The sequence below is a fragment of the Mixophyes fleayi genome, chromosome 1, assembly GCF_038048845.1.
Source record: "Mixophyes fleayi isolate aMixFle1 chromosome 1, aMixFle1.hap1, whole genome shotgun sequence".
NCBI classification, from domain to species: domain Eukaryota; kingdom Metazoa; phylum Chordata; class Amphibia; order Anura; family Limnodynastidae; genus Mixophyes; species Mixophyes fleayi.
In genome coordinates, this window is record NC_134402.1 from 387,671,941 (window position 1) to 387,816,119 (window position 144,179).

General features: G+C 39.4%; 1 protein-coding gene across 1 annotated transcript; it reads left to right on the forward strand.

Annotated features, from left to right (window-relative positions):
- Nucleotides 1-1,691: 1,691 nt before the first annotated feature.
- On the forward strand, nucleotides 1,692-95,523 carry VCAN (versican). Its single transcript, XM_075180463.1, has 15 exons — nucleotides 1,692-1,940; nucleotides 9,858-9,933; nucleotides 29,433-29,810; nucleotides 30,672-30,846; nucleotides 33,210-33,337; nucleotides 40,056-40,349; nucleotides 46,642-49,266; nucleotides 59,440-65,634; nucleotides 66,390-66,506; nucleotides 67,286-67,399; nucleotides 70,275-70,433; nucleotides 70,557-70,639; nucleotides 90,658-90,802; nucleotides 92,620-92,802; nucleotides 94,292-95,523. Exons 2-15 carry the CDS (start codon nucleotides 9,864-9,866, stop codon nucleotides 94,420-94,422), a joined length of 10,797 nt encoding a protein of 3,598 aa, XP_075036564.1. The 5' UTR covers nucleotides 1,692-1,940; nucleotides 9,858-9,863; the 3' UTR covers nucleotides 94,423-95,523.
- The last annotated feature ends 48,656 nt before the right edge of the window (nucleotides 95,524-144,179 follow it).

Sequence of the window (144,179 nt, forward strand, 5' to 3'; positions counted from 1 at the left end):
ACTATCCTGTCTGCGATTATCTGTGAGTCAAGCTTAGGTTGCGTCTGTCTCATTGTGCAGACGTGAATGGGAGAATGACCGCAAGACATTCCATCACTGTTTACTTCCAGGTATTTGTGACCAGCGTTGCTTGCTCAACCTTTGTGTTCATTCGTCATTGTATAAGCCTGTAAGAAGACACTGAATGCTTTATTACTGTAGAAGTATTAGCCAGAGGAAGGCATAGTGTTAACATGGACCACTAAATTAATTTATTTGTTTACAGTGTTTTGACTCCAACAGGTGGGAACACAGCTTCCATGTTTAACTTGGTCTGGAGGTATTTAATGTGAAGTGTATATTGACAAAAGCAAATGCACGTCTATAGCAGGCACCTCAGAGAGAAGATGTAGATAAGGTACACAAAGCAAAGATTTCTATCCAGTCATGTTCATTGCAGCCACTCGGGTCTGATCACATCTTTAAGCTGAGATGTCTCTCATGAATGAGTCCAAAGCGATTATACTATTCTGGCTTTCTTCCCAGTCTCCTTGTGGTTACACAAACTCCCTTTTTTTTCTTACTACAAGCAAATTGGCTTATCTAGGTGACAGCTGAAAAGACTCATATTTCATTAAAAACACATTAGGTGCATAGGCAAAATCATCCCATTCATGTATGTTTCTAACGGGAGATGTAACCTCAACAATGCCATGTTGCCAAAGCCAGCTAATACAATACTTACATCATGGGAAGGTATTATTTCTGGCCAATATCTTTCCAACAGGAACCCTGCTTGTGTGTTTTGCGATCTGCATCCACGCAGCCAATATGTAAATGCTGAGAACGAGTTGCTGCCAGCAGTTTAATCAGCAGATGTACAAAAATGTTTATTGCAATCTGAAAAAAAAAAAATGTAGGCCAAAATGGATGTGGGGGACATAGTCTTGGCTTTAGGCGCAGTGTTTAGGCGTATTCTTGGACCATCTAACAGGAGATGATAGAGAGTCTGTCCCAAATAGGGCAGTGGGGCGTAGATGTAGCTGATAAGTCAGCCTTAGGAATCCTCCAAAGAATGAGCTGTATATTGTGAAATCACACTGAAAGCATGACATTCTAGTAAGAGTGTGCTTATGTTCTTGTATATTGTTATACCGCTAGATAAGCTAAATGCATGTATGTCACATATTACTATAAGCTAAAACAGACTTAAGGTGTATGAAATGACAGCAAAAGATTGAATTCGGACACTAAGTGGTTTTAAAAAATCGATTTAATGAAAAGTAATATCTGTAACGTTACTGTTTATTCTTAAAACATAATTATAATCCACTTTCTAAAGTCAGGATGCACTTTAAACAATGGATGAAAATACCAGTATTGGGGGTTGTTATAAAATAGCTATTTATATAAAGTAGCAAAGTAACTATTCTGAAACAGTGTATACTTTTGTTAGTCTGTATGTTGCAATTCCAATAAATATCTTGATTTAAGCAGCATGCAGGGCTGGTACTGAAAGTGTAACATGCTGTATAATAGTCTCCATGCATAAGGTGGGGAGGGCAGGGGCTGTATGTGGGATCTCCTTGGAGTCAGGGAGGGTAAATGAGCCCTCCTCTTACATAGAGCGCCCCTCCTTCCAGTGCTCTGACGGTGTAATGATATAATCATGAGGGGTGTCAGATCTCGCATTTGAACTTGCAGCCAAACAGAATCTGGTTCTTCTTTCACAAGGACTCAGTACAGGCACACGCTGGAGAGAGGTCTGGTATCAGCTGCCCTTGTTCAACGGGGAAACATATAGGGTGATAACAACTCAGAAAGAGAATAACCCCCAAAGCATCCTCCAGACCCTCTCACCCAGGGATATACTAATCCATCATCCACAAGCAACTCTGGAACACATCACTGTATAACACTGGACTTGATGCAGCTAAGACACTATTAGGTCACCTTTGAAGGTAATATTACTTTATTATATATTTGGGCTTTTTGACAATCATGTGCTTATTAACAAATCAGTTCATGGATCACTAATGGAATATATATATATATATATATATATATATATATATATATATATATATATATATATATATATATATATATAACAAATTATCAATGCTTCAAGAAAAAGCAAAAATATAGTGACATATGGATAAAATTGCTGGTTGTTATCAACTTTTTTAACACACTAGTGCATTGTTCTGTAATACAAAAGAAACTATGTTTAGAGATGTTAAGGTGTGATAAGCGATGTACACACATCGGCTTGTGGTTTACTAAGGATGTATGTAAAGGTTTTCAGTGGTGGTGATGACATCTGGCTGTTCTATCTGATAGCTCTGAGCTCGTGTTCCTGGAAAGCTTATTCTCTTTCTCTTGAACTGCAAAGAAATAGCTTTTGTGCAAAGCCTGGGAACCCCAAGGAGTCTCAGGTTCTATTGCAGAGAGGACAGGGTAACCAGGGATCACCAGTGGGCACAGCCTAACCAAACCCCCAAATTAAGGTGCACAAACTACAGGCTGATGGGACCATGAGGTAACTGTATGCAACAAAGCTCTATGTTAAACAAAGCCTTACAATTATAGTGGGGAAAATGCATTTGTATCATTGTCTGGTTAACTATTAGACTACCTTCTAACCACAAAGTGAAGCTGGAAGTATAAAAAAACATTTAAAAAACAGAATTTGTTCAAATGATTGTTTAAAAAATAAGTTTTTTTTATTAAATAATATTTATTATATAAATTAAATATGTAAAATGGCATAATATATAAAGGATCAAAAACAAAGGCAAAGCATAAGAAGCACAAACGTTAATTACTAATAACAAACCAGCATTGCATTTATGGACTATGTAAAACTGTAACATAGCAATAGGTTGGGGGAATTTTCCTTAGTTTAGATGTTTAACTTACCAGGTTACATATTGCTGCACACAATCCTATAGTGATAGTAGGTAGTGCTGTTACAAGTTAATGAGTACATTTCTCATAGGTCTGCAGAACCCCCTAGACTATGTACATTGGGCATGCTGTGTGAACGATGTATATCCTCAGAGGCAATATTTACTTCACAGATGTTACACTACATTGTTGCATTTCAATGGGTCTGTGTAAAGCAATGCAAGTCGATTCAAGTGTACCAGTTAAAGCGAAACATACTGTGTGACTTTATGTGGTTAAGGATTTACTCTGAGCATGCAGCAAAAAGAGTTTCCTAACAAAGAAAGTCACAACCTCCGCATGTCACATGGATTTAGTGGTGAAGCTGTTGTAAATTAACCTGCTGTGTTCATTCTCCTGCTAATCACTGATAGCTGGGCTGATGGTTTTTTTTTTATGAGAGTCACAGCGCAAAAGGTATTGTTCTGATTCAGTCCCTGGTAAAGGGATGTCTAGGAATGTGTTCTGCTCTTAACGGGAGAAATACGACCTCTGCTGGACCAAAAAAAGAATTCCTTTCTGCAGCATCCTACTGCATAGCCCTTGTTACACGAGGTTCACACACCCCCTTTGTGTCATATCTCTGGTTCACATCATTCATCTCCTCAACCTAGTAATCAGCATTAGACAAATGCAATCCATACAAGTTGTTGCTAGCATTAACAAGCGGGGAAAAGCCGTTTCATTGTATATCGTCTTTAATTAATGTCTATTGATAATATACCAGCATAGTTACATTTGCAGTTTAATATGTAGTGTATAGTGTTTAAAAAATAGAACGTCTGTTTTCTTACACAAAAAAAGATTCATGTAGCGTTTAATTGCCGCGGTAGGAATGAAGGGGTTAACGTAAAATAGACAGAGAGACTCGCCAACCCTTGTAGAACTGAAAGTTGTAACATGATGTGCCAGCCTTCTGGTTACAGGACATGCTTTAACTTGTAGTTCTACATCTGCTGGGAAACCACATTTGCCCAAGCGTGGGTTTAGGTTTCCTGTGCCGGCTTAAGGAGTTAACTTATGCATTTAAACAGACTGAAACATAGGGGAGGGAAAATGTAGCCAATCGCCCCACTGTGTGCGTTTTTAGATCTTTAATTCCATTGAGTGTGACTGGATGAATTGTAAAGTAAGCAAATTGTACAGAGAGGCGATGGAGCAGAGGTGTCCTGTGAGTGCAGGGACTGGGGAGCCCCTGCTTGGATCTGATTTCACCTCTGAGAAGATGCAGTCCCAGATCAGTCTCACATAACAAAAGCCAGCTGTCTCCATGAACCACAGATAGGGCGGTGACTGAAAAGTGAGGAGGGAGGGAGACTGCTTTGTAGAAACGGACAATGTCCAGGGAAGATCCGTTTTATCAATCGCCACGTGGACTGTAGGGATACCGTAAAGGTTTATTTAATTATCTCACAACTGCTCACACGTTTTTTACATTAAACCCTCAAACAAACCCCGTTGCTTAAATATTAGAGTGTGTTATACGCCTGCCCGCATCGATTTTTAACAAATGCCTTTACATTGATTGATACCTCAGCATGTGGATTATTTCACTATACCACGAGGTATCACAAATACATACCTGGCTATGTAACTATACCTATAAACTGCCATTTGAGAATGTTACATATACATGTACAGAGGTGTCCAAATTATAGTCTTTTTACATGAATTAATCTGGGGAACCACCGATCAGACCACCAAGGTATACGAGATCATCATTATCATCTATTTATATAGCGCCACTAATAGAACTCTGACCCTTCCCCCAGTTATATTTGTTTAACTAGAAGTACTTTGTCCTGTAAATGTGACTGCAGTCTCGCTAGACCCAGAACATTGCCTTTAAGATACCAAATTGCTCTTAAAGAAACATATAACTAAAATGCCCATATAAGTCCATATTGACACCACATACATGGTCTAGGGCTATACAGGCGATTTTCATCTTCTATGATTAATCTCCCAAAGGAAAAAAAACATTCTACTGTTCTTTGTTCCAGTGAACATTACTTGCCCAAAATAGCTAAGGTCGCCAGAATAAGCAACTAATCGCCAAAACCATTAAAAACTATAGAGAAAATTGATTGTCTAAAGTTCATGTGCAGCGATTAAACTGTTGTACTGTGCGACTGATAGCACTACAAAGTGATTAAACTTAGTTGTGTAGTAAAGCACATAGAAAACAATGCGTTGCAAATGTAGTGATTTTGTTGAGACTGCCAACTAAACATTGCATAGCCTACATTGCATAGCCTAGTAGCCTTAAAGGAAACGGTTTGACAACTGCTTATTGTTAAAGACCACCAGTCACAGTGTGGGTGGGACAGAGAGTTTGGTGCGAACGTGCAAACTTCAGTGGAGGAGGTTGCTAGGGAAAACGGATTAGAGCTCTCTTCATCCACTAAGCAAGAGGTAAGAAGTAGATTGGGTCTAGACAGTACTGATATGATTTACGATCAAATTGCTCTCATTTAAAGATCCTTTACTATCCACAAAGTAAAACTCTCAATTAATTATCTAGACTTAAAACCGTTCACTGCATTGTACAGCTGGAATGAAAGGACCAATGATACCATAGTAATGAAGACCATAATAAATATCATTGGTTCCATTATTTACTCTATACAAGAGGTAAGTAACCTGTGACTCTCCAGCTAATGGGGAACTACAAGTCCCAGAGGATGTCAGAACCTGCTGTGACATACAGTACCACAACAGATGAAGAGCCACAGGCTTCTTTACCCATGATACCTTTAATTAGCTTTTTATTTTCTACCTACACTTTGCAAATGTGATCCTGCACAATAAATGCACTTTACAGACACAAGAAAAGAACTCTATAGCCAAAGTCTTGCTATTTAATTAATTGCTATGTCTGGTAGCAGTGGCTCTGAATATGAGGTGATCATTTATTGAAATGAAATGGATATGCAGTATGTTGTAAGCCACAATTAGAAAGTGATTTGAGGCATTCTGCCAGTTTTCAACCACAGTATAGATGAATGCTGTATGCTGTATGATTCATTCTTTTTAGTCTGATGTGGATCAGATAGATCGAGCTTTTTGTGCATTGTTCAATTCTGCAAATTCAAGGAAACTATCCAGTTTTACTAAAAAAAAGTTTATTTTCCCTTAAAAGGGCAAGGTGGTGTGTACTTTAATGTGTGCTTAGAAAATGCTTTCCAGTGTATTTGCATTTACACATATGTTAGTGAGAGAGCTAGTGTAGAAAAATAATAGGGTTATAGAACCAGGGATTCTAAATCTCTGGTTGATGTACTCCCTTTGGGTACCTTAGATGAAAAAAGCTTAAGCGTTCACTATATTAGTAAAGAAAAAATTATAGTATTTATTAAACATTTAAAGACACACTGTGAGGGGATTTTTTTTATACTGAATGACACACCCATTTGGTGTGCTTGGCAAACATGTTCATATATTAGGGGACGGTTAATAAACCTTATCTTTTCTACATGAACATGTTATAAGAACAAGTTTGCCAACGCCTGAACTAAATAGTGGAAGCAACAGTGCCACCGGTTTAAAAAGGCCACATAAAGAACTGCACCCATATTGTTTGAACAATTATGTTTTCTCCAAGCATGGGTATCATTGTTGGCTTAATAAAGAAAAGTGTCAAATAGTTAATCTAAATGTAATTTTTTTAGGAAATATTATTTTTTCTGATTCTTTGTAGAACCATTAATGGCCACATGAGCAAATCTCACTCTCATCGTGATGTGTATGAGTTCTCTGTACAGCACTGTGGAATCAGTGGCGCTATATAAATAAACGGTGATCATGATTGTTTTCACAATTGTATTGTTACATTTAAAAATATCATGCTGTTTTTTTCTGAGAATAGGTGTTGCTTGTACCTGTGTGAGTTATTTTGGAACAAATGAACAAACCGCAACAAGTTACAGAGTAGAGCAAAAACAACAAATGACACAATGAACAAATAGTAACAAGTTGCACAGTACAGAGGGGTGTTCAGAGGAGGGATGGGGGACAGAACAGGGAGCATACCAGCATGAAGCAAGCTTGTGCCCAGCAGCGGGGTGTAACAAGCAGGGCTGAGAGTAATAGACCACACAGAAGGTGCCTGACATGGGTGCGCAGGCGTAAAGGATACTGTAGACAGGAAAACACGAGGAAAGAGGACTCTGTCTAGGACAGAATGAAACCTAGAAGGGAGGGGCTGACACAAAGAAGGTGACAGTGAATGGGCGAGTAGGTGTGGGTGAGCAGTAGGGGATGAGTTAGGAGGAGGGCTGGTAGGCTCTGATGAAAATGAGTTTTCAGGGTGTGTTTGAAGCCTTGGAGATTACTGTATAGTCTGATTGGGCATGGGAGTAAATTCCAAAGGTGGGGAGAAGCAGAAGAGAAGTCTTGGAGGTGGGAATGAGATGAGAGTGATACATTGGTCATTGGCAGAGTGTAGAGGGTGGGAGAGAGTGTGGATGGAGATGTGAGGGGCAGTGGAGTGGCTGAGGGCATTATAGATGAGGTGATAAGTTGGAACTAGCCAGTGTAGTAAATGACAGAGAGGGGAGACAGAGCATCAAGAGTGTAAAATAAGTCGTGCAGCAGCGTTTAGGGCAAATTGAAGTGGGGAGAGTTGGGTGAGAGGGAGGCCGTAGAGGAGGAGGTTGCAATAGTCAAGGTGACAGGTAATGAGAGAGCAGGTGAGAGTTTTGATTGCTTTTAAGGAGAAAACATGTCTGATCCTGCAGATGTTGATGATGATGTTGCGAAGTCGCAAGTGGCAGGATTGGCAGAGTGACTGAATATAGGGAGTGAAAGATCAGGAGCAGTAGAAGATGACACTCAGGCAGGGAAGTTGAGGAACAGAAGAGAGTGCACTGCTGTCAGCAGATAGGTAGAGGAGGGGGATCCCTAATGGTAGAAAGACAATGAGTTCACTTTTGGACCTGTTAAGTCTGGGAAAGCACTGGAACATGAAGGAGGAGATAACAGATAGACAGCTGAAGACAAGAGAGAGCAGGGAGAGGAGAGGTCAGGGGAGGAGAAGAATATCTGGGTATCATTTATGTAGAGGTTGGTAATGGAGGCAGAAGGAGCTGATAAGTTCACCAAGGGAGGAAGTGTACACAGAAAGAGGGTGAAAGCTGTTCCTTGATGGATGCTGACAGGTAGTGGAAGAGAGATGGAGATGGAGTCTGGGGTAGAGATGAAGAAAGAGTGGTTGGAAATGTAAGCAGTAAAACAGAAGAGGACAGGAGAGGATGGTCCAATATGTCGAAAGCTACAGAGAGGTACAGAAGGATAAGATTGGAGAAATTTTCCTTTGATTTGACAGTGAGAAGATTGCTTGGACCTAGGTATGTCTGGTTTTATTGGTGTGAAGGGAGCAAAAGCCAGATTGAAGTGGGTGGAGGAAGAAGTGAGAGGAAGCTGGTGAGGTGGATGTAGATAAGCTGCTGGAGAGGCGATGGGAAGGAGAGATATCAGGCAGTAGTTGCAGAGAGAAAGATAGGACAAGGGGAGGTTTTTTGAGGATGCCATGTTTGAAGGAGTGGGTGAAGGTAGCAGGGTAGAGGGACAGAATGAAGAAGAGGGTGAGGTGGGACAGCCATCAGGAGAGAGGGAGTGGACAAGTTTTGGTGCTCTACATTTATGCTCAGAAATCACAAATGGCCTCAGAGTTGTGGGTAGAGTCAGGAAAATCTCTATCTTATCCCAGTACATTAAAACAGGTTTGTATTCATATGGGTTTAGAATCACTGAAGATAAATTAAAGTTGTGTAGATGAAATGAAAATGTTATGGCATAGGTGGAAATGGACATGTTCTGGGAACCCTGTCCTCTGCACTGCTGGGGTCCCTGAAGAAACCAGGCCCACAAAAAAAGATGGCCTACAATTTGGAGTAGGCCTATATCTGAGCCAAGTGTTCCTCCCAAAAGTTGGAATTATCCTTTGTTGAGTTGAAGAAGCACTGTGTCTGCAGTATTCATTTTAACCAATAGCTGGAGCAACCAAAGAATTACAGATCATTTTCACTAGCACCTTTCCGCTATGTAGTTTTCTTTGTAGTTTACTTCTGCTTCAAATGGTCTTAAGTTTCTCACACATTATAATTTAGTCATACAATTTGATTTTGATTGAACTGCACATAAGTCTTTCAGTGTGTGGGAGACATGCAATCAAAGCTAATCAAAATGATATGATTAGATATATATAACTGATATTGGATAAGTTGTAAAAATTTTTACCTTAATGCAATCCAGCTGCTGCTTGTGCTGTTATTGTGTAATTCTTCATTGTAATGCACAACAGTGTTCTGCCAAGTTAAACATGAACATCTTCATAAGTGTGGGATAATCAAATCATTTGTTCTTATTACATCTCAGTAATAATCAGTATACAGTATGTGTTGAAATTGCAAATGTACAATCAAAAATTGGTACTCATATTGTATAAGTCAAAATCTCATGGCAAACTTATCATTTGATATGATGTTAAAAAAAAGTCTATATTTTATATATTATTGCTTTTAGTGATCTTATTAACAAGGCTGTAAAATGAATGTATTTGTAAGTCCAGCCCAGAGTCCACTCTTAATGAAACACAGCTCATTGCCTGGGTTTTCACTTCAGAAATATATATGTTATTTCAAGGTGTTTCCTTTCTTCACATCTGTTTACCGTCAGTGAACAGAACATGAGGTTCTTAGCCCTACACACTCACTCTTAGATCATTTTCTCTTCTCTGACATCATCCTGAGGACTAGGCCAGAGCAGCTGATTGTCAAGAAGTCTAGAGCTCCCACAGACTGCTGATTATGGGAGAGAAAATAAATGCAGCCTTTGAGCCAAAATAACTATTTTGTAACTATTTGTTAGTGAAATGTAATGTCTGGGACTATGATGCATTACTTAATACATACTTTCTTTTTTTCCAGGTCAACATGTTGTTAGATATGAAATATATCTTTTGGATATGCTCAGCATTCCATATTTCCTATGCATTCCGTTCAGGTAAGCATCACATTCTATAAAATAACTTCAAGGAACGTATTTTGATTTTAACGTGAACAGACCCGATTTTCAAGGCATTTTGGTACATCAACGTTCAATATTGCCATATGTATGATCGGAGGATGCAGGTGGCCCACCCCAAGGTAGCCCACTATGGGCCCAGCACAGGGGGCAGATGTCCCCCAGCCCAGCCTGGCCCTGTATATGACCAGAGCTGTCAATGCATGGGCATGCTGGGCAGTTGCCCGGGGGCCCCACCAGCATAGGGGCTCATAGGATTGCCAAGTTTTCCGTATATTATTCCAGGAGATTTATTCAGAACCTTCAAACCCTCTTTATTAAAATGTTTAGGTGGACTAATCACCTTAGTATCAGCTGTTATCTGTACATGCAATCTCGCTGTTGCGAACACATATCTTGACCTTGAAGAAAATAACCTACACTAACTAATTGTACATAAGTGGGTGAGTGGTTGTGTAGGTAGGGCCCCAGTGCACTGCTTTGCCCGGGGGCCTATAATGCTGCTAAGATAGCCCTATATATGATTGTGCCAGATTAGGCATTAAGTCATTAAAGGGTTTGCTCACCATCAAGTAACTTTTTTTAACTTTTCAAATGTTACTAAACACACTAAAAACATTACTTTCCCCACTATTTTCCTTCTGCATTTCAATCATTTCTTATCTGAACAGATACGATTATTGTTATTATGGCTTAACATTATAGCGATGCTCGGTGCATTGAATGCAACTCTTGCTTGATAAATTGTTCTGGGTGATGTCATCCAGCAGCACTACTGCTGCCAATACATTTGTAAACTATATTTGATTAAATAAACACATTAGGGGCAAATATGAAAACTGATGCACATATAGTAGATATAAAAAGGTGCTGAAACACTCAGACATTTGCTTGAATTTTAATCTGCAACAGAACAGTAAACAACAGTAATTTTCATAAATGTCTTTGGACACATTGGCAGAAATAGTGTGTCAAACACACACACACAAACACAAACACACACACACACACACACACACACACACACACACACACACACACACACACACACACACACACACACACACACACCAGAATTTGACATATTATGTTTACATAAAGTTATCTCAAACATTAAACATATATATTTGTAATATTTGTTAAAAGTGGTACTTTTACATAAACAAACATATGTTAGGGTTAGTGGACCTTTAAAATCATGGTAACTTGGAGGATTCTGAGGCTACAGTTGAAGAATAATTGCAGAGGTCACCAGTCTTCAGCATTTTATGCATTTACAACTTCATATTCCCAGAATTTATTGTACCTTCAATATGGCTTATGCAGTAATAATGATCTAGTGTGACACTTGGAACAGGATTAAAATGTTATAATTCTATGAGAATGTACAATTAGTAAACTATTCCATGGCCTGAGCCCTGGCAATTACAGAAAGGTTTCAAGTTCATGGCAGGGGGAAAACAATCTGGTATATGGAAAAAGAAATTGATTGTTCGAGCAAAAGGTAGCTGACACATTATTTCCCATTTTAAATGTTTTATAGTACTCCACCCTTCATTACACACACAGCAGTCACAAGGATTACATTCTCTGTACAGCACTGTGGAATATGATTGGCGCTATTTAAATAACGGGTAATATACATACAACCTACATGTATGGGCAAAAAGTGGCAAAGGTAAAATTGTAGAGGTAGCTCTTTCATTATTTCTTTTAATATATAATGTAATAATCAGATGAAATCTATGAAAGTAGAAAGGATTGCCAAGCTGATGGGAGACAGTGGGGGCCAAACATAGACAATAGTTATAATTAACAATATGATCTGAGGCCAGAACAATGTATATTAAGGAAGTTGTTCTGAATTATACTCCCAATAACATAATAGGATGTCCACTGCCAGGTAACTTTAATTTATTGGTTTATACTGTACATCACCACCTCAGTACATTGCTTTATTATTCTTGTTTCCTTTTGCTTTTCACCAAGGTATTTATATTTAGCAAGCAAAATTATTTTGTTTCCATAACATATAAAAAAACAACCTTATCTGTGTGGAGTTTGTATGTTCTCCCCGTGTTTGTGTGGGTTTACTCCGGGTGCTCCGGTTTCCTCCCACACTCCAAAAACATACTGGTAGGTTAATTGACTGCTATCAAAATTGACCCTAGTCTCTCTCTGTCTGTGTGTGTGTGTCTGTGTGTCTGTGTGTGTGTTAGGGAATTTAAACTGTAAGCTCCAATGGGGCAGGGACTGATGTGAATGAGTTCTCTGTACAGCGCTGTGGAATCAGTGGCGCCATATAAATAAGTGGTGATGATGAAGATGATGATACATTGGATATTATTATGTTGTATCCAAGGGCAACTGGAATAAAAACAAACCTATTCCTTGATGATATAAATGCTTTTGATGAAACACACATAAAATAACCAGAAAGCTAAAGTATTTTGTGTCAGTCTGAAGATGTATACAACCTAATAAATTAAAGTTGTCTATTGGTGGTTAATTCTGGGTACTCTCAATGAGGGGCCAAAATAGATACATTTTTCAACATTTTCAGAAAAGAATGCAACTTATCATATATAGTAATGCCTTGAAATCACTGCAATATTATTTAAGAATAGCATTAGCAGTGAAAGTGAGTGAAATTTAACAATCCTGCTCAAGCATAATCCAGAGTTACTAACATGAGGACCAAATCTGTAATTTAATAATATGCAGAGGTCTTGTTAAAAAGACTTAACATAGCAGTTTAACCACATCTATTGAATGAACTACAATAGTTCCTCAGATTCTGGATTGTGAGCGCTGTTATATTTGCCAACAATAAAATACACAATCTGCTCAATAATTGAACTGTAGCAGAGAAATAGGTTGGAAAAGCCAGTTCACAGTGGAAATAAATAGACCAGTAATTTCCAAAAAAGTGTCTTCAGTGCAGGTCAAGAAAAACAAAACATATTTATTAATAAAGGCAAGTGAGAGATTGGTAAATGGGAATGTGGGCAGACGAATATATCTTAATTATGAATTATTTGCAAGGGAGACTGCTTTATCAAGTTCCCAGCAGAAACCAAAAGGATGTTAAGCTTTTATGTGTTTTTTTTGGTTAGCTCACACTCCATAAACTAAAACTCTGTTACTTTTTTTCTTTATTTTGCTATATTTATTAAAAAGAAGGATAGCATATTTTATTTTACCTGTCAATTACACAGTATGTAGGTAGCCATATTGTGGATTGAAACAACATTTATGAATATGCAGCCTATCAGTTCCCTAGGAAGTAATGACTAGTACAAGACATCCTATGACCAGTATTCACCAGGCATGAAATAAAATGCTTCTATTCGGATGTACTGAATATGGCAGACTAGATAGAGTTTTCCTGCACTGTGGGTTACACTGTAACGTTCCCATCTTCATAGAACCATGGAGGTCATCGGCAAGGACGTCTACTACTTGTTACATGAGAGGGACAGGGCATAAAGATGGGAGTCTCCAAAAGTGGACAACCCTCTTAAGTTATTTTTTTGAAAATACTGTACTCCCTCTTTATACCAACCCTCTATATAACACCACACTTTTACCACCATGTATTCGCTTGGCACAAAAGCATTAATTCCATTATAAGGCACATTTAATTTATTTTAGTTCCTTTAATAACTAGTTCGAAGCCACTTTTTTTAAATTCCTTTAACTCAATATGCAATGCTTTGGCTTAATTTGCCCACTTTGTTCCTTTGTAAACAATATGGTAACTTCCACTCATAATAATTCAAATCAAAATTTGTAGAGCAATAGAATAAATGACATCACTAAAAATAAGTCATAGTTACATAGAATGTAAAGATTGTATTATGAAAGTAGAATAACTCATAACAATTGTAAGGAGCACCAACACTTTACTGTACGATGGGATACATTTATTAATATTTATTAAATAGTGCCGGCGTACTGTGCAGTACTTTACAATTGAGATATGTACATATACTTGTATGAGCAGGCATACTCTATGTGTGGGCACCATTATAAGGAGTAATCCTAATTTGCTCTGTTTCTGGAAACAATTTAATGAACAGACATCATCAGGTTTCATGGTTCTGGTCAGTGTCAACCTGGGGGATGAAGGGCCCACCCTAGGATCGTATTACAGGTGATCACTGCTAAGTCAAATTTAAATGATTTCATGCAGTACATACAGTATACTTAATAATTCTTAACTATGTGCAAAATATACATGTTACAATAATGGATTCGAAATGTGCTTTAATTCACCATCACACTAAAGGCAAAAATCACGTTGTGTGTAGTGATGGGCAAATCTGAGATTCAACTGATTGGTCCAGATTCATCCTAAATTCACTGATAAATATATGCCACCTAAAGAAACATGACTGTCATAGTGCATGGAAATAAAGAAGCCAATCAGCTGGGTTTGACAAATGTCACATGTCTATAACATTATAAAAGGAGCTTACATCACCTCTGGCACTCACTTTGGATTGTTCTAGGGGAAATTGTCTGTGGATGCCGCTATTTGTGATTGTGACTTGTGAAGTGATCTAATCCTCAGTTTTACTTCTGTTCTCTGCACACTTGGTACATAACAATATGGTCTGATTTGCCTATTTTTTTATTTTACATCCTACTTAGCCTTATAATGGCTCACAATCTATCGGATTTGTGTAGTTTGTTTCCAAATTGCACACTCAACCCCTTTTTATTTCCTTCAGTACTATAATAAATCCCAAACCTGCCATGTGTGTTCTTGTCATTGACAGTATCCATATTCAAATACCCAGATAATACAATGCTTATCAAGCGGTGTATTGATAGTTTATATAAAAATATTTTTTTCTGCACTTGTCTTTAATCTCGATAACTATCTGAGTGTAAAAAAAGAAAACAGACAAAATTTTTCTCCATTCGTTATTAGCGCCATTAGCTCTCTATGTGAAATTGTGGGCTAATTAGCACATATTAACAGTTCAGATGATAATGAAACTTGGGAATCTCCATCCTTATCAAGTCATGAGACAAAGCTTTCTTTATTTAGTCACAACTTTGCAGACTTCGAGGACCATTTGTTAGGCTAAAATGAAAAATGTTGAAAATGTCAAACCTGCCAAAACTATGGCCACCATCCAACACTGCTGGAGGTCATAACCAAAGGAGAAAAGTATAGCAGGGCACATGCTAGAGCACTAGCTCTATTATTTATGCTTTTCAAGATTGTGGAACCCACATAAGTTCTGGAATTGATGGCTTATGCAGAAGTGAGATGGCAAGTACTTAGTCACTACTATTATTCAAAAATGTACCCACTTTATAGTTGCACTAAAAGCTCTCAATTTTAACTTTTAACCCCCCTCCCTAGTTTTTACTGGCTGTATTGTAAAGTCTACTTCTCCCCAGACACTGCAGATGGCTGATGAGAAGTGGGTGTGATGAATTGTAGGTGGAATCCCACAAATTAGAAGACATCAAAGTGAATTGTAATTTGGAAGCAAGATTTTAAAAAAGAAAATTTCAAATATAGAGCAATAGAGGCAGAGCACCTAGGCTGATTTTTTAATGATCCCTCGCTTCATTATATAATATTATTTCAGTAGTTGGAGGACTTGTTCTTGAAACCAAAATTTACTATAATGCTGAAGCAGTGCATAGAGAGAATATTATTCTGTATTTTTTATTTATACTTTGTATTTCTAAATATTAGTAATGCATATATAAACTCTTCTTGTTATACAACATTACGTATTTTCAGTGATTGCAATTGGAAGGCTGTGTGCAGGGCTCACCATTCACTACAAGTACTATTCTTTGACATCTTCCAGAGCTCTCTTGTCAGCCTTGCTAAGAGGGATAAATACTCTCAGAATACAACAGCTTGGTGTGTGGCCTTGTGGCAATAGCCTGTACAGTGGTGCAGCATAAAACTTAATTTACAACATATATTGTGTTGTACTAGACAAATTTATGCTAATACATTATCTTGAAATTACAGTTCCTTTAATTAGAAGGTTGAATTTGACATCTGAATCTGTCTAACTGTTAAGTCAGTATCAGATGCAATGTACTTAGTCTCTAATATGCAATCACATTTGATTTGAACAATCAGTACCTTACAGAAAATATAATTCATTGTAAGTCTGAAGTCTGGACAGGTCTTCAAGGGTTCTACTAAGCCAGAGCCAAACTGTCAATCAGAATAATTCATCTGATAATTGATGCACCTGAACTTTAACATAAAAGCCGATGTTGAATTGTGGCTCATGAACTGGAATTTTTAGCTCCTAGTGTAATTTTCAAACTATCTATTTGGATTCTGGCTCAGATTGGCTTCAGTTACATTCTGAAAGATATATTATAATTATTGCCGCACACAGACCACTTGTGTTGTCTACTTAATGAGTTTTCAGCCTGAGTGTTTCATTTAAAGTTTAATTGACATTATTGCATATTCAAAAGCATTGTAAGGACTTGAAGAGGATAGATGTTAAGGATTGATAGTAGGCAGCATTCCCAGTAAGCATGTCTCTTTGTGTGTGGCAGATTCTGTCTGTTCACTATCAAAAGAGTCTTATATCTATTTTACCTCAATTGCTATCTCTTATGTATAAACAATACAGACGCCTTATGGCAATGGATTTCCTAGTCCACTTCATTTGTGGCAGGTGTCATTGTCCAAAAATACAGTCTTTAGTGAAACGTTATTTTAATCCCTGCTGAATGCTTTTTCTTCTTCGCTCAGCTTTTACCAGGAAAAAAAAATCATATCTCTTTTGAAAAAAATTATGCAATTTTACTTCTTAAGCTGGGTACACACTACAGAATTTTCCACCAACTTTTTATGCTGATTGATTTTACATGCGATCGATGTTCCGATCGCTCGGTCCATGGACTGCATACACACTAGCCTTGTTTAGGACGAAAAAGGGAAGAGCGGATATCCCTTTAGTGACTTTTTACAGCCATATTGTCGTGAGCAATGACTGTAATTTCGTACTCACTGTTGTGGATCGGTCAGAAGTTTATACACACTACACAACGGAAACGAGATTGGAACGAAAATATTAAACGGTACAACCAACCAAATGAGGCGACAATCGTCCATTTGGGCAAACTTTCGACCATCGTGTCACTGCGCACACTGACCCGACTTTTGAACGAGCGGTCGTATGTCGGCTGATTTAGCCGATTATTGGACGAAAACCGTGTAGTGTGTACCTAGCTTTATATTTCATTAATTGCACAGATTCTTTGGAACATAGTTTATTGTGTAAAGAAAGAATCTTTATTACGTGCCCTACTAGGATGAGTTAAAGCAAGGTGATATTGTACTACATTTTCAGAGTCATTGGTGAAGAAGGAATGCATCTTTATTTTTCAATAGGTTTAACACTACTATATAATATCAATTTATGACAGATGTAGCAATATATTAAAGGCTAATGTACCTTTCTATTCAAATTTTTAAATTACTCATCTTCTTCCTTTCTCCCCTCCCCCGTAGATGCTCTGTTAAATCACTGACAGTCCACAGTAAATGGGTATGTTTTGGGGCATATGAGGGGTGTTACATGGTTACATTGAGGTTGTGGAAAAATTTGCCTAAATTTCTAGGGGTCTGAAATGTTAGAAGAGTAAAATTAAGAAGACCCCAAAAATATGTATTGTATCTATCAAATACTATATTCTATTAGTCACTAATATAATTCATAACAAACACAAACATTGATGGGATTTTATTCATGTATCATAGTATGAGTACAATATTAATGAAATAAACTATTTCTTAATGGGAAATGGAACTGCTTTCTGTAAAAAGGGGCTCTATATTGAAGGATAGCGCAGCACAGGGGCTCAGTGGTTAGCACTTCACAGCACTGGAGTCATGAGTTTGATTCCCAACCATGGCCTTTTCTGTGTGGAGTTTGAATGTTCTCCCCGTGTTTGCGTGGGTTTCCCCCTACACTCCTAAAACATACTATTAGGTTAATTGGTTACTATCAAACAGACCCTAATGTGTGTGTGTGTGTGTGTGAGTGTGTGTGTTACGGAATATAGACTGTAAGCTCCAATGGGGCAGGGACTGATGTGAGTGAGTTCTCTGTACAGCGCTGCAGAATCAGTGGCGCTATATAAATAAATGGTGATGATGACGACAGTCTACAAATCTTGGAAATTACATTTGATTTAGTGCAATTCCTTCTTATGGTCTATAGATGCCTGTACTTCACTTGCTGTCCAGTGACCTACCAGTATGTTTATAAAGTGTGGTAGGAAACCAGATCACACCCACGCAAGCACACAAACTCCAGACAGATAGGACTATGGTTGGAATCAAACCCACATTAACTACTGAGCCACCGTGCTATATTAAGAGTTATTGTCTGCTTTCCTGCACTATATATATTCCACATATTCCACCTATAGTATACAATATATGTGATTGTGAAATGAACACATAAATTGCATCAATAATATTACTGATGAATCATTTACTGCGTTTTCCAGCTATTCAATTATTATTCCCAGAAAGGTCTCCTCTTGTCCTATTTAAATGTCCTTGTTGTACCACGAAAGACCACCCAACAGCTGGTAAACGCTTTCAAGTGTCGTAGTTTAATACCAGCTGTGGAAACCAATTTGCTTAAACCTTTTGTTTTCTATAGAAACTAATGAATAAATAAATAGCAGCATCAGCTTTTCTAACATCACGTGAAGTTCAAAGTTTATAATGTGAAGTCTGAATGTCAGTTTTGGAGGTAAACTAGCGTACACAGTAGGCGCTGTGTAGTTAATCCTCACAGTAGCAGTTTAGGCTGTGTCCTTCTAGGGCTAGTTATTGGTCATAAAGCTGAGCTGAAGTGTGCAGATGGAATTTCAATTAGCTTGGTTTTCAATGATTTATAGAGAGTCTACATCAAGTAATTGATCCCTCAGCACCTAATACCTGGTTAACATCCTCCTCCTTACAGTATAGGAGTATTCACCACAATCCATCTGGTGAAAACACTGAGGCTTTTGTTCAGATACAATTTATTACCTACAAGACCAAACCCCAGTTATTTTCCCATTGGGTGTACTCTCTCTCTCTCTCGAAATGCAAATGACAAATTGTTACATTCTGAAGTGTGAAAATTCAATTCCCAGTTATTTAAAAATAGTGAACTGTTGTGTGTTTAGCTGGGGAAATTGAAACATTTCCAGAAAGAACACATTACTGGCATCATTTCTTATTTTCACGAAGCAATAAATGTGTGTGTGAAAAGGATTTCTGATTAACCAGAGTAGGGATTAGCCAGACATGTTAATGCAGACAACTATAAACCGCCGGAGAGTAATGCAGAATTTATAAGGAGAGGTTAGACATTGTGGGGTTTTGCAGTTGTTATTTTAAAATAACATCTAAATTGTTTCATGACCACAGTGTTTTGGAAATAATGGACACCAGGCATTTTCCTTTTAGAGTATTCTACAGTGCACTGGTCCATTATGGCGAGCAAGTGTATAAGTGTAGACATAAGTAGAACATAAACTACCGTATATACTCGAGTATAAGTCGACCCGAATATAAGCCGAGGCACCTAATTTTACCACAAAAAACTGGGAAAACTTATTGACTCGAGTATAAGCCTAGGGTGGGAAATGCAGCAGCTAATGGTAAATTTCTTTAATAAAAAAAACTTGTCTGCTGATCCACCTCCACTGTGTTTGCAGGAGAGACTGACACTAACATCAAATAACACTAACACTTTTTAAGACACTGTGGTACACTATTCAGAAGAGCATACAACTCCAAAACTTCAGGACAAGTCAGGCAGAGTAAACAAATACTTAGAATACCAATTTATAGGAAATAAAACTGTAACCTTCATGATCTGCACTTGTACAGAAATGTTCTAGAGCTCCATACAAGGCTGCTTATAAACAAATGACTTCAGTACTAGTGAACAAAATGCAGATGCTGCTTAAAAATTCATACCAATGATGCTGGCTGACATGAAGAAGCCATGTGGGGAAGCGTATGTGCCTTATGTCGCAGGTCCCCATGAAAACATGTTGCTATTATCAGCGGGTTAAGGATGTCCAGGAAATAGGTAGATGTAGCTATACATTTCATTATCTACTCAGCATTTTCAAATGTGAGCAGGAATTAGTTTGAGTTATACAAACTGCATGAGAGAGAGAGAGAGAGATCTTTTACTAACCTCTGCAGTGGAACACAAATGCTGAACTTCCTGTCTGTGGAACGCACATGCGTTCCACTGTGGACATTAAGAGCTCACGGATCAGAGACCAGGTAAGTTCACTCGTGTATAAGCCAAAGGGGGGGCTTTTTCAGCATAAAAAATATGCTGGAAAAAGTCGGCTTATACACGAGTATATAAATATGATGGCTGCATTGTTGTGTTGGGCATTGAGCATAGTTGAGACTCTCTTAGAATGACTGGAAAAGTGAACTGAAATTCTGAAAAGTGGATAATCTCCTGGATTCTGAGAGAGTCTAGCAATCACCCTGAAGAAGGGCCAGACAGAGAACCTGGGGGCGAAACACAGAGTGATGATGTCATTTGCTTGTTCATGCCTTATGACACATGCCGCACCTCTCAATTACCCTCCGCATCTTCCGGAGGGAAAGTATGAAAAGTCATTGATTATGTTATGGAGTTAGGGTGGAGCTTGTAAAGAGTTATGATTTCTCTCTATAGATCAATGAGGAAAATAATATACAACATATATATCATAAACTGAAAAGTGTTTGTAAAAGAGTACGATCTGCAGCGGTGTTCCAGCAGATAATGTTTAATGTTTTATTTTTCCAATATAATATAATCCCATAACCTCCTACTTTCCTTTTAGGATAACCCCACCCTTTCATGCACCTGTTATAGCCTATAAATTGATTTGAGCAACTACCAGTTCTTTAAATGTCCAGGAGCTCCCAGATTTTGGTAAGACTTTCAGGACTCCCGAGAGAGCAGGTAATTCTCCCAGAAGGGCAGGTGCTGTGATGATGCAAATCACATCGTCATATGCCTTGCCCTGCCCTGGCATGAATGGTGCCTCAACCAACGCAGTGAACATTGGGGGGCCATGTAGGGTTGGGCGCTAATTGTGTTTTTGGTATATAATATGCTTTTTTTGCTTCTGTGCACTAGTTTTGGAACTAGTCTTGGAACTGCACAAGTGCACAAAACACTCGTTTTGGAACTAGCATTGTGTGTGCTTGTGCAGAAGTAAACAAGTGTATTGTATGACAAAAATGCAATTTACGTCCAACTCTGCATGACCCCTGAGTGGGTATTTGTTAAGCAAGTCATGCCCATCTCGTGTTTTTATATCTCCCAGAAGAAAGCTGTGAAAGGTCAGAAAGTACATATAACCCATTGGGAGACAGTAGAGAATCTGTCAGGTACTCCATAATCTTGCTGCTTGCTGGTGTCTGTATTTTCTTTTGAAAGAGGAAGTGTGGGCAAGGGAATGTGCCTGTTTCTGAGAAATCATGAAGATCATAATAACATCAGGGTGACAGTTACTATATATTTTTTTTGTTCACACGTACTATATATTTGTTTTGTTCACACGTTGAAGATGGTTTTGTCCTGTTTTACATGTTGTGATTTTCATTGTAGATGAAGATTGTGTGCTGTTGCCTTGATTGTAGAAATGTTATCCAACAGGGTAACAGTGTGACAGCTATTTCCCTGTTGTCCATGTGTGATATTGTGCTTACACAATGATACCATTAAACTTATAATGAAGTGTACTAGACTGTCCACTCCACATAGATATCACAAGCCCATATGTTACTTTTTATGGAAATAACTTCAGCTATTGCAACAGTCCATACCAAACATTTGTTTACAGTCTCTAGGGAAGTCCTATTATGGGAGGCATCTACTTTGCCAGTAAGTGCCATTAATGCCTGGAAATTTCTATCAGACTCACAAGCAGACTGAAAGTGATTTATAAGCTGGTTTTGTTAGAAGAAAATTCAACCCTCTCATTTAAAAAGAATTTAGTATTTCATCAGCTTTATCTAACAATAGAAGGCTTTTTGTTGCCAAAGTGCTTTAAACATTAAGATCAAGCTTAAAACTTATTTTGGTTGTGCTAAACTTATTTCATTTTGCTTAAAAAAAAATCTGAGTGGATGATTAAATTACAAGGGATCACTTTGCAGATCATTAATGATAATAATATAAAACAAATGGTTCTTTTTGTGTCCCCCCCCTATACGGAATCTTGGTTTTAAATGGTTTGTTTCATTGCCGAGTATGGGTACATAGTATGAAAGATAAATGCAACAAATGTTGCAGGTATCAATCTGCCTACAGCAGAAAAGGTGAAGTGAAGGTGAAAATATTGGCTATGGATACTCTTTAAATGCCACGATGGCAGACTCTATTATCAGTGATCATGAGCAGATTATATCACCTATGTCACTCTTGCAAAAATAATGTGAGTGATAGGCTGCAAGTGCTTGTATCCCTTTCTCTGCATTGGTGTTATACAGCACATACATTGTCATTTCTTCCTTTTACTCGGGGGCAAACACAGGATTCCCCCCCCCCCAAAAAAAAATAGAGAGAGAGAGAGCGGCCGTGCATGCGCAGCAGCTCCATTTCGGCGATTCTGCATTGTACAGCAGCCGCGGCGCTGTCAAAGAAGCGTCCTCGGCAGTGCTATTGTAGTACAATACAGCACCACTGCGGACGCTTCTTTGACAGCGCCACGGCTGCTGTACAGTACCGTTCGTTCACGGAGGGGAGGGGTTTCTGGAGAACCAGAAACCCCCCCTGCATGCGCCCCTGTTACTTATCAGTGAAATGGAAAGTTTAAACAAATGAACTCCCATAAAGCAAATCTAGCCACTGCATAATCATACCTTGTTATGTGGAAAGAAATTATATTGGGCAAAATACAACTGTTATAGGAATGTGTAATGCTTATAGAAATCGAAGGCACTGTTACAATAGTTCTTGCTCTTTTCTCTTGTGGTAAATATACTTTCAGGCAGTTGAAGCTGAGTCTGAACCCCTAGCCTGAGATTAGAGATTTTTTTTTAGACCCCAGTGGAGTATATTAGCGATGAACTGTTTTCAATGGACAATAATTTTAGACCTTTTCGACTTAAACGTATATTCTACATTCCCTCATAGCCATTCCTTTTGTTACGTCATTAGTACAATGTGCTAGCAGTGCTCATTATGAGTTAGCCAACCCATTATTTAGTCTATGACTTCACTAAAGACTTCACTGAGGCATGAGACACTTATACTTTGAGAATTGATAGACCCAAAATTGGTTTGGCCCGTAGAGTGCCTCATGCCTCAGTGATGCCACTAGTTCATACTGAAGTAATAGGGTAAATGTTGATTAACCTCACAATTTGGCTACTTCCACTGTAAATATGCAACATATTTACTTTAAGTATTAAAGAATGAGATATGTGACCTGTGGGTGGTCAACTGTTCCCCTTACTTTCCTCAGCAGGGGTGATTCTACCTTCTAAAATATTCCTATCAAATGTTTATACCAACAATAAAAATTGACATTGTCCTTAAAACCAGGCGTTAGTTATATCACGTACCTTTATTGGCACTTTAAAGAAGCTCTCCCATGAAAATATTTCCAATTTTTCCTTGGTTTGCTTCTTCAGGCTGCTATTAATTATTTTGAATTCTACGCAGTTTACAGTGTGATGTGACTACCATGGCCACTACAGTCACATGGCACATGATGTAGTGAGCAGAGAGATTTGCAACACCCCTGTAAGCTCTCTCTGCACTGTAAAAACACTTTTTATTTCTTCGTCCTGGCCTTTTGGCTGGAGCACAGAAACATTTTATATTCCACTGGCGATTATCTCAGGGCCTACGAGGACTTTTTTTATTTTCTATTTATTGAACACTTAGGGGGGTATTCAATTGTTAGCAAGATCCCCGGAAAATGAGCGCTCAAAAAATATCAGCGTTAATATGGTAATTACCTGCTGAATTTCATCTCGCAGCTTCCTGAGCTGCGAGATGAAATTCAGCGAGTAAACTACCGTATTAACGGTATTTACGCGCATATTACCTTATTAATGGTAATATTTTTTGAGCGCTCGTTTTTCCGGGGATCTCGCTAACAATTGAATACCCCCCATAGCACTTAGTGCTATAACCCTTTTTTTTCATTTGTTTGTGTTTGTCTTCCCTCACGTCTGGAGGTGTTTGGGTCCAGACCTTTATGGGCGACCCTCTCTCCAAGTTGTTGGAGGCTCCCTCCTTGTGGGGGGAGCTGAAGAACCAGTCCTCAAGGGAAGCTTTGGGTGAACTCAGGGAGAATGGGGCCCATCCGAGCCTTGCAGCAGAGGTGACCTGAAGATCCATGCCTCCTACGGGGCCTTTTGGCTCCTGAGGTTGAGTATGTCAAACCTCAGCTTCAGCGAGACCCTTGTCCTTCTCTGGGGCCCTCTAGCTCCTGCTAGATGGGGAGGAAGGGCCTCTTTCCCTTTAGGGAAGGGTCCAAAGTCCCAGACCCCCAGCACTAACTTTTTGTAGAGCTCTCAGTGATTGGAAGCACTACACCTCAAGCTTCAATAATTAAAAAAAAAGTTTAAGGGGGATGTCTGGGACCTCCCCTCCCCACTTATAATGTTATCTTTACAAATTATTATTAATTTTCTATTGTAAATCCTAACAGTTGACGTGAATCAGTATAGCTGACTTAGAAGCTGAGAACAGGCTGATAGAAAACCTTTTTGAGTTGGATGTTGTAACTTTGTTTTATATTGCTGCATATAATTTGCTGCTATTTCTATTGTAGTCAGCTCTATTAACTACATGTTGGACTAGCTCTGGAACTTTGTAGTGAATTGATCATGTACAGGTTGGTTTAGCCATGTGAACATAGGAATGTTTTCATTGGCTACAAGCTAGATTATCTTTGCAGATATTCTAATGTCCTTACTGGCTGCACGTGAATATAGTCCTTGAATGACCTAGAACTCTGATTGGCTGCACAGTTGCTAAAACACAGATGTGGGAAACCCCAATACAGTAGGTGTTAACTTCCAGTGAAGGAAGCCTTCAGCATGTAAAAAATGGTTTCAATAATTATAGATATATCTGGCCTAATTCATTTAGAAAAGTAAGGAAAAAAAATTAGTAAGTTTTCTCCCGGACAAAATCATGTTACAATGCAAGGGGTGCAGATTAGTTTATTATTTTGCACATAAGATAAATACTGGCTGTTTTTTTATGTAGCACACAAATACTTGATAGCTTTATTTGTACACTGACATTAACTGTTGATCTAGGACATGCTCTACCCCAATTATAAATCTGTCCTCACTTTTTAAATTGACCTCTCCCTCCAATGCAACATGGTTTTGCCAAGGTTCAAAGGTACTCATTTTTTTTCTTTACTTTCCTTAATGAATGAGGCGTATCATGTGTATAAGAATGGGATTACTAATAATATAATTATTGTGCTGCAGTTAAGGAAAAGGAATCAACTTCTGCTTGATGCTAAGTACAAAGGCTGAACAGCACACACAGTAAAATAGCAATGTGTATATAAAAACCATGGTACAGATGGATATGTGTATAATCTCTGATGTTAATGTTCTGTTTATACATCTGCTAATGTTGTGTTTCAAATACTGGGAAACTAGGAGACTGACTTAAAAATTAAAGAATGAGTTGAGTCATTAAAGAAATTATATTAAATATGTGTAGCATTTGTTGTGGAAACATTATTTGTTTCTTGTCTGAGAATCCACTTTCTCAGGGCTTTGGGGAATAGAAGTGTAATGTGAACATAAAATTGTGGGTTTTGCTAGTGATTCCCTCTGATTTGTCTTAACATTTTTCAAAGATACTACATCATTACGTGTATCGCTGAATAAAAACCACATGTGGTAGATTGGATTGTTTGCTGTAACACAGATGTGAGTGTGGCGTAAGTACTGAGCTCCTGGTTCTGTGTATCCAGACGTTTTCCTTGATGTGGACATTTGTTGTCCTGCCACAAAAGTTAGTGGGCAAACATGACACAAGCTAAATGTTTTATCTTATTAACAGAGCGCTAACCCTAAAGTGTATGTTTTATTATATAAAAGCTCTACATGGAGCAGTCACAAGCCTACATGCATAAATGATAGGGGAAGCTTTTTCTCCAGGCACTGCAGAAATGTTTACCTAAAGTTACTGACGCTAACTGAACATCAATTACAGGTGTTGAACACATCAATAAAGAAGTGAGAGTAGTTCTTGGAATATCATGTACATTTAATGAGATACCTGAAGAGCAGGAATAGGAAGTTAGGTGGGAGAGTTAGATTACAGTAATAAATAAATTAGTCAACGGGAAAGCAATGCTTTATTGGAAGAAACTGATCTGGTAACATACGTCTAGGCTCACCAATGCTTATCGTAAAACGGAGATGAGATCCAAGGAAGATGTAGTCTTATAGAGAGGGTTACATAGGACTCCATGGCACTGTTAAACAATATGTGGCTGCAAACATTTCCTGGGTAATACAGTAAAACCGCCAATTTTTGCTGGCATCTCTATGAGGTGTCTTATCACGCATGGCTTAGAACAGACTTCACCGGTAAATCAATTCCCACCAATAATAATTTAATTGAGGTATGAGGTCTGCATATGAAACAATATGTTTATAAAAACAAAAAAGTATGGGTTCAGGGGCAAACTAGTGCTCTGCTTTGCCCCTAGTAATATTTGGGTAGGGGCTTCCACTCCGCTCTTTTGGTATTGCGTTTCTGGCCACCCTGACTTCTGGACCAGCCATCACACCCTCTGCACCCTAGGTGGGTTCACTCTTTAGTGTTGATCTAGATTTATTGAATTGTGCCCTCTTGCAACTTTTTCTAAATAGCTCCTTTATGCGCTTTTTAATTACATTTGGTTATGACACAGCTCTATTGTGTTCTCTGCATTGGATCCATATGTATCCATATAAACGTTTTGAGTTGTAACCCAGGGCAACAAAAAGAAACAACTCTAGTTAATAATGACAAAAAACATGGCTGTCAAGCAGAAAAGTAAGCTGAAACAAAAAAAGCTATGTGTAGAAGCTGCAGGCATGGCAAGAACAAGCCAACTTCAAGCCTTCTAAGGGGGAACAGTCTTAGTAAATCAGACCTAGGGGCCAGTAACTTGGACTTATGGTAAAGTATAATAATAATAATAATAATAATAATAATAATAATAATAAAGTGTGATAGATATCTATTGATATAGTTCATCTTTGTCATTTTCAGCTTTAATGTATATCAGGAAATGAAGGTCAGATTTGGAGTTATATAATTTTGCTGCTGCTGTCACCTATATGCACTTTCTTTTGTATGGAAAAAGCATACAAGCTATGTAGAGTTCGCATAAGGATAGCAGCTCTGCAGCTGGACATATTTGCAGACACTGATAAAAAGTCTTGTAGTCACAGGTTTCAGCAGGAAGAGGATAGAAAGTCCACTTGAATTATTTGTAGTATCGTTGTTCTCCTTGAGGACGTCTCTGGGTCCTGAGGCTATAAAGGAAATCACTTTCACAAAGATTTTGGTAGACGACAATAAGGATTATTGTTTCATTCGCTTACACTGTGCAGAGTAGTTAAACCATTATCCAAATCACTTGGCAGCTCTTACTTACTTCCTATACATTCCAGACAAATATGATGTAATTTGTTGAAGCTAAGTGGTAAAATAATGGAACCACGTTCTTTTGATTTATGCAGTATAAAGGATTTTATGTGCATACATACTGGGGTTCATTTAAGACGGGCAGTGCACGTGCAACACAGTGCAAAAGTTGAGATTTTTTTTTTTATGCCTGTTCTGAGTGTTTGTGACCAAGGGCTATTTGTACAGTGGATGATTTAGAGCAATCAGTTAAAGCCGGCCACACATGCTGCGATATAGCAGTATGTGTGTTCCAAAAATGCTCTGGATGCTAAATAATAACCCAATCATAATAAAAAAAAATTGGTGGAAAATGTTGGAAAATGAGGGAAAAGTCTAAACATTTAAAAATGTCAAGAAAAAGAAACAAGGCCCGCAAAGCAATTTGTAGTTCACCATGGCAGCTTGTTGTATAAAACAGTTTGTTCCAGCATGTAAAGTCCGCACATTTTGGATTTCCTATGTAAACTCCATTTGTACAGTACAATGTTAACTTGAGTTAAAAAGAAACCTACTATTATCGCAGCTTTACTTCAGCAAACAAATCCAGTTCTGCAAATTACAACTATAATGTTTTCTACCTATCTCAGTTATAAGAAATGAGTTGCTGTACAGAATGGATGCAGTAATACTACACACACAACAAAAGGCTATTTTGGAGCATTATGACAGTAAAAAACACTGGATATCATACTTGTCATCATTGGCATCACAGGGGGCAAGGGGCTGTATTGAGGGGTGGCTGGTTGTGCTAAGTCCTGCCCCCACCCACATCACTAGGGAAGTGGGAGGTATGCAGGAGGCTGCATCACTCTCCTGGGAGTCCAGGGCAACTAAAAATGGGCGAGTCTTCCGTACATTCTGGGAGAGTTGGCAACTTTGCTGGATATATGTTGTAGATAGCGGAGTGTAAAATCAGGGAAACGGTCCATTGAATATACAAAGGTGTGTGGTGTTTGTATGTTCTCCCTGTGTTTGCGTGGGTTTTCTCCGGGTGCTCCGGTTTCCTCCCACACTCCAAAAACATACTGGTAGGCTAATTGGCTGCTATTAAATTGACCCTAGTCTCTCTCTCTCTGTCTGTGTCTGTGTATGTTAGGGGATTTAGATTGTCAGCTCTAATGGGGCAGGGACTGATGTGAATGAGTTCTGTATAGCACTGCGGAATTAGTGGCGCTATATAAATAAATAGATGATGATGATGATCATGATGATGAAGGTGCCAGTATACCATGATAAGTTTATCATGGTATACTAAATTTTACCTTAATGAAAATCTATGCATTCCATTATGGAACATTTTACATATATTCCTTATACACATGGGTATTATATTATACAGGTATAAATATATAATATCATATGTATTGCTTTTGTAATATATACTGTACTCTGATATGACTTCTAATATCCATATTAATCTACAAAATATATAATAACATTATTACTTACAATAGACAAGTTTCAATTTGAAACAATACAAGTTGGATGATCCATAGATCCAACTGTGTTTTTACCTTCACTGACTGTTATACATTCCATCACAGATAGATTCTAATATAATGTCATGTGACACAAGGTACATCACTACTCTCCAAACATTGTAGTGTGATTTCTAGGAAATATAACTTCTCTCCATTTATAAGTGATGACATCACTACACTCCAAGCATAAGGACACATTTTACGGGTTATTTTACATAGATTCATGACATTTGTGTATTATATAGTATATAAATGAACATATATAACATATTTTTCCTTGTCCTTTCAGTTAAAGTGGAAAGAAGTCCTCCTGTTAAAGGATCCCTATCAGGAAGAGTGACATTGCCTTGTTATTTCTCAACAATACCTACGTTACCACCGAGTTACAACATTACAAATGAATTTTTGAGGATAAAATGGACAAAAATTGAAAAAAGTCGAGACGGAAAAGATCCAAAGGAAACTACAGTTCTTGTGGCTCAAAGTGGTGGTATCAAAATTGGCCAAAATTACCGGGGTAGAGTGTCTGTGCCCAGCCATCCAGAAGACATTGGGGATGCATCATTAACAATGGTCAAACTCCGTGCCAGCGATGCTGGTGTGTACCGTTGCGAGGTACTGTTTGGCATCGAGGATACTCAAGATACCATTTCTTTGGATGTTTCAGGTAAGATTGGTTGCTTTGGAAGAATTAGCGCCTCAAGATTAATTTGCTGTAGCGTGTTAAAAATGTAGAATTTTGCCCACATGTACGACTAACTACTTGTTTTTTTATGTATTACTCATGGTAGATACATTGGGCCAGAATCAGAGTGAAACGTACACCTATTTGCATAGAGTATCTTCTTGGCACTTAACGACTTGTTATGCCTGAAGTGGCATGATGGGGGAGATAAGGGGGTTCTAAAGTAGACAATGTGCAGTAAGACCGTGTTCAATAAATTGCGTACGGATTCAGTCTGGGACATAGTGGCAGATACGGCTGAACAACTGGTTTTATATGCAGGTTGTCAAGGGCAGGTGTAAGTAGCAGATGGTGATATGATGACGGACACCCAACCTACCAAACTTGTGAACCGCTTGTAATTAGAAGTTTGCAAATAATTAGCAGAGACTTACTGAGACTTTAGTAGTCGCTCAGTCATAGATTACAATTTGACGAACATCTTGTAACAAATATAAAAAAAATAATATATCTGGATATATCTTCAACTCTGAATACGACATACATATGTATACACTTTCTTATGCTTCCACTCTGAATCAGGCCCATTGTGTCTATTTGGCTGTACATGAGGATTGAATATAGTCATGAAGCAATATAACACTGGTAATCTTTTAATAAAAAGTGATATACATAAATATATTGTGCAATGATTACACATGGTAGTAACTCGTTTTACATATACAGCCAGGGTTTAAGCTTTGACACATAGTACTGGCATAATTAACATTAAAGTATTGAATCTAATGAACCCACCAAATTGTAGGTGATGTTAAACTGTATGTGGATTTCCTGATTTTGTAGGAGTCGTGTTTCACTATCGAGCATCAGTAGACAAGTACATCTTAGATTTTGAAAGCGCCCAGAAGGCTTGCATAGATAATGGTGCCAAAATCGCAACCCCTGGACAACTGAGAGCTGCCTATGAAGACGGGTTTGAGCAGTGTGATGCTGGTTGGCTGGCTGATCAAACTGTTAGGTAAACACCTAGTAATTGTGAATACTTCTGAACTTTCATTGTTTTTTTTATAAAGCATACATATACCTCTATTAATATGAATTAGGAGTTAACATATGATAATTGGATAGTTCGGTGTCCTCTTGTGAGCCCTGTATACTTTAAAGCAGAAGTTTATAACCTGTAGGTTGGGACACATATGGGGTCTCACAATCTGTTGTTGGGGCCTTCTTACTGTCAAATATTCAATATATGTTAGTGGGAACGGCCAGCCTCAGAATAACAGTGCCCTGAAACTTGAGGTTCCAGATAAAAAATGTTGAGCAGCACTGCTTTAAAGAAAACCCATGCACACTGCTGGCAGTCACTTTGTGGGCTAAATCAACATTCATGATTTGCACACTATCAATTATCTATGAACCAGTAACATTGCTGAGTCAATTCATGACCAATATTTGCGAGGTGTGACCAATATTCATGAGGTGTGACCAATATTCATGAGGTGTGACTAATATTCATGAGGTGTGACCAATATTCATGAGGTAGTGGTCACTTGTAAATTGATAGAAAATTTCTTCCTCCACTCTGTGTAGACAACATGTAGCCATTTCCATCTCAGCCTGCTTTAGCTTCATAAGCATATGACAGGTTGTTCTACACAGCAATAGGAAGAGCCATAGAGATAATAAAATTAGACCAATGAGAAGAAATATGGAGACTTTTGGGAAATGCTCCCTGGGAAAAATATTGAAATGAGCCTCTCTGAAAGGAAACTCCATTTACATAACAGCCATGTGAGCCAAACCCCATCTACTGGGTTATTTAGATCATTATATGTCTTCTACTGACATTAAACATCTACCTGCAGCCAGATCAGTTTCATCCGAGGCATTGCCCGAAAGTTTCCCTATCATTACTCATTGCTGGGTGTATCATGACTCTGATCTATGGGAAGATAAGTACTTTTAGTAAAACAATATAAGATGACAAAAAGGGGGTACATCTTCCTTTTGGCTCTCATCATGTGTAGATCTACCTGCGCCCATGAGGTTTAAAGACACCCTATGGAGCTGAGGCTGCAACACTTTGTTCTCTGGCTGGAGGTTAGGGTGCTGAAAACTAGAAGTGCCTGTACAATATCCTATCAACAGGAGAGGATTGGCAGTACATGGTAGAAGGTGGATGCTTATGTACACTGATAGGTATTTTTAGTTTTTTTTAAGCACCCGACCTTTTGACCTAGAACAATTTTTATAAAAATTGACTGAAAGGCTGGGTCATTTATAGGCATTATTTATTTATTAAAACACCCCACTATATGACCCCCATTTGTTTTATTTTTGGTGTGCCACACTTTTGTTTTGGCTAGGGTAGCAATTCGGACCATTATGGGCCCCTCTTCCTAGTCTACTGAAGGTGCTGTGGTCTTCAAGCTCTTATGTTCCTTAATATTCTGAAGGCTTTCCCTTTTTTGGGGGGACAGATCCCTAGCCGGGTCTCCAATAGCCTCGCATGCTAGGGGGGTCTGAAGACCCTTGTCCTGTAATGGGTCTTATGGTTCAGGGGGTTGGGAGAATAAGGCAATGCCTTCTTTTCAAGAGAGCCCAAAGACTTTATTATCCTGTGCGCACAATGTGCTATTTGTTTTGCACTAAGCATATAGGACATGTTTTTGGATTTAAACATTGCACCTTGTATGGGGGGGGGGCATATATAACATGGTTAATTCTATGGGAGGGCTTACATATATTGTACAATGGCTATATGTATTTGTAATTTTGTGTTTATATTATTTGCATATTATGCATATGTGAATAATATAATGTGGCAATATATGTTTGATGAAAGGTGAGAGGGGAGTATTAACTAAAGTTCAAATGTCATTTGACCACTGTAGGATGACTAGTGTACTGGATGATATATTTAAATAAACCAGTGCTTTAAATGTGCTGTTCCATCCACCCTGCACTAAAGATGTGATTGTAAGGGAGTTGAGAAATTAATTAAACCACCCTCTTCTGCATGGTACATCACAAGGTTTTCAGTCTTTGCAATATGTTACAGCCAAGCTTTTTAAATATAACAATTAGCTGTCTAGAGCAGGGCAGAAGTATGTACTTGTCCTGTTTTATTTTTTATGATCCAAGATAGTGGTGGATTTTCCAGCTGTTTTTAAGCAGCTCACAGGATGCTCTACCAGTTGAACAAACGTACTTACACCTCATGTTTGTTATAGTTATAGGTCATCAGCAGATGGGCTGTGTAGGTCTGAACTATAAGCCCCATAGTTGCATATTGTTGTATAGTACCATAAATTGGAATGACACGTTGATGACAGTCTGTGGATATTTGCTAAGTATAAATAATGTGTTTTTTTTGCCAAGATATCCAATCCGCAACCCAAGAGCAGGCTGCTATGGTGACAAAAAGGGTAAAGAAGGAATACGAACCTACGGAAGGCGTCCAGCAGAGGAGAAATATGATGTATACTGTTTTATGGATGACCTAGATGGTGAGATTCTAAAATTGTGTGCGTTATTTTAAAGTCCAATGTGATATGAAGGTCAGGAAGCCTTGCAGTTTAGTGCACTTCATTTATGTTAAGTGAAAAACAACAGTTGACCCAACCCTATAGTTATGTGGTTAGCTAGGTCTCAATTAAAGCAGAATGTGGAGGTAGTGAAGTTACAAAACACTATTCAGGTTTGCTGCTTTATATAGCATTTTCAGTTAATGGGGGGCTGCTGTATCCTCTGATTGCTGCATTTGTAGATTTTATTAAACTAATCTTCTTAATGGACAGTCAAAAATGAATTATCTGCCCATTGCTTACCCACAGATCCCCAGTGCTCTTCATTATGGCATTGGTACAATAATAACCAGTTTGTCCATTGGAAGGGACGGTACCTCCTCCCATGATATATAAAGTAACAAACCTAAATAGTCTTTTCCAACTCTGTTACCTCCACAATGCACTGTCACTCCAGGATGTCTATGACTAATTAAGAAACTGTAAAATTCGGTATATGTTCCTCTTAAAGGGGAAATCTAAACAACTGCAGATTTCTCTTACTTCCAGCTAAGTATGTGACAACCATCTCTATGGAGACAGAACCAGCTGTTTTATACATTGCTGTCAACTGTCCTTATGCTATGTACAAATACAATATACATGACATGATGGGGATTGCAGTGCCCCACAGTCCGCCAAGACGGTGTAGAGCATGAAGCACAGTAATGTACTAGCTCAGCGGCTTAAAGTGTATTTGGAAGCTATTGGAAATTATTGGCAACTATCTTTATTACTGTTTTGTATTTAGCAGCAGGGACAATTATTCACTAAATATTGAGAAAGGGAGTGGAGCTGTTACCTGTGCCATAGAGACAGTTGACAAGGAATCATTTAGCTGGAAGTAGGAGATGTCTTCAGGTGAAAGGTGTTCTCCTTTACGATTTTAAGGGGGGATTTCAGTGACTGGCAATGTGCTGTCGGACATGACCTTGATGTGTGCCACGCACATTGCCGGCCACGATGGCAGAGAAATCACTCAAAATGAGCAGAGATTTTAGTGAAATCTCTGACGCAGAATGTTCAGGAGACGCATCGCGTCCAATTGAATTCCCCCTAAGTTGATATTAACACATTATTACTTACTGGCAATGGGAATCATTGTAACATTTAATACTGGCAGAAATTACAGTACATTGTTTAAAAATAGATTCTTGTAAACTATTGCAGGAGGTCAAGTAAGGTTTTACAGGTAAAAGCTAACTAAAACTACAATAAAAAAGGATCTTGGGAAACTGGCAGAAAGAAATTGAAGTTTATATTATATTTGACAGCTAAAAGCTGGATGTGCTGTACTCTTTAAACAACCACCTACTAAATAGCTTTGTCTAAATTAATACATCTATTATTAATATGATAGGTCTCCCATGTGCCTCAGGTTTCCAAGGACTATCCTGTTTTTGCTGCTGGGCATGTTTAATTTTCAGTACTTATTTTCCTAGAATTCAATCTCCAAATGTACGTAGATTTGCAAAATTGGGAATAGCTTTTCTACTTTTATAAGCAAACATGGTTGAGGCTGTTATGGATTGAGTCAAATTTTTTCTTTCAAAATTTTAGAGTACTGATTTAACATTCTAATTATGGAAAAGGTTGCAGCTGCTCCTCTTGCTGTAGAATGTAGCCTTTGCATGTAACCCATGCTCTGAGTGGATTCACTGGAGATCAGATGTATTCTTTTAGCTCCTCAAAGACCCGTGCAGCGTGCCTTTACCTAAAATATTCCCAGGCCATTAGAGAAATACTCTGACTGCTCTGGGGTATGTGAACAGGGGAGGGCTGGCAAATTTTAGCTCGTTGGCAAGATTTGACTCAGAAGTCTAATTTTAAAGAAAAAAAAATGCAAGTGGCCCAGTGACCTAGTCCAAGGTAGCACGCTATGGGACTGGCCTGGGGGGCAGATGCCCGCCTGCCCCCCAGCCCAGCCTGCACCTGTATGTGAAAGACTTGTGTTCTCCTGGGAGCGGTGAGGAATTAGAGAAAATAGTCGAGCTCTGGCATCAGGGGCTGGCTGGGCTGGAGGGCACTGGCCCCCCGGGCCGGGGTCATAGTGGGCTACCTGGAGGTGACTTACTGGACCATGGGCATTTTCCTTTATAGTGAGATTTACATGATCTGCAGAAATGGCTGCTGTGCGCAAGTGTGACAATAGAAGGTGCAGGGGGGATGGCGGCTCCAGAGCTGAGGGCAATGACAGGGCCACTCTCCCGGCTGAGGCCCGAGATCCCCCAGAAGCTTCAAAAGAGCAGCGTGGAGACCTCTTCTGAGCGGTGCATGCAATTATAAGGATGTTTGAGGTCAACACTTAGGGGGAGATTCAATTGCTTGCTTTGTTTTGTAAATGGATTTGGAAGCTTAATGCTGATGGCCCCTAACGGCCAGTGTGAGCAGGTATCATGACCACACGAACAGACAACAATCACTCTGCATTATCTAACTGTGCCACCTCTATGTTTTGTCAAATTGGACATTAATCTTGTCACCAGGTGCTCACACCAAGTGGCAGGACTGGCCTGTGTGTGGCTGCTTTATGATCCTGGGCTGTCACTCATTTACTGTGTATATAACAGTAGTGCTGGTGTCCCTGTGCAAGATAGAAAGGTATGATCAGACTTATGCTCTATGTTAGGGCTTACATATTTGAAGCGGAGAACAACAAATATAATTCAGCTAATTAAATAACCACTATGAGTTAAATATTTTCTGCGGCAACACTAGGATTGTCCTGCAAAAGCACATATGGGAGTTCTTCTGCATGGGCACCTAAATGATGGTCTGAAAACAAGGCCCTCATAAAAGAGCCAGAGAAAGCAGCTTTCCTGTATTGGTCACTTCGCAAATAATAGTGACAGTAAACACACTTTTGCTGCCATGTACAGAATTACTGCTAAGATACAGTCTAACTCAACCTATGTATAGCTGAGATTAATAGTATCCGGTTATATTGTTCTGGGAACCCCAAAAAGGCTATGCAATAGAATGTAATGCATATCTGACAATATGGGGGTTCCAGAAACAGATTCTGGGAATCCAAATAGGTCCAAATACACGTCACTCAGCTCTACTCTAAAGAATACCCTCATTACTAAAGGTATCGGAATTCGCCCGCATACCGCAAAAGTGATCATAAGCAGAAGTGAGTGACATTAGGGTGAAGTGGCAAGTGAATCAAGTGTTGCGTTGGAACAGGCAGAGGTGTGACGTTCCGGAGGTACAATCATTGAATCCCACTTTTGCTTTTCCATTCCGTGTCTGTGTACATTCGCATTTCACGGAACTTATAGTCTATGACTAGAGCTAGGACGACAACGGTCAAATTATTTTCCTATATGGCATGGTTGGGCTAGAAATGGGAACACGTAAGGCTAAAATCTGCCATAAAAATTCACAGCCAATTGTGGGATGAAGAGAATAGAACATATTTGAAAATGTATCTGATCTCTAGTCATAAGCATGAACAGAGGAAGGTAGAAACTGCCTGGAAACTAGTACTGAAATTCTAAACTGTACGGCATGTAACATTTTGCAAGCCGTCTACTTCATTTTCTCCTGGCATCATAAAATGCATGCATATATGCTTGGGGATAAATAAAGTGGCAACCTAAACAGGTGGGATAATATTAATAAGGAAACATGAAAGTAAAATGTAACTCCAAGAGCTTAAGGTTTGACAGACTTTTGAAGAACAGGCTAATAAGACAGCGTCTAGAGCTTTCCAGAGAGATGATTGTGAATCAGCCTTTGTCTGGAGCAGAGAGCCTGGCTCATAAGTCTAGTCTGTGGTATTTCACAGCCATAAAAAAGAAACCTTAAATAGTCAGGTGTTTTTCTTTCAATTCTATAGTGCATATACACAGAACAGGAAAATCCTGTCAATTCTTTGAGCGCTGACTTCAACCTGGATGGAAAAGGCTGCCAAGGTTAACACACACGGCATTATTGTCTGTAACATAAACACTGTCATGGTTTCCATTTTCTGGACTGCAATGACAGAGTTACAACGTGAGGTTCCATTGCATGTGTGCTCCGCACTTTATTGTACCAGGCTGATTTCGCCCAGTTACTCACAGCTCCAGCTATGAAAACATTTGTGGGGTTTTTTTTCTTCACTTTTTCTTTTACTGATATCCAGGAAGTCATAACTAACCAATATCAAAGTCTGTGTATATGTGATTTAATAACCTCCTAATAATCAGTTTTTAGTACAATGTTATATATTAAGAATCATGCCTGGTTATTGAATTACAACCTGCAACAGTCATCAGATATGAGATGACATCACAGCCACAGTATACTTAAGTTCTTCATACAGGAAGTAAAAACCACAAAGCATTATATGTGGTTAATATAAGGAAATGTACCTGGGCTGCAACATCATTTACTAAATGTGTGCAGAGTGTCAGGTTGAGATTCTAGTTCTGACATACACGTGGGTGGCCACATTGGCCCGAGAGCTGGACTGCTTGCAGAACACATCAGGGCCTGTTTAAACGGTTGGAAGTAGACCACACACACAGACCAAGAGCAATTTTCTGACCACATTTATGAACTTGCCCGATAATGATCTGATCATTTCAATTATTACTGGGTATAAATCTTGTATCGGGCCACACAGAGAGCAATATTGGGTCATTTAGACAAGATCATTGTTGTAATTGCTGCTTATGTTGCCAGCTTATTACTATTTTATGTCTAGCTTACTTCAGGTCATACACTGATGCCCACTAGCACTGATTACCAATTACTAAACTAAACTCGGTAGTGACAACCATCATAAAGCACTTTCATGATTTAAATGGGGAGTTCTCTTTTTTTTTATATAGCCCCCGTTTATTTTCATCTACCCTCCATATAGAAATTAGGGTGGTAACTTCTCTGTGACCCTCGGTTACCTAGAAGTAGGGAGCAGCAAGAAACTGGTTGCTCTGTGATCTCACAGTGCGAGGACATGACGTCGGCCCATGTTTCTTTTGAGCTCTGTGGAAAGGGCATTGAGCAATCCCCTCTCCTCGCTTTGTGAGCTCCCAGAGTCCGCAGTAACAGTACTCCTGCCTTCAGGTAACAGGTAGAGTCCCGGGGGAGGATGCACATCTGCATGATACTTAGGGTTGGTGGAAAGGATAGAAAGAAGTGGAATTCTGCAAATGTAAACTTCCCCTTTAAAGAAGAGTGTTGCTGTTTCTAGGAGATTCTTTTTTAAAAAGTGATACTCCTTTTTCTGTTTTGTAAGCTACTGTTGCCATTGCTGTGCCTGGAGAACCTAGATAATACCGCTATATCATATATAACACTATGATAACAATTACCCCCCCCCCCAACATACAAAAATATTATTTATTTTATTGTGAATATACTGTTTATGCAGCACGATGCACACATTTTAGGCCCAGTTTCCCAGGCCATTCAAGCTTACAATCTAATGTTGGTGCCTCTGAACTGGGAAACACGGTGACTTGTCCAATTTGCTAAAACTGAAATTTGATCCAGTCTCTAAAGCAAATGTGCAGCTGCCAGTGCATGTAATCACTGAACTTCTCATAGGTACCTTAGGACAAGGGAAATTCATTATTTTCTACAGTTTTTTGACAATTGGCAAAGCATTGCAAAATATATGTTTTTTCAGTTTACATATTATATTAAAACATTGTATCGTAGTGACACTTCAATGACACACTGATTAATATCAGGTCATTGGCAACTTTAGAACAATCACAATAGCATTGTTCAGTACAAAAATAAAAAACAAAAACACTAATGATGCTAAATAGCTCAAAGTCTTCACAAGTCTTATTGCCTATTGCTTCAGAGGCAGTGAATGGCTGACACCTCCAAGTTAATCCATTAAAACTGGATTTAGAGGAGGCAAATCCTTGTTTTACAGAGGCAGAATAATGCCACCAAGACCCTTAATAAAAGTAAGAATTGAGCGTTACTAGAGCGGATTCTTTAATCATTGCATTTTTTTCTACTTCTTCTTTTTGTCTGAATCTTATTTCAGAAAATGAAGGTGTAACCTGGTATTTACACATGAGCGCCCCAGTCACAGTTACCAGCAGTTCCTGGAGAAAATCCCTCAGAAGCAAAAAAACCTCATTGTTGCTGTTTGTGTGGTGGGATGGTGGTTTCAGAACTGCTTAGAGGCAGTGGTTTATTCGGTGATTAAAGCTGTGACTGAGGCAGCATAGCAAGCAAAAGAAAAGGATAGGTTTTGGTTGTTGAGCTGCTTTGCTAAGATTTTTACATTACCCTAAGAAACAGCCTTTGCTCTGTGTCATCGATCCTAGTCCAATTGATACAATTTACCAAAATATGGATTTCCATTTGATATTTATTATTATTATTATTATTATTATAAATTAATGATAATAATAATAATAATAATAATAATAATAATAATAATAATAATAAATATGAAATGGAAATCCATATTTTGGTAAATTGTACACTGTGGTTCTTACATAAAATACAATTCTGAGAGTGTCCATAACTAGTCTCAGACAAGCACAGTATATTATTCAGCCAGCATGTGTAACACAGCTCATCTTCCAAGTGCTTTTAATTAAAAGATCTTGTAAGTTTGCAGTGCAAATTACAATAAATATTTTGGTAAATTTGTATAGTAGCGAGAATGACAATTTCATTAATTCCATTTTTTCTTCAGGTGACCTATTCCACCTGTCTGTTCCCAAAAAGTTGACATTTGATGAGGCTAAAAAAGAGTGTGAGAAAAGGAACGCAGCCCTGGCGACGGTTGGAGATTTGTATTCCGCGTGGAGGAAAGGCTTTGACCAATGTGATTATGGCTGGCTGGCGGATGGCAGTGTACGTTATCCTGTGTCTTTGGCGAGACCCCAGTGTGGAGGTGGACTCCTTGGAGTGCGGACTAAATATCGGTTTAGCAATCAAACATTCTTCCCCCAGCCAAAAGAGAAATATGATGCATACTGCATACAGGGTAAGTTAAAGACAAACATAAATAAACCATAGCAGGCTTTAAGATTGTTCTCTGCACATATTAATACAGTTCTTTTATTTTAAAAACGCATATGTATCTCATTCTCATCTATCTATTCATTCATATCTATCTATCTATCTATCTATCTATCTATCTATCTATCTATCTATCTATCTATCTATCTCTATCACATATCTATCTATCTATCTATCTATCTATCTATCTATCTATCTATCTATCTATCTATCTCATATCTATCTATATTTATCTATCTATCTATCTATCTATCTATCTATCTATCTATCTATCTATCTATCTATCTATCTATCTCATATCTATCAATCTATATTTCTCATTCTCATCTATCTATCTATCTATCTATTGCATATATATTTATCTATCTCATTCTCATCTATCTCATATCTATCTATCTATCTATCTATCTTATATCTATCTATCTCATATATATCTATCACATATCTGTCTATATCTATCACATATCTATCACATATCTATCTATCTATCTATCTCATATTTATCTATCTCATATCTATCTATCACATATCTATCTATATCTATCACATATCTATCACATATCTATCTATCTATCTATCTATCTATCTATCTATCTCATTCTCATCTATATATCTCATATATATCTCATATATATCACATATCTATCTATATATATCACATATCTCTCTATCTATCTATCTATCTATCTCATTGTCATCTATCTATTTATCTTTCTATCTATCTATGTATCGCATATCTATCTATCTATCTATCTATCACGTATCTATCTTTCTATCTATCTATCTCATTCTCATCTATCTATCTCATATCTATCTATATCTATCACATATCTGTCTATCTATCTCATTGTCATCTATCTATTTATCTATTTATCTATCTATCTATCTATCTCATTCTCATCTATCTATATATCTATCTATGTATCGCATATCTATCTATCTATCTATCTATCTATCTATCTATCTATCTATCTATCTATCTATCACATATCTATCTATCTCTCACATATCTATCTATCTATCTATCTATCTATCTATCTATGTCTCACATATCTATCTATCTATCTATCTATCTATCTATCTATCTATCTCTCACATATCTATTTATCTATCTATCTATCTATCTATCTCTCACATATCTATCTATCTATCTATCTATCTATCTATCTATCTATCTATCTATCTATCTATCTATCACATATCTATCTATCACATATCTATCTATCTATCTATCATTGGCCCAGGAGAAAAGAGCAAATTTACCTCTTAAACCAGCTACACAAGAACTAATCAGTTCCAAAGCCAATTAATTCCCCTAGGAGTTTATTTATACTGATATGTTGTATGATGATGAAAATAATAATCAAACTACTCACAATGAACTGTGTCTAAAATTTGAACCAGTCTTCACACCGCCTCTTGCTATCATTATTTCCAATCAGACGTCTAAAACTATGGGCCAACTAATTCTTCATTAATGGCATAATGGAGAAAACTTGTGAACTCTTTCAATGCTGGGCATGCAAACAAACTATAATAGCTTAACACATGCCAATGACATACAGGATCAAAGAGTTTATTCCATGTTTCCATTGTCTGTAGTTCCAAAGTTGACCTAATTTCTTTTCACACTTTATCGGATGCTTTTTGATCTCAAACATGTCAGATTACTAAAATGTTAGTATAGAGCTCACTGGTTTTCAGACAATGTAATTAACAGATAAAATATATATATTTCCAGCTTGAAAATTGAAAGTTTGTATTTTTGTTAATAGTTCAATGCATAGATAGAACAATGGCATAAAAACACAATTTCATACTATAATTTACACAAGCTATACTTAAGGCCTGTGATCCAGATGTTAACAAGATGATGTCACCTTTTGCAGCTGTTAACAGTAAAAATCCTCTACTCCTCCCTTGATGAATAAATGACTCCCTATGACCTTTAATTTTAGTGTTTGAAATTCTGTTCAGCTGAAATATTAGTTACAGAAACTAATACACACAGTTTTCAAGGGCTTCTCTTTTTCCAAGTCATAAGTTATATGCTAGGATAATTTAAGCAATATCAAGAGTACATTGATATTATTATGCCATGTGAAGTACTTTTCCATATCCAATCTGCCGTATGTAAGTAAGAGTAAAAGGGTCATTTACAAATTGCATGAATATAAAATCCCAATCAGGGTGAAAAACTATATTTCACCTCTGCAAAAATACAACCTACACCCAAATAATGCATTGCCATTATAATGAATGGAGAGTAAAGGGTTCATCACTTTTCATAAATTGCATCTAATTGCATTGATACAGATGAAGGCAAAACATATTTCCATGTCAGGCAATTGTAAATTTAAGCTTATAGGAGAAAAATCTGATCCCATCCTGACATCATAAATGGTGATCAAACTAACTCACTGGTTCAATCACCTCATAGAAGTGTTTGTTTTTCATTAGCATGACATACAGCCCATTTAGAAAATCTGCAAAAAGTATCCCATATGCCTAAACAAGGTCTGATCCATGCTCATTCTGGGTGAGGTCACACCCCTTTTGGATGCCAAAAACCAGCACTGCTCTGGGAAAATTGAGAAGTATTTGCAAGTAAACTTAAATAATTGAAATTTAAATAATTAAAATCATTTAAATAAGTGCAGTGCAACAGATTCATGAAAATACTGCAAGCCTGGGGGTCTCTAAATGTAGTCATACAAAGCTAAGGCTAGCTTTTCTTCTTTACATATATATTTTCCACATACTCCAAAAACATACTAGTAGGTTAATTGGCTGCTATCAAAATTGACCCTAGTCTCTGTCTGTGTGTGTCTGTATTAGGGAATTTAGACTTTAAGCTCCAATGGGGCAGGGACTGATGTGAATGAGTTCTCTGTACAGCGCTGCGGAATCAGTGGCGCTATATAAATAAATGATGATTATGATGACATAAGGAAACCATTATTGCCTTATTGCAAAAATATGCTTGGAACAAAATTGTAATTAATTTCCCTCAAACTTAAAAAAAAAATGTTGTGCAACTTCACACAGAGAAACCAATAGATGTCTCTTAACCTTTAGTGTTGCTTAAATTCTTCAGCCAAATCACTTCCTGTCTGACATGGAGATGTAAGACCTGCCTGACGCAGGTAGCATATGTTCATTTATCTCAGCACCTGAAAATAATTTAAAGATATCTTTTGTGATTTTTCCTATTATTAAGAATATATCCCAACTAAGCTCACATAAAAGGAATTTAGTCCCGCCCAGCCTTAAAACATTGTTTTTTTTATATTATTGAGTCATGAATATTGGTTTTTCTAAGGATCTAAAAAAAGAGATTAAAATGTCAGCTTTCAGTCATAGATGACCATTTATCTACAGTTTACAGTAGTAAACTGGATTCTCTTTCTATATGACAAATCTTGCTTTAGTTATTGTGATACACCCACATATTTTACAGCAGTGTAATGATTGGATGACATCATTCACATCGGGATTTCAGCAGGGAGACAGTGATTAAATAGGTGCATGGTGATTAGCAGTGTAGGTTTAACAGAACAGTCATTATTTATGGGGAGCATTAAAGATGTCTGAGAAACTATCAGCCAAGAGACAACGGGTTCCATTAAACTGTTCATTAATTAAGGGTACCTATTTTAAACAAACAGTGGCAGCCAATTAAGTAGTGCAAAACAGGTGAGGCAGGGCACAAAATCAGCTTTGCTCCCGCTGTGTCATCCATATAAACCATACTTGCCAACTTTTCCTCGTTGGCTTCAGGGAGATCCCGGGGGAGGTGGGCTTGATGAATTGCATCATTTTGGTCCAGCCCCCTAAACGGCTGTCACAATTTTGACCAATTACAGCAGGGGGTGGGGCTAAGATGACGCAATATTTGCGGCATTAAGCCCCCCCTGCCACTTATCTATTGCGGGGATAAGAACCGGGAGGTTGCTCTGCTTTCCCGGGAGGTCTCCCAGAAATGCGGGAGTCTTCCGGACATTCTAGGAGAGTAGGCAACTATGCGTTAAAGAAAAGCAGCTAATGAATCTCTAGAAACTGAAGTGGATTTTATATTTCTGTCTCCATTAAGTCATGTTGTCTTACCTGTCAGTCATTGATTAAATCTTGGTCTCCATGAAAATTGCCACCTTCATAGGCATCAAAACATGGACATAGGACACAATTTCTGAACTGTGTCATCATGCCACAGATGACGAAGCCAACCACGTCTTGTACTGGCTCAGCATCAGGGAGAATGCCAGACTCTTCAGGGAGTGAGGGAGATCACTCCTATTTCAGGGAGTCTCCCTGACATTCAGGGAGAGTTGGCTATAAACCAGTATGCCTAGATTTCCACCAAAATGCATGTGTTTGTGGAGCAAGTTAAATGGAGGAGTTGGGCGAGTGAGGACTGGAAAGTCCTCACTCTCCCTACTCCCTACTAAGTAAAGGTTAGCCGCACTGGTGCTCCTAGTTTTGTGGAGCTCTAAAGAAATGACATTTGATTTTTTAAGGGCAAGATTATTGAAATAAGATAATAGGATGGCAAGTGAGTGTTTTTTATGGCAGATGGTAACATGGCGATTTTCACTTCACAAATGGATTTGAATTGTGCATCAGCTCATCGGCAGTCATCAGTTCTTGTTATACTTTAAATGGGATGCATTTTGCGCCTTTAGGGGACTTTGGTGAATACAGGGTTTTATAGGCACACTCCAAATAAAGGTATAAAACGCTTCACACACAAAAGAGACACATGTAATAAAGACCTTAGGTTGAACTTCAATGTGGTGTTTACACTATTACTTCTTGATATTTTCCTGCCTGTCCGCACATTAAGGCACACTTCTAGTCTCCTTGTGAAGGCATCTCTAGAGAGCGGAAAGTAAGCAAGCACCTTGAATTGTGCTGACCACGTAGCTCCCTGTTACAAAACCAAAGTGTTCTACAGAGCTTATCCAGCGCTCTTTGTAAGTCACCTACAGTGGAGACAGCAATTTTGTGAGATGAGACAATATTTAGAAGAATGTAGTCTCATGACCATGGGCATGGAGATTGATATTCAAATAAATAATTTGTAAAAGGAAATTATAGTCCCTATAAACTGTCTTTATGAAAGCTCTAGGATGTTGTGGTATTGTCAATGTTTCCCTTTTGATTGTATTGTTGGAAGGTGATTTAAATCTATTGACAAGTAGCTATTAGTAACCAGCTGAATTGTAGAGTTTTAAAGACCTGTTACCAGGCAGAACTCCTTTTCTTCACTCCTCCACCCTCTTCTATATCATATTCTAAATCTGGAGGCCTAGACTGTAAAAACAGCTGATATAGAACAGGATTAGACACAAACACACACTATGACCCCGCCCCTTGCTGTGTAATGCTGTGATTGGTGAACTTCTGCAATATTCCGGGAGAGTAGACATATATGGGGTTATGATAGAGATATATATCATTACCCAGTTGCATACTAACTGGGGGTGATCAGCATACAGATTATTTATATAGGATATACTATGACAGCAGAGACGAGTAAAGTTTCGGTGGCATTTTGCATTAATCAAATTTTGTAGCAGAACACTTAAGGCCTAAATCGACCAAAGAAATTTGTAGAATTCCATGCCTAAATGTGAAACGAGGCCAAATAATCCACAAAACAGTTTTTAAAATTTCACTCATCTCTAAAAGTGAGCTTCTGCACTTTTTAAAACTTGCCATTCCAAAACCTAATTGCACGCTTGCTGAGTGTACATTAAAGTAGTATTTTCTTTACAAATATACTGCATTCGGATTGTATGTTAAGCTGAAACCTGAAATAACATCCACAACATTTATGGTATAACTACTTTATTGTGCATTAAAAAAAAAAAATCACCTAACAGAGATAGAAGCAGAAACAAAATAAGTCTATCTTTAAGCAGCACAGGTATTTACCACATGATTTGAGAAAATTTACAAGAACAGGAAATTACTGTTTAAAACTAAGAAATGCTGTATAAAAGTATAATTGTTTGGCAATAACTCCTGAGAATAAGGAAACCATTGAATATTGTATATTTTTTGAGTAATATTTTGGCAGGAGGCCTTTACAAGCTACTGAAACAACATAATAAAATGTGATTTTATTTTACATTTATTGTAACATTTTCCAATTTTTTTTTTCTTTAAATAGCAATATATGACTGGAAAAATAATACACAATAAACAGTATAATTTTGATTTGCTTTTAATTACATTTTGTTTTTTCTTTGCAGATAAAAAAAATATTACGGAATCTGTTTCTGTCAGACTGATACTACCAACAGAAGCTGTTACTCAAAGTTCCATAAAAAAGCTGGAAGTACAACCGCTGAAGGTCACCCCAAAGCCTAGTCTACCTACGACTCAGCCATCTGTAAAAGAAACCGCTGTGCAGTCTGCTGTACAAGAGAGTGCTGTACAAGAGAGTGCGGTGCAGGAGGCCAGCACCCAACCAACAGAGTCCTCAACAGATTTAGAAAGCTTGTCACGATTATTAGTACAAGAACCAACTACAGCGGCTCCTGTGACTACCATTTCAGAAGACATTGGCACTCAGCAGGACAAAGACATAAGTTCAACTTCAAAGGTCACTGCCCAAGATATTTCTCAACCTCCTTTTACTGTTGAACATTTAGGGACCAGAGACACAGTGGTACCTTCACTGAGCCCTTACGCAGAGGAAATTACTGAAACTAAAAGTACTCGACCAAGTGATGATTTAAAAGATGGTCAAGTACCATCTGAACATTACACTGAAACAAGCTATGTAATAACAACAGAAATCTCAACTGATTCTCAAGTAGCAACACTCCAACCAGAAAAAGAGTTGCTGGAAACATTCAGTTCTGTCACATTGACAAAAGAGGTATTATATCAAAGTTCTCAATCTCCCAAAGAAACTATGGAAGCTAAAAGTGAAGAAATTATTCCAACAGTTATTATTCCACATGACATTACTCAAGATGAAGATGAACTTCATAGTACATCGGCTCCAATGCCTTCTAGCACTCCTGAGTCTTACAGTGTATCAAGATCAGGTTTAGAACAGGCTAGTGTGACTACGAGGGAATCATTCACACCACAAGCAGTGGCTTCAAGTAAACAGCCTGTATTGGATGTATTCACAGTATTCAAACCTGCTCTGGACACCAGTAGCCCGTCTTTACCAGATGAGATCACAGCAGCATATGAGGAAGCCACTTCTGCAGATAAAGCTGTGGAAACTGTCACAGAGTCAAAGCAACACTTAGATCCCACCAGTATAGCTGGAGAAGAACAATCATTGACTTCTGAAACTTCAGATAATGTGGTTTTAATTGCCACTGAGCAGAGTTTAACCACCGATCTACCTAAAGAAGAGATTGTGGTGTCTGTGGATCCTGAAATACCATCATCTACTTCCATACCAGTTGTACCTGAAAAATCAGTTGATGACACTGATAAGACAACAACATCACCATCCCAATTGAAAGATATAGTAACTGGAGACGTTTTGGCATCTACTCTTTACCCATTTGATAAAACAGAGGGCTCGGGAATGCTTCAAGAAGACATTCAGTCTACAGTGACTGCTTTGGTTCAAACAGACAAACCATTTTCATTGGCTCCAAAAGATTTAAGTACACAAGCATATTTCGATAAAACATCAGAAGATATCACTGTAGTACCTGAAGATTTTGAGAAAGTAAAAGATATTACAACTGTATTAACTGAAACAGCATCTGCACAAGAAAGCGAGACAGCCAAGATATCAGCACAACCCAAGCCAGCAGAGAGCACAGAATCATATCCAATTTCTCCTAGACCATCTGAGACTTACACAGAAATATCAGTTACAAAAGAAGTCTTAGTTTCAACTCAATCAATAGATTTGGTTTCTGAAGGAAGTGGAGTAGACCAGGAAGCAGAAATCACACCAACTGTAACCGACGGAGTCCAAGATGTTACAGAAAGGGCAGAAGTTGCAATTACTGCTATCCCTACTGTGACACTTGGTGAAGATGAAACAGACAGTGTTACTTCACAAGTGGCATTTAAATATGTTGCTGAGACTGAGATGCCAACTGTAGATGTGACTGAGGAACAGGAGCAAGGAACAACTATTGCTCCACATGTTCAAGACTTTGTGAGTCATTCCATTGTAGATATATCTTCTCCCAAAGAGGAAACCCCAGCACCTCCCATTACCATCAGTTCTGTATTGGGTGACACTTCCGAAACCAAAAAGTCTGTTACAGACTTAGAAATTGAAGGATCAGCAGAGGTAGAAGAAAAATCGGTAGTTGATATAGAGATATCAGTAGCAACAACCGAGCTTCCATCCAGTCCTCAGGAGTCTGTGACAGATTCTGTGCAATTTTCACCAGAAATTCCCACTGCCACACTACCAGCCACAGCTACAGCCAAAGAAGTCATTGAAGGTTCAGGCATAAGTGAAGAACAACAAGTAACTGAAGCTCCATTATCTTCAGTGACTGAGAAAAGAGTGAGTACAGGAGATGCAACTGTGACCCCAAAAGAGATTGTAGATGTACATACAACATTACTACCCCCAGCCATAACTACTCAAAGACCAGTTTTGATTGACGTGGAACCTGGTGATGAAACTAGTAAAGGAACAATCGTGATTGGAGAATCTGTTTCTCCTATAAAAGCCACAACTGAATATGATATGACAAGTAAAAAAGCAGAAGGAGAAATTGATTCAGAGTATATCACAAGTGGAAGTACAGAAGCACAAAGTAAAGAACCCTGTGATGACACCACAAGTGTATCGCCAACTGATTCTACTGAAGATGGGTTTCAGGTCCCTCAAGTTATCAATGTGATTATTGTCAGTGTTTCTGATAATGAAACAGGTACACTTTTACCTTCTGTTATTATTTCCTATATTTGCTATATAACTAGATACACATGTTGATGTGTCTTAATTGTAAAAGTGAAAATAGCTTTTTCTAACAGACACTTTGGGCTAGATTTACTAAGCTGCGGGTTTGAAAAAGTGGGGATGTTGCCTATAGCAACCAATCAGATTCTAGTTATCATTTTGTAGAAGGTACTAAATAAATGAAAGCTAGAATCTGATTGGTTGCTATAGGCAACATCCCCACTTTTTCAAACCCGCAGCTTAGTAAATCTAGCCCTTTGTATTGGTCAACACCTCATTCTAACAGATGGTTAACCGGAGCATTTAGCGCCCTTATATAGTGCTACTTTATATTTAAAAAAGAAGTGGAACTCCTATGCATACTTCATAAGGACAAAAAATATACGTAGGAGGCTTGGTCATACCATGCTGGGGTCATGGTCGGTCTAGAGTGAGCCAGATTAGCACTTAACAAGTACTAGATCACATCCAGACCACTCCAGTCTACCGTACCACTGTCCCCACAGTTGGGATAAATTTCTGGCTGTTTGGGACAGTGGGGCTTACAAACCTCACGCTCCCTGTAATTTATATCCCACCCTTCCTCTACTCTGTAATTCATTTATTTTCTCACTGCATGTAGTTCATTTTCCCCCACCCAATCTGCAATTCATTTCCAACCCTCCCTTTCACTGGTAATTAATGTCACACTCTCTCTAACCCTCCTGTAATTCATTTCTCACCTCCGTCTACTATTTGATTAATGTCCTACCCCTACACACCCACTCAACTGTGGTTTACCGTCCATGCAATTAATTCCCCACTTTCCCTCTCTGTTGTAGTCCATTTCAAAACCTACACTCATTCGATCCTCCCACAATCTGTATTGCTTTTCTTTCCCTACCTGTCCATGGTTGTTCATTTCTTACTCTCCCTCCCTTCATTTAACTTCCATGTCTCTCCTAATTTATTTCTCACCCTTCTTTACAACTACCATCCTTTGGTTCATTCTCTCCTCATGCAATTCATTTGTCAACCTCCCTTTCCCCCAAACCAATGCCATCTTAAATATCCCCTCCCACCAATTTCCATACCAATAAGTAATAAGCTGTACTTTGAGCTTCCGAGTTACTGTGCTTTTTGTTAACTGTTCCGTGCTGTCTCACCCTGTACCGCGTTTCTGTCTGTCTGTGTACGGCGCTACGGATACCTAGTGGCGCCCTATAAATAAATACTAATAATAATAATAATAATTCCCCATTCATGGTTGCTGACTGCTTTAGGGATTGTAATGGTCTGGATCCTGGATTGCACAATCCCAAAAGACACAGTCTCCCATGTTTTGCTTGCAGCGTTCAGATGATTTTCCCCTGCGTTCAGAGTTATGCAGGGAGGAGGGAGAGTTTCAGGCATCAGAAGATTTTCGTGACTCCCTGCCTAAAGTGGATAGCAAGCCGTGAGTTAAGTGTGCATGAGTGCCATGCTGTCTGACAATATCCCTGTCGGGTCAGAGCAAGCTCACTTAATTCCAGTGTATCAACCATGCGTGCAATATGTGTCAGAATGCTGTTCTACTGTGTTCTAACAGAAAATTACCCGGGCCTTTGTACTCACTTTGTAATGTAACTCTTAATTGATATTTATGGTATTACTAAACACTGTAGAGGACACTTGCCTGCGCTCTCAGAATGTCAAAGAGACTCCAGAGATTTTCTGGGAAGTGGCTGGGCCTTGATGACGAAATTCAATGCGGATTGCATCCTCATGGTCCCACCCATGCTGCGTGATTGGACCTCATCTTCAGGATATAGAAGAGGGGAGGTCCAAAATGCAGGCAAATTTGCTGTAGTTTGGCTTATTATACCAAGTTAGAACAACTAATATAATCATAGTGATGCATTTTATGAGGACAAGGAAAATCTCAGAGCAGATTATACGCATTTTGAAGCATGTAGAACGACCTAGTCATAATGCTTTGCAAGGTAATATTATGAGTGTAGTGAAACATCAAAATCAACCTTTACGCATCCTCGTCTGAGTGTCCAGCACAGTAATGAAAAACCAAAATAGGCCCTTGTGATGTTACCCCAAGTGGTGCACATGGCATTATAAGGGAGATTGGAGTGGTCTGGAACTGGTCCAGATAGAGCACTGTATTAATGGGGCTTACATTACATTTTTTTTTTACAATTTCTTAACATTCAAACCTTTGAACTCTATTAATGACACTTGTTTATTGTGTAGACTTTTGACTTTAACAGTTTTGATAAAAGGGTGTCTTTTTAGTTAATTACAGTATTGTTGTTTGGCCTCAACTGTGTTAGACTTGGATGTTAGGATTATTTATTAAATTATCAGTTACTGGAACTCATGAATAGACGTCCATTTGAAAGTGTGTGTATGTGTGTCTGCTATTATAATTTATATTTTTTGATGCATACATTTATTGCTTCAGTATAAAACCTGTCAGTGGATGCAGGTGCATATATTAATAAGCCAAATGAATGACACACATTTTCCAGTGTGGCAGGAACAGGTTTAATGTAGGTGTAGAAGTTAAAATAAAAAGTAATTGGAAGTCATAGCTTTGTGTCATAAAGTGCCTTGTACTGTATAATCTGTGTATAGTTTAAAACATTGATGAAAAAGACAAAATTAATAGAATAGTAGGACATAATCATATCACATCTTAAATACAATTGCAAAACATGGAATTGGACATACGTTTATCAAGCTGCGGGTTGAAAAAGTGTTGATTCTAGCTGTCATTTTGTAGAATGTACTAAATAAATGATAAATAGAATCTGATTGGTTGCTATAGGCAACATCTCCACTTTTTCGAACCCGCAGCTTGATAAATTTACCCATAGGTCTTGCTAAGCAGCTGCTTGTGCTGTGCAATCTACGGTCCCATACCCAATGACGTTTGTGTTACTAGTGTTTAATTATGCTACTACAACTATTGTAAAATTGGGTGACAATGGATCATATATTCTAATTACTTAGCAATTTTACTAGTGTTGGGGTGCATTGCATTTTTAAGACCAGATCTTGCTCTATCCATATGCATTTACCAAGGGTAAAAGCATTACAGAAGCTTACAGTGAACTACAACTGGCCCCCAAATGCTAATAAAATGTGAGTGAAAATGTATATTGCTTTAAAAAAAATGTAAATGCAATGGCAGTGGGTACCTGCTGTTAGCAGAGTGGTGGTTTATAAACTGACCTTATACAAGTGTTATATACAGAAAAATAAACGTATCATTGGAACCTGCCAGCTCTCCACACTTTAAAACAGAAAGGTAATCAGCCTGTGGCTGCCCAGTTGTTGTGGAACTAAGTTCAAGCAGACCCCATGTAGCTGATTGTCAGAGCATTCCAGGACGTGTAGCTCAACAACAGCTGAAGAGACACAGGTTGCATACCTCTGCTCTAGTTGTAACTCAGAGAACAGTCTGAGAAAGACAGCTAATGGCTGAGTCACATGGTAGTCAGTAGGAATGTCCTATGAGTCAATGTTCAAAGCTTGAGAAGTTGTATGATGGCCTGTAAATTGTTTTCAAAGTTAAAGTAGGTGTCAAGGACAAAATATCTTAACAAACAATATTATATATCTAATATATATTTACATTATTCACATTTTATTCACAGACACTTTTCTGTACAGAGTATCATATTGACAGTTGTTTTAAGATTAAGGGGCAGATTTATTAAACTCTGTGTCTGTCAAAAGCCGCCGTGTTCACCGGAAATAGGTCTTTTATCAGGTATCACAGTATCGCCACCTCAGGATACTTATCAAAAGTACCATATATAAATAAATAAATATATATATATATATATATATATATATATATATATATATATAATATAAATGTCTAGTGGCGTGTGTTAGTCTGTCTGTGTGTGGAAAAAATAAAACCAAGCTGCAGCGCCACCTGCTGGGCGGAGTTATACACTGACCTACTAAATTCTTAGTGTGTGTGGGAAAAAAAATTCAGAAAGGGCTGAAATTTGGTATACTAAGAAGTTTTTAATTTGTTAATTTAATTTGTTAATTGTTAAAAGTGTTTATAAAGATTTAAAAAAATATATATATATATTTCTTGAAGGAGAAGTGACAGTTGGGAGTGGTTGGTGGTTGCCGGGGGTGACAGTGGGGAGTGGTTGGTGGTTGCCGGGGGTGACAGAGTGAGAGGAGTGTGATACTCAGGACCGCTGAGAGAGATCCCTGTGTCTGGATAGACATCTGGATAGATGTGGCGATGAAAATGAAGGATGAGGTGATGGAGAAGAATGATGAGGTGGTGACATGTGGACAAAACCAAGTTAAAAAAGGGCGCTTACGTCGGGAAGTAACGCTCTTCCCCTGAGGAGGCCTGGGCTATGGCCCAAATGCATGACAAGAACCTTAACACCTTAAGTAGCTTGATTTGACTAGAATGCATGAGTATCATGCATGGGTTAACTTGTATGTATATATATATATATACATAGTGGGATCTGGTGGGCGGGGCTTCCGGTGCTGGCAAGTAGCCGGACGATAGTCAGGGACTGTGGGCTAAGATAGTGTGCCAGGAAGCCACGGATTATTTGTGTTTGTGATAAGCTGCTTTATGCTGCAAATATAACAGCTACTTCTTCAGAATACCTGGAACAATGAGTCTTTATTTGGTGATTTCTACAATATATATATATATATATATATATATATATATATATATATATAAGAAAACAGGGATACTCTGCACTCTCCAAACACATAATTAATGCTATACCAAGTACTGTTCTATATTAAAAACAGGGAATGTTAGTTCCACATATTGCAATATATGTTTAAGCTGACCAACTCACACCAAAGTCTTCCCATTCTGTCCAGTCCTAACATGATCAAATGCTATACTATTTTATCTGGGCTTAAGGCTTACCTGCACACCGCTTTTAAAGGCAAGACTTTCCCAAGCACTAGCAGCCATGGGAGACCTGGGACTCACCTGACACAAGTTGAAATGAATTAATGTAAAGAATGGGGTGCAAGAGTCATGGGACTTACATTGTATAAACAAAAACAGACATAGATCCTCTGCACTCATCATGTACAGACTGGGGTGCAAGAGGGGGTTGCCAATATTGTATAGACAAGAAAACAGGGATAATCTGCACTCTCCAAACACATAATTAATGCTATACCAAGTACTGTTCTATATTACAAACAGGGAATGTTAGTTCCACATATTGCAATATATGTTTAAGCTGACCAACTCACACCAAAGTCTTCCCATTCTGTCCAGTCCTAACATGATCAAATGCTATACTATTTTATCTGGGCTTAAGGCTTACCTGCACACCGATTTTAAAGGCAAGACTTTCCCAAGCACTAGCAGCCATGGGAGACCTGGGACTCACCTGACACAAGTTGAAATGAATTAATGTAAAGAATGGGGTGCAAGAGTCATGGGACTTACATTGTATAAACAAAAACAGACATAGATCCTCTGCACTCATCATGTACAGACTGGGGTGCAAGAGGGGGTTGCCAATATTGTATAGACAAGAAAACAGGGATAATCTGCACTCTCCAAACACATAATTAATGCTATACCAAGTACTGTTCTATATTACAAACAGGGAATGTTAGTTCCACATATTGCAATATATGTTTAAGCTGACCATATATATATATATTGGTTCCCATCAGTAGAGCATAATAGGGGCTCCAGAGTGATAAGTAACTCTTATCTGGATAGTAGATGCTATGGTGGCTAGGCATCAAATGCCCGTCTGCCCAAATAACAGAGTATATTTTTACTTGTTCTGTTAAGTTCTTAATTTAAGAATATAAGGACTAATAAACCTTTGAACTGTTAAAGTACAAGAAAGGTTTTACACGGCTGGGAGTTATGTTACTGGCATACTTCATGTAGTCTTGGCGTCTGAGGGGTATTTAGAAACTTGTCACTACTGGATTTTACTGATTCTCCCACAACAGAGTAGATTTCACTAGGACACCGGAGTCGATTTACAGCTTAGAAAAAAATCTTTCATAAAACAGGTTGAATAGACTAATTCTATTCTCTTCTCTGCTGTATTGAGTGTGCTTAACAAGCTGAATCCTATTTTATGAGATCACCCGTCTCCATTCACAATTTAAGGGGTTTCATTTTGAGGGCTTCCCATATTTTAACATCTTTTGTAAGCTTCCTTAGATACAAGGATGTGTTGCCATTATACAACATACAGTTCTTAGGAAGCATACACAATCCTTCCAGTCTTTTGTTTGTCACCAAGGAAACATCTCACTTTGACACAATGATTACACACTTGAAGTATTCTTTAGTTCCTTGTACACCCAGTGCATATATAAATCATCACTATTTTACAGCAGACTTAGGCAACCTGTGTCTTTTGAGCTCCTTGTAAGACTACATGTCCCAGCATGCCTAGCATGACGCTGATATGCTAATATGCTAAAAGTCATGCAGCACTCACATATCTACAGAACCTATGGGAATATGGAGTACAATTAGTGCTACTACAAAATTACCACATTGCTCACTGGCAAATGGACATTCCCCTTAAAAGTATATAAAGTTACACCCACTGTAGGGGCTTTCTGGGAGTGAGCTTGACTTTAATCCCACTTTTTCCCACAGTAGTGTTAGTGCTTTTCATGCTTGAGATATTTCTTTTAATATTCATGTCCAGGTGATGACTCTGAGATAGGCTTCTGAAAAGCAATTACCACATGTCCCAGACTTCAGCCTGGAGGGTGGGAAATACAGATGTGAGGTTTCTTTTGAAATGAGAGAGCTATTATAGGAAATGTTTGACTGCTTTATACTTACTTACTGTAAACTTGTCAACATAATGTATACTGGTATTAGAAGTAAAGAGAAATGAAAAGTAAATCAAACTGGGATATAGCGCTAAGTGCTCCGCGCTGCATAGTGCTTTTCCTACTGTTAGTCCACAGTCAGAGAGGAGGAGTTGACCGGAGTGAAGGCGTTCGCTGCAAAGTGCGGAGAAAGGTCATTGGTGGTCTTCATGTTGAAGAGCAGCAATGAAATGAGATTTATTTTTATGGAGCAAGATTATTGAAAGGAAATAAAAGAGTGTAAAAGCCTTTCCCAGTCTGCGAAAGGACGTCAAATTTGCATCAGCTCAGAACTGGCGGTCTTTGGGTGGGACCTGTTTTGCTCCTTCATGTTACACTTCTGCAGTGAGGGACTTTCCAGGTGTACTCTGAGCAATGTAGTAGAAAGCTTCTCACATACACATAATTCCCACATGTAAAAAAACAATAATCCCCATGTCTACTGTCATTATTAACTAAAGCCATTTGCACAGTGCATCTCTGCAATGAACACCAAGCTGCACTTCTTGTTTGATGAGACGTATCCTAAGAGTGGAAAATAGGAGTTCATTTAGAAAGATGCTGTGGTATCATCCAGGGGCACTGGGGTAAAATCAGGATGTTTTGCAGTGTACGTCAGGTGCTCTTTGTGAATGACAAACCTAAGTATACAGTCTCTTCCGCCATATATGACAAATTGGGTGCAACAACAAGCTCAGGCATTCAATACAATAGGAGGGAGATTTCTCTCTCTAAGTAGCTTACTGCTTGCATTTAAATGTTAGCTGTATAGTTCATGGAATAAAGGACAAATGATTTAATATAGGTGGCTTTGTGGTATAGCAAGATGTTTGTTTCTGTTCTCTACATTAAGAACATTTGCTTCTATGGAGGGGTACATTTCGTGGGAAAGTGGGTGAATATGACTTAAAAATTGCTGTCATCGTTTTCAAGTTGCTGCACCGCCCCCTCCTGGTTATCTATGTAATATCATTGTTATATACATTTGTGATGATGGTACATTGGTTGGGAAATGGGTTCACTTCTGTACTGACTAATAATCTCCCAGAAAGTCCAAATAAGTATAATATTTTACAGAGTATATTATTTTATTTAATCCTGGACACAGATTTAAGCCACATCTCTGCCCAGTCAAGTTCAAAGTCTAATTTCAAGCCCCTCCAACATGACCCCTTCTATCTATTACAAAATGTTCTGATCCTGAACTTCCCACTTAATTTCCTGCAGCAGTCACTTGCGCTGGACTAATTAATGCATGTTTTGAAACACTCTTCTCAACAATTAAATCAGCCCTGGTTACTGAAGTAGGAAATTAAGTGGGATGTTTGGGAGCAGAGCATTTTGTACTATGAAAAAGGGGTCATATTGGAGGGCCTGTAATTTTGGTAGTCAGGAACTTATCCAAAGGTCTCAAGAAAACAATACTGGTCTCCCAGCAACATAAAATCTGTGCACTAAATCACAAAGTCACCCCTGGCTCAAAATAACAACATATTGTGCAAAATGAGAAGATACCACTTTCTTCTTTCCTCTGACAGTAGGTATCGCTTAGCTTTACTGACGTATAGGTGGTGTCTCTATGTCATATGTGCTTAGATCATGGTCGCATGCAATATCTGAGCAGACGTCTCGTTGTCAGAGGTTGGGACCAGTGCTTACTTCATAATAGACCTTCTAAAGAGACACATGAGCGTACACCAAACAATTAGTAATATGATCCTTTGAATGCAAAATCCCACTTCATAAAACAGTGCTAGTCTGTCCATCTATTAAATAAAGTGCTTCCCAGGTTATAAAAACCCCTATGGAAAACAGATGTCTGTATGTGTTATATCTACTGACACAGGTGTCTTTTTTCCATTCCAAGCCAATAATCTATTCAATCCAGTGCCTGTGGGAAGAGTGTAATTTAAAAACATTCTGCAAGCAGAGACTAAGGGCTAGTGTGTTTTATGGAGACACTCTAGTGGATTAGCCTGAGCAACTGAGAATAATAAGGGTACTGCCCACCCACTGTGTATGATATTCAGCTAACTTGTTTTCTGACAGCTGTTGAAGAGTGTATGTCTGATCATTGCATTCTGCTATTATTCAAGTTTCAAGTCTAAAATTCGTATTTTGTATACTCACAAAGGTCTATGCAAGTCTCCCTGGAATCAGCCAGATTTGTAAACAATTTAGATAACTGCCTAAATAGTTATGCAGATGTCCAAATTATTATGGCTTTTCTGTAGTCATTTATAAACGTAAATATCATTTCATAGGTTTATAAAACAACACATAATAACAATTGTGTAAACTTATCATATAACACCAACACCACACATTACTAGAATAAATTATGCATTGTCATATGGAAGTTAGATCATAAAGGTATTGAGTGAATGCTTGAATACATATCAATATATCATTTGTAGAGGTTTCTGTAGTCTGCAACTAAGGTACCCACAATCTTTGAGGGATGGCATCTATATACATGTTTATAGCGTGGTCTGTTTACCAGAACTATCTGCCATTTTCCCATTTGTTCTATTTTTAATCAATAATTCAAATAAATAAATGCTATTTGTTTTAAAGATCTCCAATATGGCATGAAATGAATACCAAAATAGCACTATAATCACAAATAGGATTATCATTCTGGATTGGGCTGAGTAATTTGCATGGATACATCAAAAATGGAATTACAATGGTCCAGGGGGTGCGGCAGCTATGTAGCCCATAGGTGATGGGGACCAGCAATGCAGCATCGACCCCTCCCCTCCCCCTCCGAGGTCCTTGCTTTGCTCTCAAAAGAGCAGAGCAGGAGCCTCTTATGAGTTGGTGCAGGCATTGAACTGGGCGCGCTCAGGAGAGGCCCCTGCTGTCATGATTTACTCAATGCTTGTAATGATTTGCAGAGTAAGCAGTAGGTGAAAGATATATCTATTTATTTTTGTACAAACACTCATTTACTAGAAAATAATGGAGCCCTGAGGCTAAAGATAGAAAATAAGCAAATGATATATAGTACAAATTAAAGCAAAAGAAAGACAAAGTATAATTTACTATGTATGCTAAGAATGAATCATGTTGCTTGCACCAGATCGCCACCTCATCGTTTGATAATGTTGTCTGCTTTGCTACACTGTCCTTGTCTATCATGTTCATTCATAAGAAAACATGGTTATTAACTACAGGTACAATTCATTGTTGATATTGCAGTCATATATTACTGAACACTGTCATTTGTGTGATTGTGAACATTAACACACTCACAGGCTAAAAATCATTATTTGTTTTTTATCAGGCTCAGTGGATGAAATTCTTCTTGGTATGGGTTATCATACAAATAAAACAAGTGATGAGTCTGAAGAAGATCATTTGATAGTTTTACCCCCAATTTCAAGTTCTTCAGAGGAGGAAGCTGATTGTGACACTTCTACTGCTGTTGCTCCATCCCCATCTTTACAATTTATTAATGGGAAACAGGAAATTACTCCAGAACCAAAGCATTTAAAAGCTGAGGAGGCTAAGGGGGACCTGGTTGAAAGTGTTACGCCATCAGTAAATGCATCAGTTACACAGTCGAGTGAGGTTACTGAGCAAGGCCCACTGCAAACAGATGCAACTGACCTAACTAATATTGAAATACAAGAACCTGAGTCAAGCGGTGATATAGAACTAACAACTAAACATCTGCCGACTACCCAGTCATCACTGGAGATTGAGAAGTCAACAACACAAGAATCTGAAATACTATCTCAAACAAAAGAACAGTTTCCTATATTTACAAATGAATCATCTGAAGATGCAGATTCTGATGTTAGTACTATTAAACCAACCATTATAATTAGTGAGAGTTTTGAACCGGACACAGCAACAGATGCTATTAAGTCATTTCCAACCCAAGTACTACTTGAAACAATTACACAAAGTTTGAGTGGAGTAACATTACCACCTACAACAAAAATATCCCTGAAAGAAGATGATTCCGCAATCACTGATTCTCAAGTGGAACTTAGTGTGACAACAACTAGTCCAGTGAAAATTGCGCAGGGTTCAACTGCATTTTTTCTTCTGGAAGGCTCTGGGGAACCTGAAACAGAGTTAATTGTTAATGTAACAACTCCTGTTAAAGTGTTTGAAGAAAGTAAAGAATCCTCATCGCAGGCCCCCATGGAAGCTGGGACTGTTGTATCATCAGAATTTCATTCTCTATCTACCATTGCAGAAACCAGTACTGTAGTCACTGAAATATCTGAAGAGACACCAGGAAAACAGCTAATTGATGAGGTTGAGGGGTCAGGTACAGATGATACTACTGAAGAGCTATCTACACTTAAGGAATATTCTACAGGAGGAATTGAGACAGTTACAAAATCTTACGTTTCAACAGAGACCCTAGTCTTTGCTAGTACCCAGGTAACAAAAGAAAGCTCAAGTGATCTAGATGTTGCAGGTGAAGATGTATCAAGCACAACATCGCAAGATGAGCTGGAACAGATGCACACTGATTCCATTAAGACAGTTGTGACGGAATTGAAGTCTGTTGTCACAGTAGAACCTACCACTGTTACAGCTTATAGCTCAAAGAAAGAAGTAGATATAGCTGAACACACAAGTGCTGCGTCTTTAACTACGGAGAGTGTAGACAAACCAAAAACAGAAATAGTTGAGGTTGAGATAAAAGTAACTGATGCCACAACAGAACCACATATCGGAATCACAGTGGACACTACAGACTCTCCACCTCAAAAAATTACTAGTGCTGAACCATCTCTTGTTTTTGAAGGCTCAGGAGATCTGGTGAGCACAGTTGCTGATCTACTGATTACATCCCACGCACCACCATCAGTTAGCAAATCTGAATTGCTTGAAAAAACGGAACAAGAATATAAGCCTGAACCAACTATTGCAGTTGCAACCTTTTCAGATGTTCCTATTTCATCTAAGTATACTTCATCAATGCCAACCGTGAAAGAAGAAGCATATCAGTTATTTGGATCGGGCGATGACGATTTGACTTCAAAGAGTCAAGAAGATACTAAAGTCCTTAGTACAGCCACATCAAAACTCACATCAGATGATCAAAGATCACCATCCTTACTGGAAACCACTACCAGAATCATAAAAGAAGCGATTTTTGATTCAACCACAGAAAGAATTAGCACTTTATCATCTTTCCTAGAAGAGGGTTCGGGTGATGAGACACTAGTTACTTCTAAGCTTTCTGAACATGCAAAAAGTGAAATAATCAGTTCACAATTTTATACAACTACTTCTTCTATTTCTGCAGAAGATATAAAAACACTTTTACCTGATGGAAAAGGAGATCTTGTTAGCTCTGATGATTTTGAGTCTACTTCTGATGCTGATACAACAAGTACTGCTAAGGCTCTTCAGTTTCAAACTGATACAGAAACAGTGGATGAAGCAGTTACTAGTTCACCATTGTCAACATCCAGTGAATTGCTTGAAGCTGATGTTAAAGAGGTCACATCACGTCCTATCCTTCCTGACACCAGTGGCACATTTGTTAGCACTGCGTTGCCATTTGTTGAGGAAGGCTCAGGTGATGAATTGCCCACAGTTATGAGCAGCTCTGTATCCGAAACAGATCCAAAATCTGTACATATTACTACAGCTCTGCCTGCTGTAACATTATCAGAGAGTATAGAAAGATCGACAACTGAAATAGATGAATTGGAAACACCTTTCACAGAGATATCAGAAGCTATAAAATTAGGCACACATAATTGTGTACTTTCTACCACAGACTTATCAGGCCTATCCACCTTCAGCACTGAGGAGCCAATCACAGAGGTCACTTCTCAACAAGTAGACATTAGTGACACTTTTTTTCCTGAACAAGGATCAGGAGAACAAGATAAACTATTTACAACGTCTTCAACTGAAACAAAAACTGTGGTCATTTCTAAAGAATACAACGAATATGTTAGTCCATCAGAAGAATCTCTATTAAGCTTAAAAACAGAATCCAGTGAGGCAGAAATAAAGGAAGAAGTCAGCACTGTTTCTTCATTTACTGATCAAGGCTCAGGAGAGACGGAAGACTCTTTTATAATTTTGTCTACAAAAAAACCTGAGGTTGAGTCTAGAGAATACAGTGAATTTCTAACTACAATTTCCTTAACTAAAGAATCTGGGGAAAGTTTACAGACTCAAACAAGTTCAATACAGTTAAAAGAACAAATCAGCACCCACCCTTCATTTGTTGATCATATAGAAATAGAAACTTTGTTTAGTACACCTTTTGCAAGAACCGAAACCGAAACAAAATCTGAAAAGTCACATGTTGTGGATCAACCAACTATTGAGTCTGTAGAAACAGCTAAAACAGAAATATCTGAAGTTGAGATCAAAGCAGATGAAGACATCACAGAGCAACCTAGAGTTATCTTAGAACACACTACGGACTCTGCTCCTCAAAAGCTCACTAGCACTGAATCATCATTTATTGATCAGGGCTCTGGTGATTTAAGGACCATTTCCACTGATAGCTTAATTACAAGCCATGTACCATCATCAGGCATCAAATCTGAAGAATTAATTACAGTAAGCTATGCTACTAGCATTGGAACCATTGACCCAAGTCAGTTTACTTCTGAAGAATCTGGAGTACTAAAACCTAAAGACATTTCTCCACCTGATGACAGCATCTTGCCAGTCGAAGGTTCAGCTTTTGTACCACAAGACCTGATCACCACTGATTCACCATTAACTGATGAAGGTTCTGGTGAGAAAGACAAACCATACACAGATTCCTCTGCTACAATCTCTGTTTCAAAAGAACAGTTAGAACACATTAGTACTGACATTCTGCCTACAGAAAAGATTGACATTGTTAGTGATTTGGAAAGCTTGACCCAAAAAATAGATGTTAGTCTAAGCTCTAGCTCATCTCAGGTATTGACAGATGAAACAAAATCATTTACAGAAGAAGCTTTGCAAACAAAAGTGGCAACAGCTTTTCCTATAAGTGTTGAAGATGAAAAAGATTACTTTGTTGGTACTGAAACGCCTGCCTTAGAAATTATGGAAGAAAGCACTATCAGTAGCATATGGGTTCTGTCTCAACCTAATGACACCATAAGTGAAGTCATTAGTCCCACATCCATCACTTCTGAATTCATTCTGGATGATAAATCTAGCACAAAAATTACAGAGGAGTCTCAGTCATTAACCCCAGAGCCAGAGAAAGAATTGAAATTAAAGTCGACTTTGGCTACACCTCAAGAGACAGTTGTGCCCACAGAGAAAGTATATGAAGAAGGATCTGGAATAGAATTTGTTGATATCAGTACTACAACTGTAATAGAAGTCTACACCTCTAAACAGGTGGATCAAATCCAAACAGAATCTATTGCATCTACTACAGAATATAAAGAAGATGGTAGCACATTTGGCCCTCACCGTTTAATTGATGCACAGTCTACTGAGAGCCCAGAGAAAACAAGCTTAGATTATTTATCAGTTACACAACCAGCAGACAATTTGTCATTATCCCCCCAAGAAGTTTCCTTTGGGACTGACAAGTTGGGTCTTGAAGAAACAGCCAGTCCTTTTGTTTCCACTGCAAAAGTAACTGATGTAGACACCTATAAAATAATAAAATCCACAGCTGAACCAGAAAAAAAAGAGTTTACAGAGTTATTTTCAGGGCAAAGCTCTGGGGAAGATAAACTAATCGATGAGCTTACTAGTACTACAATTCCCACTTTGATTTCTGTTAAAACAGATGCTGACTCTATCACAATAGCTCCAGAGACACCAGAACCGTTGATTCCAGTTGAGCTTTCTACACCACCACAAACTGAGGTATCTTCAAAAACAGATTTCAAAGATTCAGAAGATGGCGAATTAGCAGAAGTAACAGAGGATGGTATCTCCATCATAGAATCCAAAGCTGTAACAAGTGAAACTGTTTTCCTGCAAAAGACATCAGAGGAACCAGTAAGGGAAACTACTGTCATCCCATTCACAATAGCTGAAACTCTTAGTCCTCATGTCAAAAAGACACTTACAACAGCTTTCACTGACATATTTGATGGTTCAGCAGAGGGATCTGGACTAGAAATATCTTCTGAGACCACAAGATCACCACTACAGCCAGAAATTCAACAGAGTGCCTCTGTTACAATGGTTCCTGTTTCCACACTGAAAGATATTGAAGCAACAAGCATAACAAGTGTTGATAGGTTTATAGATGATGAAATCACAGAAAAAGTCATTGATAAAAAGCAACCTACAACAGCAGTGCCTATATTTGTTAGCAAAGTTTTTGATGATACTGTAACCACTGACATAACAATAATTGAATTGCCTGAAACAGTCGAAGCGTCTAAAACAGCAAAGATTGTAGATATAGACACGCATAATGTAACGCAAGAAACAACAGATGCAGAGTTGTATTTTACATCAACAGTCAGTGTAGAGGTTGAGAAATCCCAGAACCAGTCTACCCCAAGCATTGTTTCTTCTGAAGACTCTGGTAAAAGTTTTGATTTGACCCTTTCCCCTGATGTTGAAGCTGTAACATCACAGGAGAAATTAGTCACAGACCAGCCTGATTTGTCATTGGTATCTTCTTCCAGTTTCAAAGACACCGCAGAGATTCTCGTAGGTGAACCAATTAGTACTGAATACTCATTGAAAGCTACCGATACCATAACTGAAACATCTAGCCAGCCACAAAAATATGTAACTGAAGGTACAAGGGAAATTCCTTATTCAGAAGCAAGCGTGAGCAGTCCAAGTTATGAAGATGAGACAATATATTTAAAAATTGAGCCAACAGAGCAGGAAAGTACTGCAGAAGCTACTGAGGAACCTAAAGCTCCAGTGACTGTTATTCTTGTCAATGGTGTGTCTGACTACACAGGAAAAATTCTACCCAGTACTTTGGCTTCTGCTGGTTCTGGAACCCATCATGTTATCTCAGGACAAGAAGCTAGTGCAGACATTACAGCTACCTACAAACCAACAGGTATTGAGTCAATCTATGTAACAGATTCACTAGAGCCTACTGATAAAGAAAATGATGTTACTGAGCAAATCTCAGTTAGTACACAAGATTTAATACCTGAATCCTCTACCGCATCAGAAGTTATTGGAGGAGAAATCTCTGAAACCACAAGTGAAGCAGAAATTGACAAAGAATCTACCGATGGTTCTTTACTGCTAATTTTCTCAACGGAAAGTGTGGAGGAAATATCAGCTAGCACAGATGGTCCTGCTCTTCAGCAACCAGAGAAGCCATCAACATCACCTATCCAGTCAGTTGATGAACCTGCAGAGACTGAAGTGACTTTAATAGTACAGAAAGAGGCATCAGTTACCCCAAAATATGTTGTGGAGCCAACAAGGGAAAGGGAAAGAGAAGGAAAAGGGAGCTTCATCGAGGGCGTAACATCACTGCCAGATCTTGAGATACACATTTCCACTAGCAATAATGTTGACGGAACAGAGCTGCATATTACAAGTAAGACACAAGCATGCTTTTGTTGTTTTCCTGTCTGATCATTTTGTGCAATATATATATATATATATATATATATATATATATATAAAAATATATATATATATATATATATATATATATATATATATATATATCTATATATATATATATCTATATATATATATATATATATATATATAGTGTTCATCATTCATCACCATGTTAATTAATGTCTGTCTTTACCTGTAGAAACATTTTTAATTAATATAGTCTATTCTACTAGAATGTTCGGATCATTTTAATTCTGAGTTTTACTGTTAATGTCTGCATGGCACTACTGGCAGTATGTCACATTGTATTTCATTTTTCCTGTCTGCTCAACATGCTTATGTGCCTCTGCAATGTGCTTAATCATAGTTAAAATAAACGGACACTTGGTCACAGAAAAGAAAGAAATAGACACATATATATTATTTTCAACACATGTTTGACCACAGGGGTACCAAGAAGGGGGGAGGGGGAGCAGGTACAAAGTACTGGTACTCAGACTTGCCTGTGTAGTGGGGGGAAGACACCAACCTGGTGTGATCACACCCCCTTCAGGGGCTATGGAAGGGGCACCAAGAAGTTGTGTACCAGGGCATGAAATTCCTCTTGGTGGCCCTGTGTGTCCCAACCAGTAAAATTACAGCTATTGAATATAAATACTCAAAGAAGAATACTGTAATGTTTAAACATAATTTATTAACTATATTGCTTTCTTTGCCTCATTCTAGCCCAAGATCCATGCCGGGTAAATCCCTGCCAGCAGGGAGGGACATGTTATGCACGTGGTGCTTCTTCATATGTCTGCACGTGTATGCCAGGCTTCAGTGGAGAACTGTGTGAGATTGGTAGGTTCAAGGAAAATATATATATTTATGACAATTGTCAGCTTTTCCCTTAATAGTAATTTACTGTACTTTAATGTGCAAGTTATAGAATGGCTGGAAAGCCAAAAACTGGGTCAGTGATAAGGCAAGCCACACGTTGCATCCATTACTAAATAAAACGACAATACAGATACCCAACATAAACTCGTCCATCTGGTCTGTGGTAGGTAGGTGTTCCCGAACATCTAACTTATTTTGTTATTGTGGTTAACTGTGCTGAATTAGAATTTGTAGGGGTATATTTACTAAACGGCGGTTTTGAAAAAGTGGAGATGTTGCCTATAGCAACCAATCAGATTCTAGTTATAATTTATTTAGTGCATTCTACAGAATGACAGCTAGAATTGAATTGGTTGCTATAGGCAACATCTCCACTTTTGCAAACCCGCAGTTTGGAAAAGATACCCGAAGTGTGTATTTAAATGCCAGGTAATGAATTCAGCGCAGGTTGTTACAATATAAGTGGGAGGAGCATTTATGTGCAGGACAAATCACACTGTGTATATATACTTCTGTGTGGGGCACTAAGAGGACCCTTCAACTACACAGATTGGAGGCAGCATTTTATTGTCTGAAGTAATATTTAGTTGGTTTAGAAACATTCATGGGCTGATAATGTTTCAGGGTTTTTACGGCCTTATGACGTGGAAAGAGTTTGCAGCCTTACTTTTCATAATACATTTTGATGCCACACCTTAAGGATACACATCTTAACTCCGCTTCTTATCTTATTATTTCAGATATTGATGAATGTCAGTCAAATCCATGTCAGAATGGAGCTGCTTGTGTTGACGGTATAAATTCATTCATGTGCATCTGTCTTCCCAGCTACACAGGAGCAGTTTGTGAACAAGGTAAGATAATAAAAAGCTAATTCAGTTATGACACACCTGACACAGGGGAATAGGCCACCTCACCTGAATGGGGCAATAACTGCACGTGACCCAGTGGCTCTTGAAGAGTTACAGAAAAACCAGCAGAATGACAGACAGCTGATGAGTGTGTTGGGCAAGTGTGTGAAGCATTCACCATGTGCCAAAGCATCATGGGATGTAGGTTAGCAACAGCAGAAGGACTGCAGCATTAGGATGAAACAGCAAATACTGTGTCTTAGATTATGGGGTTTAGTTACTAAACTGCTTGTTTGAAAAAGTGGAGAGGTTGCCTATAGCCACCAATCAGATTCTAGGTGTCATTTTGTAGAATGTACTTAAATACATGACAGCTAGAATCTGATTGGTTGCTATAAGCAACCTCTCCACTTTTTCAAACCCGTAGTTTAGTAAGTATACCCCTATGTCTTTCTGAGAAAAGAAACAGAAAAATAAAAAACTTCTCGGCTCTTTTGAATCCTTCTCGGAAGGGGCAGATACATCCTGAACAAATTTAAAAACTAGGATCTTTACTTAGGAGCAGCCTTAAAGAGAGGCAGCTGTATGACTTGGTGAACAGCACATTGTAAAAGACAATTTATGCATTTCAATATAAAAAAATTAAATATTTATACTTAATTAGTGATTTCTGCTTTGAAAACAGATGTTTTGGCAGATATATCATATTGGATTCTTATAGTGTGCACTTCATGTTTAGCAATTCTTATATCAGTTTGTGTAAGTTATAAGAAATCACCATTGCACTATGTCATATCTCAGGGTAACAACGAGAAATCACTCTGCTTGATGGTATAAAGTTATGACTGAAATGCACAGAATTTAGTAAGATAAAGCAATATGTTGAGTTTTAGGAGGGCATGAACTAGTCAATTGTGGGAAATCATTTTAAGGAAAGCTGTTTACTTGGAAAATCAGGACCACGTTGCTTTAAATTTTATAAAGTTTATCAAGATATGAAATCTTTGTTTATGTTCCAAAATGTTGTTTTGTAATAAAACCACTTGTACTGTAGCCATTGTTTTCTGCTCACCATCTGCTCTGTCTTCTGGTGACATTTGCAATACACTAATTAAGCTTCAGCCTTGTACCCAGGACACTTTGCTTCTTAGCCCCCTGTTTATTTTAAAGTGCATTTTCTAGCACAGTCATTGAGCCTTGGGTCTTGTACGCAATCCATCATTACAATGATACCATATGGGTGGAGGGTGAAAGCCACAGCTAGGAGACGACTCATGTGTCTCTCCCTGGCCCCTGCTGAAAAAGAACGAACATCTTAATTCAATTTGAATTGTTTCACTTAATGGATAATTACCCTTGATGAAGGAAGCAGAATGTAATGCTGACTTATTTCAGACATGTTTTGTTTGTGTGGTTACATGAGAGCTGCAGATGTTAAAATTTGCCAATAACAATTGATATAACGCACAGCGACTATAATATCGTGAATAAAACCCAGTGAGTGTTCACTAATATCATAGTTCAAAGGTGAAAATCCATACTAAAACCATAGCAGCAAGTTATACGCTTGATTCACGTGGAACTTTCTGATTGGTTGCTGCAGATTTGATATAATAATAATAATAATAATAATGATAATAATATCAGTGACTCCCTTCTGTCAGTATGAGTGGGACGGTAAATATCAGCAGGGCTGCTTCTGTAAGTGGTTAAACGTTTCTATTTTATCAGTAAGTAACAGATTTTTGGGTCCTCATCTCTGGATTTCACTTTTTCCTTAGCTGAGGGCTATGCAGTGGTTTGGGAACTGGGAGAAGTATCCCCAGCCAAATTTCCATTCTGCCAGACAAAATAAAACCGTATTAGCGATGTAGACACTCGCGTCTGGCAGGAGAGTAAATTTTGCCGCGTCAGTCTTAAATTCATTGGAATTAAAGAGCTGCCAAGTAGATTGATCATGTACCACATTGTACCACAGGATGGGTGTGGGTTAATGCTCAGATTAAGTTTTACTACTTGCAGTTTGTCAAATTCTGTATTTCACATACAACAATATATGCTTTAAGCTTCTAAAACTCGCTCACACCTATAAACCCCTTCAATGATCTAATATTTAAAAAGATGGTATAGTAACTGATATTTACATTAATTTTAAAATATTGTGTAGCCTGTTTGTCATGCACAGTAATATTTCTACTAAAGTAAGCTACATTAACTATTATGACAATGTTTTTTCTATATATTTAATGTGTTTTTTAAATAAGATTTGCATGCTTGCAGAATTTATCACGTAGGACCAGCTGAGTGTTTTGTTGCAGATGGTAGCTGTGCTTGCTTATTTAAATGCTACAGTTGCACAATTATATTGCTTAAGCCATCAGTTACCTTTGCAGAGAAAAAAAATAACACAGATGCAGAAAATATTATATATAAATATGAAAATCTAGAACTTCTAATAAACACTTTTTTCTTCCTGTTTACTGCTGTTTGCCTATATCTATAGAAGATGCCAATTGGCATGCTAAAATAAACTCTCCATACTGCTCTGACAAACTTTGTGACAAGCTAGATGTGAGATATTAAATAAAGCAGATAGTAGACAGGCTGCTGATATCTTGTTCCAAAATTAGAATGTACTTATAATAGAATGCATAGAATGTTATATCATATACGCACATAGGGACGACACTCCAGCTTTAATCAGAATTCTAAGAAACAGTATTGCCGTCATGCCTTGGCCACAAATCATTATTAACTGTAGCATTACTGGGAAGTATGTATTGTAGTATTTTGGTATAAAAAAATCTGAATAGTACTATATAAAAATAGACATATCATAAGGTAATATATTCATGTAATTTGTCTTAATCCAATTTAGACACTGAGATCTGTGATTATGGTTGGCACAAATTTCAAGGCCATTGCTACAAATACTTTGCCCACCGACGAACCTGGGATGCAGCTGAGAGAGAGTGTCGTGTACAGGGAGGTCATCTGACCAGCATCTTATCACAGGAAGAACAGAATTTTGTTAACCGTAAGTGCTTTCTACATTGGAGCAATTGTAGATGTAGCAGAATTATTTTTCAGACTATCTTTTGCTTTTAGCAAAGTATTGTGTATTATAGCCGTTCTTCCTCTCTCACTTTCTCCCTGAAAGGCTTGGGTCATGATTACCAATGGATTGGTCTGAATGATAAGATGTTTGAGAATGATTTCCGCTGGACTGATGGAAGTACACTGGTAAGCCTTCTCCTGTGTATATGCTTCATAATGTGACCTTTGTTAGCCTTTAAATAACTTATGTCCATCTTAATGATGGTTTCTCCATCTTAATGATTGATTGAGGTGTGCAGGAACACACCTTAGACACTAAAAACATACTAATCACAACATTTGTTTACTAGCCCGAAAAATCATGAGGTTACATATCTCACTCTCTTGAAGCTGCATACTGCTTAAAAATAATGATGGCGGGATCTAGCTGAAAACTAAAATTGTAAACAGAAAATCAGAGGATGGGGGGGTTTGAATTATGTCCACTAACCGAAATTTGTCAATTGGGTTAGCTAAATTTACATTGTAACTAATTAATTCGGTCAGCCATGTTGCAGGTACCTACAAAATCAACTTACTTTGGTCTTGCTCCTACACGAAAGGTTAAACAGTAATTTGTGCATGGTGGGTCTACTAAACTTGACTGTGATGATCCATGCTCAACAATAAATTAATTCTGTATGTATAACTTGTGGAACAGGCACCCTTCTGGTGATGCACACATGAACAATGGTTTGCTTTTTATTTTGCCTTATTGTCAGGATGGCAAAGTAATTGACACATGACCCTAATTATTATTATTGTAAATTTGTCTTGTGACCCTAATTCTAAATTAATAGAGTACTGCTCTCTACACACCAGCCACTATCTGGCATCAGTCACACATGAACAATGAAAAGGACAGGTTTAAATAGTTTGCATTCCTTCCACAGCCCTAGCTTGATAGACAAGTGACATTCCCACCTTTACAATTAGTTCTCTACTAGTGTTCTACTTGATTACTCTCACTGCAGACACACCCTCTCAGCTGGCTGCTAGCTGTGATAAAAGATGCATCTAATCCACTTCAAAATATGTAAGTTAAATCCCACTATTACTTTGCCACACATATGTTCTATACCTGTATCTCTTTAAACTAGGTGCACTGCTGTACAAATGTGTAATTCTATTTGCAGCCTTCTCTTGCAGACTGTCAGCTGAGTACCTAACTCCTCCTTTGGGGCCTGTGGCAAATCACTCCCTCTGTAACAAGCTTTAATGTATAGAATAATACCCCAAAGCAAAGATTCAAGGCTGATATCTCTATCTATGGAGGCTTTGGACAACAATGAGTTGCCAATGCCGTCGCAATTATATTAGTTATCATTAATCAAGAAAATCAGATCATTATAAATTTTCACAGTGTTATGCTGCGTACACTAGTGCTAGAACATTGATAGTAATATACTGGGCTTAACTCCTGTGATATAACACTCATGTCCTTGCCTAGGCAATATCAGTCATGCAGAATATAGGGAGAATTGGTGTAGTCCTAGGTAAATGGAGTATAAAAGTGTTTTAAGCTTGTGCAGGGCCTTTGGCACAGGATAATGCACGGCTTGTCCTACACACCTATGTATGCCTCAAAGTCAACTTTTATTACGTTAGTGGAAAATAATAAATGGCATTAATATCACTCTTCACAGAGCTGACACACAGAGTATATGAATATACAATGAAAAACAATAAATTAAGTAACATTTTTAAACAAAGCCATTGGTATTACTTCATTATTGTGTACTTTGAATCTACAAGTGCCATTGGATTTACAGTATAACATTGGACCATTTTACTAAACCAAAATACTTTGTAAGTATTGGTAATAGCAGGAAAATCAACAAAGGAAGCAGACAATATAGTTTTCACTTTGTTTCAGTTAAAAAGTATATTTTAACTTGATTTCTGATGGCTTATTGCATTAGAATTAGAATGCAGTGTACATTTTCAGAAGGTATCCATAGATCAGATAACGTCATTATTTACCGGGCAGTGATATTTGCCAGTGAATAAGTGAACTGCAAAAAACAGACAATGTCCCAGCTGTACAACCTCAAGAGGCATGCCATAAAATTGTTTAGTTAGATCACTTAATCTGCACTGAGGTTATAGCCTTTGTTGCGCCAAGTGCCACTTTTCCATAAACAGCATATCCTAATATTTAATTATCCTAACATTTTACAGAACTTAGTATATGTTATGCCAGAGTACAGTACCTGGCAAAGGAAATGCATTGCACCAGACTAGCTGGTCTTCACAGCTCAGCATTTTGTACATGTACGACACACAGGCACAATGCCATTCTGTCAGACTCACTTAGAAACCAAACTCCAGATATTTGGAAACAACACAAACTTGAGGTTTGGAAATAGTTCATTTTAATTACTTGCCTAGCTACAGCTAAAGTTGCTCAACATCGCTACATAACAGATAACTCTGTCCAATATAAGGGGCCAGATACCTGAGATTATAACTGCTAAGGACAATTCAATAGATTTTGTTTATTAGAGTAAACGCTGAAATGATGGCATTGCAATGATTGACCCCAAAAGCTTTTCTAGGATAAAAATCATTTAGATAATGAAGAATATTTCTTTGAGGGTATATATCTTGGCAGTGTTAAGCCACATTCTATTAATAAACATTTGGTGACAATAGTTTACATTAATTCTATAGTGTTTGTCTCAGGTTTTTGCTTTCAATCATATTAAATACATCTTAACAAGTTACCTTTTTTTTTTACATAAGACTGCCAGTCTGTATGTATGTACTCTACCGTACTCTTTAATACTCTTATGTCCTGGGTCTGCTGGCCCCTAAAGGGACTTATATTTGACGTCATTGATATGTCTATTAACCCCATGCCTGCTTGTCCAACATTGACACTCTATATCTAACACTAAAAATGTTTAGTTGTAGTTAATAGACCCCTTTTTAGGGTGCATTTGATTAGCGTTTGGCCACCATATTGAAATCAGTCTACACCTCCTGTTGTCCGGAAAGTTGTCAGTTTTCAAGTAGGGGGATATGTAACAACCTGTAGCCAATCAAATAATTATTATGGTCAGCACGGTGGCTAAGTGGCTAGCACTTCTGCCTCACAGCACTGGGGTCATGAGTTCAATTCCCAACCATGGCCTTATCTGTGTAGAGTTTGTATGTTCTCACTGTATTTGCGTGGGTTTCCTCCGGGTGCTCTGGTTTCCTCCCACACTCCAAAAACATACTAGCAGGTTAATTGGCTGTTATCAAAATTTACCCTAGTGTCTCTCTCTTTGTCTGTCTGTCTGTGTGTGTGTATGTTAGGGAATTTAGACTCTAAGCTCCAATGGGGCAGGGACTGATGTGAATGAGTTCAGTCCTGTGGAATCAGTGCCGCTATATAAATAAATGGTGATGATGATGATGATGATGATGATAATGTTTTCAGCAACAGCAGATGCGGCTTGTGGGAAGCAGTGGCCTGTCCAACTGTTGGGATTATGTTATGAGGGCAGGATTACAGTGTAGTGTCATGATGTATGGAAGACGATGGAGGGTACTTATAAGGCAGCCCTACACGCTTTAATTTGGATGGACAGCTAGGCTGTTTCAGATCTTATTGGCTGCAAATCGCTCCTGTATACATTCAAAAAGGACAACCAGTTCTGATGTACTTCTGATGAGGAGCCAATACATGTCGTTTTATGACGGATGGTAGTTGTGATTGGATAATGTGACTGTGTATGAGATAATTGTTTGATTTCTCTATCAGATCTAGATCTGTCAGATTTTACCCTATATGTCAATGTACGATAAGTCAGTATATGTCTGAGACTTAGATAGCAGGGTCCCTAAAGTCACATTGAGGTAAAACTTGTATTTGGGGCATGAAAACTTTAGTATCAAACACATCTCTATATGAAACGAAGTGCAATCATCCAAATAGTTACACTCATTAAATGGACTGTGACCTAAAATATATATTTCTTGCCTCCTTGTGAGTAGCATAATGGACGGAGGGGTTTGCATGATCTCTTGTCATATTTTGAGCCTATAATAAGAATATGTTTATACATTTATCCCTTAATATTTACATAACACGAATTCAAAGGAAAATATACAGTGTTAGAGTCCCTTTAAACATGTGGATGAATTAAACAGAGATCTGAAATATATGCTTTTCAGTGTTGGAAGAGAAAAACAACAAAGAAAAGTAGATGTTCAAAAATAGAAATAGCACACTAGAAATTTATATAAAAAGAAAAGGATGAAATTAAAAACATAAACGCTACATAGTTACATAGCTGGTGAGGTTCAAAAAAGGCACACGTCATCCAAGTTCAACCTTGTCTGTATTATGATTGTGTTGAATTGCCATTGTTAGCTGTATAACCATATCTAGTTGACGAATGGCAGGCTCATGTCCATATATAATGTGCATATTACATTATACTAAAAGCACAACATTGACAATTTGTTTTTTTTGTTAAATAACAAGTTAAGTACCTTTTAATCATGCATATGATAGGTATTTTCTTAGGTATCCTCCTACAAATCATGGCCTATTTTTTAAATGCTATGTAATTGGCAAACACAAATGGCCTACAGACACAGGCTGCTATACAGACACAGGCCAAAGCTCTCAGCTCTCGGCATGTCATGTGATGGTAGAGAGGATAAAGGAGGATGTCACAGTGCAGACAGAGCTCATAGGGACATTCCAAAGCATCTCTGCTCACTACATCGTGTGCCATGTGAATGTGGTTGCCATGGTAATCCAGAATCACAAATAAATAATAGGCACCCGAAGTAAAAAAAAAATTAAGGAAAATTGTAAATACCAATGTTCTTCTTATAGCCCATCACAGTAGTTTATATTCATAACCCACCTGAATTTTTCTTGGGATTGCAGCTTTAAAGTATTGTTCTGGGTGACATTTGCACAAACAATAACTTATGTTGTAATTTATTTAAATACAGTACAAAGGCAGCTCAAACTAATTTGTGATTAGTGTATAATTATTTCACTAATATAATTGCTCTAAGTACATTGCATTTTGTAATGGTTATGTTAATGTAATACACTACCAGAGGTCACACAAAGAGCTATTGAAATTGCTTGGAAAATGCTGTTGATAATTACCACTTTGTACAGCAGTGAAGTCACTGCTATAATGTTAGATTAGTGTCCTATCAGGGGGCTGGTTTCTGTCCTCCGTCACATTGTCTGTAGCTCAAAGAATGCCCATAGGAAGGAAGTGTGCAGGCTGACGATTAGCTGACCGTGGGTAACTTCACTGCAAACGAAGAAATGAATAAAGCAAGTTAGAACTTGAAATACTTCTCTGTTATGTTAGAGCATTTAATTTCAGTAAACAGGAGCTTACATTGAGATTACTTTCATCTCTTGTGTGTACTTACTTTTAGGAACTTCTCTGCATTAAACCTTCTCTTTCTTTCCTTCTTCTTAGAAAAGACTAATTACTGTAAATATGTCTTATTTCTGGCATGAGTTAACATGTCTATAATAAAACTTATTTAATAATACTGTGATTATTTTGACTTACAAAATTATACAATTATATTTACTAAAGTGCAGTTTGCTACAATCCTTTGTTTGGTCCCTTCAGTTTCCATACAACTATGTGCACACAGTCCGTTCTTAATCTGTTGTTTTAGGAAGCAGATATAGTTTTCTATCAGTTTTAGCCTTCTGTCATTAATATGTTACTAAATACATTTTCTTACCTTTCTGTATTGGATCCAATTTCCATCCAACAGTAGGAAAAACAGATAAAACATTATATTAGACGTTCTTCCATCAGTTTCCATTGACTAAACAGAAAACCAAAACAAAAAGGGACAGATAATACCCTGCAGCATGCTGCACTTTTTAAAAATGGACATCAACTAAAAACACGGATTTACAAACGCCCATGTATATTAACACGAGAAATCCATAGACCGACATTGACGGCAGGTTTGGTATGTCTTAACATGGAACAGAGATGTAACAAAAAAAAGTCTTTGTGTACAGGCCCTAGGCTGCTTATGTCATGGGAACCTTAAATATAACTGCATTTTGCCACTGTTGGGCCTCATTTCACTTGATGCGTGCTGCAAAACGCCTTGGGTTTACACCAAAGGCACTGTGCAAAAAATTGTAAATGTTAAATCAAAGTACAACCTCCTACCGCTTTAGAAACATCACTGCCATTTCTCCCCTGGGAGATCCGGGTGGGGAAGTCATGTGACATGGGGTAGGAGGGGGGCGTGGTGACATTGCCGCGTTACCATAGCCCCGCCCCCACTATAAAAAGCTGAAATTCACAGCATTAAATGGAGGAGCGGAGCCTAATGATGCGATTAAGCCCCGTCCCCTCCATTCAATGCCGTGAATTTCAGCAAATGCGGGAGCTTTGCCTACTCTTAAATTCGGGAGCCTCCCGGGAATTCTGGGAGAGTAGGCAACTATGCCTAAAATACAGGGGAATGCCACATCATGATGGGGGATTGTCCACATACCCGAGGGCACTGTTGAAGTGCTAGGCTTGCCCTGTACTCCCCTCCCCTCCAAGCACCATTGGCGGCACCCATGCCGAGCAGCAGCGAGCGACACATAGCTCCCAAACTTCCCACCCGCGGGACAAAGCTGTCCCAATCGAAATAGTGGGACAGAGCCCTCAAATTGGGGCTGTCCCATCTATATCGGGACAGCTGGGAGGTATGTAAAAATAATTATGGATTAGCTAAAGAATAAAAGTGGCTCCTATTTTTGTTGTCTGCTTTTTATTTGTTATTTTGTAGTTGAGATATGTGCTGTAAATGTGTGATGGAAGAAAGATAACTTTGCATTGTTTGCAATTATTGAATTGCATAGTTCATTGAGAACATATTTTTAACAATATAATAAAATGTTCTTTTTGATTATTTCATTGAATGGATTCTCATAATATGCCATAAAAAAAAATCAAGCTAAGGGTTGAAAACCTGTTCAAAAATAATATTACTTACGCTATGATTTTTTTTTAGTTTAGTCCAAAAATACTCTGTTGTCCTTAGAACATACATTTCAGAAAATAAACACAGATAGAGCACCCTAAGATTCAAAAATAAGTACCTAATGATATGTTACCACTATAAATAAATCAGAAGCATCTACGTCCCAAGTATATTCACAGTCATTATTAAACAGCGCCACCATGTGGATGTAAGACACTGTACTACAAGTATGAATGTCATGTTTGTCTATGTTTGCCAGTTAAGCAGGGTTAAAATACACCTAGAATGCTACAATAATTAAATAAAAAAGACATTTCTAGAATTTATCCCATTTTAGCTTTCTTTAAATTTTAACAAACTAAAATAGAGATACTGACTCAAAGTCTAATTTGTGCAAAACTGTCTAAGGACTATCACAATAATAAAACATAAAACTATTTGTATATACTTTGAATTTTTGTATTGGCTGTTGTAGAATGAGCACTTTAAATATGTTTGAGTTAAGGTATATGGACAACCTACCACGTACTGTATATTGGAGTTTTGTGGTAGTCGCTGGGTCTCCCTGTGTGTGTGTGTGTGTGTGTGTGTGTGTGTGTGTGTGTGTGTGTGTGTGTGTGTGTGTGTGTGTGTGTGTGTGTGTGGGCTTCCTTCAGGTGTTTTTTTCAGTTTTTTTCCCACTTTTTACCCACAGCCCAAAAATATACTATTAGGTTAATTGCCGTCTCACAAAAATAGATCCTAAGCTGGGTGTGTGTGTGTGTGTATGGTATAGAATATGGCCTACGGGGTAGGGACTGATGTAAATGGTTCAATATTCTCTGGAAAATGCTTTGTAATATGGTACACTATACAAATATATAATATTAATAATACAGATTATTATTGTTAATAATAATAATAATAATAATAGTAATAATAATAATAATAATAATAATAATACAGACCAACATAATGTGTTTACGTTGATATGGACGAAATGATTTGCTGGTACAGACAGAGTTTTCTTCCAAGATCTACATAATAATTAGAGAACAGAAGGCTCTAAAACAAGGAACTATACCGCTCCCTTGAAACTTCTAATTTATGGGGCAATACATTCAGTTCCTGAAAGTAAATCCTATTTGCACTATTGTTCTAGACCAGTGTTGGCTAACCTGTGACACTACAGGTGTTGTGAAACTACAAGTCCCAGCATGCTTTGCCAATATATTGCAGCTTATTGCTGGAAGGGTATGCTGGGACTTGTAGTTTCACAACACCTGTAGTGTCACAGGTTAGCCAACACTGGTCTAGACCAATGTTTCCCAATGCCAGTCCATATGGACCCCTAACAGTGCATGATTTCCATATCTCTCTGCTTTAGCATCGGGCGGTATAGTCATTACTGACTGACACATTGTAACAGATCCACAGGTGGTATAATAATTATTTCACTTGTCACCTGGAAAACCTGCACTGTTAGTGGTCCTGAGAAATAGGTTTGCAAACACTGCTCTAGACTACAAGTCCTAGAATTATGAATTTCACAATTTTCTTTAGAGCAAAAAGCCCACCTTTCTTGATTATTCCACTCATAAATTATACTGAATAAACCCAAACTATTTATGCTATGTATTTAAAAGCTCCTGACATTGTACAGGTGACGTGGTACTGTTGTGCGCAGTTAGGCAGAAACCACATACAATTCCTTTTAAAACAAAAGATTCTGTAAAAAATGTCAGATCCACTCTGATATAGTGTATCTAACCAGCTAAAAAAGTTATCTGGGTTTCTATTAGCAAAATTGACCCTTTGTATATATTGAATATAATATGTGCAAAAAGCATCCACGGAGGTCAGCATTTCATTTAAAATGTGCTTTTATTTTGTTTATCTATGGCTGGAGCCTGTAATCTAGGGGTTAGTCAGCGCTGTTGAACTGTTATGTGAGTTGGTGATATGGATGGTCAAAATCTTGCTGCTGAGGCAAGTGGATCTCGACCTTTGTCCTCTACAAACTGATGACTGCTGAGAGCAGGTCCAGCTTGTGCCCATAGAGTCAGAGAGTAAGGAGCAATTCAAAAGGGGAGGGGATATTTACCATATACACATGGAATTATATCACACAATCCAATAATTTATAGTTCTGGATAATAAACATGCCCACTCACATTTGCATTTACTGAAGAAAAGAAAGGGTACAGTTTGATTGTATTCAATAGCTTAATTTACATTTTATAGTGATGTAGTTTTGGTTTAGCAATTCTTTTCTAGATGTAAAGGAGTAATCTGTTCTAGATGAGTCTCTTCTGTTGATACGCACTTACCTTATATGGCGTTTTAAATATAACCCAGTCTAACATACTATTTATTTAACAGTGTAATAGATCTTAATACCCACAAGAGATCTGTGTACACAAAATGAAATCCTTATAAATGGTGTCTCTTGTCTACACAGTTTTATTTGTGATTCCTGAGAAATGAGACTTGTCCCTGAAAGCTAGTAAGTTTGACCCAGATAATATCTATTTGTGGCTCAGAGACTATTTCCTAATCAGTAGGGTTCCTATTCAGTGTGAGATTAGCTAGAGGTGTGTAGGTTTGTCCAATACCATTGAAAAGGTAAATACCATTGATAAAGAAGTTGTTTAAGTGAGGGGTTCCTCATACTTAGGTGTGCTTCGCTTTGACACATTCTTATACATTATATTATAAGTAGAGATGGTCACTGACCCCCGTGTTTTGGTTTTGGATTCGGTTTTGGATCTGGATTACCGTCGTGTTTTGGTTTTGGTTTTGGTTTTGCAAAACCGCCATTGCGTGTTTTGGTTTTGGTTTTGGTTTTGTTTGGTTTTGTTTTGCAATTTGTTATAAAAATTACATTTATTGGTGCTAAAATAACATAATTTAGGTATTATTTTGTAGCTACATTATTATTAACCTCAGTAACACTAATTTCCAGTCATTTTTTATTCAATTTTGAACACCTCCTATGTCACAATATGATTTTCATACACTTGAAAAGAAAAATTGCTGCAGTTCTTGCCAGTGATAACAAAAAGGCCATTGTCATGCCTGGGCATAAGACCAAAAATCCACCTCTTAAGTGTGGAATTATTTTTACACGAATCCTGGCAAGAGTTGTCTATCCATTTGTAACATTTTGAAAGCCACACTCAGTAGAGGTAGGGACCTTAACCATCTGGGATCCTCATCCATGTTTCGTCATTTTTCAGCGAGTTATTGGCAAACTGTTGGGAAAATCAGAAACTTTGGTTAAAAAAAAATTAACAACAAGCATTCCAGCATAATCTACCTCCCTTCTCTCATCTACATCCCAGCACCTGCAATCTTCCCCCCCAACAATTGGCAAGTAAACAATCCTTTGCAAGAGGAAGCAAGAATGAAACCTGTCACCCAGTCGCAAAGCGGATCACAGACGCCCTGGGTACTATGCTAGCGTTAGATCTGTGTCCAATGTCCACTATTAATACAGTTGGTTTAAGACATTTAATTGAGGTGTTATGTCCCTGTTAGCAAATGTCATCACTATACCATTTTACTAGAAAAGCTTATTCTCTCCTGTACCGGAAAGTTCCTAAAAATGTCATTATTGGGTGACAAAATGGTATTCTACCCACTGTACACTTAACCACAGATATGTGTACAAGCGGAACTGGGCAAACAAAAGATTATATGACTGTGAAAGCCCACTGGGTTGGTCTTTCGCCTTCCCCAGCATGGACAGCAGCAGCATGTACCCAGGTGCATCACATTTTTGAGAAGTAGGCTACTCTGTGTATCAGCAGCTTCACTAAGAGGCATACAGCTGACAAACTGTTCCAAAAACTAAGGGATGTCATTGAAAGATGGCTAATCCTGCTTGGAGTCTCCTGAGGATATGTCATTTCTGATTACGACCCCAATATTGGTCCAGCATTACAGCGGGGCTGAATTCCATCACATTTCCTGTTTTGCACACACTATCAACTTGGTGTTACAGAACTTTTGAAAAATGACATGCAGGAGATGCTGTTTGTGTCCATAAACATTTAGGGTCAATTTGTGGTTTCTGCAACAGCATGTAGGAGAATACAGCAGCTGCAAGAAGACTAGCATTTGAGGGGAATATACTTTAGTCCAGCGAAGTAGTTACCTGTGAAGAAAGTGCAGACACAGTTAGCTTGAGTCAAGTGATTGCCTTAATAATAGATTTTGAAAAGGTGCTACATAAAATTATAGTGTGCAATAAAACAAAGTAAATGTGCTAACTATATTTTAATTGTAGATGAAATACTTAATTTTCTTTGCAAGGATCCCAGACTTATCAACATCTTGTTGGGACGTCTTCTCCTTCAGTTTCTCTGGCAACTGCTTGTAATAAAAGAAATTGCTTTCCCAAGACACCCAGTGGTGATGCAGATGAGTCCGCTAAACATTTTGATATTTGCTGTGCTGTAAAAGAATTGCCCAAAAACCGTGACAGCTCTGCCCTAAAATCAACTAGTCATTCCCTTTGGAAGGCCATTATCAGCAATTACATCATACTACACAGACTTCTATGATATTGGGATATTGGGATGAATTAGTATTGTTGGAGGAAGATTATCACTAAACCCTGCCACCTCTCCAGTTTCGCAATGAGCTATGGTACAATAAAATGTAACTGCAGATTTAGACCAAGACTGTCAGCCCTATTATTTCTATTTCAGCAATTACAATTAGCAATGGAGCAATGGAGCTCTTCTCTTTGGGTGTTACCTATATAACGCAGCACAATTTGCCTGCAAATTCTACAGACAAGCCTGCTTGTCTTCCTCTCCATCAATGACTCTTAGCAATTGAGCACTCGTCTTTGGGTGTATATTACACCCAAACATTATTAGTGAAAATTATGAAAAATACAGTTTAATCCCTGATAGGCCCTCCACCATCCTTTGCATGTTAATAGTAGGATTGGTTGGAATTATGGTCAAGGTCACACATTTTTTTGACAAATCCTTCAAACCAGCCCAGATGTCAAACTGTTGTGGTCTGCCCCCTGCGTCATCCCTGCTTGTGTTTGGAAAGTGCATATTGGTGCCAGAACCTCACATGCCAGAACTGCTCCCACTGGTGCCACACTGCTGCAGGACTTACACAATCAACCGCATCCTCATCGTCGGATACCCAAATCTCCCCCACATCCTCTTCTAAAGACAAAGTGTCATCCTCACTTGGTGTATCACCGGCTACACTCGGGCTGTTCAGGCACACATCAGCAGAACTGCTGAAAGGGCCCTTCTTTATGGGTAGACTAACAGAATGGTCACGATTAGACATCCCACTGTTGGATGGACTCTCCACAGGGATTGTTGTCATTTGTGAATCAGAGCAAATATTCTCCTGTAATGCCTCACTGTTATCTTGCAGCTCGGCTTTGACGCGTAACAGTAGTTGTGCACCAATTGTAGGCTGGGTAACTTTTTGGGATCTGCCACTAATAGCCAAAGGTGAAGGCCTCATTCTCTCTTTGCCACTGCGTGTGTAGAATGGCATGCTTGCAATTTTTTTTTTATCGTCACTTAACTTTTGCTCAGTTACACTTCTTTTTCGCTTCAATACAGTAAAATTTTTTTGGGTTTTTGTTTTTTGCACTAATTTGAAAACACTCTGTTGTTTGACATCGCCTTGGCCAGATGACGTACTGGGAACACTAACATCAGGACTGGTGACAGAACCTGGTTGCTCATTTAGATCATATGTGGACTGCTTTGAATCCATTCTGAGCGCAAACCACTGGGGAGTGCTAAAAATTATTTAGTAGATTCTGCTGACAGTTATGACTTTTGACAGCCAGAAATATTAATGCACAATTAGGGAGGACACCCCAAAAACACTGAGGAGTGCTAAAAATTATTGAGTAGATACTGCTGACAGATATGACTTTTGACAGCCAGAAATATTAATGCACAATTAGGGAGGACACCCCAAAAACACTGAGGTGTGCTACAAATTATTTAGTAGATACTGCTGACAGATATGACTTTTGACAGCCAGAAATATTAATGCACAATTAGGGAGGACACCCCAAAAACACTGAGGAGTGCTAAAAATTATTGAGTAGATACTGCTGACAGATATGACTTTTGACAGCCAGAAATATTAATGCACAATTAGGGAGGACACCCCAAAAACACTGAGGAGTGCTAAAAATTATTGAGTAGATACTGCTGACAGATATGACTTTTGACAGCCAGAAATATTAATGCACAATTAGGGAGGACACCCCAAAAACACTGAGGAGTGCTAAAAATTATTGAGTAGATACTGCTGACAGATATGACTTTTGACAGCCAGAAATATTAATGCACAATTAGGGAGGACACCCCAAAAACACTGAGGTGTGCTACAAATTATTTAGTAGATACTGCTGACAGATATGACTTTTGACAGCCAGAAATATTAATGCACAATTAGGGAGGACACCCCAAAAACACTGAGGAGTGCTAAAAATTATTGAGTAGATACTGCTGACAGATATGACTTTTGACAGCCAGAAATATTAATGCACAATTAGGGAGGACACCCCAAAAACACTGAGGAGTGCTAAAAATTATTGAGTAGATACTGCTGACAGATATGACTTTTGACAGCCAGAAATATTAATGCACAATTAGGGAGGACACCCCAAAAACACTGAGGAGTGCTAAAAATTATTGAGTAGATACTGCTGACAGATATGACTTTTGACAGCCAGAAATATTAATGCACAATTAGGGAGGACACCCCAAAAACACTGAGGAGTGCTAAAAATTATTGAGTAGATACTGCTGACAGATATGACTTTTGACAGCCAGAAATATTAATGCACAATTAGGGAGGACACCCCAAAAACACTGAGGAGTGCTAAAAATTATTGAGTAGATACTGCTGACAGATATGACTTTTGACAGCCAGAAATATTAATGCACAATTAGGGAGGACACCCCAAAAACACTGAGGAGTGCTAAAAATTATTGAGTAGATACTGCTGACAGATATGACTTTTGACAGCCAGAAATATTAATGCACAATTAGGGAGGACACCCCAAAAACACTGAGGTGTGCTACAAATTATTTAGTAGATACTGCTGACAGATATGACTTTTGACAGCCAGAAATATTAATGCACAATTAGGGAGGACACCCCAAAAACACTGAGGAGTGCTAAAAATTATTGAGTAGATACTGCTGACAGATATGACTTTTGACAGCCAGAAATATTAATGCACAATTAGGGAGGACACCCCAAAAACACTGAGGTGTGCTACAAATTATTTAGTAGATACTGCTGACAGATATGACTTTTGACAGCCAGAAATATTAATGCACAATTATGGGGGACACCCCAAAAGCGCTGGGGAGTGCCAAATATGAAGAAAAAATAATAAACCTCTATCCTCCTCTCTGCACTAGCGATTTTGGTTAGAGCAATTGCAAGAACAATATGGTATTCTCTGTCCCTGCTCTAATTAGCCTATGACTACACCCTGCTCTCTCCCTCTGTCAAATGGCGATGGATTGCTGTGGAGGCGTGTATTTATAAAGTTGAAGTATCGCGAGAACCGAGTCCCGAGATCCGACGACGTCACAATGACGTTCGGCCTCGATTTGGATTCGGAATGGGCGGGAGAGTACCGAGCTGCTCAGCTCGGTACTCGGATACCCAAAGTTCGGGTGGGTTCGGTTCTCGGAGAACCGGACCCGCCCATCTCTAATTATAAGGCACTTTGAAAATACATGAGCGTATGTGGTCTGCATCTTGCGTATAGGCAGACAGACTGGGTGCACACAATGCACAGTGCTTACCCAAACAAACATACAGTATTGATTTTAGTAACCCCAATTAAAGTACAAGTGCTATTAATCGAAATGTTTGTATCTATTGCAGATGATTAACTCACTGGATCTTCACAACATTTCCATCACTAGAAATGTTTATATTTAATAAATTCTATTAAACGGAGAATGAGACAAAAGTCACAAAGTTCTATTACATTTGTCCGGTTACCTGGGGATCAACAGTTCTTAATGGAACTTTGGTCCTAGTACAAATATGTTCTTGCACAAATGCAATTATAGTTTTCCACCGATTTAAACCACAAAGTGAGATATGCAACCTACAGAAATGTATTGGTTCTAAGACCCTGCACGAAGTGTAGATAAAATTATACAATTGAATAATTATATGGTATAATGAACTCTTTGCCTCAAACTTTAAGGATGTTAGACAACAAGAATGTCATGTGAATGTCCAGGATGACCTAGAATAGCATTATCGTTCACAGTGCCTTAAGTGATGCATTCCTTATAATACACAACTTTACACATTGGCACATCACACAGAGAGCAACAAACACTCATCAGTACACGTAAAATACTGATAGCAACTGTTAATAAATTAAAACCTTATTTGAAATGTGTATAAGCAACTTACAAGCATAAAAATGTGGCACTGTAGCGTTCTGCAGTCTCAGCTCCACAAGGTGGCAGTATTCTGCACAAGTTCCTTGCTTTGGGAAGGATGGATGTATTTTAAGAGAAGCTTACTTCAAAATCAGTGGCTTAAAGAAATAAAATTAAATGCAGATTATTGTTTTAAAAGGCATAATGACACACGTAAAACTGGTCATATAATAAAATCACATGCTTTTATGAGGCTCTCACTCCATTATGTAGTTGATGGTGAAGGATTTTATTACAGCTGGTCCACAGAAAGTAATGATCAGATGAATGGGACTTTATTCACTGAAATAGTGCATGTCGCTTGCAATATACACTAGCATCTATGCAATTTTTTAAAAACAATCACTGCTGCTTAGCTGGTTTATTAAAGTATTTCATGTGTGGTACTGCCTAATGGGACCTTTGTACACCACATTCACTGTCATTCCATGTTTAATCAACTTGACTACAATATATTTTTCATATGATGATTTCTATTCAATAAATATGTACTTATATAGCCAAGAGAATAAGAATGGACAGTGAAAAATGCCATTCAGCTTATAGAAAAACAAGAATTGCACCACGGGGTAGTATAATGTTTAAAACTAGGGACTTATCTATAGATCTACAGATGTCCCAGAAATTAGACACAGCAGACTACTTAGCAACAGCAGTGATTGTAAATTTAATTTCTTTGGTGTCAACATTTGGGTGCTCTTGTAATGAATTTTTCTTTGAGAAACTGTGTATATATATATATATATATATATATATATATATATATATATATCCCATGCTGTAGTATACTAGCTTGGTTACGGACGGTGACTAAGAACGTTAGCCACTCTTTCACAGATATATGATTATATATCACATTTAGACAAAAACTGACAATTAGAGGAAATATTTTCTCCAAGTATCAAGTATAAAAGGAACCAGCTACTATGAGGAAGTTTATCATTACAGTTCCCAGTCAGCTAGGTAAAAAGTGATTTAAGTCTGTGTAAAGTACCCATTTATCACCAATTTCATATGTATTGTATGAGCAGTTATCTTATACATGAGGGCAGATTCAATTAGCCACAAGGTTCCGTAGTGTAATACAGGATAATACGGTATAATACAGAATATGTTGCTGCACGATGTTGTAGGTAATAATCTTCACTCTCTATTGCTCACCCCTCATAGTGCGAGAAAAAAACAACAACGTTTTTATTACTTGATCACTGCTAAATATAATGGCCTTTACTCTCTTCTAATTTTCTCGGAACTCTCTGCTGAATTTGATACTGTTGACCACTCTCTCCTCATACCAACGCTACAATCCCTAGGTCTTCAAGACACTGTCCTATCCTGGTTCTCATCCTACCTATCTAATCGCTCTTTCAGTGTTAATCTCTCTGGCTCTACCTCTACTCCGCTTCCCTTATCAGTTGGAGTACCACAAGGCTCAGTCCTAGGTCCTCTGTTTCCTATCTACACCACTTCTCTTGGAAAACTAATAAGCACCTTTGGATTTCAGTATCATCTCTATGCGGATGATACCCAAATGTTCTATCCTCACCTGATCTCTCGCCATCTGTGTTGTCCCGCGTTACTGACTGTCTTTCTGCCATTTCATCTTGGATGTCCTCTCGCCAACTCAAACACAATCTTTCAAAAACAGAGTTAATATTCCCACCCAAAAACAGAAGCTTCCTGCCTGACATTTCTATTTCTATTCCTACAACATGACCTTAAATCCCACCCCGCAAGCTCGCTGACTAGGTGTAATCCTCGACTCACAACTATCCTTTTTTTCCCTACATCGACTCTATATCTAAATCATGTTACATACATCTAGAAAACATTTCCAGAATAGAGAACATATGTCATACAAGACACAGCAAAAACTTTAATTAATGCACTAATCATCTCCTGTATTGACTATTGTAATACTATCCTTACTGGTCGACCCTGAATCAGACTTTCACCCATACAATTTTTTTGGCACGCAGAGACTAGATTGACTTTCCTTGCAAATTGTCCTTCCTCTGCTGAGCCACTCTGTCAGTCTCTACATTGTTTGCCAGTTTTTCAACGAATTCAATATAAAATACTTCTAACATACAAGTCCATCAACAAAACTGCACATCTCTTTACTTGTCTCAAACTATCTTACAACTCAACACCTCTGTTCTGCACGAGATCTGCGTCTCTCTTCCACTCTCATCACTTCCTCCCATTCCCGGTTACAGGACGTTTTTTGTGCTGCACCCACTTTATGAAATTCCCTCACTTGCAAAATAAGACTTTACTCTGGTCTTCAAACCTTCAAGCCTTCTCTGAGAACCCACCTCTTCAGACCAGCTTATAAACTTCCACAACCACTCTCGTAACCTCCATAGGTTGCCCTATCGCCATCTTTGACACAGTTTTACACAGTTCGCACAAGACAACAACCCTCTGACCAACATTGCTGTGTGACTGGATGATGTAGCCTACTGAGCACTTTTTACCATTGCAATCTGGCTGGACCAATATGCAATATGTAGCACTTAACCTCATGTATTAAACTCCCATTGTCCCATAGATTGTAAGCTTGAGAGCAGAGCCTTCTTACCTCTGACTGTCTGTATTTCCCAGTATTGATTTATATACTGTATTTGTTCCCAATTGTAAAGCACTACAGAATTTACTGGCGCTAACTAAATAAATGATTATGATGATGATGATGATAATGATATTACTGTAATAGACTGTAATGCACACATAGCCGTGGAGTTTGAAACTGTTTTCATGTTTCACACTAAGGGGTATATTTACTAAACGGTGGGTTTGAAAAACTGGAGATGTTGCCTATAGCAACCAATTAGATTATAGCTATCATTTATTTAGTGCATTCTACAAAATGAAAGCTAGAATCTGATTGGTTGCTATAGGCAACATCTCCACTTCTTCAAACCCGCCGTTTAGTAAATCTAGCCCTAAGTGTGTTAAGCTTCCCTAGATATAATTTTCAGGGTAAGACCCATTTACGCGTACCTTCTAAAAGGCTAATGGCAATGAAAATCCTTAAACAGCTTGTTAGAACTTCCATGTAATTTGCAATTTTAGTGTAATTTACGGGTGAAATTAAGCATGTCATAAAGTGAAGTTGGCAAAACTAGCCAGGAAATTTCTCGCCACATTGCTTTCCTTGAAACTTTTTTCCTAAGTTTCTGCCTAGTAACAAACAATATTGTAAAGTAATTTCAAGGGCAAACATGATCAAATGAAACAGTTCCTGGAGCTCGCCCAGAATTCCGATCAATGCTTTCGGCTGCCTGACATCTAATCTCTAACAATAAATGCAAAGAGTGCCATTTAATCTTGAACACACTGGATAAAAAAGTATAAAGCTGCAACAGCTCAATATTACATTTTTCTGTCATTTGATGAAATATAGTTTAAAGAAAAAAAAAAACAGAGTGACTGCGTTGACATTTAACAAGCTCAAATAACTTTATGCCTAAAACCAAAAATGCTGTGTCAAGGAGATTTCTGCGTGCTATGTGTTTGAATTGGAGAATATGTAGTATTATGATAAAATGCTGAATCCATAAAACTGTCATACTCAATAATTTTGGAAAACACAGGCCTAGGGAATTTTAAGTAGTGCGCAACTTGCAAATAATCATAGAAGTTCTAATGTGTATGGTAAACAACATCCATGAATATAGACTTGAAAGGTTACTTCAAAGGACTGGTTGTACACCTAAGCAACTACCGTAAGTAAGGAATAGATGAGGATAGCACCTGATATATGCAGCCTGTACCGGTCAGAACTCTTCCTTCTTCGGAACACTCCCGTTCTAAGCTAATTCTCCTTTTCCCATAAATATAAGGTTACTACACACATCTAAAAGACCAGCTTATTTGTATTGGCATATTATATATTTAATATTTTACTTTCTAGTATATGTTATTATTATATCCATACGCAGCATGTGATTATGTATATCCGTGTATTAGTTCTGTGGGCTGAGAAAATGTCTTCCAGTTTGAGTTCTTGTTCGTCTATTTTTAATCCACCATAACATATTTGTGCTTAACAAGCAAATTATGATTAAAAATAACAAACCTCTTAAACCTCTTAAACTCCAGCATGAGTCACAAAACTAACATTAATGTAATCACCAAGTCTTGAAATTGAAAAAAAAAAGAAAGAAAGTTAAATCTTTGAGATCATGTCTAAGTATCGTATTGGGAAAGCTGCCAAGCAGCTAAGGGAATATGCAAAAACAACTGGATACACACCGAACTGCTTTTTGGCATTGACCTTGAGAAAAACTGAAGCAGTTAAGACAAGATAAAGGTGTTTGATGATGTAATCAGCTGAGGTTATACAATGTCTCTCATGGAGATGCTGAAAAAAACCCCCAACACATGGACTTTGCAGCTCACCAATGCAATACAGCACGGAATACAAACAATGATATGTGTTCTTAATTATTCATTTGTATTTGAACTTTTGAAAAGACTTTGATCAGTCTTGAATAGTCTTGGTTGTAAGTTCTGCATGTCACGAGCAGTTAAAGAAGATGGGTATCTCTGAGTGCATTGTAAGCTCTGATTAATATAATAATAATAATAATAATAATAATAATAATAATAATTTAAGATGCTTTTTGCAACGTGTTAGTAAACTGAAAAGTCGTATGTAAATAAATCTTGATGTAAACTAAACATACAATATTTTTTATTTTTTTCAGCAATATGAAAACTGGAGACCAAACCAACCAGACAGTTTCTTTTCTGCCGGAGAAGATTGTGTTGTCACCATTTGGCACGAGAGTGGACAATGGAATGATGTGCCATGCAACTATCATCTCACGTACACTTGCAAGAAGGGAACAGGTACTTTCAGCCCACACTTCTTACAAGTACTGCTCACTGTATGAATGAAAACATGTATTAGCTATGTTTTCTTATAGTGAAATAGTTTAGCCTTATAAGTACAAGCAGTAGCACCATGGTCATATGTTAAAGAAGAACTCCGACCAAAACGAAACATTTCATTTTGGTTGAAGTTCGATAAGTTAATATAAAAATAATTGTACTTTCAGTGGATGCACTGTTCACCATTTCATCTGGCACCCCCAAAAGGCTGCAATGGTCCTGCGTCACATGCCTCTTACTGCTTGGCCTGTTTCAAGCAGCCACAGTGAGTGTCAATGCCCCTCCCCATGAAATTTATAATTGTACGAATGGAAAGTGTGTGGGGTATGGCTATGGACACTAGCTTGGCATGTTTCAAACAGGCTAAGCTGTTACAGGAGAGAGCCAAATCTGGTGAATGGTGCTTTCATGATAAGTACAAAGTTACAATATTAATTCCCTTTTTTTTAATGTTTAATGGAATGATCCACTTACATTTTTTTTAAAGTATATTCCCCAATGATAGTAAAAGATTTGCAAACAATGGTATTTAGTTTAATGCTGCCTTAGGGCTAGTACATAAAAGCGTTAATAGTACCCATTAAGGCTTGGTACACTAATCTTATGTAGTTTTATGGCAGCACTCCTGAAACACATAGTACACTATGTATTTCACATTTTCACACATTTCAAATGCTGTCACTTGAAAATGAAGAAAAGTTCAAAGTTTTGTGTACATTTTTGACTAGGGTTGTATTTCAACAACAGTGTGCATGGATTCTTATGGTTAGAAAATGTATTTTATACATATCTCATTCTCTGTTGTGCTGAGAGATCAAATATTAATTTAGCAATGTATAAAACTAACATTTGTAGTGACTACCTGACAAGTTCTATAGCAGACAATAGGAAAGGAAGTTAGAGCTCAGGATACTATATTTTCAGACACACTGGACGACACATGTCAGCTGATATCTCCAGCACACCAGCAAACAGGCAACAGAGAGGTTGATAGTAGTTTGTGCATGTTTTGCACCTTTTCTGTTCACTTCCAACTTAGTTTTTTATGAAAATATAAAAATGTAATGTTAAATGTTAAAACATTTTTGTAATGTTGAATAGTAATCTAAAATATTTCTGTTCATAGTACTGGATTCACAGGTATTAGGTATAGTTTCCATTTTGTTAAGGTCCGTACTGTTAACTTTACTTGAGAACTTTACATTTAACATATGCTGATGCTTGTATATATTATTTTCTTGATAAAACACAATTCACAACAAATTGTGATAACCCAGCATCAATTTTACAACAATCCTAAAATAGAGCAAGTGCAGTTTAATACAAATAGGTTGTAGTTTAATACACGATTAACGCATAGCAAGCAACCATACATTTGATGTCTTGTCAAAAGCTAGCTGGACAACCTGCAACATTGGCAGTGATATCTGGCAGATGACCCGTTACCGCCACCCACGTGTTCAGTCCCAGAGCGAGCCAGGAATTGGATTATTATCAGAGATGTTTGCAAACATAGTTAGCAGAGGACCACTGTTGACATGTGTGCACAGTCACTTTCTGACCACATTTCCCAGTCCCTCCTTCGGCCGTGCACTGAACTGAGCTAGATATTGTCCAATGTGGCCACCTGCTTTTCTTTTTTTTAACACTTCGCCCAGTAACAATGCAAAACTAAAACTCCATTTTTTTTTACAGGCGACAAATTTAATGCAATTTCAGTGTAAGCATGAATAAAAGAGGATTAATACTTGAATTACTATGTGTTGTTTCTTTAGTTGCTTGTGGGCAGCCTCCCCTTGTTGAAAATGCAAAGACCTTTGGGAAGTCTAAACCACGATATGAAATAAATGCTATGATCCGATACCACTGCAAAGATGGCTTTGTACAGCGACATATGCCCACTATACGGTGCAGAGGTGATGGACGGTGGGATCTCCCTAAAGTCACATGTTTGAAGCGTAAGTATAGAAACCATTGTTGTTAAAATATCCTACTTTGATAAAACTATCATACTTTAACAAAAGTAACATGAAATTACATATATGTCACCGATCCACCACAACATTAGAACCACTGAAGTTGAAGTGAATAATAACATTGATTATATTGTTACAATGGCAGCTTTCAAGGGGTGGGAAGTGAACAGTCAGTCGATCTGTCAGAAGATGGAAGAATGGGCAAGGTTAAGGATCTGAGCAACTTTGACAAGGGCCAATTTGTGATGAGTAGACAACTAGGTACCAAAAGTGGTCCAAGAAATGACAACCACTGAACCAGTGACAGGGTCATGGGTGCCCAAGCTCATTGATACGCATGGGGAGAAAAGGCGAGCCTTTGTGATCCAATCCCACAGAAGAGCTACTGTAGCGCAAATTGCTGATAAGTTAATGCTGGCTTTGATAGAATGGTGTGTATGTGGTTTACCTGTCAAAGATGTGGCACCAGGATGCACTATGGGAAGAAGTCAAGCCAGTGGAGGCAGTGTGATGATCTGGGCAATGTTCTACTAGGAAACCTTGGGTCTGGGCATTCATCTGGATGTTACTTTGGCATGTACTTCCTACCTAAACTTTGTTGCAGACCAAGCACACGCTTTTATGGCAACAGTATTCCCAGATGGTAGTGGCCTCTTTCAACAGGATAATGAGCCTTGTCACACTGCAAACATTATTCAGGAATGGTTTAAGGAGCATGACAAAGACTTCAATGTGTTGACTTGGCCTCCTGCTGGAAAAACAAGTCCAAGCCATGGAGGCCCAACCTCGCAACTTACAGGACTTAAAGGATTTGCTGCTAACTACTTGGTGCCAGATACCACAGGACACCTTCAGAGGTCTTGTGAAGCCCATGCTTTGGCGGGTCAGAGCTGTTTTGTCTGCACGAGGGGGACCTACACAATATTAGGCCGGTGGTTTTAATGTTGTGGCTAATTGGTGTGTGTGTGTGTGTGTGTGTGTGTGTATATATACACATATATATATATATATATATATATATATATATATATATATATATGTGGATATATATATATATATATATATATATATATATATATATATATATATTGCTTCAATTGAGAGCAATACATTTCACTTTTCTGTTTGTAGAGTGGGGTCATGACAGATTGAAAATTTGCTATATTCTATTTTTCTTATACTATAACACATACTTCCTACATATTGTAGAAATTTGTTCTTACTTTATATTTATATTTCAAACTCGTAATATTTTAGATTTTTTTCTATTCAGATTCACTGACAAAATATTTATGTGCTATTTATTGCAATCCTACAATTCATTTATATTCAGATCAATGATGATAGAGATTTTTTTCCTAATATGTAAAAATATGACCTTTGTTTAACAAACACTTGTTCTTAAATTACTACTTCTAACATGTCATTTTTGTAAGTTTTTAAAGTCAACACAAATCTCTTCTATTTTCAGCTTCCATGTACCAACGGACTTATTCCAAGAAATATTACTACAAATTCAGTCCACCTGAGATGAGGACTCCACTGAACACTTCTAAACATCACCACCGCTGGAGCAGGAATTGGCAGGATTCACCACGCTGAATGCCCCGGCTTTCTCTTCAACGGACACCATATCGGCCAAATTCCTAAATTACAGTGCCTTTTATTTGCGTCCTAAGAAAAATGATCTATCTCGTCAGATCTTGGAATTTTCGGACAATAGCGTAATACAGACAACAGTGGATAACAAGAATGAATTTTTAATTTAAGTGTTAGAAGTTATAGGGAACTAAACCAGATGTAAGCATAAAATAATTTCCAGCCTACTAGAAAATGTAGTTTATGTCACCAAGGCAAACAAATATATTGTATTAATGCAAGCTTACTTTAATATTTAAACTGCTTGACCCTAGCTCAGATGACCTTTGTAAATAAGATGATTTAAATATGTTTTCTAATCATGTATATAAAATTTAAGTAATCATACTAAAGTCAGGTGTATTTAATAACTGCTATAAAGCGTAAACATTACATCACTAATTAAGCAGACTGAGGATGCAAAAAAAAAAATCCTAAAAACTTTGGCGTGAAAACTGTTAGTGCCAGACGAAGAGGCGCAATTTAAAGACACTTGTGCCATATAACATTTTATTGTTGGTGTGCTGTGGAAAAAAGAGAAAAAAAGATATTTGGGGAACATAATTTCCACACCACCGGGATCAAGGCTTTTTTCATTGACTGCAATAAAACTAAAGCTGTTTTTCATCCGTGACCACTCTCCAAAATGGACTTGTTGGATGAATTATCTTTCATTGTGTAAGTCTGTAGCTTTTTAGAACATTATACTGCTTATTCGTGAAGAGAGCTTTGTGTAAGGGTCATTGATGCAAACTCACGCCTGACATAAGTGCACCCTTGTTTTGCATCAGATTATGTATAAAGTTGCATCGTTTTTTTGATGCAAAGTTTTTAAATGACGTCAAAACTGCTGCACAAATAGATGCAACAACAGGTAAAACGAACTGTCAGTTTTGATTTTGCGTCATGCTACTCGCACCTGGTAAAATACATCCCTTGTTTTTCACTAAAGGGGGAGCTTTGTTCGGTGTCTTCGAAACACTAAGTAGTGTAACTTGAAGGTGCATTATACAATTTTTTTGTAAAAAAAATAATAAAAAACAGTAAATAATTTTGTACATATAATCATTTTCTAGGTCTTTTTTAATGAAATTCTGAATGTTTATTGATGAATGCGGCAGCTGTGAAGCGTGCAGATCTAAATGTAGGAAGCCATACCGATTTAGCTTATAGAGTGCTTCTGTGCCATGCATGCTGACCATAAGTTTAGGCATCAGTATGTCGTCTCTTGTTTTATGAACAAGTGGAAATACTTTAAGTTACTGTAGGTTTACAAATTTAAAAAGTCAGGATATCTGCTCACTTGAAATAAGTATAGGTTATAGGTTATTCCTTTAGCTTCTGGGCAGTCCTGAAGGGACAGGAAGAGGTAGATTTAACAAAGTAGGTGTTGTCCATAGCAACCAATCAGAATCTAGCTATCATTTTCCGGAATGTACTAGAAAAATGACAGCTAGAATCTGATTGATTGCTACAGACAACACCTCCACTTTTTTCGTTTTAAAAGTTTTAGTAAATCTACCCCTTAATCTTTAAGTATTCTTGTACATGCTTTTTTTGAGCTTCTCTTAAGTTATCTGCATTTACGTATCCCTTAGTCGTTTGATTTTATATTGAAACAAAGCTATATTTGTTTGAAAATTAGTGAACCTGTCACCTACACCAAGTGGAAGAAGACATTTTGTGGTCTGAATCCATATTTAGGTGACTACAGCCTATCAATTCACTAGGAACCAGTGACATCAATAAACAACTCTGGACATTCTGCATTCTCTTTAATATTGACCTACAATATGGCTGACTCCACAGCGTGTAGGAGACAGGTGCACTTTAAATTAGGGGAAATAATCAGCAACAAGCATGGCAATTGTCATTTTCTCATTATTTCCTTGAAAGAGGATTTTGTCGAATTCATCAAGCAAATGAACACATGTAAAACCTAGAAATACATTTCTGGGTATGCATTAAAATGAGATATTTTGAAGTAGAATTCAAAATTAAAATTTAAGTGTATGTTATGTATAGTAAATTTATTAGTCAACCTTTATGGTTCGCAAGTGAAATATTAGAACATTCACAATGTCACTGCTAGAGGGCGCTATGACCCACTGGAAGCTCCTCTGGTCAGTTGATAAAAGTATTTATTACAATTAGCCCACTAAGGTGAACATTTGGTGATTGTTTTGAGGCTGAAAGATAGCCACTCTGTAAAGTATAACATCTATAGTATAGCTTCTCAAGAAACAGTCCTAATTACTTATAGTGTGATTGATGCATTCCTATGACTGCTGCACCTTGTGTTATCATACTTTGTACTTGACAGCAATGCATCACAGTGTTGACCTGTATGTTTTTTTTCTACTATTACAATGCACATAATACTTTTTTCTGTATTTATATTATAACTTGTATAGTATATAATGTGAACCTTTGGGTATTTGTGAATGAAAGTCTAAATCTTTGTAACTTTTATATCTGCTTCTGTTTCACCAAAGAAACTTTGTTTGTTTGCTAGTCTATGGTTTATAGTGTTTTTATTTATTCGTTTTTTTATTGTTTTCTAAATAGACAAAATGTATAATTATAGATAAAAAAAACAATAAACACTCAAATGTCCAAGTGTCTAATACAGGTATCACGATCCTGTACACTTGTCTAATATCTACGACTGTTTCAGAGGGACAGTATTCAAGAATGCCTCATGTCTTTCCAAGTGCCTCATACGTCAGTGATGCCATGGACATCTAGTGAGTTTATAAAATGTATTCTCATGAATAATGGTCCAGTCCACAAGCCAGACTCTCTCTGTAGCCTCCTTATAGCAGAGTGGAGAGGGCCAGGGAGTCTACAGCATCATCACCTCTGGCCTCTGTAGCGACCATACCCCTTACACCAACGATCGTTCCACCAATGGGTGTAATGTAAATTATTTTTTATTAAGACTGTGGGTGTTTCATTGTAGAGATGGAATTCAAGCAAAGATTTACACTGTTTAAGCTGAAATTGAATCCTTCATTGGCTGCTTGATATTTTCAGTGTTCCAAAATGTGCATACAGCCTACTTTCTCTTTAAGCCTACTGTTCTTCTGTGCCCACTGAAGAGATACACGAGCAAGGACAACAAACTTCAAATAAAAAAAAATCATGCTCCCTCAGTGCTGATAGAAGTAATGAATCATAAGGATGATTCTGATACCAGTGAGGGTTATTAATAAACAAATTGCAAAGCTAAAAATTTGCAGTAATCCATCCTAACCAATCAGGCATTTGCTTTAATTGTTTATCTTGCACAAAGTTGATCAATGCTAATTGCTGATTGGTCGCCATGGGTTACTGCACCTTTGCTAGTAGATAACCACCACAACTTAATAGTACAATAGTTGGATTGCTAACATAGCACTGTTCTCCAGGGGGATTCAAAGCACTTTACATATTTTGTACAGCGCTGCGGAATTAGTGGTGCTATATAAATAAATAGATGATGATGCAGAAGGTGATGCAGTTATCTTGGGCACGATCAGTTGTCCTATGTAATCATTCATATAATTCCCTGCCTTATTGTAGTCTAATTGCAGTCTAAATTCCCTACCACAGACACTAAGGTCCATGTTTGTCAGAAGCCATTTAACCTACTAGTGTGTTTTTGAACTGTGGGAGGAAATCGGAGTACCTGTAGGAAACCAATGCAAACACAGGGAGAATAAGCAAACCCAAACACAGAGAGAACATACAAACTCCACAAAGATAGGGCCTTGGTGGGAATCAATCCCAAAACACCAGTGCTGTGAGGCAGAAATGCTAGCCACTGAGCCACCATGCTGCCCTTTATCAAATCTTCAATTATAATTGCTCTTATGAATATATGATTTTACTGTGCACAGTATATGTACAATATATGTGTGGGAACAACTCCATTCATTGTTATTTGTGCTATTTGTAATGCACTTTTCTAGCATTTTTTAAAGAATAGGTACGACGGAATTGTACTAGGTTTTCATAAAGTGGTACACATAATGTAAACTGTGTAGGAACATATTTCCCTTTAAGGAGTTGTCCACCGTCCCTATTTTTATAGACTTAGCTCCATGTATGTAAGCAGGTACGGCCTCTTCCATGGGACCACCTCGGTCACCTGCAACAAGGTTAGTTTCACTTGAACTTGTTCATGTGGTCACTTCAGGACACAATACAGGTGGATTCATTCTGTCCAGACCAAAGCAAAAAAATTCAGCTCTGTTTAATGGGAGTGGATGGATCTAAGATTGTGAGAAAATGTGGGGAATCCATATTCTTTTTACATATTTTTCATCCTAACTACAACACACTGACCACCCTGTACTTGTCATTAGTACTATTAGCTATAAAGGTAGAGTTAAGCACATGTATCCGGTATATTTGTTAAGATGCTACAAGAAGAAAATGGGAAAATATTGCCATGACATACTTAAACAGTCAGCAACAAATGGAACAAAGGAAAATAAGTCAGAAAATGCGTCACTAGATCTCATTTATAAAGCACACAGGTTGTTCAGCTCAAAATGCATGAGCTTTACATGGGTTTAAATAAATGGTACTCTCAGTGCATCTTAGGACCAGTGATGTATGTGGAGGCAGAACAATCTGTAGAGTCGCACTGTGCAAAACTGTACGTCACAGCAAGCGTCCAACCTCCCGTCACTATAGAACTATCCTTTTCACTGACTACAATTTATATGCTTTTCTCTACTGTCTACTCTTCTCAGTTTAGCTTTAATGATGACTTAAATTAACCATAAGACTGAGGAAACAACTTAGCTCTCTTTATTACAGCGTGGTACTTTAATGTGTTTAGTGTCCTTTTGCTTTGAGATAAGTACCACTAGAAACGCACGACTCTACCACGATTGTGCAACTGGAAGATGCAAAATGCAATCCAATAACAGGTGTAATATAAGCAGCCAAGATCTCCTCCAGGTCAGAGCTGGTGCAAAAGTCATATTCTTTTACAGAGTGGAAATTGATAATGTAGAGCTTGGTAGATGGCAAACCAATGTGTCCCTGGTATCCCACATTTAGACAAACATTGAGTAATCATCATGGGTTTTAATGCCCAGATTACTCCACATAGAAAAAGGATAAGAGGCTTTACCACTATGAAATGCAGTGTTTCCCAATAATGGCAAAACCAAGGATTGGGAGCTATCTAAGTCAAATTTTTTTCATACTGCTTTCCAAGTTGTCCAAGTGGACATCAATAAAGTATTATCTAAGATATCCTGAGAAAGATCAGCTTTATGCAAATGAAGAAAAAGCTAAATCAACATTAGACAAAAATGAATGGTCCACGATTACATCGGTTTATAGAGTTGTAAAATTAAGCCAATCCCGAATAATACGCAGAATACTAGAATAATTATATAGTTTTAAATTAGGGAGATTGAAGCCCCCTTCAGATGGACTTTGTTGGAGCTTGGAAAAGCTAATTCATGGACATTTATTACGCCAGATAACTTTATGAAATTCGCCATTAAGGAGCATCTCATCAGCCGAGGTCAGATGTATAGGAAGGAAGGGACAGAGTAAATTTGGGAAGGCAACCATTTTTAACAAACTGATGAGACCCAGATATGACAAAGGAAATTTCGACCAGTTGTGAATTTCATCCAAGACATGTTTAATAAGTGATTTCATGTTAACAATGGAATTGGCGAAAAATTTTAGGAAGTTGTACTCCTAAATATGTTAAAGCGGAATATGCTGAGGAAAGCTTAACATTTTTAAGGAAGTAAGGTACTGAGGAAGAATTAATAATCATACCAATCGATTTGTCTCAATTAATATTAAAACTTGATACAGTGCCAAAGTCTGTAATGACATCCAGAATAGGATTCTGAGAACTTATAGGTTAGAGATGCTCAGGCTTGGTTCCCTGAGAACTGAACACAACCGAACTTATCAGATTCAAGTACCGAGCCCACGTTCACGCGCCCTCGGAATTAAATACGAGGCAAAAAGTCATTGTTACGTCGTCGGATCTCGCGAGTTTTGGATTCTATAAGTACCGCCCTCCCTGCAGTTGCGCAGTGTTATAGGTAGACAAGAAAGAGGAAAGGTAGCTGTGTTCCTCAAAGTCTCCAGTAACATTCAGGAGAGCTCCATTGCTAATTGTCATTGCTGAAATTGAAATAATAGGGCTTTCAGTCTTGGTCTAAATCTGCAGTCAAATTGTACTGTGTTATCAAAATGGATTCACAGCAATACACAAAAGTCCAGGAGCACCAAGCAGCTGCTGGCCCAGTCATGATGATAGTAATCCCTCTAAGGCCATCTGCTAAAGCCTATGTTAAATTGCATAGTGTTTTTAAGTCAGGGAAACAAAAATGTAAAAAAACACCTTTTACCTTGGTGTCACGATCTGCCTTCAGCTTATGCATTACATGCTGCTTTGCATGGCAGCTCCTGCCTTTTTGTCTTTATCATTGTATTTGTATTGGCAGTACCTCCATTCACCAGAGGTGCTGCTATTGTGCCTTATTGTGTGCATTAGGGGTTAACCTTCATTTTCCAATTATCCCATGCACCTGGGTGTGGTTTTCCCTTTATATACCCTGTCACTCCCAGCACACATGGCTGGTTATTGTTGTCCTATTCTGATGTCATATCCTGTGTTACCTGTGGATTCTTCCTCCTGCCTTGCTCCTCTGGTTCATGCTGCCTGGAATCTGTTCATACCCCTGCTTCCCTGCATTAGCTGTGTACCTGCTTGTTTCTGGACATTTATATTATTTCCTGCATCAGCCTGCACCTGGTAATTACCACTACTCCTGACTACCTGTTATTTATACTTGTCTGCAAATAAACACAGAGTGTTTTCACCATATTCGTGACTCCTAGCTGTACTTCTGTTTGTAACCGTGACAGTATAACCAGCCCACAAAACAGCTTTGGAGTCAGGTGAAAGTTTTGTTTTATTTCTGGGACCCTTTTCTGCAATCAAGTTTTCATTTGTGTTTTGCAACATGTCTGTTTCACCAGTCTTGGAATTGCCACTGCTACAAACTTTACAGATGGACATTATATTGCTACGTTCCCAGCTGGCTAAATTTTCCACTTTGCTTTTGGACCCGCTCAGGAGACTGTCAGATTCTGTCTCTCCTAATTCAGAAGCTGCTGATCTGTCTAAATCCACCTTCTCTGCTGATGAACCTGTGCAAACAGCACCTCTTAAAAGTACTTCTACAAATTTGCTGTTTTCTATGAAGTATGGGTTAACAAATTCCCAGTACACAGGTGGTCCACGCCCCCATCTGACCGAAGAGGAATGGAGGCGCAGGATAACATACAAGTTGTGTCTCTACTGTGCCAGCAATGCACATTTCTTGCAGGACTGTACTGTCCGTAGACCATGTCAGCTTACTGAACCATCTCCTGTTGTTTCCTCTCTGCACTCCAAATCTGTTTATGCTCCAGCATTCCTGTTCTCTGCGAAGAGACCCAATCTGCCAGCCGCCTGTCCTGAGGCGCCAGCTCCAGCCGCCTGTCCTGAGGCGCCAACTCCCTCTGTCTCCTGTGCCGAGGTGCCAGCCTCTGTCTCCTGTGCCGAGGTGCCAGCCTCTGTCTCCTGTGCCGAGGTGCCAGCCTTTGTCTCCTGTGCCGAGGTGCCAGCCTCTGCCTCCAGCTCTGAGGTCACATCATCTGCCTCCAGCTTTGAGGTCACATCATCTGCCTCCAGCTTTGAGGTCACATCATCTGCCTCCAGCTCTGAGGTCACATCATCTGCCTCCAGCTCTGAGGTCACATAATCTGCCTCCAGCTTGGAGCCTGCTGCCTCAGTGTCCGGTCCCGAATCTCCTGCCACTGTGTCCGGTCCCGAGTCTCCTGCCACTGTCTCCGGTTCCGAGTCTTCAGCCTTTGTCTCCGGTTCCGAGTCTTCAGCCTTTGTCTCCGGTTCCCAGTCTTCAGCTGCTGTCTCTGTTCCTGAGCTTCAGCCTGCTCCAGAGGGGGCGCTGCCCCTAAAGACTCTTCCAGAGGGGGCGCTGCCCTTAAAGACTCTTCCAGAGGGGGCGCTGCCCTTCCAGTCTGCTCCAGAGGGGGCGCTGCCCTTCCAGTCTGCTCCAGAGGGGGCGCTGCCCTTCCAGTCTGCTCCAGAGGGGGCGCTGCCCTTCCACTCTGCTCCAGAGGGGGCGCTGTCCTTCCAGTCTGCTCCAGAGGAGGCGCTGCCCTTCCAGTCTGCTCCAGAGGGGGCGCTGCCCTTCCAGTCTGCTCCAGAGGGGGTGCTGCCCTTAAAGACTTCTTCAGAGGGGGCACTGCCCTTAAAGACCGCTCCAGAGGGGGCGCTGCCCTTACAGTCTTCTCCAGAGGGGGCGCTGCCCTTACAGTCTGCTCCAATGGGGGCGCTGCCCTTAAAGCCTTCTCCAGAGGGGGCGCAGCCCTTACAGTCTGCTCCAGAGGGGGTCCTGTCCCTCCAGTCTGCTCCAGAAGAGTTGCCAGTCCGTGCGGTCCAGCCCGAGTTGCCAGTCCGTGCGGTCCAGCCCGAGTTGCCAGTCCGTGCGGTCCAGCCCGAGTTGCCAGTCCGTGCGGTCCAGCCCGAGTTGCCAATCCGTGCGGTCCAGCCCGAGTTGCCAGTCCGTGCGGTCCAGCCCGAGTTGCCAGTCCGTGCGGTCCAGCCCGAGTTGCCAGTCCGTGCGGTCCAGCCCGAGTTGCCAGTCCGTGCGGTCCAGCCCGAGTTGCCAGTCAAGGCGGTCCAGCCCGAGTTGCCAGTCCATGCGGTTCAGCCGGAGTTCCCACTTGGTGCTGTCTGCTCTGAGGCTTCTGAAAGTGCTGTCTGCCCTCAGGCTTCTGAAAGTGCTGTCTGCCCTCAGGCTTCTGAAAGTGCTGTCTGCCCTCAGGCTTCTGAAAGTGCTGTCTGCCCTCAGGCTTCTCAAAGTGCTGTACCCTCCGAGGCTTCTCACAGCGCTGTCCCCTCCAAGTCTGCCGCCCAGTCCGGGCCTGCTGCCAAGCTTGCTGCCCAGTCCGGGCTTGCTGCCAAGCCTGCCGCCCATTCCGGGTCTCCTGTCAAGCCTGCTGCCAAGCCTGCCACCCATTCCGGGTCTAATGTCAAGCCTGCCGCCAAGTCTAACGCCCAGGAATCTGCCGCCCAGTCCGGGTCTGCTGCCAAGTCTGCCGCCCAGTCCGGGTCTGCTGCCAAGTCGTCTGCCAAGTCCGAGCCATCTGTTACCGAGGATGCCAAGTCTGAACCGCCACCTTTCTTTGAGGGGCATCCTTCCCAATTTAATGCCCTTATGAGGTTATTTGCTTCACAGATCCCCTCCACACCAAGCCTTGTTAGTAGCCCTAAGAGACAGGTATTATTCCTAATATCCTATTTTAGGGGAGAGGCATTAGATTGGGCAAACCCATTTATTGAGACGGATCACCCCATCTTATCGGACTTTCAATCCTTTATTGAGGCAGTTCTCAGCAAATTTAGAACACCTCCCGCTATACCATCTTGCGGGGTCTCTGCATTGTCAGCTGTACCACCCATCTCACATGGTCAAGAGCTACCTTTGTGTTCTACCCACTTGGTTCAGGTCTCAACTCCAAGGAAGTTCCCTAAAAGGGGAGGACGGAAAAAGAAAGGAAGGTCTACGGAGCTTGAACTGGCAGCTGGCATTGTCTCCTTTGCCCGTCCATCCATGGACGAGGACTTTTCTGCCGGGCCCCCAATTCTGGACTATGATTCAGATGAATTCAGACATTTTTGGTAATTGGGCGTCTGGAATCCGCCCTTAAGGGAGGGGGTACTGTCACGATCTGCCTTCAGCTTATGCATTACATGCTGCTTTGCATGGCAGCTCCTGCCTTTTTGTCTTTATCATTGTATTTGTATTGGCAGTACCTCCATTCACCAGAGGTGCTGCTATTGTGCCTTATTGTGTGCATTAGGGGTTAACCTTCATGTTCCAATTATCCCATGCACCTGGGTGTGGTTTTCCCTTTATATACCCTGTCACTCCCAGCACACATGGCTGGTTATTGTTGTCCTATTCTGATGTCATATCCTGTGTTACCTGTGGATTCTTCCTCCTGCCTTGCTCCTCTGGTTCATGCTGCCTGGAATCTGTTCATACCCCTGCTTCCCTGCATTAGCTGTGTACCTGCTTGTTTCTGGACATTTATATTATTTCCTGCATCAGCCTGCACCTGGTAATTACCACTACTCCTGACTACCTGTTATTTATACTTGTCTGCAAATAAACACAGAGTGTTTTCACCATATTCGTGACTCCTAGCTGTACTTCTGTTTGTAACCGTGACACTTGGTTAAGAAAAAAAGACCTGTAATCCAGGCAAATTTATCTGCAGAAAAAAAAAAAATTGCCAAAATGTCATTACACACGCACTGGCAAGGAAAGAAAGAGGCCTTCGTCTTTCTCTATGAGTGCAAGTTCTGCAACTGTCACTGAGGTATCTTCTTGTAAGGTCAGTCATGTCCAAGCAAGTTCTTGTCATTTGGAGTCCAAAAGTGGTGTACAAATGCTTTTACGTGTAAAAGCTGAGATGGAAGAAAACAGTAAGGCATTAGAGGAAAATGTATCTTCAGATTCGGAAATGACACAAATCCCAGAGGAGAGTCTATCCATGAGTGGTATGTGTAATCCTGACCTTTCTGATAGTGTACCCATAAAGAAGGCCCCTTTCAGCATTTCTGCAGATGAATAGCCCAAGTCTAGCCTGGTGATACAAAAATTGAGGATGCCACTTTGGAATTGCAACAGGATGAGGGGGATATTTGTTAGCTGACGAGGGTGCTAATGAGGATGTTGATGAGGATGATGTTGTTTGTGTAAGTCCTGCCCCAGTGGAAGCAGTTCTTGCCAGTGATAAGAAGAAGGCCATTGTTATGCCTAGGTATAAGACCAAAACATCCACCTCTTATGTGTGGAATTATTTTTACACAAATCCTGACAGCAGTTGTCTAGCCATTTGTAGCATTGTAAAGACACAGTCAGTAGAGGTAGAGATCTTAACCATCTAGGAACCTCATCCATGTTACGCCATTTGAAGCGAGTTCATGGAAAGCTTTTGTGAAAATCAGAAACTTATGCTAAAACATAACAGCAAGCAGTCAAGCATAAGCTACCTCCCTTTTTTCAGCTAGATCCCAGCACCTGCAATCTACACCCCCCAACACCTTCATCAATATCCTCAAAAGTGATTGGAGTTTGTCCTGCATTTAAGTTTCTAATGCGAGATGACTCCTCCCCTCTTCAAGACTCCTCAGAAGAATCCTTGAGCATTAGGCCCACTGCTGCCGCTGAGGGTGCTTTAGAAACCCAGAAGCTGACCATGAAGAAGACTACTAGCCCAGTCAATTGACTGTTGACTGTTAAACAATTTTTTGCCAGAGGAAGTAAGTATGAAAGCTGTCACCCAGTCGCAAAGCGGATCACAGACGCCATGGCAACTGTTCTAGTATTAGATTTGCATCCAATATCCACTATTAATGCAGCTGGTTTTAGACAGTTACTTGAGGTCTTCTGTCCTCTTACCAAATTCCATCACGACACCATTTTACAAGAAAAGCTATTCATCATCTCTACCAGAAGGTTCGTAAAAATCTGTTTATTGGGCTACAAAATGCCATTCTACCCACTGTATACTTAACCACTAATATGTGATTGTGACATCCCACTGGGTTGGTGATTCACCTTCACCAGCAGGGATAGCAGCAGCATGTACCTAAGAATGTCACATTTTTCAGAGGCAGGCTACTCTGTGTATCATCTGCTTCACATATTATTATTATTATTGTAGGTTTGTAAGGCACCACAGTGCTCCACAGCGCCGTACAGTAGGGAAGACAAGGACATACATAAAACAAGACATACGTAAAACAAGAACAGACAAAATGAATGGAAACATCAAAACAAAGGGTATGGAGGACCCTGCTCATTTGAGACCTTACGTTCTAAAGGGAAGAGGGCACAGCTGAAACAAAAGGAGCGAGTGTGGCTCAGAGTGGAGATTGTGATAGTTGTGAGGGTGCATTAGTGTGAATAGTGTTATCGAGGATAGGGTCAGCTCTAAAACAGAGATGGGTTTTCAAAGAGCATCTAAAGATATGAAGGCTGTGGGAAAGTCTGATTGAGCGTGGTAGGGAATTCCATAAGTGGGGAGCAGCATGGAAGAAGTCTTGAAGGCGGGAGTGAGAGGTGGTTATCAGAGACAAAACAAGGTGCAGATCAGAGGTAATACCACTGACAACCTGTTTGAAAAACTAACGGATGTCATTGCAAGATGGCTTATCCTGCTTGGACTCTCCTGAGGATATGGGATTTCTGATAATGCCACCAATATTGTTAGAGCATTACAGCGGGAGGAATACTATCACATTCCCTGTTTTGCTCACACAATCAACTTTGTGGTACAGAACTTTTTAAAAAATGACAATGACATGCAGGAGATGCTGTGTGTGTCCCAAAATATTTAGGGTCGGGATTCTGCAACAGCATGTAGGAGAATGCAGCAGCTGCAAGAATAATAGAATTTAGGGGGAATGTACCTTAGTCCAGCGCAGTGTAGAATACTTTCAGTGTTATGCAAGGTGCTGAAACCACTTGAATAGTCACCTGTGAAGAGAGTGCAGACACTGTTAGCTTGAGTCAAGTGATTCCCCTTATAAGACTTTTTGTAAAAGCAGCAAGAGAAATTGAAGGAGGAAATAAAACAAAGCAATTCCACTAATTATATTGGACTTGTAGATTAAGTACTTTATTCGCTTCGACAGGATCCAAGAGTTATCAACATCTTGAAATCGGATCATTAAATTTTGGCAACTGTGCTCGATCCTAGGTTTAAGAGCTGTCTTTTCTTTCTTTCCAACTGACCCAAATCTCAAGAGATGCAATGAGCTCCTGGTCAGCAAGCTGACAGCTCAAGTGGTACATTATACAATGATGTCTCCTCCTTCAGTTACTCTGGAAATTGCTGCTAGAAAAAAACTTAGCTTTCCCAAGACACCCAGTGGTGATGCAGATGAGTCAGCACAACATTTTGACATTTGGTCTGGTCTAAAAGAGTTGCCCAAAAATAGTGACAGCTATTCCGTAAAATGAGCTACAAATTCCATGAGGATGGCCATTACCAGCAATTACATCAAAGTACACAGACTTTTGTGATGGTGGATTCCAGCGGGGACAAATTAGTATTGTTTGAGGATGATGTACATACTGATAAGGATGAATATGATGACAGTGATTGCAGGTGCTGAGATCTAGCTGAGAAAAGGGAGCTAGCTTACGATTACAATCTATGGGACACTGCCACCTATCCTATTTCTGGGTGGCTATGGCACAGTACAATGTAACTGCAGATTTTGAAGAACACTGTCAACCTTCTTATTTCTATGCAATGGCAATTAGCAATGGAGCAGTCCTGTTGGTGTGTGAGCTATTTAACACAGTACAATGTGACTGCAGATTTAGACCAAGACTGCCAGCTCTATCATTTCTATTTCAGCAATGACAATTAGCAATGGAGCTCTCCTGTTTGCGTGTTAGCTATATAACACCGTACAATTTGACTGCAGATTTAGAGAAAGACTGACATCCCATTTTTTTCTATTTCAGAAATGACAATTAGCAATGGAGCAATGGAGCTCTTCTCTTTGTGTTTTACCTATATAACACAGTACAATGTGACTGCAGATTTAGAAGACCAAGCCTGCCAGCCCTATTATTTCTATTTCAGCAATGACAATTAGCAATGGAGCAATGGAAGCTCCTCTTTGTGTGTTACCTATATAACACAGTACAATGTGACTGCAGATTTAGAAGACCAAGCCTGCCAGCCCTATTATTTCTATTTCAGCAATAACAATTAGCAATGGAGCAATGGAGCTCTCTTATTTATGTTTTACCTATATAAGACAGTACAATGTGACTGCAGATTTAGAACACTAAGCCTGACAGACCTATTATTTCTATTTCAGCACTGACAATTAGCAATGGTGCAATGGAGCTCTCCTCTATGTCACTGGAGAATTTGAAGAACACTGCTAACCCTCTTCTTTCTTTTCTACCTATGACGCTGCCCAACTGCACTAGAGACTGCCAAGAACTATGCTACCCCTTCTGTGTCCCTCTGTGAAATGGCGCTGGATCTCCGTGGAGGGCGGTACTGATAGAATCCAAAACTCGTGAGATCCAACGATGTAATAATGACATTGTGCCTTGTACCGAGCCGGTTCGGGTGTGTTCAGTTCTCCAGGAACCGAGCCTGAGCATCTCTAGTTTAATGCTGCTGGAGTATCTAAAACATGCAGTCAGTTATACCCTATAACTAGGGATACTCTGATATTTATACTAATAAATGAATCAGTAATGAATAATCCCGAAATTTACACTCCTCACACAAATTTTACAAAAAGTAATAAGTGCACTATCTAAAAATGTTCTGCACCATGATAGCTGTTACAGTGATAACAAAGTATTCTAAAGCAAGTAGTAATTGGATTTCACACAATATTAAACTGCACATCAATTTTGCTATTTGTACTGGCAACTGTGCTCACACTCATTTCCCCAATATGCCTGGTGTAGATATGATGCCGCCTCAGTGGTGCAGGTATTCACCCACCTTTGCTAGTGAAGTCTTCCTATACAAATTTAACTTGTTCCGACAAAATACCTGCACAGACTGGCTTCTAGAAGTGGTAAGCTAAGCTGGCCAAATTCCCACAGCTCTGGGAATTAGTAAACAATAGGTTCAAGGTCTGTGTTATGCGAGACCTCTGGCCATTTGTGTACAACCATGTTAATTGTTCCACCAATTTCATGTATGGGTGGTCCTAAGTGATGGTCCTTTATCACACAGACCTTTGAGTTTCATAGGCTCTTCCATAGCAAACAGTTTGCTAGATCTAAGATCCAGCCATTCTGTATCATTACATCAGTTCCGATAATGTCATCAGAACCTGAATAATACCACATAGGAATTTTTAAGGTGAAATCATTGATGATTCCCACAGTGACTTCCTAATTTCTTTTGGCTTTTACCCCCCACTCGTTGGTGATCAAATCCAGTCACCACACACCAGGGCCGTAACTAGGGCTGTGCGACAGGGGCGAAGGGGGGCGCAATTTAGGAATATTTTAGGTTAATTTGGTCAAAATTGAGGGCTAGGGGGGCGGCATTTGTCTTTCTCGCCCAGGGCACTAGAATTCTAAGTTACGGCTCTGCCACACACTGAGGGCTGTCTGGTAGTAAGTCATGTTCTGCATTAGTGATTGAAATTTCTGCCCCAGTATCAAGCAGAATTTTCAGTAATTCATATTTTATTTTGGCCATTATGTGGGATCTTTCTGAGGAATCCAATATGATATTGCATAATGGTGCCAGATTCTTAGGGGTCCCTAACCTTCAATCTAGTTGCACCAGATTCAAAGCAGGGACATCTGCTGTGCGAACTGCTACTTGTGCTTTCTGTATGTCACAATTATTTACCTATTCTGTGTCTGTGGAGCCACTGAGTTATGTGACTGTACATGAGACTGTCCTGTTTGGCCAGTATGTGTACTTACAAGCGACACACATTTTTGCATCTGATTCAAGTGCTGCAGTTTTGACTGGGTATGTGTTTGCTCATCTAACTCTCTAACGTGAGGCTTGTTTATAAAGCCATTGTTATAGCCCAGGTGTTCAGAGTCCCTTATATACTCTTTGCGAACACCTTATGGACAGTTACGTCTTACATGGTCAAACTTTAGGCATGCATAACATTGACATTCACCCATTTCTCCTGTGCAGGAGCTGTAGCGGTAATATGTGTCTGTCTGCGCACATTGCCATATGTTGTGTAACGGTTATCTTGTGATCAGCCATTTACCACAACATATTCCCTCATCTTCAGTGACTTCCTGTTTTTCATCGAATCTTGTTTATACTCTTCTATAACTATTGCTGAGTCTGCAAGCGTTGGTTCTTTAGCCGCACTTAAGTGAATTGCTGTGTCAACGTAAGGAAGCTTTTCCACAAACATGCATATCATGCCTTGTGGAACGTCTGTACCTTGATCTTTGTTTACTTTTCTTTACATTGCTTCAAACCTACCACATAGAGACAATGGCTCATCGTGAATGGTTGGTTTAAAGTTAGATAGGATATCTGGGGTAATTTCCCAATGGCCAGTTGCCAATTTCATGAGGACAGAAAGTCTCTCTTCCTCATTGTGAAACTGACCATTTTTGGGAGCAGTTTTTCCAGTTGCTGCATACCTCTGATTGAGGTATGTGGGTAACCACAATTTAAACAAGTCCATGCGATGTTCTGGGACGACACTATATTTGTCACAATGTCCCTCAAAAATATTGCAGGAGGTAAAAGGGTCTATAATGGGATCATATTTTGGAATTTCCTTACGGATTTTCATCAGAAATTGAGTCTTCTCCATACTGTAATTTCGATGGGGAACATGCAATCCTGTGCCATTACCGTGACTTGTTTGTGGTGTAGGAGCGGTATGTACAGTTTCCCAACCGCTGCCTAGGCCAAAAACTTGATCATCCAAAAATTGTGCATGACCATTTGATCCATTCCCCATGAGTGTTGGGGAATAAGTTAATGTGCGTGCTACAGGGTCAGCCACTGGGGCTATTGGAGTTCTCTGATCTATCACAGGAGTAAGTATGGGCATATCTGCCAATTCCTTATCAACATCTGTGTAATATTTTTCTCTCTCTAATATTTAGGAATTGAGCATACAAATCTGCCTTCCCCTATCTATATTGGCCATATCTTTGTCTTACAATTGTGCTTCAAGTATGGAAACACTTTTAACCTTTTCAATGCAGCACTGGCAATGAGAATTTGCATCAGTGCCCTTTTTGTTTTTAAGTACCATCTCAGCGTGTTCAGATGTCCAAATCCTATCGTCATAAGCATGTACCAATTTAGCTACCATTTGGAGACATTTAGTTTTTTTGTTGAACACTGTTCTCCTGTTAATACACAGCGTATCATGTGTATAAGCCTGTTCTAAAAGTGTTGCCCATAATGTTTCAGCAGATGTGTAATTATTAGGAATCACTGGATTAAACATACTATTTGCTGACAACTTCTTAATGGTAATAAAATTCATACTCACCTGTCCAGATTCAGAAGTCATTTTTGTTCTGTGTTCAGTGTTACTTCTCACTGTAGTAATACCGGTCCCCTTAAGCCTCCGAGACTTAAAAATGTTGCTTCCAGAAAGATCCTCTTTAGTCCAGTAACGTCTTTCTCTTCTCAGCAGGACGCTTCCAAAGGTCTGTTGCAACCTTGAAAAGTGAATCCACGTTTCTCACAAACGCTCACAGTGCGACAAAACGTTCCTTCTTAAAAAAAGAAATAAAACAACAAGTATCCAAGAAAAGTTAAATTTTAAACTAGATTCGCTGTAATTAATTGTATTTATTCTAGGCCTCAAGTAAAACAATGTTATCTATCCAAACCTCTCTCCAGAAAAAGCGTACACTAATAACACATAAGTATCACTCCTTTGTGTACCTATGCTATTCGTCCCCGCCCCTCTACCGAATTAGCTTTGCAATATAACAATTTTCACTACTATACCCTAGCATAAATATTACAATTAAAACAGTTGGGCCTGGCTCGCCAATGTAAAAGAATCTATGGTAGCGCCTTACATACGCACGCTATCCTCTTTTTCTGTTCTTACATACACTCGCTATATAACTCGCACTTTTATGCACTTTTCCTTAAACAGTGTTGCCTTACTCAGTCTTTTGACTACACTAAATAACACAAGCTTTACAGAACTATTTACCCAAACATCACTGTATCTCAGCAGTACTTCACAATATATATTCATTATAAATAACCAATACTCACAACATATGTATGTATTTAAATCAAAGTATTTTACTGTTAACACAGAAAAGCTTGTATTCACAGTTCACACATATATTGTAACGTTGTCCAGCATAACATAATATATCAATATAAAATTAACCCTAGGTTTACCACCTTTTTCCTTACACTATCCTTGATTTACATATGTATCCTTGATAAGAATCAGCATTTATAATATTGATTTAACTATCGCAGATATCAGACAATAGCTACACAGTTATATGTATATAAATAGTTAAATCCACATTACAAATACACATATAGCTTTATGGATATATATATTAATGATACTTATCAAGTTCTTGTATCCTGGATCCGATTCTTTATCTGCAGTGTAGGGAACGTTCCTGTAGCATAGAATCATTTCTTGTAGCTTAGTGTAGGTTTTCTGTAGTATAATGTATATATATTTTCTGTAGTGTCGTGTAATGTATCTTTTCTGTAGTGTAGTGTAATCCTATAGAATAGTATAGTATAGTGTAATATATATCTTTTCTGTAGTGTGTCCCTATTAGTGTAGTGTTCCAATTAACCCTTTCCTGTAGTTTAGTGTATTTTCTGTAGTGTAGTGTTATTTCTGTAGTGTAGTATAGTGCATATTGTCCAGGGGCAGGCAGAGAGAGGGGGGAGTCCCGGGTCTGGACTTTTATAGTCCAGACCTGGAAACTCCCAGCCTCCCCAGCAGCAGTGTGTGTGTGGTGATTCACCACACACACATGGAGCTTCCTGTGTGTCCAGGGGTGATGACATCATCACCCATGGCGATTCTCCCCACCTTGTATGTGCAGACTTGAGTTGGTACACACAGTGGGGATTCTACTATGCAACTGCGCATGCGCGACTCGCGCATACGCAGTTGTACCCGGTATGCACACGCGTGCATGCCTGGAACCCGCAGCTCCCCCTTCACAGTTGTGCAGACTTGCTTTCTGATAGCTAATATTCTTTGCTGTTGGAAACTCTCTTTCTTGTTTTGTTTTTATTTACCTCCTGAGCTGTAACGAGGGCAGTTTAGCCTCCCAGGGAGCAATGTCTGGGGAGCACCAGGGTTTTTTCTCTCCTGGGGCACTAAAACGTCTAGTTACTGCTCTGCTATTATTATTATTCCTTAATTATAAGGTACCACAAAAATCTTCAGCTCCGTGCAGTGAGGAAGTAGAGCTTATAACAAGGATGTAGGGAACAAGGATGTAGGACATATAGGAAGCATGGTATATAGCATACTTGCCAACTTTGATGTGTTGCCCTCCGATAGATTCCATAGGGGTTGGGAAATGGGAGGGCGGAAGGAGTTGAATCACGTCATTCTGGCCCCGTTCATGACACAATGACATGAAAGCATCATTTTGCATCGTAAGGCATAAGACAAGACGACAGGAGGAAGGACTATACAAGAGGAAGGAGGCCTCTCTTTAAGTGTGGTACTGAGCAAATAAAAGATTTAATTTGCAGAGCAAGATTATTAAAATGAGATAAGCTATTTCTACAGTGCAAAAACACTTGAATTTTGCAAATTGTGCATAGTGAATTGCAATTTCACTATGCAAAGGTAAGTTCACAATTTCAAACTGTGAATAAGAATGAATCACCAGTAGAAGCAGCAATTTGTGTGTGTGAATGCACAGGAATAGAGACAGAAAGGGACCTTAGATTTAGTAGCTTTAATTTTGCTCTTTGTCAGTAATCTCCGTTACTTCTTAAAGCTGCACTACAATCTACTTTAATACAGAACCAGCAAAACAATGCTGGTCGCCTCTTTAAAATGGTGTTAGAAGGGTGTGTTAGCAGGAGGACCAATCGCAAGCTGCAATATCTTAATTGGGACTTTTGATTGGTCCTACCACTCACTCCTCCACCCCCCTGTTATTCTTCCATGGTGTGAGAGAGAAACCCCTGGAAAATGGCAATGGGAGCAAAGCAAGTTTGTAACAAATTTCCATAGGTGGCAGTGCAGCTTTAAGTAAAGAAAAACAAGACTTTAATGCTATATTTAGAATCTACAGTGTTTATAAAGTTTGAAAGTACTTCAGTAATTTGCAAGAATTATTATAAAAGCATGAACTGTCATAAGAGTGCTTCATTTATTTTAACTGCCTGCAAAAGAAAAAAAATCTGATACAGTGCCATGGTACAATTTCAGGTTCACAGCTACCTGTAACGTGCAATGCAGAAAGAGAAAAAAAATGTTTCTGTATTTCTCAAGTTTTGTCATAACTTGTGATAATTAAAAGCTAAAAACAAAAGAATTTGCCTTTTGTGCCTTCTTGCAAAATTAAATTTATTAATTTCACTTATGAAGTGAAAAACAATATATCTTGCAATAACTTGGTAAAAGGCAACAGGTAGAATTCAAAGCACTGAATCATTCTGTATAACACTTATGTAGTCCTATAAAATGGCGTTTGGTGTGTATGGGTGCATGCATATTTCACTGCAGAAAGACAAGGCTTATAAAAACTTCTATGTTATGTACTATTGAGCTAATTGTTTTAAGTAATGCATGTTGAGCCAGTATGATAGTAAAAAAGATAATTATACTTACCTTCCTGACACTGGTCTTTAGTAGCTTTTCGGCCACTATACAGAGGAGGATAGTTAGTTATGTTTTTAAGTATACAGGAGTGCCTGAATAGCTATACAAAAAAGTGGTGGATGCTGCAGGATGCACGAACGTTCTCTTTGCAGTGATTACAGACCGCTCTCGCTTTGAATAGAACACTAAGACATTCTGCAGGTGACGTACAAGATTTGTTGCGTCACTATACACACCTACATAGTAACCACAGCATGGACCTCATGTAGAGTTTCCCATTTCCTGACAGTCGTATCTGAGTTTCGGCCTAAATAAGTTGCATTTGCACCAGCATTGCTATAATGAACTTTGGTTACGCTTACAATCCCCCTCCTGCCCTGTTTCACCTCTTCATTCAGAAAGAGCTGCAAGTGGCTCTAAGTGTAAGATGCGAGTCATTCTTCATATGATAACCGAAACTAGCTCTTTGTAGACATGACCAGATGTAAGAAGCATATTATAAACATTATAACGCACTTTGCTTCTCACTCTACAAATCTCCTCCATTAAAGTAGGACTTCCAGCAGACAGTAGCTAAAAGTTTACTGAAGTAATGGAAGGTAAGAATATATTTGTTTCTTTGCATAATGACACCACATACAAGAGGTGCAAAATGGCTTCTCTGCAGAGCAAATACAGCTGTGCACCTCAATTTGCACAAGTACACCTAGATTTCCACTGGAGAGCAAAGGATTGCAGCACTAGATGGTCACATTTATGGAGGAGGAAAAGTTTACCCAGGCAGACGGGAGAAGTTGGGAGGTGTGAAGGTGTACCTAGAGGTGTACCTAGAGGAGTACCAGTGCGCCTCGCTTTGCAGACCATTAAGAAAAACATGCTTATTTTATTTTGTTGTGTGAGATTATTGGGATGGATTGAAGGGGTGGAAATGGTATTTTTTCAGAGGTGCCCCATGTTGATCTGTACAGCCATTCCCATCAACAATAGAGCTCAAACTGTGAGCCAGCTAAGAGCTGCCAGAGATCAGGGGGTAAATGTATCAAGGTGCGATTTTGCAAATCCAGTGGGAGAGTTGAAACTCGCAGATGTATGAAGCTGAGATTTCATGTAAAATCGCCAGAGTTGTACTTCTGTCAAAATCACTATTTTCAAAATAGATAGATATCAAAGTCCCGACTGTTTGCCCTCTAGCTATACAAGACTCAAATGTATGAAGCTGTGCTTTAATACACGCCAGATACAACACGCTGCATTCTAGCAGCGTGTTCTGTAAACACATCACTGTTACATTGTCCTGCTATAGAGCCGGAGGTCCTGGCAGCTGTCAAAAGTGATAAAAATAAATATAGTGGGTGGCACTATAGCAGGGTGACCCTGCCATAATGTCAAACCAACCCCAGGCTGTTCAGCGCTGGGCTGGATTCCCTAGGGAGTGGGGTCCGCCAAAAAAAACGAGCGCCCCCGCCCCCTCTAGGGACACCCAACCCAGTGTTGAAAGCACTAGGGTTCTTCCTACACCCCTGGGTCTCTACAGCAATATAAGTAGAGAAAAATAAATGGACGCCATTTTTTTTTGTGGAACTACAAGTGACATGCTGATACTTGTATAACTACAAGCACCAGCATACCCATGGCAGCCAGGGCATGTTGGCACTTGGAGAACCACAAGTACCAACATGCCCTGACACCCACGGCTGGCTGAGACCTGTAGTTCCACAAAAGAAAATGTTAACTAAACCACCACACCCTCATTAAAACCACAACATTTAATAAAAATAATAAAACCCCAATAAAGACAGTAAACACCCTCATTTATACCACATATTTTTATTAAAAATAATAAAACCCTATATAGTCACCACTGATGTTTTCATCTGTTGTCAGCAGCTTTTAATCCTAAAATGTCTGTCAACCAAGTCCCAAATAAATTTTTATCCAATAGTCCGGCTTAAACAAGTCCAAAATAAACTTGTAATTCCCAAAGTCTGGCTTGAAATGACCAAAAAGAATTTGTATCCAAAAGTCCCTGCTTGAAATGTATTCTCTTCTTCTTGGGCAAAAAGTCCCCCTTGTTGATTGAAGTCTTCATTTCTTCTTGGCCAGGAACGCTCCATTGTTGCTTGTGGCCCCAGATTTGTAATATTCACTCTGGAAGTTGCTTAAAAAAAGAGGAGAGTCGCCTCAAACAGCTTCTACAGTGTAGAAGCTCCGATACGCAATGAAGTTAGTTCATTGCGCTAGGTCTATTTATAGTTTTAGGGGTTTTCCACGTTGTCGTGGGAAAATCCCCTAATACTATAAGTAAATAAGCCTGCATCCCAGCGTCAAGGGCACCTCATTATATGCAGGTCCTACACTGACTTATATGCTTTAAACATGTCTGAAAAGCATCTCTCTGTATTAGGTACTTTCAATTATATAGTGAATGAGGAGAAAGAAATCATAGATTAATCTATGCAGTTATTATAAACTTATTACAGAATCAGCTAATGTTAGAACACTTGTTTGATTCCATTGTAAACGTAATGGGTAAAGACCCCACTTGGATTCTGAGTCATTCTTTAATGTATGATAACAAATGGTATGGTAATGAATTTCTGAATCAAATAAATTGTGGCATCTTCAATTTATTAGCCTGTGATCTCCAGTCATATAAATATATTTAAATGCCAGTGGACGTTTGTTCAACAGCCTTGAAAGAGCTCAGATTTTATAACACTGTGAGATGCTACTGACATGGAATAAAATATTGTTTTGTTCTCCATTACTAAACACTTGGATGCTCTGTGCCAAAGGACAAAATGTGCTTAATGTGTCACATATTTTTGGTATTTTATATGATAGTGTTAGGAAACGTAGATAAGAATTTTTTATGATGTAATAAAAGAAAGCAGTTAAATTTTATGAAAATCAGATATTCAAGAAATTAAGAGTGCACATGAAAAATTGGCATAATACTAATTATATGTATTGAATGTTAATGGATTAAAATGTCCCTTATATTTCAATGTATATTCCCCAACTGATAACATAATGATCTCCAAACATTTTATTTACGTTTCTGCTGGCATAGTATATACCAGTGTTAATTTTACACATTCAAAACATCGTTGCTTGAAGCCTAGTAGATGCACTTTAACTGTAAATTGAGTTATACTCACAAACACTCTTAAAAACAGGTGTTTGCTTTGCATTAAATATCTGCAATGTTCAGAAGGGTTAATGCTGGGTGCAATATACTTATCACGTTTGCCAAGGAACAGGTTGGATCTTTCTTGGATCTGATGGGATTGGTGCTTCTCCTCCCAGAGGTGCAGAGTCTAATAATGCAGGTAGTTTTCACAAGGAGATTTGGGGCTAGATTTACTAAAGTGCGGTTTTGAAAAAGTAGAGATGTTGCCTATAGCAACCAATCAGATTCTAGCTGTCATTTTGTAGAATGTACTAAATAAATGGCAGCTAGAATCTGATTGGTTGCTATAGGCAACATCTCCCCATTTTCAAACCCGCAGTTTTTTAAATATACCCCTTGGACTTTGTGGCTTCTGCACTGCAGGTTGTGGCCCTCTAGTGGAGTACCCAACAAGACCTGAGAATATAATAACTGAGAGGTACTTTGAGATAATGCAACAGCAGAGCGACCTCAAACTCTGTGGATTGATATACTTGGAGGTAGTTGAAACAAGATACAATAGTCTGCAGAATGTTACCACTAGGTAATGGAGATGGCACACAGGATGCAAAAGTCTGTGGACCGAAACACTGGAGGTAATGGATACAGGATGAGACGGTCTGCGGAGGCGTTACCACAAGATAGTGAAGATGACATACAGGGTGCAATAGTCTGTGCACCATTACACAGGCGATATTGGAGACAGGATGCAATGGTCTGAAGAGCGTTACTACTAGGCAGTGGAGATGACACACAGGGTGCAATAGTCTGCAGACCGATACACAGGAGATACTGGAGACAGTATGCAATGGTCTGCAGAGGCGTTACCACTAGACAGTGGAAATGACCCACAGGGTGCAATAGTCTGCAGACGATACACAGGAGATACTGGAGACAGAAAACCACGTCCTACAGAGACAGGTAACTGACTAAAAGAACCAGCACCTACAAGAAATGGGAGGTGCTAGTTCTAGTGCCGGCAATGAATGGAAGGCCATTAGGAGAGTGGCAGGAGGCTAGAAAGCCGAGCGGTTCTGCACCTGCACAAAACCACCAAAAACATGGCACCAGCAGAAGCCGCACGTAGCGGAGACAGAAGGGCAGGTAGGCTCGTCAGACCTCGGGCGGTGAACCCGAGAGTCCAGCATGTGACAATACTATATAGTCTATGGAAATGCTCATTAAGTAGAATACATTATGCTGCAGGGAGGCATTGAGAACAAGCTTTGCATGCTTTGCTAAAAGCAATGAGATCTTTACAGGCTTTTTGTAATGCTTGCGTGTAGGAGCCCTAATGGTTAAAAAACATAATTTATCCAGTCCAAGTGGGAGCTTCCGGGATTGGAGATTTGGAGATACCTTCAGATCAAGCACTTCCTGACCTCGGGATTACCTCATAATGATATAACTAGAGCCCTCACAGCGTTTGAAACATGGTGTCTAGCAGATGGCTGTCTTACCCACCTGCTCTCCAAAATCTACAAACTACTTATAGAAAACCTATTTAGCTCCTTACCCAAATTCACCACTGCTTGGCAGCAAGATCTGGGAGAGCAGGTCCGTGAAGCAGACTGGTTAGCCATTTTTGAGACCACACATGCTTGTTCTGCTAGTGTCTCTATAATAGAAACTAATTACAAGGTTCTAACAAGATGGTATAGGTGCCCAGCCCAACTAGCAAACTTTTGCCAGGGTGTTTCTGACTCCTGTTGGAGATGCCAGAATGCCCGGGGCACTACTATGCATATCTGGTGGGATTGTGAGATACTCAGACCTTTCTGGTCCAAGGTCATGGAGGTCTCTGCTGAAATATTAGGAGATGATGTTCCTGATAGTCCTGCCTTCTGGCTTCTCAACAAGATCGACGTTCTAATTTCCAGGTTTAAAAAAAACATTTTACGTTATCTGATTTCGGCTGCGAAAGCAGTGATTCCAACCCATTGGAGATCTCCTAACCCCCCAACCATCCGGAAGTGGTTCCAGAGATTGGAGTTTTATAGAGTTATGGATGAGCTTTTACTTTCATCTGCTGATAAAGTTACTGAATATTACTCCATTTGAAGCCCATGGCTCGAATTCCAGGACTCCGATAAATTTAATCATTTAAACAAACCAGTTCTCTCACCTACTCTCCTTGCTAGGACTTGAATTGTTTATTTACATAATCTGTACTAGGAAACATTGCCCCCCCTCCCCCTTACCTATCCCCGTCTCTGTCTTTTCCTTTTTCTCTCTTTCTTCTTCTTCTATTATAACATTTATTTGAATGTGTTATTATGACATTTTGTATTAATGAGGTGGTTTTGTTACCCACTTATCTGTTCTTGTGAATCTCTGTTGAAACTGCCTTAAAAACTTCAATAAAGATAAATATTATAAAAAACCATAATTTAAATTCATGATTTTGTTTGTAAGACTAAGGCCCCTTACCTACTGGTGTCAAAAAAGAGTGCTTTGACCAGCATTTTTTAACAATAGTAAAAGCATTTAAACGAGTATGGGAATGGAACCTTCTGGTTCTAATGGCCTCACAACCTCTTGTGCTTGCGGTCAGGTGTGGCAGCATTTTTTTGGGATGCTGTCTGCTCTATTTACTTGCACTCACAGCATTGTCTATTGGCAGATGCCTAGATTATAACAGATGTCAGCAGATGTAAGGAGGAGTAAGGAGGTTAAATCCACACATTGGGGTCTATGTATTAATTTAATGTGGTGCCAGTAAATATGTATCATTGCAAATTGCAGCGATGCACATTTATGCATCACTGAAATGCACCATGCCGGGCTTCTCTGGGAGCCTCGGGGAAGTGACCCCTCTGGTGCGATCTATTTTTCCTATTTACCAGCAGCCAAGCACTGCCGGTGAAAGAAGGATGTACTATGCACATGTACATAGCACTTCCACAGTGAGGGATCCAGCAAAGCCGGAGAGGCTTCTCCTGGATACCATAGAACATGACAGGTAATGCCATCCTGAGATGAAATGGTAAGTGGGTTATGGCAGGAGAAACCTTTGATTTTTCATGCCAAAAACCATACATTTTGTGATTGGCATTTTAAAGACAAAACTGCTGTTTTCTTTGTTTTAATGGCTAATCACATTTTAATACATAGACCTCATTGGCTCTTAACCAGACTGTTGGTTTATTCAATACAAGATCAGGTTTGTAAATGTAATAAATGTAATATACAGGTTTGTAAATGTAATATACAATCTTGTCAACACCCATACGCAGTGAGGAACTAGTATTGTGCATGTGCAATAAACTCCTAGAAGGGCTGGACGACACAGCGGATCTGGTACCTGACCACAGGAGACAACTCACAGCACCCATCTATCTCATCAGTGTCCTCCAATGAATCCCAATGACTGCAAGTTCAAGCTCTAGTTACTATAGCATGTCAATGATAGGTTGTTTCCCTGGCTTTTTCCTAATATACCCCTGGAGGAAGTGGCTTCACTACCAGTCTGAATGAGCAGCAGAGGATGTCACCCCCCACTCCATACATGGTAAGATGCAGGGGGAAGGGGCAGCGCCTGAAAGGGGAGTTGTCTGAGAGGGAGCGGTCTGAGGAGGTGGCGGTGCCTAGGCCGCACAGGACGCTTCTGCCTGTCCTGTTCAAGATCTCTAATCCTGTCATCTAAAGACTAACTGTACTTATTGTAACCGTTATTAAACAGTTTTAAAATCCACTGAACATACAGGTTGAGAAATATGTAGTTTGCTAGATGTTTAGAATCATTAATTCAAACATACATCTCCTCCTGAGCTGTAGAGGATGTGCTGGCAGAGGCAGAACTACCATCGGTGCAGCAGGTGTGGTACACCGGGGCCCATGGAGATAGAGGGGCCCGTTGCATGGGGAACTAATGAACTGTGGGCCCCGGATCCCGCCCCCCCGCTTCCCTGCATCGGGACCCACAGCTCACTAGTTCCACCTCTGTGTGCTGGGTCACTCCGCACTGACTCCTCCAACCAGGTAGTTTTACATTCGGCATATGATTTTGCTGTCCATATATACCTCTGATGTAATTTTCTGACCTTATATGATTATTATCCTATTTGCCCTTGTACTCCATCTGAAAGTCCTGTATTACTTCCTGATATAGTTCTGTATTTACGTTCTGGGGAATGGATGGGCTTCAGCAGACTAGTATTTACTTTCGCTCAGTCATTTCCATTAGGACAATTGCTTGCAATAACCTGCAATAACCTAGGATGAATTAAATAAAGCCTGTTGAAAATACTTTTTCAATCACTTATTTAATTCAGCACTGGTTATAAAAAAAATGGAAAATAACCCCCCAGAGCAGACAACTGTATTAATGTGGAAGAGCTTACACTGGCAAGCATGCATTCTTTATTAATATTAATTTTTTTCTAAAATAAATACATTCACCACAGTGTACTTACTTTTCAATTTCCAACCCTGTACAAGTGTACTGGAAGCTATAATGTAGCAGCAGTCAGAGTCCCAGAGGTCTTACACAGACAAGCAGGCTCTTCACGGTGAAATCAAACATCCCTGCTACTCTTGCAGATAGTCAAACATCATTTTTAAAGTTGCTGAATTCTGCAAAAAAAAAGTCCACGATATCTGGAATTGATCCTTCCGTCGTTTTTCATATACAATCCAGCTTGTTTTAGATGACACAGTATCTAGTCAGAAAGAAAGACTAGCATAAAGCACACCAAACAAAATGGTAAACCCGTTATCCGAAGCGGTGTTCTGTACATACACCATGCTTGACAAACAGTCACTTCTGTCAGGCCTGGAAGCAGGAAACTTAATTTCCAGATTTGATTTGTGCTTTAATTTTGAATTATACTGAGCCTCTCTGTATTCAGCACAGCAGGGTTTGGGGGTAATTTTTTGAGGGGGGGGGGGGTATTCTTGGGGGATGGGTTGAGAGGTGAGTTATAAAGGACCATTGGTGGAGGAACCTCAAATGTCAGAGCACCATACCTCTGTGCCCCCCCCTAAATGTGGTTCTCAATAGAGTGTGCATGTCTGAACATCGAGAAAGTCCAAAAACAGAACCTGGAAGCTAAACAAGGGTCCCGACCCACAGGTAGCACACCAATGCCATAGATATCGGAGTCATTGATGCTTTTGCTCCCCTATAGCAGTAATTGTATAACATCATATCTACCAATTATACCTCACTTCTAGGAACAGCCTTCAGGTTTCAAATATTTATTCCTGTAAATATAAAAAAATGAGACATGCAGGACAATTGGATGGCGCTTGTTTATTTAGTACAAATGAATAAGCCATGTGACTTGGTTAAAGTGTCCACTTTAGGACAGTCTCACATCAATTACCGTGCAGTCCTTTCCACCATTGATCTTCTGTTCTGCCACTTGCTTGTTGCTAGGGTGAATAGCTGCTAGCAGAGCCGTAACCAGGGTGGTGCGGGCGGTGCCATTGCCCAGGGCGCAAGCCCGAGGGGGCGCAGCAGCCACCCGCTACCTTCCCCTCTGTGGCACATAGTAAAAAAAAAATATTAAAAAAAACCTAAAAAAAAATTGTGGCCCTTCCCCCGACTCGCGGGTGGGGGTGGGGGGAAGTCGGGGGAGGGGGTGTCGGGTGCCGCGAGAGGGGGGAGGGGCTAGTGTGTGGCTGGTCTCCTCCCTCCCTCCTCTGAGTGGCCTGCTCTGTTTCACATGAGACGTGCACCACATGACAGGTGCCGTCCCATGTGTGAAGGGGATGAAGACTGTACAGCTCGTGGATGCAAAAAGGTAAGTTTGGGGGGGGTTGTAATATATTGCTTGTGTGTGTGTGTATATATATATATATATATATATATATATATATATAATTTGTATGTGAGGGGCCACTGTGTGTGTGTGTGTTATGTGTGTGTGACGGGCCACTGTGTGTATTATGTGTGTGTGAGGGGCCACTGTGTGTGTGTATTATGTGTGTGAGGGGCCACTGTGTGTGTGAAGGGGGGGGGGCAAACCAATATCTTGCCTAGGGCCCCATGAGGTGTAAATCCGGCTCTGATAGATATGTATATCATGCATTTGCAAATTTGTGTAGCAGAATTCTTTCAGTAAAGTGCTAGCCACACCCTCACATTAGATAGGCCATACCCACTTGGCAAATGTCACTCCCACTTCGATGGGGGGCGCCGGTGCCCTGTCTCGCCCAGGCCACTGAAATGTTTAGATACGGCACTGGCTGCTAGGACCAGCCAGTTATTTCTATCTGACAGATCCCAGTGCTCTGACTTATTCATAGTGCTAGACATGAAACTGTACAAATAGTTTACTAACTGACAGCTCCCGTTGGCTTGTTCACCCAGCAGCAGCCTAGTGAGAGGGGATTGCAGATGACAAATATATTATAGGGAAGGAGGGGGGGGGGGAATCGAAAGTCTGATAAACACAGGCCATAGAAATTTGAGGTCTGCTATACACTGGCCATTTCCAGCAATGTGGCTTCATTATACCAGCAGCAAGGCCCAATATGATACCAGCGAAATGCAGGTGCCATGCTGTCACAAGCTGTGGGATATCTACTAGCTGGTATCTGTGCTGCTGAGCAGGAAGACGCAGAGTCTAACGCACCCCCGGTGTTCACCAGGGACCCCCGCAAGGGAGTTTGGGCTTCGCTGCAGGAAGGTGCGCAGGTCGCGGTTCTCCGAGTCAGCCACCAGCGTAGTAACAGAGTGGACAGAGCATAGTCAATCAAACCAGGTCAGAACCAAACAAGCAGCAAAGTACAACAAGGGCAGATCCAAAGAATGGTCAAAGGCAAGCCGGAAGTCAGGAAACCAGAACAGGCAGCAAAGTACAAAAACGGAATCCAAAGGAAGAGGAGAAAAGCCGAGTCACAGCAGCAGCAGAATGTGGAAACAACAAGTTACTGGAGCTGGGTGGAATCAATACTCTTGTACCCTAGTGGTGCCAGAGGCAGCTTTAAATAGAACCTGTAAGCTCCTAATAGGTGCCGGTAAGCCGCCGATCAGAGACACTGTCCGCCGACAGGTGAAGCATCCTGTTGCTTAGGAACGGGACGCGAAGCCTTTCTGCGCATGCGCGCGCAGAGTGAGCCCTTGCATGGACCTGGAACCGTCCCGTTGCTAGGCAACGTGTCGCCCCAACGTCTACGTCCCGTTGCTAGGCAACAGGACGCAGAGTTTGTGGCGAATTGGTCGGCCGTCTTTGGCACTAGTGACAGTGTGGAGACGGCGCCTGACAACAGGTAAAAGCAGTGCCCTCCATATACCGATACCAGCTACTTGCTTTTAGTAACCAGTTGCTGCTGAAGGTGCAATTATCATTACTGACCATTTACATAGATGCAACACAGGAACCGTTTGTCAATGTGGCATTGCAAATGGGACATGTTGTGGCACACCACCAATGGCAAGAAAGAGGAAGATATACAATGACCGGTACTCTGTGAGTATATATATAACTGTACAAACATACCGGCAATGTATGCTAGATCGTGCCAGAATTCCCCATAGTATACCAGCAGGGTGGCCATATGTCTATACCAGCAGTTTCCAAAGCATTTACTAGCAGTGTCCCACACATTTACCACCCCAACACACTGACCAATTAATTGTCCACCAGCAAGATTTAAAAATAAACTTATTGAGTTTGGAGTAAAAAATGATTCTAATACCTTGGAAACCAATGTGCATATAAATCAGTCTTATGTGCTGTTCATGGTGTTGTAATAATTTATGACTCTAACCTCTTTGACTTGTATATAGCATATACAAAAGAATTGTAAAAAAACGTAACCTTGCAGATTTTTCTTTATTCAGTGCTGACTTACGTCAATAAAAATGTGCGCTTTTCTCATCTGTCTGCTGAGACCCTCCAGCATTCTTATTGTTTGTTTTCTGATTGGATGCTCCTGCATCTATCTGAACTAATCACACGCAGAATTAATCACACGCAGGCACAAGCGACTAGCCTGTCTGTGCTTAGCAACCTATTGCTTTTTGTAGGTGTGCATAGTTTGCTAACATTTTAACAGTTTCCAGGAACACTTAGCTGCTGAGCTGGTGCATTGAAGCACGTTAGGCACAATACCATCTCGACAGACCATGGAGCGCTACAATCCTCATAGTGTCATGTTTATTGTATTTGCTTATATAACATACTTTATTGCATTTTAGATAGTCTTGCTCAACAAATATTAACTAAGACAATAGAATAAGAAATGCTTGATAAATGTTACATCTAACATGTAGACAAAGAGGAAATGTATTGTGCAGTTGGTGAATTTTGAAAATAGGGACATTTTACATTATATACATTACGAGGAAAAAGCTCTTCAAAGCTGTCCCTGGAAATTAGAGGCAGTGTGAAGCTATAGTTCTGATTGGCTGAGATGTACATCATAATAATACCTGCCAGTGTACCAAGAAGCACCATAGGTGGCATGACTGTTAGTGCAGAGCTCCCATTGGTCTATGCTGAGGGTATTCCACCAATGGGGAGAAAGACACAAAGCGGCTGGTGCTCTGTTCATATATTTTCGAGCCCCTGACCCCTTCTACACAATGCCCTGTGAATTCCCAAATAAGTTAAAACAGAAGTAAAAAATTTAAATAAAAAATCATTTTAAATTAAGCCACTTAATGTTGGTGCCGCCATAAGTAACCTGCTGCCCTTGTCGTCTTCCTACCAGTCCCTGTATGACAATTATAGCTCTGCTCTGTATTGCCACCAGAATGAACTGTGCTTTGTATTCACTAGTGTGGACTTCTTTATACACTAGCCAACATATAAGTGTGTGCATACCTCCAAGCTTTATTAGGTCCCTAACCCCTCATAAACACCCCGCTGAAAACATATGAGGGATAAAAAGGGCACATTAATGATACCATCAATATCTAACTATATTTATGAGAAATTGTTGTGCTAGACCTTCTTGGAGTTTTATTTTTGTGACTGAATTACCTAACTCTGTCTCATGTACTTTCATTCTGGATATGAAAATGATATATATCTTATATGAATATTTCTTTATAGGCCCTGATTCCTCCATATCATATTTATCTGTATTGATTCTCCATATTATGCCACTCCATCGAAAATATTCTCACCAATATCATACCCCCTGGATTAATTTTAACCCATATCATGGTCTCTCTGAATTGTTCCCTATATCATGTCCCCCCTACATGGGACATTACGGTAAATTAGTGGTTAGCACTTCTGCCTCGCAGCACTGGGGTCATGAGTTTGATTCCCAACTGTGGCCTTATCTGTGTGAAGTTTGTATGATCTCCCTGTGTTTGCATGGGCTTCCTCCCACAGGCCAAAAACATACTATTAGTTTAATTGGTTGCTATTAAATTGCCCTTAGTCTCTCTTGGTCTGTGTATGTGTTACGGAATTTAGACTGTAAGCTTTTTTGAGGCAGGGACTGATGAGAACGAGTTCTCTGTATAGCGGTGCGGAATTAGTGGAGCTATACAAATAAATAGATGATGATATTATGTAAAGGTACATGAGAATAAATATATTTTCAAACCGTATCATTGGTACAATACAAAGTAAGGACCCAAAAGTGGGGTACAATGTTAAAGGGACACATAGTACATGCACATGAGTAACACGCCAATGACGTGTAAGACATATTACTAAACGGTAGAAGCCTTGGGTGTCCGCTGCCATGGGTGCTCAGAAGTCTGTTGAGCCAGGATCTAAGGATAATTTGTTGTACAGACAAAAGAATACATGATTTTAAGTAGGGATGTGCACCGGCGACTTTTGAGGTCTCGTGTTTTGTGTTTTGGATCCGGATTTTCGTTATTTTTGAGGTTCGGATTTGTCTCGCAAAACACTTGACGAAAGGTCTCGGTTCGGATTTAAGGTTTTGGATTCGGATTTTTTTTGAAAAAAACATAAAAAGTTTAAAAATCAAGTTTTTGGGCTTATTTTCACTCCTAGGCTATTATTAACCTCAATAACATTCAATAACAAGCATTTCCACTAATTTACAGTGTATTCTGAACACCTCACAATATAGTTATTAGTCCAAAACGTTGCAACAAGGTATCTTTCTGGACTGCGTAGAGGAGTGGGTCACCACAATATATTAAAAACCCTGAACTTTTATGATTCGCACCAATAAATGTACCTGGACTGCGTAGAGGAGTGGGTCACCACAATATCTTAAAAACCCTGAACTTTTATGATTCGCACCAATAAATGTACCTGGACTGCGTAGAGGAGTGGGTCACCACAATATATATTAAAAACCCTGAACTTTTATGATTCGCACCAATAATTGTACCTGGACTGCGTAGAGGAGTGGGTCACCACAATATATTAAAAACCCTGAACTTTTATGATTCGCACCAATAAATGTACCTGGACTGCGTAGAGGAGTGGGTCACCACAATATCTTAAAAACCCCGAACTTTTATGAATCGCACCAATAAATGTACCTGGACTGCGTAGAGGAGTGGGTCACCACAATATCTTAAAAACCCTGAACTTTTATGAATCGCACCAATAAATGTACCTGGACTGCGTAGAGGAGTGGGTCACCACAATATCTTAAAAACCCCGAACTTTTATGAATCGCACCAATAATTGTACCTGGACTGCGTAGAGGAGTGGGTCACCACAATATATTAAAAACCCTGAACTTTTATGATTCGCACCAATAAATGTACCTGGACTGCGTAGAGGAGTGGGTCACCACAATATATATTAAAAACCCTGAACTTTTATGATTCGCACCAATAAATGTACCTGGACTGCGTAGAGGAGTGGGTCACCACAATATATTAAAAACCCTGAACTTTTATGATTCGCACCAATAATTGTACCTGGACTGCGTAGAGGAGTGGGTCACCACAATATATTAAAAACCCTGAACTTTTATGATTCGCACCAATAATTGTACCTGGACTGCGTAGAGGAGTGGGTCACCACAATATATTAAAAACCCTGAACTTTTATGATTCGCACCAATAAATGTACCTGGACTGCGTAGAGGAGTGGGTCACCACAATATATTAAAAACCCTGAACTTTTATGATTCGCACCAATAATTGTACCTGGACTGCGTAGAGGAGTGGGTCACCACAATATATTAAAAACCCTGAACTTTTATGATTCGCACCAATAAATGTACCTGAACTGCGTAGAGGAGTGGGTCACCACAATATCTTAAAAACCCTGAACTTTTATGATTCGCACCAATAAATGTACCTGGACTGCGTAGAGGAGTGGGTCACCACAATATCTTAAAAACCCTGAACTTTTATGATTCGCACCAATAAATGTACCTGGACTGCGTAGAGGAGTGGGTCACCACAATATATATTAAAAACCCTGAACTTTTATGATTCGCACCAATAAATGTACCTGGACTGCGTAGAGGAGTGGGCACTGGGCACCACAATAAAATATATAAAAAACCTTCAACAGATCTGCATTACACTACACATACGGCTGCTCCTCCATCCTCTCCATCATATACATGTTGGAGTTTTAGCGTGTGACAACCTCTTGTTTTTGATAATGTCAGTGCATTTTGTATATTTTTCAATTTGCCCCACACCACTGAATGTACTTTATCTATGATACGCAATACGCATCTATCTATCTTGACTGCGTAGTGTGGTGGCCCCGGTACACAATTTGGTACCGAGGCCACAATATAATTAAAAAACCTTCCACGTGTCAGAATTCCACCAAACAAGTATCTGGACTGCATAGTGGGGTGGCCCCGGTACCCAATTTTATACCGGGGCCACAATACCTCCTCCAAACATGGTACAGACAATTCGTCATTGAGATCCCAGACAGACAGGGTCAAAGTGTTATTGTTTGACTTTGTAAACCCAAAAAACTGTCCCTGTTGCACATAGTCGTGCAATGAAGACTGACTTTTTCATTTAAAGGCACGATCTTTCAAGTGTAGTGTTTGTAAGTCTAAGTCATATTATACTTTTGGTAAAATTGGTTTATTTTGTTCCTCTTTATGGTAATTAGTAATAGAATTAAAGTATGAAATAGAATTAAAGTATGAAATAGAATTAAAGTATGAAATAGAATTAAAGTATGAAATAGAATTAAAGTATGAAATAGAGTGGTATAGAGTTGTAGTGTGGTATAGATAGAGTGGTCCACACAATATAATAATAAAACCCTCAACTGATCTGAATTCCACCAAACAAGTATCTGGACTGCGTAGTGTGGTGGCCCCGGTACACAATTTGGTACCGAGGCCACAATATAATTAAAAAATTGGGCATCAACTGTCACCGTTGTTTAATATCTGATACACCTAAATATGGACTGCACAGTGGAGTGGCCCCGGTAGTAAATTTGGTGCCGGGGCCACAATACCTCCTCCAACTTCCAAGTGTAGTGTTTATAAAGACAGACAGCGTCGAAGTGTTATTAGTTGACTTTCTTAACCCTAAAATTGTCCCTGTTGCAAATATTCGTGCAATGGACAGTTACTTTTTTATTGAAAGACTCAAGCTGTCAAGTGTAGTGTTTATAAAATATAAACAACAATACAGTAGTTTTAGAGCACGTCAATACCTCTTGTTTTAAATTATGACACGGCATTTTACTTTTGGTTTAATTTCTTGTATTTTTTTAAATTTGGTTTTACTTTTTGAACATGGCAAACGACTGTTGATTGGTCATATAATGCAAAAAAAAAAGGTCCAAGATGGAATTGTCCTTGGGCCCTCACACCCACCCTTATGTTGTTTAAATAGGACATGCACACTTTAACAAACCAATCATTTCAGCGACAGGGCCTACCAAACAACTTTGGCTGAAATGATTGGTTTGTTTGGGCCCCCACACCAAAAAAGCTATTCATCTCTCCCTGTACAGACTAAACAGGCTCTACTGAGGCAAGATGTCGTCCTCATCCTCAACCTCTGATTCCTCTCCCCCTACAGTGTGTACTTCCTCCTCATCACACATTATCAATTCGTCCCCGCTGGACTCCACAACCACAGGTCCCTCTATAGTATCTGGAGGGCAGTGCTGTACTTCATTGAGGAATTGATTATTCATTTTTATAAACATCATTTTTTCAACGTTATGAGGAAGCAACCTCCTTCGCCGCTCACTGACCAGGTTCCCCGCTGCACTAAAAACTCTTTCCGAGTACACACTGGAGGGGGGACAACTCAGGTAAAATAGAGCCAGTTTGTACAGGGGCTTCCAAACTGCCTTTTTTTCCTGCCAGTAACAATATGGACTGTCTGACATGTCTACTTGGATGGTGTCAGCAAAGTAATCATCCACAATTTTTTCTATTGTGACAGCATCCAATGCAGCGAGAGTAGACATGTCTGCAATGGTTGGCAGGTCCTTCAGTCCAGACCAGATGTTATCAGCATCCCCGCCAGTGCCTCTTTTGGGAAAACTGAGCTTTTTCCTCGCAACCATAGATGTGGAAGAAAATGAGGGTGGAGCTGTTGGCATGTCACAGTCCTCTTCAGAGGACAATCTCCTGACCAGCAGGTCTTTGCATCGCTGTAGACTTGTGTCCGCCGGAAACAGAGACACAACATACGCTTTAAACCGAGGATCGAGCACGGTGGCCAGAATGTATTCCTCTGACTTTAAAAGAGTGACCACCCTCGGATCCTGGCAAAGCGTACGAAGGGCTACATCCACAAGAGCTACATGCTTGGTGTAATCGCAATGGCTTACCAGCTCCTCCCTCACTTTCTCCAGCTGCTTCTGCAACAGCCTGATCAGGGGAATGACCTGACTCAAGCTGGCAGTGTCGGAACTGACTTCTCGTGTGGCAAGTTCAAATGGCTGCAGAACCTTGCACAACACGGAAATCAGTCTCCACTGCGCTTGACTGAGGCGCATCCCCACTCCTTTGCCTATGTCGTAGGTGGCTGTGTAGGCCTGAATGGCCTTTTGCTGCTCCTCCATCCTCTGCAGCATATAGAGGGTGGAGTTCCAGCGCGTCACAACCTCTTGTTTGAGGTGATGGCAGGGCAGGTTCATGCTTTTTTGATGTGCCTCTAGTCTGCGGTAGGCACTGGCTGAATGCCGAAAGTGTCCAGCAATTTTGCGCGCCACCGCAAGCATCTCCTGCACACCCCTGTCACTCTTGAGGTAATGCTGCACCACCAAATTAATGGTGTGGGCAAAACATGGGACGTGCTGGAAATTGCCCATATTTAATGCCCACACAATGTTACTGGCATTGTCTGACACCACAAATCCCCATGAGAGTCTAAGTGGGGTAAGCCACTGGGAGATAATTTCCCTCATTTTCTCTAATATGTTGTCAGCGTTGTGCCTCTTATTAAAGCCTGTAATGCACAATGTTGCCTGCCTTTGCATGAGCAGCCATTTTGTAGATGCTGCTACTGATGCAGCTGTTGCTGTTGCTGCGGAAGGGGATGCATCTACCCAGTGGGCTGTCACAGTCATATAGTCCTTCGTTTGCCCAGAACCACTTGTCCACATGTCCGTGGTTAAGTGGACAGTGGGTACAACCGCATTTTTAAGAGCACTGAGGACACTTGATCGTACTTCTCTGTACATTTTTGGTATCGCCTGCCTAGTGAAGTGGAATCTCGAGGGGATTTGGTACCGGGGACACAATACCTCCATCAACCCTCTAAATCCCACTCCACTGATGGCGGACACCGGGCGCACGTCTAACACCAACATTGCAGTTACAGCCGCAGTTATACGCTTTGCAATAGGGTGACTACTATCGTATTTTGTGGTCATGGCAAACGACTGTTGGACGGTCAATTGTTTTGTGAAAGACTTAGCGGTCTTACGACTTCCCCTCTGGGAAGATGACCGACTAACAGCAGCAACAGCAGCAGTGGCAGTAGTAGGCGTACCGCTGCAGGATTCCTCGGATGAATCCCGTATTGAGGAGGACTCAGTCTGGCTGCTGACTTGGGCTGCAGGACTGAATCTGATGGAGATTGTGGAGGAAGTTGACGAGGAGGGTGTTGCTGGTGTGTATCCAACTGGACCACGGGATTTAGGTGTCCCTGTACCGATGAGGGTCCTAGCCACAGTTCCTGAACTAACCACTGAACTATGAAGGTTATTCAGGTGACGTATAAGGGAGGATGTTCCTAGGTGGGCAAGATCCTTACCCCTGCTTATTTGAGCTTTACATAAGCTACATATGGCCATACATTGGTTGTCTGGATTTGGATAAAAATAACTCCAGACCGAAGAGGTGCATTTTTTGGTCTTCTGACCAGGCATGACGATGGGCTTTTTCATCCCATGGACATCAGCTGTTTCCCCCCCTGGTGCCTCATTTACAATAACCACATCACCATCCTCATCATCAAGTTCCTCCACAGCGCCAGTTACATCATCAATAGCCTCCTCCCGAGCCACCTCTTCCCGTACAGTGATGGGAAGGTCAGGCTTGACAACCACCAACACCCTTGGACTCGCCTTGGGGATTTGTGATAATTTCTCTTTAGAAGGCAGAGTTGTTTGCTGTTTTGTTGCTGACAGCATAACTCTCTTCAATTTTTTGTAGGGGGGGGGGAGGAGGAGGAGGGCTAAGATCCGTGGGTGAAGCTGAACCACTAGTCATGAACACGGGCCAGGGCCTAAGCCGTTCCTTGCCACTCCATGTCGTAAATGGCATATTGGCAACTTTACGTTTCTCCTCAGATGATTTAAAGTTTCTCTTTTTGCTACTTTTTCTTAACTTGGGCTTTTTGGATTTTACATGCCCGGTACTACGAGATTGGGCATCGGGCTTGGAAGACGACGTTGATGGCATTTCATCGTCTATGTCATGACTAGTGGCAGCAGCTTCAGCATTAGGAGGAAGTGGGTCTTGATCTTTCCCTACTTTATCCTCCAAATTTTTGGTCTCCATTATATGTAGCACAAGATACTGCAGAATGTGTGAACTTGGTAATATTGCAGTACCAATGGACTTATACTGCTGGATTGGTTTTGCAAATTTGGTTATAATTATTATATATTTTTTTTTTTTTTAATTTTTTATTTTTTTTTACTTTTTTTTTATTTTTAAAAAACTTGGGAATAGTGGGGAAAAAACTATGCCCTTAGAAGCACAGAGCACAGGACACAGCACCACTGGACTGAACAGGACACGGCACAGGACCCAGCAGCACTACGGAACTCAGCAGGACAGAGCACAGGACACAGCACCACTGGACTGATACTGCAGAATGTGTGAACTTGGTAATATTGCAGTACCAATGGACTTATACTGCTGGATTGGTTTTGCAAATTTGGTTATAATTATTATATATATTTTTTTTACTTTTTTTTTATTTTTTAAAAACTTGGGAATAATGGGGAAATAACTATGCCCTTAGAAGCACAGAGCACAGGACACAGCACCACTGGACTGAACAGGACACAGCACAGGACCCAGCAGCACCACTGACCTCAGAAGGACAGAGCACAGCACACAGCACCACTGGACTGATACTGCAGAACACAGCACAGCACAGCACAGCACAGCACAGCACTGCACAGCACAGCACAGCACAGCACAGCACAGCACTAAACAGCACAGCACTAAACAGCACAGAACTAAACAGCACAGAACTAAACAGCACAGAACTAAACAGCACATAACTAAACAGCACAGAACTAAACAGCACAGAACTAAACAGCACAGAACTAAACAGCACAGAACTAAACAGCACAGAACTAAACAGCACAGAGGACCACCTAACACACCCTCCCTCTACCCTGATCAATGCCCGAGTGAAGATGGCGGCGACTAGCGGGGAATTTATAGGATCCGAGTATCGCGAGATCCGACAACGGGATTATGAGTCAGAGCCTCAGTTTCACTTTTGAATTTGGCGCCAATACCCGGATCTGTCTCGGATCCGACTCGGATCCGCAACGTTCGGGTGGGCTCGGATTTCATAAATCCGAGTGCGCTCATCCCTAATTTTAAGCTGATCAAGTAACACCTATGTGAACGTTGTCCAAACAGTTTAACATGAAGATGCTAGTACTGTAAACTCCCAGAACATATATCCCACCCGCAGAACCCTTATTATTTATTATGCACAGAATATTCTATTCCTTACCCTCTAGTAGAAGAGGTCACTGCTTCTAATATAGAATAAGGACATCAGTAATTTCTATATCTCTACCTTTTCCTGCAGTGTTCTATATTCTTGCTGTACTGTAAGTGGTTGTAGAGCTGAAGTTATATCCATTCAGCTTTATTTACATATTTCATGGGAGACATGTACAACAAGCTCAGAGCTGATTGATATGTAATTGCTGTAGCTGCCTGTCTCCATGCTGCATTCTAGAAGCAGAGCAGCTGAATACATAAACTAGTCTATGCAGCTCTGATATATGATAGATTACAGTGTCTGTCTGCCTTGCATTACTACTGCATGTTAATGATAACAAAGTGCCTACAGAACATTTGGGCACAGGTCTCTCTCATCCAGGTCTTGTTCATTTGTCTTAATCCTATGTAAAGAAAATAAATATACTGCCATAAAAAGGGAAGGTAGAAACAAATAAATATAGCAAAATGCCAATCAATAAACGTGGAAATGTGCACTAGTGTTAGTGGAGAACTAAACCCCTTATAGTAGAATATAGCCTGGCTAACTGGACCATCTTACTGTTTCTTAAAGCAACACATTTATCATGTGCTACCATTCTAATCGTAAGCTCTGTACATTAGGAATATTGTAGTACATATTACACTTGTACGGTTAGGTACAGGCATCTCTTGATGTCAGTGATGGCAATCTGTGTGGGGGCAACCCAGGGGCATTAAAAACACTGAATGAGTGACCAGGGCCGGATTAAGGGAATGGAGGCCCCTGGTCTAAGGGGGCCTCCATTCCCCCGTGAGGCCCCCCTTCCCCCGTGATCCAAGCCGCTCCCCCCACAGCACTCCTCCTTCCCCGGCACGCTGTACACTCTTTACTGAGGAGATCTCGTGAGAGCGAGACTCACGAGATCTCCTCAGTAAGGAGACTACAGCGCGCCGGGGAAGTACTGCTGCTGAGCACTTTCAAGGGCCCCCTGGATGCCCGAGGCCCCTGGGCTGTAGCCCAGTTAGCCCTATGGTTAATCCGGCCCTGTGAGTGACTCGTTGTCACTCAAACAGTGCCCCATAAATTATGGGCCATAATTATTGGAACAATCAGAGATACCTAAAACATTTTGCGATTCCAGTATCTCCTGAGTACATTAATATCACATATATGAAGTTCCTTTATGTGACAGGCAGAGTCACCAAATAAAAAAGATGGATGTAAAATGGGCAAAATATTCAGAAAAAACATTCTACCAGGAAAAACAGAAAATTACAATAACAAGACAAACATAGGAAAAATACAAACAACAGTAAAGTAAGGCAAAAAAAGAGTAAGTTTTCTCCTGGATAAACCATGTTACAATGCAAGGGGTGCAAATTAGTTTATTATTTTGCACATAAGATAAATACTGTCTGTTTTTTTGTGTAGCACACAAATACTTGATAGCTTTACTTTTACACTGAAATTTAAAGTTATTCTAGGATATGCTCTACCCCAACTATAAGTCTGCCATCACATTTTAAATTTACCTCTCCCTTTTGCCAAGGTTCTTTCCTTTTCATACTGAATCAGACCCATAAGGGTATATTTACTAAACTGCGGGTTTGAAAAAGTGGGGATGTTCCCTTTAGCAACCAATAGGATTCTAGCTTTCATTAATTTAGTACTTTCTACAAAATGACAGCTAGAATCTGATTGGCTGCTATAGGCAACATCCCCACTTTTTCAAACCCGCAGCTTAGTAAATCTAGCCCATAGTCTCCAAATACATATATAATCTGAAAATAGATAATCTAGGGAATGTCAAAGCTATTTTTTATGTTGTTGTTGTTTATTTTACTGCTGAATACGATATTGCTGAAATTTTTGGTTAGAAATTATCCTACAAACACCTCTACTACAGCAGAACCAACTCTGTCTGGTGCACGAAAAAAAAGTTTTGCTTAAAGATGCACGTAAAAAGCATTATATGTGCTGGAGACAATTGCAAACAGCCAATCACAAGCGGCTTGCCAGTGCCCAAAATCATCATTATCATCATTTGCACCTGCCCCTGACCACCTGCAAATAATATACGGCTTGTTCAGGTGTAAATGCGTCTTCTGTTTACTATTGTGCTGCGAACATACCCTTACTGTACCTGGCCACGTTAGGCCTGGCCTTATATATATATATATATATATATATATATATATATAATATAACCCTTTTGGACTATTTATTATAACTAAATAAAATTAGCATGTTTCCTTTAAGCTATTTTACTTGGCCAAGGTTTATAAGAATGTGACACATAGGGGTGGATTCAATTACCCGACTCACAGAGCTGCGAGCAAAAATCAGTGTTGAAATTACCATAGTAACAGTAACAATGCGCAGTAATTACCGTAGTCACAGTAATTGTGCGCAGCCTGAACAACGCGGGAATCTACCCCAAAGAGTCTAAACCAATAATAGTGCGAGTACTATATTTGTACTAACTGAAGTTTATAAGGATTCTTTCCACTCAGGACAAAAATGTTCTGCAAATGCAAAATGAGTATATTTATTTGTATTGCAAGAAAACTGTTTCAAAGTAGCTTTTATGAGAAACTATGCAATGTCATAAAAACAGAATATATTTCCAGAAATCCCATTTTTATCACTTTAGCACATGAAACTATTCTAGCTGCAAATGGCTTTTCAGGTCTAATAGCTACCAATCCATATCTAAGGCATCTGACCTGCAAAATTATACCAACATAAAACCTGCACTGCAAATTAAGAAAAAAGAAAAAAAGCTAGCTGTAGAGCAACATTTTTATTATGTAATTCTTATAACCAACCACTAGATGTCAATGGATGGTAGTTTTTAAGAATGTTTAAATCTTACATTGACAAATTGCTATATTTTGATAATATTTCCATGAAACAATTTAATTTAACTATTGATTGTTTATTTTATGTGTACAATTTGGTGTGGAACATACAAGTTTTAAAATAAACCTTAATTCAGTAAAAAAAAAAAAGAAGAAGAAAGTATTTGTTTAAGAGAAAGGGGTCTATTTATTAATATTGGGCGATATAGAAAATTTTGTCTACCATCTATATTAAAAAGAAAATGTTGCTACTAGCTGGAAGCAAATATATTACAGCAATAACCTGGGATTAATCAATTACTTGATGGGAAGGATGTTTTTTAAAGTTTTCAGTTTGTTAATTTGCCCAGGTCACTGCAATAAGAAGGTATGTGGCACATCAATAATGCCTGCGGCATGGTTTCCATCATCATCATCATCATTATTTATTTATATAGCGCCAACATATTCCGTAGCGCTTTACAATTGGGGACAAACATAATAAACTAATAAACAAACTGGGTAAAACAGACAAAGAGGTGAGAAGGCCCTGCTCGCAAGCTTACAATCTATGGGACAATGGGATATTGACACATGAGGTTAAGTCTACATTTTGCATTTTGGCCCAGCCAGACTGCAAAGGTAAAAGTGACTCATAAGCTTAATGATCCCGTCACACAACAATGTTGGTCAGGGGGTAGTTGTCTTGTGTGAAATTGTGTAACAGGCTAAAGGTAGCGAGGTTAAGAGGGTGGCTGAGGAATATTATAAGCTTGTCTGAAGAGGTAGGTTTTCAGAGAACGCTTGAAAGTTTGTAGACCAGAAGAGAGTCTTACTGTGCGAGGGAGAGAATTCCATAGAGTGGGTGCAGCCCGAAAAAAGTCCTGTAACCGGCAATGGGAGGAATTAATGAGGGAGGATGAGAGACGCAGATCTTGTGTAGAACGGAGTCGCCGAGTTGGGAGATATTTTGAGACAAGAGAGGAGATGTATGTTGGTGCAGCTTTGTTGATGGCCTTGTAGGTTAGTAAAAGTATTTTATATTGGATTCGGTACAAAACAGGCAGCCAGTGTAGAGACATACAGAATGATTCAACAGAGGAAGAACGATTTGCAAGGAAAATCAGTCTTGCCGCAGCGTGCAAAATAGATTGTAGGGGTTTGAGTCTGTTTTTGGGAAGACCAGTAAGGAGGCAATTGCAATAGTCAATGCGGGAGATGATAAGTGCATGAATTAAGGTTTTTGCAGTGTCTTGCGTGAGATATGTGCGAATTCTGGAAATGTTCTTTAGATGTATGTAGCAGGATTTAGATATAGAGTCAATGTGGGGAACAAAGAATAGGAGTCAAGGATTACACCTAGGCAGCGAGCTTGTGGGGTGGGATTTAAGGTCATGTTATCAACAGAGATAGAAATGTCAGGTATGCTCTTGTTGGTGGGTGGGAATATTATTAACTCTGTTTTAGAAAGATTAAGTTTGAGTTGGCGAGAGGACATCCAAGATGATATGGCAGAAAGACAGTCAGTTACACGCAGGGGCGGGCTGGCCCGGGGGTCAGGGGGGCATCTGCCCCCCGAGCCGCTTGGTCAGGCCGCTATTAGGGCCGGGGGGCTGATGCTATGCTTTCCCCCGCGGCCGCATCTGATGACATCAGATGCGGCCGTGTCAGCGCACAGGCGGCCGCATCACATGACAGGGGATGCGGCCGCGTCATCAATGACGCGGCCGCATCTCTTTTCATGTGATGCGGCCGCCTGTGTGCCCCCCGGCCACGCCTCTCCCAGCCCGCTCTTAATTACACGGGACAACACAGATGTCGAGAGATCAGGAGAAGATAGATAGATTTGGGTATCATCCGCATAGAGATGATACTGAAAGCCAAAGGAACTTATTAGAGTTCCAAAAGAAGCGGTATAGATAGAGAACAGCAGAGTACCTAGCACTGAGCCTTGTGGTACTCCAACTGATAGGGGAAGCGGAGCAGAGGTGGCTTCAGAGAAATTAACAGTGAAAGAGCGATTAGAGAGGTAGGATGAGAACCAGGATAGAACAGTGTCTTGAAGACCTAGGGATTGCAGCGTTTGTATGAGAAGAGAGTGGTCAACGGTGTCAAATGCAGCCGAGAGATCCAGGAGAATTAGGAGAGAGTAATGGCGTTCAGTTTTAGCAGTGATCAGATCATTGACAACCTTGGTCAATGCAGTCTCTGTGGAGTGTTGAGAACGAAAGCCAGACTGAAGAGGATCCAACAGGTTGTTAGCGGAAAGAAAGCGTGTGAGGCGAGTGTAGGCAAGTCTCTCTAGAAGCTTGGAGGGGCAAGGGAGCTGAGAGATGGGACAGTAATTTGAGAGAGAGTTTGGGTCGGAGTTTTGTTTTTTTAGAATAGGAGTAATCACTGCGTGCTTGTATAGTGATGGAAAGATGCCAGTAGAGAGTGAGAGATTACAGATTTGAGTTAGAGGTGAAATGAGCACAGAAGACAGGGATCTACCAATTTGCGAGGGAATAGGATCAAGAGGACAGGAGGTAGAGTAGGAAGATAAGAAGAGCGTATAAATTTCCTCTTCATTTGTGGGGTCAAATGAAGAGAGGGTGTCAGAGGGTAGTGGGAAGGAATTGAGCTGATTGCTTGTCGAGGAAAAGGATACCATTTCTAGTCTGATCTTGTCAATCTTGTCCTTGAAGTAGGAAGCAAGATCCTGAGCACTGATAGTAGATGGAGGGTTCGGGGTGGGAGGATTGAGAAGATATTTAAATGTATTGAAAAGGCGTTTGGGGTTAGAAGTCTGAGCATAGATAAGAGATTGGAAGTATGTTTGTTGTGCAGTGTCCAGAGCATTTCGATAGGAGTGGTAGACAGAAGTATATGTGAAGAAGTCATTAGAGGTGCGAGATTTACGCCAGTGACGTTCTGCTTTACGGGACAGTTTTTGAAGATTTCATGTTGCATTAGTGTGCCACGGTTGACATCGAAGTCGACGTGTAGTATGTAGTGTTACAGGCAGGGCTGCCATGTAGGTTGTCATCTGTGTATTAGCGGATAACTGCTACAGCCTGGCATGAAGGATGTTCTGCTATCATAGTCTGTACACCATGGGACTGATTCCAGTCTGAACACAACTTGCACATAAAAACAGAGCACAGAACTTGTGCCTAGTTCCAACTGTATTCCAAGCACAGCTCAAGATACAATCTAGGGAGTATATTTACCATGCAGCAGTTCTGAAAAAACACAGATTTTCGGTGGTTTGACATCATTTTTTAAAATGGTAATTTTATTAAAGACAAAACCCATCGGATGCCTAAAACACTACTTGCCGTACACACAGAACAGACTGCAGTATTCGCTCAAGCATAAGGGAAAAAAAAGCTCATATCTGAATGAATAAACTATTTTTAACAATAGTATAACCATTTCTAGAAATATATCCAAAAAATATTTATTTTTTATTGTTATTATATTATTTACACAAAGATGATTCCAATGCATGGTATACATACATACAATGCATATTTATAGTCTATCTTAGTTCCATACAGTTGTTCTGTGATAGCTACTGACTCACATACATGTCATTTTTAAACCAAAGAGTCTGCTGTGCCAGTTATCACTATCAGTCGGCACTTACACTTACCCTGTAGTGGCTGCAAATGGTATGGATGAAACAAGGCGCACATAGGAGAAACACAGGACTTGGAACGGCCGCATCTGCTTCAGAACACTCTTATTATACGTGGCCTACGTTAGTCCGCCCCTTTCCTACCCTGTCATAGACAATCATAAGTGTCATTTGCGTTTGGTCATGAATTGCATGCAAGTGCGTTCATTAGCCTAGTGTATGTTCTGGGCAAGAGCAGAGCTATTTCATGCAAGATATGCTACACAAATAGACATGCATCTGAACATGAATTAGGCCCCATGCCTTACGCTCTGCCATATTCCAAGCTAAAGGGTAGCTGAGTAGCTGCTATCAAGAGCCTCTCCAGTGCACTGACCAGATTCACTACAGAGATACTTTTTCCAGAGAACGTCAACAGCCAGAATTAGTGAATCCCGATTGGCTTTCAATGATAAATGGATCATATCTTTAACATGTACCTTGGGATTTAATAATAAACCATGTTCATTGCAGGCCCATGCTAAGCTGCGCCAACCATAATTTACCTTTACTAATTCCATACAAACACAGCACAACATTACAGCATACTTGTCAACTCTCCCTGAATGTCAGGGAGATTCCCTGAAATAGGGGTGATCTCCCTCAGTCCCTGAAGAGTCTGGCATTCTCCCTGATGCTGAGCCAGTACAAGATGTGGTTGGCTTCGCCATCTGTGGCATGATGACACAGTTCAGAAATTGTGTCCTATGTCCATGTATTGATGCCTATAGATGTGGCCATTTTCATGGAGACCAAGATTTAATCAAAGACTGACAGGTAAGACAACATGACTTAAGTAATGGATACAGAAATGTAAAAGACACTTCAGTCTCTAGAGATTCATTAGCTGCTTTTCTTTAATGCATAGTTGCCTACTCTCCCGGAATGTCTGGGAGACTCCTGCATTTCTGGGTGACCTCCCGGGCTACCGTAAGAGCAGGACAACCTCCCGCTTCTCGCCACCGCAATAGATAAGTGGCGGGGGAAGGGGGCATAATGACGCAAATATCACGTCCTCTTAGCCCCACCCCATGCTGTAATTGGCCAAAATTGTAACAATCATTTAGGGGGCGGGGCCAAAATGATGCGACAAGTCAAGTTTCGCCCACCTCCCCCGGGATCTCCCTGAAGCCAACGAGGAAAAGTTGGCAAGTATGCATTACTGGTAAGTGGAGACATAGGAATTGAATGGGACAGGAGAGTGGTGGAAATGATGTTGCAGAATGGGAACAAAGGTGAAAACTTCTTTTGTTTATTCACCTCTTTGCTTCTTTCAATCCATGCCTAGGGCTGGGTTTATATAACTGAGGCACCATAAACCGTACTACATACCATACCATAGCCATACCTCCTTTACATAGCACACCTTTGCTGGTTCTATCACAGAACTATATATAGCAGAACTGCCAAATACAGTGCATAAATCATATTCTGCAGGTAACAGTGCCATCATCCAGAAAGATAAACATTTCTCCACTTCAGTTGAATTTTCCCATTCCCTTAATATTTAGTCTGTTGATGGAATAAAAAAGAAAATGCTTGATGTTGGAGCTGTGCAGCAATAGATCCGCCTCTAAGCCTCTGCTGCCCATAGGCATGGGCCTCCTGTGCTTAATGATCAATCAGCCTTGACAGTGCCATTGAATTGTTCTATTTTATGTTTTATTTAACAACTTTAAGCTCATGTAATGAATGCTTTAGCTACCACTGAAGTATTTTATACTCAACCACAGATCCACCTAAGCTGGTATTTTGTTATTTATATTTAATAACACACACATTTGTTAGGCTATTTCTTTTAAGTCAAGCTGTCAGGACCGAATAACCTGACTATTTTATAAAATATATACACAGTTTTTTTCATTTCCTCCCATTGATAAACTTTAAACTTGTGAGCTGGTTTAAAATTATTTGTACAATTTCCTCCAAATGACATTCTCGTCTAACAGTTTCTTCTGTTTCATTATAAGTGTTAGGCCTCTTACCCACTGCTGTCAAAGTGCATGCTTTTGCAACAGCTTTTTAACGCTAAAAAAAGTGATGACTTCATACCCACTAGCATTTGTGCTTGCGATTAACAGCATTTGTAATTTTGTGGATGCTGCGTGCTCCAGTTATTTATATACTCACAACGAATAAACACATTGGGGTCATATGAATGTCCTCTACTTACCCCTCTCCCCCCACTTCCTCTGATCGTAAATGCAAGCACTCATTATCACAGTGTGTAAAATTCCATTGCATTTGACATGTAGTGCTAAATGTATCATACTCCGGTTTCTTCAACTCGCGGAAGTTCCGCGAGATGACAGCTAAAATTTAAAGCGGCGCAGCGTTGTAAAGGGAAACTTGCCTTTACAAGGCAGCGCCGCTTTAAATTTTAGCTGTCATCTCGCCGAACTCCTGCGAGTTGAAGAAACCGGAGTATGATACATTTACCCCGTGGTGTCACAGCCATTTAAAGCAACACAAGTAGGTACCTGCCTTAATCTGCTAGTCATGTAATTACTCCACAACGTGTAAGAAAGCCTGTTGGGGTACCTATGGGGAAATACCCACACCTTCCCGCTCTAACACCCCAAGACTCACCTGATCACTAGGGA

Bases quoted from the DNA above. Each gene is read 5' to 3' on its own strand.
- VCAN (XM_075180463.1), top strand. From the start codon at position 9,864: ATGTTGTTAGATATGAAATATATCTTTTGGATATGCTCAGCATTCCAT. The intron at 66,507-67,285 runs GTAGGTTCAAGG...TTATTATTTCAG, and splicing joins TGGAGAACTGTGTGAGATTG to ATATTGATGAATGTCAGTCA. The intron at 70,640-90,657 runs GTAAGCCTTCTC...TATTTTTTTCAG, and splicing joins GGACTGATGGAAGTACACTG to CAATATGAAAACTGGAGACC.